Source organism: Orcinus orca, chromosome 4, assembly GCF_937001465.1.
Source record: "Orcinus orca chromosome 4, mOrcOrc1.1, whole genome shotgun sequence".
NCBI classification, from domain to species: Eukaryota; Metazoa; Chordata; class Mammalia; order Artiodactyla; family Delphinidae; genus Orcinus; species Orcinus orca.
The window spans coordinates 26,026,522-26,170,700 of record NC_064562.1 but is presented as its reverse complement, the minus strand read 5'-3'; the positions used below and the strand labels follow the sequence as shown (position 1 = coordinate 26,170,700).

The following is a 144,179-nucleotide window of genomic DNA, read 5'->3' as shown; positions in this document are numbered from 1 at the left end:
ACAATTATCAAAACTAGGACATTAACATTGGTACAACAGTATTAATTAAATATAGACTTTACTTTTCCACTGGTGTCCTTTTTTGTGTTGTGTTTCAGGATCCAGCTCAGTATGTCACATTGCACTTAGTTGTCATGTCTCCTTATTCTCTTCCAAACTGTGATAGTTCTTCAGTCTTTTGTTATCTTTCATGACCTTGGCACTTTTAAAAATAGCTTTGTTGAGGTATAATTGACATATAGTAAATTGCACATATTTAAAATGGGTAATTTAATATTTTTGCATATGTATACACCTATGAAACCATCACCACAATCAAAATAATGAACACATCCATTATTTTTGAATTCCAAAACTTCCTTGTGCCATGTCAGAATCCTTCCCTATCGCCTTCCTTCACCTCCTGTGACCTTGCAACCACTGATCAGCTCTCTGTTGCTTTAGGTTTTAAAAATTTACTTTTTATTTTTTAAAGGTTACACTTCATTTAAAGTTTTACAAAATATTGGTTCTATTCCCCACGTTCTACAATACATCCTTGAGCCCATCTTACACCCAGCAGTTTGCACCTCCCCCTCCCCCACCCCATATTGCCCTTCCCCCCCACCCCACTGGTAGCCACTAGTTTGTTCTCTATATCTGAGTCTGCTTCTTTTTTGTTATATTCACTAGTTTGTTGTATTTTTTTAGATTCCACATATAAGTGAGATCACACAGTATTTGTCTCTCTCTATCTGACTTATTTCACTTAACATAATGCCCTCCAAGTCCACCCATATTGCTGCTAATGGCAAAATTTTTTATTTTTTTATGGCTGAGTAGTATTCGTATATATATATACCACATGTTGTTTATCCATTCATCTGTTGGTGGACACTTACATTGATTCCATATCTTGGCAATTGTAAATAATGCTGCTATGAACATTGGGGTGCATGTATCTTTTTCAAATTAGTGTTTTTGGTTTTTCCAGATATATACCCAGGAGTGGAATTGCTGAGTCATATGGTAGTTCTATTTTTAGTTTTTTGAGACACCTCCATACCTTTTTCCACAGTGGCTGCACCAATTCACATTCCCATCAACAGTGAGGAGAGTTCCTTTTTCTCCCAACATTTGTTATTTGTGTTCTTTTTGATGATAGCTATTCTGACAGGTGTGAGGTGATATTTCATTATGATTTTGATTTGCATTTCCCTAGTGATTAGCAATGTTGCTCATCTTTTCATGTGTCTGTTGGCCATCTGCATTTCCTCTTTGGAAAAATGTCTATTCAGCTCTGCCCATTTTTTAATCGAGTTGTTTGTTTTTTTGATGTTGATTTGTGTGAGTTGTTTATATATGTTGAATATTAATCCCTTATCAGTCATATCATTTGCAAATATTTTCTTGCATTAAGTAGGTTGTTTTCATTCTGTCAGTGGTTTCCTTTGCTGTGCAAAAGCCTTTAAGTTTAGTTAAGTCCCATTTGCTTATTTTTGCTTTTATTTCCTTTACTTTAGGAAATGGATCAAAAAATTCTTGCTGCAATTTATGTCAAAGAGTGTTCTGCCTATGTTTTCCTTTAGGAGTTTTATAGTATAGTCTTACACTTAGGTCTTTAATCCATTTTGAGTTTATTTTTGTATACAGTGTTAGAGAATGTTCTAATTTTGTTCTTTTACATGTAGCTGTCTAGTTTTCCCAGTATCATTTTTTGAAGAGACTGTCTTTTCTCCATTGTATATCCTTGCCTCCTTTGTTGTAGATTGACCAGATTAATAAATAATTAACTGACCAAATTAAAATTAGTGTTAATTTTATAGAAATTTATATAAATGAAATATTGCATTATGATGTATACTCTTTTTTTCTTTTGTCTAGTTTCTTTCTCTCAGCATAATTATTCTTAAGTTCATCCATGTTGTAGTGTGTATCAATAGTTCATTCCTTTTCATAACTAAAGAACATTTCATTGTATTGATACACCACAGTTATATATTCATCTGTAGATGGACATTTGGGGTTGTTTCCCATTTTTGGTTATTAAAAATAAAGTTGCTATGGACATTCCTGTACAAATTTTTGTATGGGCATATGCTTACATTTCTGTTGAGTCAATAGATAGGAGTGGAATATGGTGATTGAGTGATAGATAGATGTGTGTTTAATTATTTAAGAAAACTGCCAAACTGTTTTGAAAGTGGTTGTACTATTTCAGATTCCCTCTAGCGGTTTATGAGATTTCTCCTTTTTCCACATCTTCACCAACATTTGGTATGATCAACCTTTTAAATTTTAGCCCTTCCCTGGTGGCGCAGTGGTTGAGAGTCTGCCTGCCAATGCAGGGGACACGGGTTCGAGCCCTGGTCTGGGAAGATCCCACATGCCGCGGAGCAGCTGGGCCCGTGAGCCACAGTTACTGAGCCAGCGTGTCTAGAGCCTGTGCTCTGCAGAGAACAAGAGAGGCCGCGATAGTGAGAGGCCTGCGCACCGCGATGAAGAGTGGCCCCCGCTTGCCACAACTAGAGAAAGCCCTCGCACAAAAACGAAGACCCAACACAGCCATAAATAAATAATTAAATTAAAAAAAATAATAATAATAAATTTTAGCCTTTATAATAGATGCATAGTGGTATATTATTGTAGTTTTAATTTACATTTTCCAAATGACTAATGATGTCGAGCACCTCTGAAGGTGTTTATTTGCCATCTGTATATCTTCTTTGGTTAAGTGTCTGTTCAAACATTTTGTTCATTTTTGCTGTTGTTTTTGTTGTGTTTGTTTTTCTATTATTCAGTTTTGAGAGTTCCTTATTTATTCTGTATTCAAGTCTATTCTTAGTTATATATTTTGTAAATACTTTATCCCAGTCTCTGGCTTATTTTTTCATTCTGCTAAGAGTGTTTTCCAAAGAGCAGAACTTTTAAATTGTGATGAAATCCAACTTATCAATTTATTTATTTATGGATCATGTTTTTGGTGTCACATATTAAAAAAACACTTTACCTAACCCAAGAGCATGGAATTTCTCCTATGATTTCTTCAAGAAGTTTTATAGTTTTAAGTTTTTATATTTGGGTCTATGATCCATTTTGACTTAATTTTTGCATGTGGTACAGGTATAGATCAAAGTTCATTTTTTTTTTGCATCTGTTGTCAAGAAGACTACCTTTTCTCCAGTCAATAGCCTTTGTACCTTTGTTGAAAATTAGTTGTCTGTATATGTGGGGGCACTTATAGAGTTTTTTATTTAAATAATTTATATTTAATTTCTAAGATTTCCAATTTTTTTATGTCTGCCTCATATTCTGTATCTGCACATTACTTTTTCAAATCTTTTTACCATTTTTAAAAAACATTTCCTTCAAAATTTTACATTTATGTAGTTTAAAGAATCAAATAGTTCTACAAAGATGGTTAAAGAAAAACAGCAACAGATCCTGCCTTCTGGTTTACATTCCTCCTACCAAAAGGGAACTAATTTCTTTTAGCTATTTTTTTTGTTATTTAATTTGTATGTGTCTAAATAACATGCTGTACTGCTACCTCTTGATCCCCAGTTGTAGGCATTACTATTCATCTTTCTTAAGGGAGAATGAAGCTTTGACTATCTTTTCCCTGTGTCAAACATACATGCATACTTTCTATCCTCAGCATACCTTCTCAGAATAGTTGTATATTTATTTTGTTGAGAGCAGTCTTTATTGCTTTTGTCTTTATGAATTTACAAAGGCTATGAAATAGCCTATGACAGACAACTACTTGTGTTTTATGTTTTCTGGGAGTTAATTTTCTTTGGGATGGGAGATCATTTGCTTAGTTTTCTAGGTGTATTACCAGCTCCAAACACTGCCAACTGAGCATCTCCTGATGTTAGATATAACAGGTACTTATGGTACAATTTCACATTTTTGAAGGAATTTCAATCCTTTTAGGAGTTCTAGTATGGACAGGTTGTCCTCTGTTACTGAAGAGAGGTCATTCTAGGATCACCAGCACCATCAGTTCAAAATTCCTTTTGGCTCTGAATTTCCTGTCTTCAGAATCCTATGTATTACTCTTTCTTTGTGTACTCCTTCAGTTTGGTGGAATATAGCCTCTAATAACTTCCTGAGAAAGGATCTGTGGGAGATAGATTTATGAGATCTTGCATGTCTAAAATATTCTTTTCTTCTACCATCACACTTTATTGTTGGTTTCTTTGCATATATATGCCTAGTTATAAATCCTTTTCTTAATAATTTCAAAAAACATTTCTCAATTGTCCTCTAGATTCCAGTGTTGCTTATAAAAACATGGAGGACATTCTGATTCCTGAATTTTTATATTTGACCTGTTTTTCCTCCTGGGAATCTGTCAACAAACCTTCCTTAGTTTGGCACCATTCACCTGTTTCCATTTTCAATAGTAACTTCTGCACTAATTCATGAACTTCTTGGAGATTCCGTGGTGTACACTAGGTTAGTATTGGCTTTCTCTACTGGTGGCTTAGGATTTATTCTTCTCGGTACAGTTATTTAACTCTTGTCCAGTGGCTTTCTAGCTTCAGATATTTTATAGTGTCTTTTCATATTCTCCCCATGCTTGTAGATTGTTGCCTTAAAAGCTATTCCTTTAATTAGGTTTCAGAATGAACCAAAAAGAGATGTGTGTGCTCAATTTTCCATGTTTACCCAGCAGTATCCTGTTTTTAAAGCATTTTAAATGGATGTATAACATATTTAAAGTGTGTAAAACACTAATTTTAAGTTTACAGCTTGATCAATTTTTACATCTATCTACCCGTCTACTTACCTACCTCCTTACCTCCCTAGATAACTGTCTATACATCTATCTAATCACTAGATAAATCAAGGTGTAGAATATATCTAACATCCCAGAAAGAAGTTTTCCTTCCATGCCAATGCCAATTTCCAATAGTGATCTCTTCTGATTTCTATCATCATCAAATAATTTGCTTGTTCTTTTGATTAATAGAAAGATAATTATTATGCAATCTTTTGTTTCTGGCTTATTTCACTCAACATAGCCTCTGAGGGATTCATCAATGTTGTTACATGTATCAGTAAAGCAGCAGAGGGCTGAAGCTGACTCATACCAACTTGCAATTGTGTGCCTTTCCTTCTGAATTCTGTGACTTCATGTTGATAACTTGAAATTGGCCATGTTGGGAGTATTTATACCACAAAAATTAGAATAAACTACCAGTCAGGACTTTTCTCCTCCTTGGGGAGCCAGTTGTTAAATGTTTTTGAGCATATCACTGCAGTAGTTTTTTTTTTATTGCTGTGTAGTATTCTATTATATGACTATGCTATGTAACTTATTCACTATCTTGTTGATGGACATTTATGTTATTTCTAGTTTTTACCTATTATGAATCAAGCTGCTATGAGCAGTGTTGTTCATATCTTTTTAATAACATATATATTTATTTCTTTTGGGTACACACTTGGAAGTGTAATTGCTGGGTCATGCATTGGGTAGATATTTTGCTTTAGGAGATACTGCCAGTTTTCCAAAGAGGTTTTACCAATTTATACTTCACCAACAATGCAGTTGTTCCACATTCTTGTTAACTCTTGGTTTATCAGTCTTTTCAATTTTGCCATTTTGCTGGATGTGTGATGTCTCTCTTTGTGGTTTAAATTTGCTTGTGCTGATGAGTAATGAATTGGGGCACCTTTTCATATATTCATTGGCCATTTGTGTGTCTTCTTTTGTAACATATCTGGTCTTTTTTTTTTTTTTTGCTCTATTTTAAATTGCTTTTTAAAAGCACATTCTGCATAAAAGTCCCTTGTTGGATTTTTGTATTGTAGGTATCTTCTTCCACTCTATGATCTGTCTTTTCATCTCTTACTGATGTCTTCTGATGAATATAAATGCTTAAGATTAATTAAATCTAATTTAACAATTTTTTTTCCTTTATAGTTAGTGCCTTTTGCATCCTGCTTAAGAAATCTTTGCTTACTCCAAGGTCATGACGATATTCTATATTTTCTTCAAAAGTTTTTTTAATGCTTTTACTTTTTATATTTTTGTCCATGAAGAACACCGAATTAATTTTGGTGTATGGAATGAAGTAGGCATCAAGCTTTACTTTTTTTTTTAATATGGATATCTAATTGCTCCAGCATTATTTACTAAAATTTTCATCTTTTCCCTACAGAATTTCGGTGGCATTTTTTGGGTAAATCATTTGATTGTATATGGGTGGGTTTAAATGTGATTCTGTTTTTTTGTTCCATTGTCAATGTTACACTGTCTTAATTACTGTAGCTTTATACTAGGTCTTACAGTCTGGTAGTATTATTCCTCCAAATTTGCTCTACTTCAAGATTGTTTTACTAAGTTCTTTAAATTTCCATATAAATTTTAGATTCATTTGTCAATTTCAAAAACAAAAAACAAAAAAAGATCCCTGATGGAATTTGGTTTTGGATTTCATTGAATCTATAGATAAATTTGGGAAGAATTAATATCTTAATGTTCTTGAATTCTTCCAATCTGTTGACATGTTGTGTCTCTCAATTTATTTAGGTCTTTAATTTCTCTTTAATATTTTGTAGTTTTCAGTGTAATGGTCATACACATCTTTTGATAGATTCATTTCTAGTTATTTGATTTTTGAATAAAATTGTATATAGTATTTTCAAAAATTTCACTTACTGGTTGTTTGTTACGTCCTAAAAATACAATTAATTTTTGTGTATCGATTTTGTTTTTAGTGACACTTTAAATTCACTTATTCTCATAGTTTGCAGATTGTTTTTTTTTTTTTGCGGTACGTGGGCCTCTCACTGTTGTGGCCTCTCGCGTTGCGGAGCACAGGCTCCGGGCATGCAGGCTCAGCGGCCATGGCTCACGGGCCTAGCTGCTCCACGGCATGTGGGATCTTCCTGGACTGGGGCACGAACCCGTGTCCCCTGCATCGGCAGGCGGACTCTCAACCACTGCACCACCAGGGAAGCCCTGCAGATTGTTTTTGATTTTCCATGTATATAGTCATGTTTTCTGCAAATAAAAGTAGAGCATTTTTCTTCTTTTCCAATCCTCATACCTTTTCCTTCCTTTCCTTTCCTATTGCACTTGACTAGAGCCTCCAGAACAATGTTGAAAATATTTGATAATGGTGTATTTTTTGTCCTTAAGACGTTATTGGTTTTCACCACTGGGGGTAAGGGTGTGCTACTGGCATCTAGAGGGTAGAGGCCAGAGATGCTACTAAACATCCTACAATGCATGGACCATATTCCCACAACAAAGGATTATCCGGTCCAATGTCAACAACACCAATTTGAGAAACCCTGGTGTAAGGGAAAGTAGACTAACAGCTCCTAAACCTTAGGGCATGGCTGCTGATATTCATAACCTTGACCTTGAATCATGAGGGAAACATTAGATTATGATCAGCACACTCTAAAATGTAATGCAGTCTAGAAAGATTTATGTAAAAATGGTTAAGATTTGCAATGATTTGGGACTTAAAGACATGTTTCAATTGTCTAAAAAATTAATTTATGTGGAAGCTGTCATTTCCAAATCGTGCCAAATGCAAGAACAATTACAGAAAGGCAAGACCTCGTTACAATTTTTATATTGTTCAACGATAATTTAAAAAACATTTCTGGCTTACTGGTTTGATATTTGCACAAAGAGTATTAAAAAAAGAAAGAAGTTCTAAAACAAACCGCAGTTTGGACAGCAGGGCCCCAGTGAACTTTCTTCCTCTCTATAGGGACCTTTACACAATTGTGGGCCCGGACCTCAACCGCAGCTGGCTATCAGCTGGGAACTCACTCAGAAGGGGCTTCTCCTGCAGACCCATCATCCCTTTCACCTTCAGGGCTGGGGCACCCTCAGCTGGTGCATGGAAGAGCCAACTAAATTTGGTGTAATTGCAGCAGGCTTCTGGAATTCATCTGGAGGGGAGCGAAGGTGGTATAGAAGGGAACTATGCAGAAGTTCAGGAAAGGACAAACTGTGCTGAAAATAAAAAGAATATGCAACAACATCTGGAAATTGATTGAAAAAAGGCAACAACTGAAGAAAGTGCATCTGGGGAAGAGAAAACAGGACCCAGATTGCCATGGATCTGGAAAGATCAGGAGAGCAGAGAAAGTTCTATTAAAAAAAAAAAAAAAAAAGACCCTGTGGCCATGCAGCAGGAAGCAAACACACTTGGCTTGGCTTCCTGACCAAGAAATCTCTATTTGTATCTCAGCATGCTTCCTGAGTTATGAAATATGTACAGGAAGGAAGCCCAGAAGAGCCATAAATCCCAGTGGTAAGGAAAGATGGCACTGCTGTGGCAGAACACAAAAGGTGCAGAGTTGAGTGGAGATCGTCTCTGTAGCTAACAGGTCATCTGTTAGGCAGAAATAAGCAAATTTCATTGCCTCTTTGATCACTGCATTCCATCAATCTCCTCAATGAAATGTTTTCTTGAGTCCTGGATCACAATATCACCAAATAGCTCAGATGACACTGGCTCGTGATGTGGCATATGTGTATTTCTCTGTGTGTTTATAGCATAACAATGAATAATAACCACATCAGCTCTGCTGGTCATAAATCACGCTATCATCACAGTTTCCCCTCTTACAGAGCCAATCACGTTCTCCCTGTCCATCTGAAGAATGAAGAGCGCCCAGCATTATTCACTGGACCTCAGTGTCCTCATTTAAGTCACGAAGGAATGAGTGTGTAATGCAATCTTCATATACAAAGTCTGTCATATCAAATCTCCAGGGACGATGAGGTGAGGACCACCAGAGCTGCTAGCTGGTGTTTCTCATGGAGACTCAAAACTAGGACATAATTCCCTTCTCTGTTAGGACTGTGGTAGGATTCTTTGTCAAGAACATGGTCATGTTTCTCAGGAAGCTCACAGATTTCTTCCTATTGTGGTATTTTCATTCTCCTTTGTTAGCAATCTCTTTCCTTTAGTTCTTTTGGGAGAGGAAGCTTGGCCCACTCTACAATGCCGAGCCTTGAATCTTAAAGAAAGGATGCTATTCTGTAGTCCCTATTATACTAATCTGTGGAGAAGAGGAAGGTGGGGAAATCTACTATTTGGAAAGCATTTTGCCTCTAAAGACAAAAAATGACACAGTACACAGACACCTACTATTATGGGTTGAATCCCTCCACCCCAAATTCGTAACTCCCAGTACCTCAGAATGTGATTGTGTTTGGAGTAGGACCTTTAAAGAAGTAATTAAGTTAAAATGAGGCCATTAAGGTGGGCCCTAATACAACATGACTGGTGTCCTTTTAAGAAGAGAAGATTAGGACACAGAGGGAAGATAATATGAAGACATACAGAGAGATGGCCATCTGCAAGCCAAGGAACAAGGCCTCAGAGAAAAACCAATGCTGCCAACACTTTGATCTCAGACTTCTAACCTCCAGAACTGTGAGCTAATACATTTTTGTTGTTTAAGCCACCCAGTTGGTGGTAGTTTGTTATGGCAGCCCTAGCAGACTAATACACCCATATACAGCTTGATGTGTTTTTCTGGATAAATAGTAGGGGAGTAGAGAAGTGAAACAGAAAACTTGTGTTAGGAAGCAGGCTACCATTGTAGGCAACTAACTGGGGCGCATTCCCACAAGAGAGCCCTGGGAGAGGGTACAGAACAAGCCTTAGAGGTGTCACTCTTGAAGCCATATATCTAAGAGTAAAATTGCTGAGTCACGTGTTAAATCCTTGTTTAACATTTTGAGGAAGCGCCAAACTATACAGTAAATCCCCTACATACAGTCGAGTTCGGTTCTGAGAACACATCCTTAAGTCCAATTTGTTTGTACGTCCAACAAAGTTAGCCTAGGTACCCGACTAACTCAATCAGCTATATAGTACTGTACTGTAATAGGTTTATAATTCTTTTCACACAAATGATACATAAAAAACAAATGCAAAAAATAAAGAAAACATTTTTAATCTTACAGTACAGTACCCTGAAAAGTATAGTAGTACCAACTACATCACTGCTGCTTTTACACTTGCTTCTGGACATTCTGGACTTGAAATAAAAATACTGTACCACTGTACTCTATACAGTACTGTATGGCAAAGTACACAAAAACACAGCCACTGGTAGAGGGTACACACACGTGACAATGTACTCCAGACGTGAACTAACTCACGTGATTGGACATGTGAACCCATGTTCACATTTTTGAAGGTTCGAAACTTGAAGGTTCGTATGTAGGGGACTTACTGTATTCCACAGAGGCTGCATCACTTTAAACACCCACTAGCAATGTCTGAAGGTTTTAATACTCCACATCCTCATCAATATTTGCTATTATCAGTCTTTTGTTATAGTCATCCTAGTGGTTGTAAAGTGATATCTTGTGGGTTTTATTTGCATTTCTCTAATGAGTAATGATGTTGCACATCTTTTCATGTGCTTATTGACCATTTATATATTTTCTTTGGAGAAATATCTATTCAAATCCTTTGTTAAATTTTTAATGGGGTTATTTGTCTTTTTATTGTTTAATTGTAAGAATTCATTGTGTTCTGTATACCATTTGTTGAAAAGACTATTCTTTTCCTCATTGAATGGTCTTGGCACCCTTTTCTAAATCAACTGACCATAGATGTATGGGTATATTTTTGGACTCTCAATTCCAGATGATTGATCTATGTCTATCTTTATGCAAGCACCACAGTCTTGATTACTGTAGCTTTATAGTAAATTTGAAATTGGGAAGCATAAATCCTCCAACTTTGTTCTTTTGCAAGATTATTTTGGCTATTTTGAGTTTCTTGCAATTCCGTATGAATTTTAGGATCAACTTGTTAGTTTCATCAAAAGGAAAACTTCCTTTGCATTTAGTTTGTTCCTCTAAAGGTGGAAGGATGGGTTATAGATCTGAGACCTTTCTTTTTTCTTAATATAGGCACTTATAGCTATAAATTTCCCTCTAACAACTGCTTTAACTACTTCCATAAGTTTGGGTATGCTGTATTCATTCATCTCAAAGCATTTTCTAATTTCCTCATGATTTCTTCCTTGAAACATTTTTTTTTTTAAGAATGTGTTGTTTGATTTTCACATACTTGTGAATTTTTCCAATTTTCTTCTGTTATTGATTTCTCATTTCATTCTGTTGTGGTCAGAGAACATACTTTGTATGATTTCAATCCTTTTAAATTTATTGATACTTATTTTATGTCCTAACATATGGTCTCACCTGGAGAATGTTTCAGGTACAATTGAGGAGAATGTTCATTGTCCTGTTGTTGGGTGGAGTGTTCTATAGATCTCTGTTAGGTGTAGTTGGCTTATAATGCTATTCCAGTCTTTGATTTACTTGCTGACGTTTTGTCTAGTTGTCCTGTCTCTTACTGTAAGTGGAGTATGAAATCCCCAACTGCTGTTGAACTGTCTGTCTCCCTTCAATCTTGACAGTTGTTGTGTCATGTATTTTGGTGTGCCGTTGTTAGGTGCAGTTGTCTTTTGAATCAGATAGGAAAAAAATGAGTTATAAACAAAATTTTATTTATTCGGTCTTTTATTTTTACCTATGTCGTTACTTTTACTGGCACTTATTTTTCTCATATAGATTTGCCACTGCTTTGTCTTTTAATTTCATTTTAGTATACTCTTTAGTATTTCTTATATGGCAGGTCTCAGGTTCATTTTGGTTTCTCATTTATTTCTTTCAGAAAGAAGACCATGTAACCATCTGAGTGGCTATGAAAACCATTAGAAATGACTGATAAAATGATAAAACAATAATGACTCTTTATTATGAAAATATTTCATGTTCTCTGGAAAATACTGTAGTCCTTTTATTTTAAACCAGTTTAAAAAGTTCTCTTGTTTTTAAAACTGAAGAAAAAAACTTTTCCGTAAGAGTGATGGAAAAAACCCTTCCTGAATGTAGCAATACTAATAATTAAATTATGAAAAGCACTTCAGTTTAAATTATGAAATAAATTCTTTCTGAAATCAAATCTGGATCTGCAAACAATGGTGTTTGTTTAAAAAACTGAACAAGGGACTTCCCTGGTGGTGCAGTGGTTAAGAATCCACCTGCCAATGCAGGGGACATGGGTTCGAGCCCTGGTCCAGGAAGGTCCCACATGCCATGGAGCAACAACGCCCGTGCACCACAACTACTGAGCTTGTGCTCTAGAGCCCGTGAGCCACAACTACTGAGCCCACGTGCCTAAAGCCTGTGCTCCACAGCAAAGAGAAGCCACCGCAATGAGAAGCACGCACACCGCAATGAAGAATAGCCCCTGCTCACCGCAACTGGAGAAAGCCCGCATGCAGCAACGAAGACTCAACGCAGCAAAAAAAGCCCAAAAAACAACAACAACCAAAATAAAACCCCCAAAACTGAACAAATAATGGAAAACTTGGATAAAGGCACAGAACATAATTCTTGAATATTGAGTGGTAGGATTATCTTTCATAACTCCTTTCAAAGTGTTTTATGCATATTAATTTAAACCTCACAAGTGTTCACTGGTGGATCATTTACCTACAAGTGTTGGCCAGTAGATTATTTATCCCAGAGATAGGAGATGGAATCGAAGATACAACTAATGAAGTCTGGAGTCATAATTTTCTTACCAGAAGCAAATGTTGCTTCCCTCCAAATAGCCCTGGACGTTTAGAAAGAACTAGTAGGCATTTTCCTGATAGCATTTCCATTTAATCACAGACAAAGTAGAATCTAGAGTAGGCCTTGGCACGTGGAAAGTGCGTTTAGTGGCCTTACATCATAGAAACACATCTATCTGTAGTGTGCTGTAATCACACACTATTTCTGATCCTGTCCATCACAGCTCTCATGTTTCCTCGGCCAGGTAGGGAGAGGGCAAGTCTACCCCTTCAAGTCACTGAGGAATTGATTGCTGTCATACCACATCCTTTGCTATCGCTGGGGCCAAGCATGCATTGTAGATCTTACTTGAGAATAGTACTTTGCTCCAAGCCTTTCTGGAGTGTTCCTTCTTAGCATGACTCATCAGGAAGTTTTCTCAGAAACTTAGGGGCTATCTGGGAGGTCTGGCCACTAATGATCTACCTGCCTATTCAGACAGGATATTTTCCCTTAGCCAACTAAAGAAATCCCTTTTATAAAGAGTCCTCCTGCTGAGCTTTTGCAGGATTAAGTGCCTAGTTGAGTGCCCTCTACCAGGGAAAAGTGGAATGGATTTGGTTTATTTCTTAGTTCTGTGGAATCCATTCTGAAAACTGTCAACCAAAGCAGATTAACAGAGCGATTACCATAAGCTATTTTGTGGATTTCACTCATAGTTCTGAGGGCTTGAACTCAAGTCTTTCTTAGCTTGAATGTCATGCATTTGAACAGTGAGGAGTAAAATGACCCATTTTGGTGCATCTTGACACTTTATTAAAATCAGGTCTAATGCTAACATGGTATGGTTTTTTTTTTAAGGTAAGACTTATTGATAGAGGAGTTATTTTTTTCCTAAGGTCTCTCCATCTAGCAGGTTACCTGAGGTCTGTTTTTTTTTTTTTTAATTTTTTTTCTGAGGTCTGTTTTATTTAATTCTTCCACTAAGTAGTGGTAGGACTTTTTTTAAAAATAAATAATTAACTAATTTTTGGCTGCGTTGGGTCTTCGCTGCTGCGTGTGGGCTTCCTCTAGTTGTGGCGAGCGGGGGCTGCTCTTTGTTGCGGTGCATGGGCTTCTGATTGTGGTGGCTTCTCTTGTTGCAGAGCATGGGCTCTAGGGGCACGAGCTTCAGTAGTTGCAGCATGCAGGCTTCAGTAGTTGTGGCGCATGGGCTTTGTTGCTCTGTGGCATGTGGGATCTTCCTGGACCAGGGCTCTAACCTGTGTCCCCTGCATTGGCAGGTGGATTCTCAACCACTGCACCACTAGGGAAGCCCTAAGTGGCAGGACTTTTAAGCACTGTTGCAAATGTGTCCCAGAAAGTTCTCTTGGAACAGAGAAATTAGAATTGTCAACATCCAATGCAGGTCAAGGGACCTAACTGGATTATGCCTCTGGGTTTCTACAATTACCTTGCTCTACATTTCTCCCTGTTATGCAGTTTATTTTTCCAGGCAAACAATGCGTTAAGAATGTGTTTTTCTTTTGGCATCATGTCTCAATTGCGGAATGATTTAGTCACAGATCATCGACTGAACCATCTGTGGTTTCCTGTTTTGGGGAAGAAAGAGGAATGCACTTTGGACTTTGAAATGACAAGGGATAGAATCTTTCATTGCCATCTAAAATGGCAAGGGTGGAGGACGCAGTGCTGGGACTGGTGGAAGAAAGTTGGAGTGTTGGAGCCTGAATAGAATGAAAATGCATGAAAAGAAATGAAAGGAATGATACTAGGATGTAGCAAACACTACAACTGTAAGAGAAAGTCCATTGCTTATATGAATTAGAACCTTGTGGAATATTGGGTTCAAATTATGTTTTGCTTTAATTTCATCACTGAACAAGGGCCTTTTGGGCCCATGATTCATTGTAAGTGGCATTTGGGGTGATCCTGGCTAATTAAGCTAGTCAACATGCTTTAGAGATCATGTCATCAAATAGAAGTGGAAAATATTTTCCCAGCTATCTGAAAAATAAACCAGTGAAAAATGAAAAGGTCAAATTGCTATAATTTGACCTTTGGCTTTTGTTATGGGCAGTTGTGAATAGCATCACTTACTCTCAGATAACTGGAGCTTGAGTTACATGCAATAAGCCTTTGGAATTAAGTTGATGGGTGGTCTTTAGTGTGTTACTCTAGCACTTGGGTACCAATACTTAATATTCATGATTACGTCCAAGGAGAAAAATTCTTGAAATTGCAACCTCCTTTGGTGTTTGGCGAAGAATCTAGTTTCAGCCAAACTTTTCATTTAACCAGCATGTTTTAACCTTCCTTAACAGAGAAGGGGTAGAGTTCCAAGTACTATGAAATGTTTACCTTTGGTTCACTTGCTGGAGAATGTGACAGGTTTGCAGATGTGTTTCTAATACTAAGATAAGGAACCTGTTTCTCTCTTTCTCCTGTAACACAAAACCTCACAAAAGCCTCTGTAGTGCAGATCCAGCTGTTGGGAAAGTTCAGGCACAGAAACTCCCCAAACATGTAATCTATTGTCTCCTTGCTCTGCCTATGAATGTCTGGCTTTCACAGACAGGTGCCCTTATTTATAAACTCCTCCTGTGAAGACAGCCAAAGGTATGAGATGTGCCTGTCAGGGTGAGTGATGGGTGCAGTACTGAGGAGAAAATGGGTGGGACAGTCCTGAGTTGAAACCTGAGCTCTTCTAATCCCTCGGGGCAGGACACCTGGAAGCTCCTCCTGCCAGGTTCCCCTAATAGCCTTGGGTTTTGTCAGATATGGGAGGTGGTGAGAAGTAAACAAATAGAGGGGGGGATGGGATGAAGGATGTTTGGGGAGTTTAATCCCAACCAGTGAACTTCAAAATGCCTCTCACGGCTGAAAACAAAGCTCTCAGGGGTGGTTCTTTGATTTTCACTGGGGTGGCCCCTCCATGCTACAAGGCATGCCTTTGACCTACTACCCTGCCCGCCATGCTGCTCCTTCCTGCTTCTTTTGCCCCTTGAAACTCTCCGGGTTGAATGCAGGGTGAGGTAGGGAAATACTTGAAAGAACGGCCAGTGTGACGTGTTCTCAGTCTGCTGGGTAATCCCTTGGGTGGCTTTTGAAACATCTGTTGGATCTTTCACAAGGGCGATCCATCACCCGTTGGTTTTCGTGCTTGTAAAATACAAAATACTCTTTTTTGTTTTGAATTTATGTTAGTACTCCTCGAATCCGAGAAGTGGTGCTGACGGTTCAAGTAAAGCATTATAATGACATGACTGTGTGCAGTTTGTCTTAAGAAAGGAAACTTAACTTAGGTACCATTAATAAGCTAATCTTTTTTAAAATTTTTTCCTTTTTAAATTTTTAATTTTCAAATTAAAAAAATTGAAGTATAGTTGATAGACGATGTTTCAGGTTTACAGCAAAACGATTCAGTTTTATATATATGTGCATATATATTCTTTTTCAGGTTCTTTTTTTTTCAGGTTCTTTTCTATTATAGATTATTATAAGATATTGAATATAGTTTCCTGTGCTGTACAGTAGGTCCTTGTAAGCTAATCTTTTCTAAGTGGCAAAGCACTGTGTAAACAAGCTCATATGTTGTAGAGGAAAGGTTTGATAATTAGACACAATTGGTTTAAATTTCTGTTCCAGCTTCTATTACATATAAATGACTTTGGACAAGTTCTTATACTTTGTGCCTTAGTTTCCTACCTCTGTAAGATGGGTTATACCCTACTGTCTCTCTTTAAGTGCTGTGATAGATGAGTCCATGAACATTACCCACGGAGCAGTCATTCTGACGCAGAGGGTGCCTCGGTGCCTGCTAGCTCCCTCCTCTAACAATCCGTGATAGAACCTGTTTTAAAACAAGGATTAACTGTGAAGCAATGACTCCAAAAGGTTATCTCCTTGGTTGATTTTTTAATCACTGTAGAAAAAAACTTCCCTGGATGCACCTGAGTTTTCTGCTGTTTTCACTGTCTCCTGGAAGAAATGCTGAGTACAGAAAGCAACAGTTAAAGACAATGTTTGGTGAATGGGAAATGGATAGAAACAGGAGAAGTGTCCTAATCAGGAAGACGTTTTTTCCCTGTTCTCAGAACTTTGGTTTTCCTCATTAAACCCATCTCTAGAGATATAATCATGGCTTTTCTCCACCCATGTGTCAGCCATTTGTGAAGATATTTTTGCCTGTGTGATAGAAATCTAATTTCAGGGATAATAAAATAAGATTAGAGCTGGAAGAAATTATCCCTGTTATTAAAACAGAATGTCGATGGACCCGGAAGGGATTTGAGAACGTAGAGATGCCACACGGTGAGTTCGTGGTAGAGAAAGGATTAAAATCCAGATTATTGGATTTTTAATGCAAAGCCCTATATTTCCGGGCTTCATCATAACTGTTTTTTCTCTCAGTCGCTGCTCTTGGTTAACTGGAAAGAAGCAAGCCGATATTAAGAAGGTGGGCTTTTTTACTCACCTACAAATGATCTTCTAAGTGATTTGAGAGAGAAAAGGCAGGTGGATTCAAGTTGGAAAAAAGGAAAGCATCAAGAATGGCCTCTCCAGGTTGGAATCCCCACAGCAGTTTCTGTTTGGGGCAAATATTGGAATGTTGAACCTTGAGTTTATCATTGATTCTACTCATTAATGATCAGCACACTGATTTGAAGAGCAATGAATTTATATATGATTTGTGGGAAATCAGAGGAGTGTTTCTTAAAGCTGTGGAAGGAACCCTCTTATACGGATTTGTGTTGATTGTTGTATGAAACTAAATCATAGTGAGATTTCTCAGGCTTTACAACCATGAATTAAAAATTAACAACCAGTCTCTCTGGCCAAAATCTTCTCCCTAACCTGTGTCCCGCATCTTGTTCCAAGCGCGGCACGCCCCCGCCAAGCCTACCGGACGCAGCATCGGCAGCAAGGATTGGAAAGGAGCATTTTGCCCTGAGTTTGAAGGTGTTATTTTTCCCATGGTTTGATTTGCCTGGCATTCTTTGCCTGCGTTTTTTTTTTTTTTTTTCCTTTCCTTAGTTGCTGACGAAGTTGAGAGGGCGCTGAGGCTGGCTGGGTTTATTACTTTTGGCAGATGAATGGTGTGATGTGGCTTTACTTCCTCTTTGCAGAGCCTTTCTAGAAACCTGGGCTCTGTTCTCCGGTGAGTCCTCCTCGTGGGCTTATAGATATTAAAAAAAGAGAGAATGAAAATGCGAAAGGAGGAAAGGAATTTTAAAAAGCAGATTCTTAAAGAGAATGGGACCCCGTGGGAAAGCAGGGGCAACAGAAGGGTTGGAGCAGAAGCCGATCGTCAGTATGTAGAAACTGCCTTTCTTTCCAGCACCTAATCTGTAGAATTTGCATGTGTCCAGTCTGTCTCGTAGCCCGTTGTAGCTAATAATGACAATAACAAAAGCATCAATTACAAAGGACACATGTGTGGTACGCCCCAGCTTACAGATGACTTTTTGCACACATTATTTCATTTAAACAAAGAAAGTCTGGAACACTAAGCAAAATTTTTGAAGATCCGTAGTAAAACCCCGAGAGCTTGGGCCCCGGGATGATGGGCCAGCGCGGCACAGGGGAGGAAACGGTGGACCTGGCACCCGGTGTATGGTTTTTGCTCAGCTGAGACATTAAAGCCTTGGATAAGGCATGAGTCCCCAGGCCTGTTTTTCTCATCTTTAATACGATAAAATTATAGTAGATGATGTCTAAGAATCCTCCCAGCACTAATATTCTAATTCTACGAGCCATTTCTCTGGGTGGGGAGAAAATTTCATCTTAAACAAGGCACCGTTTGAATGTTCCAAGGCTCACTCTTCTCTTTGAGGAAGTCCCTTACTGCAGCCAGAAGTCTGTCCAAAGGTTTACACATGGTTTACAAAACCATGATCTTTTTAAGCATGCAGCTAGCTTAAAAAGAAATTAGAGCTTTCATCACCACCATTTCTATTCTGAAATGAAAAATTCTCCCTGAAAAAATGTAAATGGGAGTGTGTCCTGAACATATTGTGTAATGACCTCACAGCGCCGCAAGTCTAACAAAAGCAAGAATCCCTTATTGGATGCCATAAGCCAGCTCTTTTTTAAAAGTATCTTAATACAGTTCTTTTTCTGTTTAATATTTTTATTGAAGTATAGTTGATTTACAATACTGTGTTAGTTTCAGGTGTATAGCACAGTGATTCAGTCATACATATATAGATATTTATTCTTTCTCAGATTATTTTCCCCTATAAGTAGTTACAAAATATTGAGTAGAATTCCCTGTGCTACACAGTAGGTCCTTGTTGGTTATCTATTTTATACATAGTAGTGTGTATATGTTAATCCGAAACTCCTAATTTACCCTCCCCCCGTCTTTGCCCTTTAAGCCAACTCTTCCTGAATGTAATTCTAAGTCAGAAAGATCTTCAGTCTGCACATATGAATCCTTGTTGTGTTACTTAAAAAGAAGTTTCTATACAGCCAGGCAAATACAGGAAAATGAAGAGCGAGCATGCAGACAAGGAAAGGAAAGGACAAGTTAGCTGTTTTTCAGCAATGATCTGGAGTGTGTGTGTGTGTGTGTGAATTAGGGAAGGTGGTAATGATTGAAAGAATGAGTGTTATAAATTCAGAGGATTTAAACTTAAAACGATAGGAATCTTGCCTCCTTAACTTGGGGCGTATGATTCTTCTGCACACTTGTCCTTTTCACATACGCCTTCAAAGGAGATCTTAAAACCAGTGAGAGCACACTCACTGTAGCATGAGAGAAAGAAGGGAAAATCCAATGAGAATATTGTCTTTAGTAGAATACGAGTTTCTGAGTTGGGCGTTTCTAGATCTATTTCTCCTTAGTTTCAAGAAAAATTTGTAGCTTGTCATTGGGAGCTGTATCTTTTTTTCCCACACCTACTATGTTTTTTTTTTCAAAAGTAGCTTTTTATTGTTCATTTTAAGGATTCTGTTTCATAAGCAAACATTTTTCAAGTAAACTTTTTATTTTGGAGTAGTTTTAGAATTATAGAAAAGATTTCTAAATATTTAGAAAACACAAAGATTTCCTAAACATCCCTCACCCTGTTTCCCTAGTGTTAATGTCTACATTGCCATGGTACATTAGACAAAACTAAGAAATAAATATTGGGATATTAATATTAACTAAATTCTAGACTCTATAGATTTCACCTGTTTTTCCACTCATGTCCTATTTCTGTTTCAGAATCCAATCCAGAATCCCACAAGGAATTTAGCCCGCCATGTTTTATAGAGACAAACAGAAGGGTCTGGGGAAGACCCACAATGCGTTTAAGAGGTATTGCCTTTTATCCGGATTTTCCCCATTGTTCTGGAGGTGCTGTTGCACAGTGATTAGCTAGACTCTGCTGTTTTTTTTTTAATTTATTTTATTGAAGTAGAGTTGATTTACAATGTTGTGTTAATTTCTGCTGTACAGCAAAGTGATTCAGTTATACATACATATATACATTCTTTTTCATATTCTTTTCCATTATGGTTTATCACAGGCTATTGAATATAGTTCCCTGTGCTCTACAGTAGGACCCTGTTGTTTATCCATTCCGTATATAATAGTTTGCACCTGCTAATCTCAAACTCCCACTCCATCTTTCCCTCACCCCTCTCCCCCTTGGCAACCACAAGCCTGTCCTCTGTGTCTCTGTAGACTCTGCTTTTCTGACCAAGCACTGATTGATCCCAAGGTGGCTTTGGTTGTTCTTCCTTGATAGTGCCATTTGCAAACCTCTATCAGAGCACTCATCAGGCTGGACTGCAATCTCACTGGCAGATACTGGGAGTTATTTAGCATTAAAACTACACCTGAGGCTGAGAAGAAATGCTGCCTGTTCAGATAATGTAGTTTGTTTCACATGGCTTTGGTGGCATTGAGTAAAGGAGTCTTGAGACCTTTGCTTATGGCTAGAGCCTCAAACTATAAGCCCCATGAAGTAAGGGATTGTTTCTGTTTCGGTTACTACAGGCTTTCCAGGTCCATCTTGTGCCTGACCCAAAGTAAGCTCTTAATAAATACTTGTTGAATGAACAAATGCATGAGAAGGTAAGAAGCTGCAGAGCTGAAAGAACACCAGCAGAGACAGGGAACACCACAGTTGGCAAAGGAAGGGCATTTGGCCCTCTCGGTCCCCACCCAGGCGGCCTTGGCAGAGAGGAGGAAGGAATCCTCCCCTGTGGGGGGCAGCTCCGAGTTCTTCAGCGGTTCTGAGTTGGAAGGCTCACTTCACTACATCACACCTGGCTATATTTCAAAGATTAATGAACAGCGTCTTGTCAGGTTTAATATATTGCACTTGGGCAGTTTACTTTGACGACGTAATCATAAATTCCCTGAGCTGCGAATTACACCTTAAGGACTTAAATGAAGTTCTAGTGAGAACCAAAGAAACAGGAATCACCGTAAAATGTAAAAAGTGCCAGTTTTGAGAGAAAACTGTAAATTTTCTAGGACATTAGGTTTCAAAAGAAGGATTACACACAGACTAAACAAAGTAGAAGTCATAAAAATTTAAAGACACCACAAAACATAACAAAAATAAGATCCTTTTTAGTTATGACAGAATTCTAAAAGGAAACTTACACCAAATTATGCCACCCAAGCAGAGCCATTAATTAACCTAATGAGAAAATATCTTCCATTTCCATGGCCAAAGCATGTCAGGAAGACTTTGACATTTTAAAATAGGAAAAAAGAAAGAAAGAAAGAGAAAGAGACAGAGACAGAGACAGAGAGAAAGAAAAAGAAAGAAAGAAGGAAAGGAAGGAAGAAAGAAAGGAAGGAAGAAAGAAAAAAGGCAGTTGCACCATTCTAAAAAAGTTTTAAATATTCACTTAACGGTTCAGGAAATCTGAGATACTTTGATAATATTCTCAATGACCCCTTTGGGAAATTTTTGCAATTGTTGCATAAATACAATGTGGATTACAGAAACAGTATTGGGAAAAAGAAGTTGGAGTCAAGGGAACAATCAGGAAAGTAAGGATCAGCATCTTAAGTGGAAGCTTAGCCACTGACCTTTGGGCAGAACCTCAGAAGATGAACTTGAGTAATGTGGAGAGAGATAGAGCAATGACCTCCCTTCAGCCCTGTCCCTCCCAAACCTACATTGACCCGAGGAAAGACTCAAGCAAAGCATGGAGATAGAAAAATATGTATTGTGAAACAAAACAATGACAAAATAAAATTCCCCAAGCCACCCCCCTTTCTGTTTCCTAGTACTTTTATTGATTCTGTGATTCATGTTGCTTACATTACAACCAAAGTTGTTTTCTCTCCGGATTGCCATATTCCACCCCCTTTCTTCCCGGACCCCTCAAGGCCCCGAATCTCTCTACCGGCTCTCAGTCTTGAGCCCAGTTATGAGCTCAGAGTGAGACCTGGGGAATTCACTGATGCCCTCTTTTTTCCGCCTGAGAAATGGAGACAATAATATTTCCCATATATTTCTCAGACGTTATTTTAAGGATTAGTGAGGTCATATGGGTAGTGCTTTGAGGTCTTCAGATGAAAAGGGCTGTACCTCAATTGCTGTACATTCTCATACTAGCATAGTTACAGTCGAGAAGGTATTAGTCGGGGCTTTATGTATTTCTCCCCAAGATCACTCTTAAAACTGAAATTGCAAAGTGGTCCCAGTTGTGAAAGTCGACACCAGAGCAGGTAACGAAGGCTCTAGGCCTGATTCACAGGCATCCGGGGCAGTGCTTTGTGGCCTGGACAGGCTCCAGGTTCTACCTTCTCTGGTGACCTGAGGGGCAGCCTGCCTGCCCTTTTGCCCTTTCAGAGGTGATAGACAGTTAACAGAGTCCTGGCAGCCCTGGAAATTTTGCCTCAAGGTCTGAGGTCATAGATGTTTTTCCAGCCTATTCTGGGAAGGTAGGCTAATTCTTACCAGCCTACTGATGCTGCCAATCATTTCAGGAGGTCCTCCGTTTGGCTGACTGCATTCAAATAGAAGAAATGAGTCTTGAGTCCACCCTTTTTCAGTCTGACATATTACCGAGTCATCCATCCTCCTCCCTTTAGGGATAACCCCAAGGCCACTGGAAATGTTCAAAGACGTGCCTAGGGCTTCCCTGGTGGCGCAGTGGTTGAGAGTCCACCTGCCGATGCAGGGAACACGGGTTCGTGCCCCGGTCCGGGAAGATCCCACGTGCCGCGGAGCGGCTGGGCCCGTGAGCCATGGCCGCTGAGCCTGCGCGTCCGGAGCCTGCAACAACAAAAAAAACAAAAACGTGCCTAGACTTCAGGAACTCCGGTGCTCCTGGGCCTGGTGTCCATACCAGGGTATTAAGAGCTTGACTTTCAGGGTTTTGAACGTGGCCAAGGATCATATTATTGAATCGGAAGATCTTTAAACGAAGGTTGAAAGGATTAATCTTTTTAAATGTGAAAAAAGGCTGAGGATTTTTATATGGCAGTTGCAACTTGATGATGAGCGTGAAACATTTTTGAAATGAATTTAAGTGCTAAAGTCTAGATTTGTGTTAAATACATCAAACGTATTGATTCTAGACTTGTTGATTGTTAGATCTAAGTTTGGAGACAGTGGCTGGAATTCTTTCGTTCACCTAAGTGAATCTTGAGAGTGCCTTCCTTCTCAGACTTCAGGATGCGGCTGAATTTCCTGGAGGAAATTAAGACGTTCAGTGCTGAGCATCACTGCAGAAATTTCTGATCTAGTAGGTCTGGAGTGAGAGCTGAGAATTTGCATTTTTCACAAGTTCCCAGGTGATGCTGGGTGCCGCTGGTCTGGGGACCATGCTTTGGGCACGGGCTATAGAATCTGGAGTCTAAACTAGACTCTTACTACACTATGTATGGTCTTGGACCAGGGTGTCAACATCACATAGAAGCTTGTTAGAAATGCAGAGCCTCAGGCCCCATTCCAGACCTATTGTATCTGAATCTGCATTTTATAAGATGTCCAGGTAATTAGTATGGACATGAGAGTTTGAGAAGCGCCACTCTCAAGCTCCCCATATGTATTTGTTACTATCCAGTAACCTGTGAATTGTTCTGCATTCTCGGGACAGAAATCTCTCTGGGCCACGTAGCTTTCCATTTGAATACAGCTGTGCTTGAGCATGACCAAGGACTTCAGGAGAATCAGCTTAGCACAACAGAAAGAAAACTCATCTCACACTCATGTTACATCAAAGAATGGATTGGAACCTATAAAAATGGCCAATGAACAAATTCAAATGAGTTCAGGACACAGACAACTTGCTTTTACTGCAGGCACCGAAGCCCAAGGAGAGACGTTGTTCTTCTGAAATCATCAATGGGGTGACTCCTTTTGAGCCAGACTCCCCTGAACCAGACGGGAGCTCATGGGTGTTCACCTTTTAGCTCTGTCGCACAATTCTATAGAGCAGAAATGTCAATGCCTCTCTTGGCAGGGCTAGCCGCAGCTCTCCCTGTGTGAAGACAGGTGTTCCACATCAAATAACACTGCCCCGGACCTGAGCAACCCAGAGAGAAATGTAAATGAAACTAAACAGTTATGATAAGAGCCAGTCGACCACCCGGTCCACCCTGCCCCCAACTCATCCCCTCCACCCCCCACCTCCCTTCTTTGCTCACAGAGCTGAAATGACAGGAGTGTCTTCATAATTTCAAATGCTGTTTGAAAAAACAAGCTTCACAAACCTCAGAAATCAGGGCAGATGAATTGAAGGTCCTGGGCACAAAGGACTTCAGGCAGAAGAACCCATCAACCTATGCAGTGAAGGACACAGGTGGCAGATTACAGTTGACTAAATGGGCAGATTGGGCTACTCGGTCAAACATTTGGTGCACATTTCATGGGTTTGTTCTAGCAAGTCATTCGTTCAAGAAGTATATACTCAGTGGTAGGGCCTATGGGGAAATACGAAAATGCAGCTCCTTGTAGGGGAAATAAATGTGAAGATAAAAAAGTAGAATGCAAGGTTGAGAGGGTTCAGGAAACCCAGCAGAGAATCTCACGGGGTGGGAGAGAATCATAGGGTACAAATCTCTGAGATTAAAGGAGACGTGGGTCATGGTAGTATGAGCAGAAACTGGTGACTTTGGTTGTGGATGTACTGTCTCTTGAGGTCACTCCATTTTGATTTCCAATGGAAACCAAATTTCCAGCCACCATGTAAGCAGTTGGACCACCCTGGTGCCAATATGCTGTGAAAAAGCTAAACCTAGCCTCTGTGGAGAGACCACGAGGAATACAGGAAGAAGAGTGATGTTTAGCCAGGCCTGCCGGGGAAGCTCTAGTCACCTCCTGACTGCAACTGCACAACAGCCTCTGAGCAGAAACCACACAGCCAAGCCTTTCCTCAATTCCTGTCCTAAAGACACTTAGAGATATAATAAAATGATTGCTTTTGCTTTATACCACTAAGCTTTGGAGTGATTTGTTGCCTAGTCATTGGTAAACAGAAGTTAAGAAGGAAATGAAGAGGTTGATGGCCTAGAGAGTAACCGGGAACCAGAGCTACTTTAAACAGGGTGGGGAGGGGCACAGAAATTCCACCTCAGGAGGAAGATGTGAAGAGTTTGGAAGAGGGCATCACAGACAGAAGAAAACACCAAGACCTGAATGGGGGAAAGGCCTGGTCATGGTCACGGAGGCCAGATGGGCTGGAGTATTGGAAGCAAGGCGAGGAATGAGGTTGGAAATGTAGGCAGGAGACAGTTATACAAGGTCTTGGAGGCACTGATAAGAAATTTGGGTTTTATGTTAAGTGCGTTGGAAAGTCCTGGGGTGACTTAAGGCCACTAGCTAACCCCAATCCATACCCATTACTCCAGCTGCCTTGGTTCCAAGGCTCTCTCTCCACAGGCCACAACTCCCTTCATGCATGACCATTAATCCAAATAATAAGCTTCCGCGTCCATTGGAAACCAAAATTAAGTGACATCTAGAGACCATACATCCACAACCCCCATCATGAGTTTCTGCTCATACTGCCACAGCCCACGCACCCTCTTCTCTACGGGGTTTGGTTATTCTTGCACCACTAGCCCAAAGTGGGTGTGCATTCATTGTTTAGCTGAAAGTTGAATGAATGCCCAAATGTCAGGATAAATGGATGCTTCAACTCAACTCTTTCATGAAACTAAAACACGTCCTTTGTGAAATGGTCTTTCCCCTTTGACCCACCCACTTTCTAAAGGATGTAGTAGTAACTACCCAGCAGCAGTAAGAAGTCTCCCCTACCCCTTCTTCCTTTTAAGCTGACATTTCTCCCATGCTATTTAGTTCTCCTTTGAAAGACACAGACATTCTGAGCTCTTCCTGTGCTCCCAACAGGGCCTGGACTAGTCTTCAGTAATTACTTATCAATGGATTGGAGGATTGTTGTGTTCTCAACACTGTCCTTGACAAATCAGTGTCTCCTGGTCCTAATGTAAGGTTTTATTGTGTAAATGAAAAGAGAGAATATGTATGAAGGAAACCTCTCGATCTGCCCCTCCTCTCTCCCTTCCTCCCTCCCTCCATCTTCATTCTTTGATTTTTCTCTCATTATAGAAATGTAGGGCTAAGTTTATTTTGTTTTTGTTTTTTCTCAGACTCTGGTGATCAGACTTCCCTATCTCCCTTTCCACTTGCCGTCAGTATAGGTCATTGATACGAATCTTTTTTTGAAATCTAATATTGTAGGGGAGTCAATCAGGGGAAGCACATCCCTATGAGCTCCTAAGTCCAAACAAGCAGAGGTGAACTACTACTTTAAAACAAACTTCTAAGAAACAAATCAGGTCATTTCTCACAGTAAGACAACGGACTATAGAGGCCAGTCTTCACATACATCCATGCTGGGACGGAAAGCAGTAAAAAAAAAAAATGATATCACAATGCTTTTTATGAGGTAAAGGCGTAGACCCTCCGCACCTGCTGTGTTGGATATTCAGCACGCCTTTGAAAAACCCTGCGGACTTTCTTTTTACCAAAGTTGGTAACGTAGTAAGTCAAGCTAGATGATGAGCAAACTTACCAACAAAGCACGATTGCACTGTAGTGTATTAAACTCATCATCAGAAATAAATGTTTGAAAACAAGATGAAAATAAATATTATTATTAACTTGGTAGTCACATTGTGGGAGGCAACCCAAATACCTAGAAGTGTGGAGTGATTAGGTCACAGGAATCTTAGTTTTTTTTTCCCAAAAAAGCGGATAGACAAATGGCAATTATCTCCGTGTCCTCCTTCCCCTCTTCTCTACTAGAAACCACCTATGTGGTCCTGTTATTCCAAAGAGATACCAGGCCAGTGTGGTCTATCAGCTTGCTAATAAGTTGTATTTACATCCAGGAAGCACCATTTTCAAAGCACTTTCGCTATGTTATCTCTGACGTTTGCAAAAATGTGGCAGTTATCCCTATGTTCATTTTGTCAGATATGAAATATGTATAGATGATGATTTCTTCCAAATGTTAGCCTTCCGCTGTCTGTTGAATGTGACATCGGAAAGACCACTGATCAGTGACTGCTGGGTTTCGGACTCAGTTTTCACTGCTGGTCCTGCAACCCAACCAACATGCTATTATCCAGCCCAAATTATCTTGGGCCTCAAACTATGAACACAGATTAATTTACATAGTCATTGTTGATTCATAGATGTCTAGTTAGAATAGCACACGACCTTGAGTTACATTATGAGGTCAAAGGGATATAAGAATGGCTATGTTGGCCCATCTTTCCCATATTCTCTGGTTGAGGCTCTTCCTGGAAGAACGCTGCTGCTCTCTTTGAGGCCATCCTTCAAACTCAGGTATGTTTCAACCTCAGTATCCACTTAGGGCTTTTCCTCTTGCTCATGTCCACCGGGAAAAGAAGACAACATTTAGCTTATCCTGTAATTTCTTATTCTACCAATTTGGAGGTTACTTTGGGAGGAGTTGGAATGATAATAGAATTTCCTAAAATTTTGCTACTCAAAGAGGGGTCTGTGGGGGCAGTAACTTTGGAGTAACCTGGGAGCTGATTAGAAGTGCAGACTCTCAGGCTACACTTCATATTCAGTGAATCATAAATTGATTTTGCCAAGATTCCCCAGATACCTGGTAAGAAAGGACATTAAAGGTTTGAGAAGCACTGCCCTGAAAGACAGGGTACTACTTAACAGTGCTGGGGATTGGCGATCCGGGTCAGACACAGCATCTGAGGTAGAAGAAGTACGCACATCCTCCTTTCAGATGTTCGGTGTTCTGGTGGTTTCGGTTGGTGATGCCTGATGTTCAAGGTTTTGGGCACTAGAGGGTGACATTGGGCTGCATGGCTAAGTGAGCAGGGCCTCTCTCCAGGAAGTATCTTGAGATGGGTATCTTGAAATGATGTACAATTAAATTTTTTTTTGGTCTCTCATATTAAATTTAGTCCAGTTACCAAATAATGATTGACATTTATTTAGCATGAACTATGTGCTAAGCACTGTGCCAGGGCGTTTACATGAATGGCCTCATTGAATCCTCAGAGGTACTATTGTTGACCTACTTTAAAGATGAAGAAATTAGGGTTTCAGGAGGTCATGTTCATGGTCACACAGCTGAGAAGTGAAAGGAAGTGATGGGGCATGGATCAGGCTGGGTCTGTCTGTCTGACCGTGAGCCTGAGGTCTGATCCTTCACCCTGCACTGCCTTCTCTTTACTCCTCTCAACAGCCCTCCAGGGCAGGCATCACAGTAACCAATGGTGATCCCTTTAAACAACTGAAATAGAAGAACAAGGAATTAAATACAAATGCTGTACATTTTTAATGCACTTTCTTTGTGAGGCAGGAGAGCACAAAGGTTACTCCACAGGCTCTAAAGTTATTCAGTCTGTTATAAAAGCCACTGGCTAGGGATGGTTATTGAGCACTTGAAATGTGGCTGCTGTGATGGAAGAAACGAATATTTAATTTGCTTAATTTTCATTAGCTTACCTTTAAAATCCGATGCTTGATTTTACTGGAAAGCTTCTAAGTATGTTTGGAACAGCTTGGGTGTGTGAATCTACTCTTTCAACTGTCAAGTTTTTTCGTTAAAAATTTTGTATCTCAGATAAATTAGGAGGTTGATTAACATATACACACTACTATACATAAAACAGATAAGCAACCACTGTATAAGGACCTACTGTATAGCACAGGGAACTATATTCAGTATCTTGTAATAACCTTAATGGAAAAGAATCTGAAAAAGAATATACATATATAAAAAACGTATAACTGTACATTGCTGTACACCTGAAACTAACACAATGTTGTAAATTAACTATACTTCAATAAAAAGAGAAAAAAGATTAAAACAAATTTGTGTCCAAATGAAGATGTGCCGTAAGTGTAGTGTACACACTGGTTTTCAAAGACAGTATACAAAAGGAATGTATTTATTAATATTTCATTAATAATTAATATACTGATTACACATTGAAATGATCATATTCTGGGTATGTGGAGTTATATAAAATATATTATTAAAGTTAGTTTCACCTGTTGCTTTTTACTTTTTTAACGTGGCTACTAGAACGTTTGAAACGATGCACGTGGCTCACGTAATCTTTCTGTTGGACACTGCTGCTCCAGAGCCAGATTATTGGGTTCAAACCCTTACTCTACTGCTTAATAGCTGTGGGAACTCTGTGGCTTCCCATTTCATGTGTAAAATGGTGTAAAAGTACCTACCTCACATAGTCGTTGAGATGGTTATGACTCGGTATGTAAAGTGCTCACTGGGTGACAATTCTCCATGGGCCTTTTGTGTTTCTGCACCCCTGGTAAGCAGAAGCCCTGAAGGCCTTTGTTCTAAACTATCTTATCAAGGATGCTTGCATAGCAAACGGCCTTGGAAAATAGATGGTAGCTTCTCCCTCTAACGCAAAGATCAGGTGTGTTTGCCTGCTGTCTATGATAAAAGATTTGGTCACCCTAAGTGCAAAATTCCTCTTCTGAAACTCAACCCACTGCACGAGCAGGTACCATCTGGGCCTTTCTGCGTCACCCTGTGGGAACTGGAGCTCAGACAACCAGTTACCGATCATGGCTATTGCTGTGAATGATAAACTGTCCATTGTCTCTGAACCAGGAGTCTCCTGTCTTCTGCCGGCATCCCTGAAATTGTGGCAGTCTGACTTGTCTACATCACCAAGTAGAGTGAAATTGACACCTGAAACTAACATAACATTGTTAGTCACCTATACTCCACTAAGTAGAGTGAAACTAACACAACACTGTTAATCGACTCTACTCCAATATGAAATAAAAATTAAAAAAGACAACCAAAACTCAGACCCTTCACAGTTTTGGACAGTACTTGGAATAGGTGCCGGGCACACAGCACCGTGTAAGTGTTAGATTTTATTACTATTTTACTATTACTATTTTATTACCCCCTCTTACTTCCATTTAGTTTAGTTGAATCACTACCATGTTCTGCCTTTTGTGTCTGCTTCCACTTAGGGAGAGAGATTTCCTCACTCTCTCTTTGGACCTCTGGCATTCCCATTGGCTGTACCTTATCACTTACCCCTCACGGTGATGTCAGGTTGCATGTGGTCAAATTGTTAGAGCTGAATCTTATAGATCAGCCTAATGGATTTGATTTTCCCTCTCCAAATATTGTTTCTTATTGCTCCAAAATTCTTCTCTTCCAGGAGAACTTTCTAGAAATAAGTATTAAGGCACAGAGTGGCAACTTATGCCTTCTGTTCCTCTGACTGTACTTCCTCTAATACAGAGGACAGTTTGGCACATGACAAGTGTCCGCCACCACCACTTCTCTCTACCAACAATTCCATGTGTCTAGTGCTACTTCTTCACTTGTTTACACTCAGAGACGTGCAGACACACGATCACAGTGTGTAGTTTCCACATAGGCATAATAGATTTTGACTGTACTATAAAAATATACCTAGAGTTAACCATTTTATTGGTTTCCGTCAAAGGCCAATGTAAAAAATTTCAGAGCAGAGTATGTACGTTATGCTATTTGGAATAAGCTACAGGATCAAAACAGAACAAAGTTAAAGGGCCTGTGAAACATTTCATTGTGAATTATGTATAAGGGATTATCACACAAACGCATTGCTAAAACGTTTTAACTGAACTCTCTGAATTGCCTTTAGCTCTGGTTTTTAAAGTAGATACCTACTTTGTATAATATAAAAAGACACCTTATTTTTATATTGGCAACAGAAATTTAAATTTAACTAAAATTAACTAAAATTAAACATTCAGTTCCTCAGCTTGATAGCCGTATGTGGCTCATGGCTACCATATTGGACAGCGCAGATCTAGTACATTTCCATCACAGAAAGTACCATTGAGGATTCCTGCTCTCAAATTACATGAATGTTGGAATCAGATGGTAAGTATTGTTCTTTAGCAAACAGCATTAAAAGTTGCGTCCAAGATATTTTGGACATAATTCTAGATATGTTTACAACTCTAAGTAATGTGATTATATCTTGGTTTTAAGATAAAGGCATGAAACTTTAGCTATGAAAAAATTCAACACAACTCAGAATTCATTTGCTATTGTGTCGAGGGTTATATCTTCATTTAAATCTATTTGCTCATAGTGATATTTTCCTTTTTAAATGTTTTCTCTTGCCCGAAATCTTCCACAGTTTTGTTATGGCTACATACCATCTTGGCACAATTTACACAGCTTAAAACTAGCATGTATTTTATTTATGGTGCATACTGCTTTAGCAATCTAATTTAAGTTTACTCTGAACAGATACATGAATTGCAATGTACCTAAAAATATTGTGCTTGTTTGTGTGATTACGATGCTACTGCTGAAAATCACAGCAGCTGAGTAACAACAGCGAGCAGCCCCAGCATCACAAGAATAACTGACTGCCAGGAACAAGTATTTACCCTGTGTTGTGTACATTCTACTCAACTAAGCACAAGCCTGATATGAAGATATGGGACGTATCAGTTTTTCCTTTTTGGTGACAGAAAGCCATTATTTCCATCAAGTTTTTCCAATATTACTGATCTGTCCTTAAAGTGAGAACAGCCTATAAACCATCCTTTAGATCTTTGCTCTTCAAAATGTGGCCCAGGAACCAGCATTAGCATCACTTGGGAGTTTGTTAGAGATATGGAATCTCAGGCACCCCCAGACCTACTGAATCAGATCCTGGGTTTTAGCAAATTCCCCAGGTGGTGGGAGGTACACTGAAGTTTGAGAAGCACTGCTTTAGACACCGAAAATGAGACCTCAGTACATTTGATGCCATTTCTGAGGCACAGTGTTATGCATTGAATTTTGTCTCCCCTCAAAATGCCTGTGTTGGAGCCCTAACCCCCTGTACCTCAGAATGTGTTCTTATTTGGAGACAAGGTCTTTACAGAGGTAATGGAGTTAAAATTAGGTCGTTAGGGCGAGTTCTAATCCAATATGACTGGTGTCCTTATATGAAGTAATTGAGTTAAAATGAGGTCATTAGGGTGAGTCCTAATCCAATATGACTGGTGTCCTTATATAAAACGGGGAACTCGGGCACAGAAACATGTATGAAAAGAAGACTATGTGAAGACACAGGGAGAAGACGGCCGTCTACAAGCCAAGGAGAGAGGCCTTGGAAGGGGTCCTTCCCTTCCAGCCCTCAGAAGGAACCAGCTCTGCCAACAGCTTGATTTCAGACTTCTAGCCTCCAGGATTATGAGACAATAAATTTCTGTTGTTTAAGCCACCCAGTTTGTGGTAATTTCTGAGGGCAACCCTAGTGGACACATGGTTACTCCTTCTTTTGTATCATGAATTGTCTGCCTTTTAGATGACGTCTACCAGGCATTTGCCCTCTTGTATCTGCCCAGAATGTGATATCTATCAGTCAGGTAGGGTGCCTACAACAGTCCTCTTGGGAAAACAGATCATGGAAGAGACAATTATGTTTCTAACAGTTGCAAAACTAGATATTAAGGGCCCTGGAAGGAATGGCGGCCTCCCTTTAACCCTTTAACAGTGCGCTTCTTCAGCATGAAGAAAATAATGGCCATAGATCAGAGAGTGCTTTAGATATTTAGAGCAAGAGCTGCAGGAGACATGAAAGGATTATTCAAGAATGAACCATACTGGGATGGGAGGAACAGAAAAAGGTGATTTGGAGAATACATCAGAGAAAGCAACAAAGAACCACAGAGGGCAGGAGGAGAGGAGGCTGGGAGACTGGAAAAAAATGAGAGTGTCTTTTCTAATCATTTAGACACCTCAAATTCATGCAATGGAGTAGTTAATGGAGTCCTGTCTAAGATTTGCAATTTCCAGTCTGCAACTCACATGGATCCTGGGATTAGGAATATCTAATAACAATACCTGTTACAGCTGGAAAGAACCTGTCTCTCATTTTACACATAAGGAAACTGAGTCCAGCTAATTAGCTGGAGAAACAAGCCCAGGATCCTCATCTCACAGCCGTAGCCCAGGGCTCCTGCCAGCACACCTGGTGTACGTGACTTTTGGTGGCTGTAGATCATAGAACAGGGCATCTATGATCATCTAAATTGCTTTACATGAAGCACATGGATTTTGCATCAAGTAGTTTTAATTATAAGGCTATGTCAAAGGGATCTGATGACATCTTATAAAATTACAAGAGTGAGCTCAAGTAGTTTCTGATGTGGGCATAGTCCCAAGAAGAATGAGTTTTATAGTCAAGGGCTACCCAGGCTTCTCTCCGCCTCTCCTGGCCCCCTCCTTTCCCCTTTTAAATTCTGTTTGTTTTAATCATAGAAAATGTTATAGAGAAATCAAGCATAAATCAAATTATGAAAATACATAAGAAGTATTGCATCCAAATTGTTTTTCTTTCTTTGATCCTTTCATTCCTTTGAATGATGGCAGAATTTAATCTCCAGAGAGAACTTTTCAGACCTCCATATAGAAAAAAATGTATTTTTTTCTGATGAGATACTCAATGTGGCTGCCATTTTAAGTTGTTCTTCCATTGGAAATAATACATTAGTCTACACAATTCTAAAAAAAGAAAAAAATGAGTGTAAAGAAGCAAGTTCATAGAATTCCCTCTCATATTAGCCGTCAGACTCCCGGACAAACTGGAAGCTGATAGGTTTAATAGTACAAATGTGCATTATGAAAATTCTTAGTGGCCTTTTCCATTGGTAGCTGCCTAAATAATTGAAGGGTTATATATCAGGTTTGGCAGTAGGATCCCTCTGACTACAACTTGCTGTAATCACGTTGGGATTCTAGGCAGTGGATCCTTAAGGTGTTCTCCTAAAGGAGATCTCATCAAGTCCCTTTGTAATGCCACCCTGTTATCTCTCTTCTCATCTAAGTCACTCATTAACATATGTATCAATCAGAATCTAAAATAAGAAAACAGAAACCACTTTCGTGTTTACAACAAAGGGAATTTAATGCAGGGGACTGATTGTACTGGTGATGGCAGAGCTGAGAAGCCAATCAAGGGACAGTGAAGAAACCCAGAGAGATTATTAGCATCAGGAAAAAAAACCACTTCCATCTCTAGGCTGTTATATACGTATTATTATTTTCCTTATGGCAAGTAGGCAGGAGCTGCTCTAGACCTGTCAGGGATTCTAAGCAGAAGGTATGTCCTCAGGAGATTTATAATCTGGTCGGAGAGACTAGGCACGCACAGAAAACAGATTGTGATTAAGCGCTAAACCACAGGGACAGAGTCTCAAAACTGGAAAGGCAGTCGCTGAGGCAGAGAGACCTTTGGTGCTTCCTGGGCCATTGAGGAATGTGCTAAGGGACACTTTTCATGGTGTCACTTTGCCTAACTTAACACTCCAGAGAGTAACCTGAGTTTAGGGACTCTGTGAATAAGCATCTGTAACACGTTTTATTGTCTTAGAACAATTATCTCTTCTAGGGAAACAGCTTTTCCTCTCAATGAGTCAAAGAGACGTATTTGTTCAGGAAGGGAGGAGATCTAGATGAAAGCATTTTGCTCTTCTAAAGAATGTTGGCAGATTTAAAATTCATGTTCAAAACAGCATAGTTGACCTTGTACAAATACTCTTGATACAGTTAACTGGAAGCAAAATGGCAAGGTCAACCAGGTTGTATGGTATCTGCAATCACTTTTTTCATGTCTCTCCCCTTCTACGTGCTTCTTTCCTTCAATGTGGGCACTTAGGACTCTCAACCGCTCTTTTGCATTCTTCACTTATTAATTCTTACTTACTTGAAAGGATCAGATTTAAGTCATTTACAACTTAGAATAAATTTAAGTCACTATTTGTACACAGTGAAACTGACCCTTAACATTGGCCTGTATTTTGGGGAGTAAATTTAAAAATTAGAACATGAAAAATGACAAAAGGCAAGAATATTTTGAACAAGTAGTTTGGGTATGGAATATTTAAAAATTAGTGTTTATATAGTCAGTATGGATACTTAGGGAAAACTTAAAAAAATTCCAAAATAAAAAAGAATTTTAAAATAGCACATGTACATCAGGTCATAAGATAAAGTTTAATACATTTGATCATGTTAAAGGACACAAAACACAGCCAATCTAACCAAATTTCAGGCATGCATTTACATAAATATATTAAATTAAGAAAGAAATTATACACTTAAACATCCTTTTCACCTAAAAATCATTAAATCCACAGATCAACAATAAAAACCAATTCTCTGCATTTATCACTTCAAGATACAATTGTTCTATTTTAAAGATAACACAAATACACTTGTTAGAATTTATATGCATTATACATATATTATATATTACATAGATAGTGTGTATACATATGTAGTGTTTGTACAGATAGATAAATATATATACATGGGTGTGTGCACACATACAGATACACACAGATGTACTTTAGGCCATCTGTACTATTATTGCTGGATTTTGATGTTAAACTGAATCGGAGCTGGATGGGTGTGATTATTATCTTTTGCTTCAAATGTGTTCATCATACCCATGGGGCTCACAATCCCCCATTATAAACATCCTTGCCTTTTCCATAGTACATAACCGTGCTGGGCACTTCAATAAATCTTTGTTGAATTATTGAATGGATGGATGGCTGAATAATAGATCAAGCAAAGAGTACTGAATATTATAATAACTTGGTTAAGTAAGTCAGATTAATTCAAATTTAGAAGAATTATCTGAGCCAATGACTTTGCATGTTACTTTTCAGAAGAACATTTACAGAAATTCCAACTAGTACATATATTAACTCTGCTCCCTTAAACGTGTACCTGCTTTAATTACTTGTGCTTCTTATTAATAGAAATCCAAGCAAGGTATCCTCTGTGAATAAGGTTATGGACAAATTGCCCAAACTGTCAACAATCTAAAGGAAAATGAACAACTAGGAAAAGCAAAACGTGTTAGAAGAATGAAAAAGTTAACCATACTTTAAAACTGGATAAAATTAATCACAGATAAAGCCAGGAAAGACACAGGGGTTTCTGTGCTGATTTGTTTTCTGCTTCTTAATTATAATGATTTGATAATTTTTTCATTTTAGTTAGATGGGTTTCTTTTAAATAGTCTTCTTTAGCATGTCCTAGCGAATTAAGCTCCAAAAATTCCTTAGTACCTCAGTATCATTTATCTTGTTACCACATGGTTCTTGGTGAGATGCACGTCCAAAAATGTCCTATGAATATAATGAGATGTGGGAAATACCTGATATCTTATAAGGTTGTCAATTCGATTTCTCAATAATAGTATTATGAACAGAATGTATTAATGTGTTAATAGTATTGGGTTCTACAGTACATGAACTCCTAATTTATTCTATGAAAGTCATGCTTCTGATTTTAAGAACATGAAGTAAAGAAATATCCAACGTACATTTGGGGCACAGACTACCAAATCTGATCACACGGTGTTCATGTGAATGGAAACTTCTGGCTAGTTAATTTTTAGTGCAAAGGGAAACGTACAACAATTAGTTTCTAACTGTGAAGATGAAGCGTATTTTCTATTTAGCCATTATGAATTTCCCATCACTGTTAATGTTCCATTTTTTCTATCCTATGTGCTAAAAATGTTTTTTTTAACTTAAAAGATTATAGTCAATTGAGATAACTCACCAAACATGTTTGTTAATTTGCTTACATATGTATACATGTATTTTAAGTAATACAGAATCTACATATGCAAAAAAAAAATCCTGACTGAAATGTGAGGTCTGTGTTTGTGATATACATGAGATGTAACTTTAGAATTCATGTTGAGTTGGTACCTTTTTTTCTGTTTTTCGGTATGTCTCTCTGTATTCTGGTTTAAAAAAGCAGTGATAAGATTTAGGCCTAAGGCTTTATGTTAATACAAGGGATCATTATTTATTTTTTATTTTTTTTTCAACCAACTTATAGATGACCTAAACAAAAGAAAGCAAGGTAAATGATGGGTGTATCTTGGGCTCTCACTTAATGAAGAATTGAAGAAATGAGCTAACCTGATAAGTGAGTAAATCTCTTCATAGCCTCTAGGGAAACAACAACTATGATTGAGAAGAAAACAACACAACACCTTCTCACACTCTCATGAGTACATCATACTCCCTGAAATAGTTCTTTTAAGACAATTTTCAAAACTTATATATGAGTAGCTATTTAAGGGAAAGAAGTGTTGAAGTTGGCTAGGACTAGTGTTTGGCAGGTTTTACGGTTTTGTTTTTAATATCAAAATGCTTCTATTCTTAGGTTTCCCACTTTCTTTGTCATCATATTAATTATTAGAGGTATGACTGATTTGTGTTTGTGTGATGACGAGAAAGAAAGTAAGAGAGCAACATCTATTTCTTTAGGATATTCTAACGGAGAACTTTCTAAACGTATTGCCAGCAGTCACAGTAACAGGCCCACTAACTTCCTGTGGGTAATAAAGAAATAGGTCCATTTTCTGGGCATGGAACTTTGGTCTGAGTTCACTGCAAGTTCAAGGCTCAAGGGTGGGGAAAGAAGATTCTGAAGTTTCCATTGAGGAACTACTTATTTTTTCCTCATCAATTTCGGATAATCTTATTTAAAATAGACTCCACTGAGATGGTGGTTGCTTGAATAGGAAATAGCTACTAACTTTCCCTACTGTTAACTTGCGCTCTTGACTGGGGATACTCTTTTCAGCATCCAAGATGGAACCCCAGCTGAGCTGGGACATCCAGGCCGGGAGTCATTTACGCTTTTTGTTACTTCTTTCAACGATATGAATAGGTCAGTCTAGTATGTTCATATTTGTCTACTGTTCTTTATGATATAGCATCTGAGCAAATGTGGTACTAGGAGAAGGTGTTTTCAGAAAAATAAAGAAAAGATCATAGCCAGCAAAATCAATAGCAACCTGCCCCAGGGTATCTTTATTATGGGTGTACTGAAGACATGTCTGTTTAATCAGAACCAATAGAAATAGAGAAGAGAGCTGTTAAGAAGAAGAGGGGTACATGGGGGTGGGGAGGCAAAAAGACAGAGAAACAGAGAAAAAGAAAGATAGATATCTCAGATAACGTTCTACAGAGACATCCAGAAACTCTAACTTATTGATCAGCCAACTACAAATGCCTATGATACACCTTAGTTTCCTCTTAAAAATGTAGGTTTGGTTTCTCTTTTATGTTTCCAAGCTAAAAAAGTTAGACTAATAAAAGTTTAAATTAATGTGTCCTTTAAAAGTCCCTAGATGGAGCATCTAACCTTAAGTCCTAAACCTAGTAAGCTTCTTGTATAGTTTATGATTTGGAGATAAAAACAACATCACAAAAATGTTAAAAATTATTAGTACATTATCATGTAATTATTTTCAAAGAAATAAATAGAGAAGAAGTGACTGCTCTGAAGTATGTAAATGAAAAAGAGAATGATTTTCCATTTAGGTTGTATGTATATGTTGCATGTGTAGGTAGGTTTCTTTGCTCTTTCTTTACGAGATAGTCTGTTAACCTGAGAAAACTTCTGAGTGTTCTTTGTGATGAAATAAAAGATATATTTTACAATAGCCACATTGAAAGGAAATTCCAAGAAGAAAGGTATGAATGGAAGCACTTTTTATCATCACTCAAGTTTCTTAAATCTTCCCTTCTTTCCACTTTAATGATGTGCCTATTCAGTTATTTTCTCATTACCTTAAATAACTAGCAAGAAAACGAAGTTCTATTAATCAGAACAAGAGTTTGGCAGAAGCAGTGGCAGAAAGTTTTTTCCCAACTCTTTATAACTACCGTAACAGCCTTTCACATTAAATTGATACCCAAAGCTTAAGCTCTAGAATGGAAAAAGGGATAATAATCTACATTTTTCTGTTTCTTTATTTTATCTTTATCTCACACATTTGTATCCATACCAAGGACATTTTCTTCCATTTTGATTATGTGCTTTTTGAACCGAGTAGATGTTACCATTCGTGTGATGAAACAATCATTTTTCCCTAGCTCATACTTTTTAACCAATTCTTACTTGCCTCTCATCATGAATTATTTAAGATCGTTCTCCAGTCACATATTAAAAAAATCTACTTGAAAGGAAAGGTCAAAAGATGTTTTGAAATGACCACTGAGTTTTTAAAAGGTAGCTATTAATTAGCCATTGCTATTTACTTCTCTCCTAAGAACAGAGAGAAATGACTCCAATGACTGTCTTTGCTGGGGTCTAATATCCCTGGATCTTGTGATTTTCTTTTTCAAAGATTTTGATCTGTTATTCTAATGACTCACAATAGAAAAGGCAATGATACCTGGGGTACATATGTTTTTCTAAGTCATTTGAAACTCTTTCACTTGTGAAAGGGCTGTATAAAAAAAGCTGGGTCTGATTAATTTAATCTAGATATTTTTAAATAGAAGAACAAATGGCAATAGAACACCATTTCTTTTGGAAAGACTCTTTTGGAAAAGATGGAAAGATTAAAGATGTAAGAAGAAATGCTGGGCGTTTTCAGATTTGGCTGAATATATAGCAGTATCCTTATTGTTTTCAGTGAAACTATGTACAGGAGAATGTGTAATAAAACTGCACAATTTGACAGATTTAGACAGCTGGCTCCCTCACAAGAAGTTCACATTTTGTGAATGTCACCCACGTTGAATAAGAGACGATGAGATGGTTAAGGTCCATTTACAAAAATGGTTGTCAGGACTTTTTTTTTTTTAATTGTAAAACTTTCTGTGATGGAATTCAGTAAAAGGGCTATGAAGAGAAAGCAAAGAGGACAAAAGACTGCTATTAACCTACAGATGTGGGCTAGTACAGGGTTCACTGCAAGATTTGTCACACTGTTGGGCCAATGAAGTGTTCGTGTGACTAGAAGGGACCACCCCTTTTCTGGGGTAAGAGGGCAATTTGGTCTCCATGCTCATTTAATCCTGAGACTTCTTTGAATAGACTGTCAATTGAAATCTAAATTGTGCAAAATTATGCATATGCACTTTTTAATGCAGGCTATTGTTCACTAAGCACTGCACCAAGATTTGTCAACCCATTTCCATTGGGCATGAGGTCACTTGAAACTTAAGTAATCATATATGGAAGACAAGAGCAGAGTACTTAACCAACCTTTCTGTGTTGTGGTTTCTCACTGTGCTTTATTTGCAGATCTCCACTTTAAAACAATAGACAAATATTAGTTACAAGATTTTGTTTCTTTTTGAAATTGAGGCTCCTTTTCGTAAAGGTAAGGAGCGGGTTTGGGAAGTCAGTCTGTGCCGTATAATCTGTCCTACTCTACAATTTAGATTCTGGAGGAGCAGATGTTTAGAGAAGGGCAACCTATAGTAGGTGCCCACATGTCATGAGTCGATGTTTTCTCAGTGGGGCAAAGAGGCCTGATAATTTTGTTATAATCCAAACGTGGCAGGATTGTCTCAAAAACCATGAAGAAAAACGTGTACCAGACTCTTTGCAGTTTAAGTTAGAACGTGGCATTTCTTGAAAAACCCGAACAGAACATTTACAGGAAATTTATTCATAAATGAACCAGAGAGGATTTTCACTGAGTTCCGAAGGAACGTATACATTAAAAGTCATCTTTGGCAAGAATGATCATATTAAAAATTTGTACAAGTGACAGCTTACACAGGCAAGATTTGTTAAAAATGAGTGAACTCTTTTCCAGTGAGGCGATTCAGTGTGAAACCTGCAACATTCTCATCACATATACTCTGACAGTCTTGCTATGGTGAAAAGCACTTTACAAATGTTTAATGCTGGAATTTTATAAGGAGTGGCTGTTTTCTTGCTTTTTCATCCGTCGGTAATGATTACAGGTTGGCACAAGGATACATTGCTAGATTAGATCCTCAGCACATTAAAGACTGTTTGCTTTCTCACTCCCCTTCTTTCCAATTAAGTTGGTGAAAAATGTAACTTTAGTATTTTACAGGACAGGGTAAAGGTGTTTCATCTAGGTGATGTCTATATTATAAAAATAAAATAAAAAATATAAATATGTAACACAAACCCAGTGCCTATTGTTAAATAAACTATACAATAAAAGCAGACCTTTTAGGAAGATTGGTCTTAGACTTTGCCATTATGATTTAATTTGAAAACAATCTTGAAATTAAGCTAGAGTAACCAGATTTCTCTGCCAATAAAGAGGTAAGTGCGTTAACTTTCTGCAATTGGATACATTGATAAAACTGAAGATTACAATTTTATATCAAGTTGCCCTCTTATAAATTCATCAGGGAGCTCTGAAACATTCTCTCATATTATAGTCCTTTAATATAAAAATATGGCCTTTTAAAATTCAATCCATCAGATTGCACAGTAATGTTTTAAAACTCCATTGAAGTTGACTTTAGTGATTACAGACAGAAAATTCCTGGGAAGGCAAATAATCTCTTCTGGTGACATAAAAATTCTGTTATCAATTTACAATGGAATTTCTGGGGAAATTACTCTGCACAAGGAAATATATATTTAAAAAACCCATCTGTTACGCAACCACACTCACGGGGGTTGTGAGTGTGTGTGCATATGTGCATATGTGAACAAACGTGCCTATATACACACACAGGGTCTGCACAATTCTGGAAATGACTTTTAAATTAATCAAAGAAAATGAAATCACAGGAGTGTGTAGCAGGATAACAGTCGTTCTTTTTAATGACAGGATAAAAAATAAATGCCCATTGGAAAGGAATAGTCAAACAGTCCCAGAAACTATACAATGTAACTTGTTAGATCCAGCAAATAAGATGTCATGTCAATGATCTGATCAAGAATACCTGCCCTGGTCTCTCTGCGGAGGTTTCTGTCCACTTGTTCACACTGAGGACCAAGATATCCTTTTTTACAGAGGCACTTGTTGGGTCTAACACAGACACCGCCGTGGCGACACGCTGGCTCACATTTCGCTGGGAGAAAAAAAAAGAGCAATGAAATCACACTCCATTCTGTAAGTCGGAAACAGCACCGAGTATGAGGCCAATAGATATCTGACGAGTAAGGGAACGGAGGGAAAGGAGGGGGAAGCCAGTCCCAAAATGATCCCAAAGTTAGTAAGTACAAAGGAAGAAGGCTTTCAGACTTCTAGTTATTTGGGGGCCAGAACGCAACAGACAGTGGGAGACATTTCGAGAGAAGCGGATCGTCCAGATCATGGGAAACAATTTCAACCCCTTGCAGAACTGACTTTATGTAAAACGAGGATTTCCGTTCTTTAAAACCTCTGCTTCCCTAGGGCATCTGCAACACAGGGCCTGCCAAGTACCGCTCTGTTTCCGTCCCTCTGGGGTAGGACCTCACAGTGGGAAGGGCGCGGCCAGAGAGAAAGGCCCAGTGGCTAGAGCATCACCAATGTAACATCAAGAAATGGGCAGTTTTTTGGGCTTCCCTTTTGGTGCAGTGGTTAAGAATCCGCCTGCCAATGCAGGGGGCATGAGTTCGAGCCCTGATCCGGGAGGATCCCACATGCTGTGGAGCAGCTGGGCCCGTGCGCCACGGCTGCTGAGCCTGCACTCTGGGGCCTGCGAGCCACAGCTGCTAAGCCCACGTGCCACAACTGCTGAGGCCTGTGTGCCTGGGGCCTGTGCTCCACAACGGGAGAGGCCACCGAGATGGGAGGTCTGTGCATCGCGGCAGGGAGTGACCCCCGCTTGCCGCAACTGGAGAGGGCCCGCCTGCCTCAGCGAAGATCCAATGCAGCCAAAAGTAAATATGTAAATTAATTAATTAAAAAAAAAAAACACTAGAGTTTAAAAAAAAAGAAAAGAAATGATCAGTTTTTTATTTTGGTTGGAGGGAGGATCCGCCACGTGGATTCCCTTGGATTCCTCCCTTTCCTTGTTCCCAGGGGGTGTAGTGCATATGCCCCTTTCTGATTACACCCTGAAGCCCCTTCTTGGGGTCAGTGCAGTTGCCCAGAGAAAGACGTTCTGAGCAATCCTTTACAGGGCTGCTCTACAGAGCAGGATTGCTTCAGAGAAGAATGTTTACCACTATAATATAGGTAGGGAACGTAAAGATTTATTGCTAAAATGAGATGGAGCATAAAATCGGGTATATAACTTAATTGATATATATATATATATATATATATAACTGATAGGATGAATCTGACGTGTGCAGCCACTGTAGACAGAATCAAATTCCTTGAATACATGTCCTTATACTTTTAGGGGACAGAGTTATTTTAACCTTTTCCAGGGCGTTAATCAAAAACCAGGGGTCTGTGGCTGATATATGGGAAAGAAAGAACAGGGAGAAAATAGACCAAAATAGTCTTTTAAATTTGTGGGAGATGAGCAAACTCTGTGAGTATATGAATAAAGTTGTTCTTACTTGGGTCAAAAATACCACAAATATATTACTTTAATAAAACGGTTCTGGTTTCTCTTATATATTCAAAGTGTTTACTTGATTTAGTGGAAAGATTAAAGTACTTTATGACAGCCGTCCCAACCTTTTTGGCACCAGGGACCAGTTTCGTGGAAGGCAATTTCTCCCCAGACCAGGGGTGGGGTGGGTGGGGGATGTTTTCGGGATGATTCAAGTGCCTTACATTTATTGTGCACTTTATTTCTATTATTATTACATTGTAATACATAATGAAATAATTATACAATTCACCATAATGCAGAATCAGTGGGAGCCCTGAGCTTGTTTTCACTTGCCACTCACTGATAGGGTTTTGATATGAGTCTGCAAGCAATTGATTTACTGTGGTCTCTGTGCAGTCAAACCTCTCTTCTGATGATAATCTGTATTTGCAGCCACTCCCCAGAGCTAGCATCACCCCCTCAGCCCCACCTCAGATCATCAGGCATTAGATCCTCATAAGGAGTGTGCAACCTAGATCCCTCACATGCACAGTTCACAGCAGGGTTTGCACTCCTATGAGAATCTAATGCCACCGCTGACCTGACAGGAGGCGGAGCTCAGGCGGTAATACGAGCGATGGGGAGCGGCCGTAAATACAGATGAAGCGTCACTTGCTCACCCGCTACTCACCTCCTACTGTGTGGCCTGGTTCCTAACAGGCCACAGACTGGTACCGGTACCAGTCTGTGGCCCGGAGGTTGGGGACCCCTGCTTATAAACTTTCATTTATATCATATATCATTATTAATATCTATTATGGTACGTATTAAGCTGCCTAGATTCAAAATTATGTTTACCCTCAGTTTAACATACTTTACTAGCAGGCACTCAGTAAATATTTGTTATCTGATGACTTGAGGTGACTTAAAAGTTTAGGCAAAATATAAGTAAGGAATAAGACAGAATGGACACCCCGTAAAAGCAGAGAGAGTAGATATTGTCAAGCATAGAAGGAAGCAGAAGGAAGATATATCATCAGGAATTAGAATATTATTGCATTTAAACACTGATTCTCATTTTTTGGCCAACTAATGAAAAACGAGACAGAATGGGTCAATAGAATGTAAGCATTTTTTTAAAAAATGTAATTACTTAATTTCTGTTGAGTTTCAGTTATGATAGCTTTTTCCTAGATATGTAACCATGATATCAATCAATCACGTAATATTATTAGTGCTGAAGCAATTTAAGCTTAAAATGGATACTGTCTCTGTGACTTTAAATGTCTACTTTATTTGAGGTAAACGAGGTATGGTTATAATTTTTTGAAACAAATACATGTTTAGAATAAAGAAAGAAGGCATTTATGAGTTAAGGATACTGTTAAATATTAATATGGGACTTGAATTTTCTTTGGCAAGAGATACTTTAATATTTGAAATAGCAGAGATCAAAATCTTTTGCAAGTAATACGTATATGCCGGTTGTTGAAAACATACTTTCAGTATACACATCTTAAACTCTAGGTACCTAAATTAATCTAATTGTCTTACTTCACACCAAGAAGAATTTAAACGCGATTACATGTATCTGCGGAAGTCACAAGTTAAAGGATAGAATAACCTTGGAATGAATCTCATTTGCTCTCTGAGCAGCTGCACACCCACCTGATGGTCCACAAGGCAGTGGCAAAAAGAATGGAAAAATCTCATTATATGCCTCTAGATAACGCATTTTCCCCTTTTCTATAAAAACACCCACTGAAAACCCCTGTTTTTAGCACGCTGCAGCAAGAAAGCAAGCAGCAAATTTAGGGAGGGTCTTTACGGAGTGTCTGGAAAATGCTGGCACTCAGAAAGGGGCTTTGCAAGCACCAGGTCACTGGCTGGTGTGAAAGCTCAAACCCAGGACTGAGAGTCCACAGGGATGATCTAGTTGGGCTGTTTTCATGTGTGACTTTGTGAAAGAACTCGATTATGTTTATGATTAACTCATATACGTGAACTGTTTCCATTAGGAAAATGGCAACGATTTCAGGTGCAAGTTCAGAAACAGACTGAGCATTACTATTGTAAACGGCTACAGTTTTGAACACTAGGTCATTCTAGAGGAAGTAACTAACGTTAAGTTCTTGCAGGCCCAATCTCCCCGGAACAGAAGGAAAACTAACCGACTCTACACCAGTCTCCTTCCCATCCTGGACTGCAGCAGCACTTTCCTGTGGGCGCGCAGTAGCCGTTCCGACAGAGCCGGCAGCACTCAGAGGTCAGGGTCTGGGCAGGCTGGACCGTGGCCCTGCATTCCTCAGGCATCAGAGGTCTGCATCAAAAGACAACCGTCAAAAGTGCATTTCGGTTGCAAATCAATATTGGAATGAAATCTAGTGATTTCATAGCTTGCAGAGCACGTCTCTTGCTTTCCAAAGAGACCTTCTTTTACGCCACTCAGACAGAAAGGTCGACAACTTTCTAAGAGGAGAAAATACACACCCATGAGGAAACAAACTAACCAGTTTTGAACCAAAGGGAACAAATCAAACATGGTAAGAAACTTTATCATGATCAAAATTCATTGATTAAAAATGTAATTACGTTACATCAATATTTTGGTAGCTAAGAATTCCTAGCAATTACAATTTAAAAAATAAAGATGAGTAGATATTTTAAAGCTTTTTTTTTTTCCCTCAAAACACCAAAAGTTTTTAGGAATAGCACCTGAGATAGGTTTCACTTGTTATTGGCATATTTGGCAACATCACGAGGCTGAAGGCATTCATCAGAATGAACAGTTGTAGCCTAAAAAGCTTGGGAATCACTTTTTATTTCATTTTTACATTTCTTTTGAAATACTTTTTCCAGAATGACTTCTTAAAAGGACGTCATAACACATGTGTGTGTTTACTACTGACTCAAAGTTTAAACTCTTTATGCAAAGAATGATCTACATAGAGAGATTTTATATACATACATATATATTTTTATAATTTGATTTTGTCCCGCTATGAAGAAAAAGAATGCTAATAGTAGCAAACAAAAACATCTTATCTGTCATGTTAAAAGTCATAAACTTTGTTTTAATTGCTCTACAATTGCCATCATTTAGAGAGGGACCAAGATGCCTTCAGAAGATGGTTGTTATAGCTCTTAATGTTTTTGAATAAGAGAGTGTCTTTCAAGTTGTTTCACGCTGGAATCATGATCACACCTGCTCATTACCTAATCTTTGGGAAAAAATGTGCAGTGGTACTTTGCTATCAGTCACTGCTACCTGTGCCTCAGTGTGGTGAGAAAGCTCTTTTCAGTGAAGGAATGTAAGTAAACACTTCATCACCAGTCAAATCACCACCAGGAGGATGGGCAAATCAGTTGGAATCCTTAAGTACCATAACAAAGAAGGTGATAATTATAGGTCAGAACCACCACAGAGGTGAATGATATAGCTTTCCGAGAGAAGCAAATAATTAGGCCCTGCAGACTCAGTTTTCTCGAGACAGGTTATCTTGTTATGCCCCTGTAGCAATATGAACAGTGATAATAATTTGGAGCTTGGCCTCAGGCTGTTTCTACAATGACTCAAGACCATATTTAAAATATCTAATGACTTCTTTAGTTCCTCTCTCCAATAAGATCCCATTCTCTGTTGAAAGCATTGTTTGGGATTGACATGTACACACTATGATATTTGAAATAGATAACCAACAAGAACCTACTGTATAGCACAGGGAACTCTGCTCAATATTCTGTGATAACCTAAATGGGAAAAGAATTTGAAAAAAAATAGATACACGTATATGCATAACTGAATCATTTTGCTGTACACCTGAAACTAACGTAACATTGTTGATCAACCATACTCCAATATAAAATAAAAACTGAAAGAAATAAAAGTATTGTTTTGCAACTAACGTGACAATTCAGAAAACTCCCTTAAATCTATTCAACCTCTTATTTAAATCTAGAAATGGTCAGCTTATGTGAAAGGTACTTAAGGCATTCCATATTTTCACTCAGAACACACCATCAGGTATTTCCTATGTGCCCCCAAGGGAGTCTTTCTGAGAGTAATGGCAGAGTGTGATAAGGTGAAGATGTTAAACAGATATGCCAAGGAAAGTGAGGGCATTACCTTGGCCTTCTTATTGTTGAATAGCCCAAGTCTGCCTATTTCTTCCTCATATAAAATTCTTATTTTGTTTGTGAGACGATGGTGGCATTTGTGACCATCAGGAGAGCAGTTTCTCAGTAGCCATGATGCTCTTCTGAGTCACAGGCCACCACCATTTACTGAGTGATAATCGGTAAACAGGTATTGTTTCCATTTTACAGGTAACTGAGATTCTGTTTACCCAATTCTATTTGTTACTCACTCGTTCACGCTCTTTCCGATTCATTCAAGAAAAGAGGCCCAGAAGCAGAGTGTGTCAAGAATATGTTACGTGTTATATGCAATGCAAAAAAGGCAGGCACATAGCTCACATGCTACTTGATGATATGGTTCATGCCTGAGCAGATGAATATAAAGAGGAGAAGACACCATGTGGATTAAGAACGTAGGTGACTTCGATCAAACAACTACCATGGGAAGATGTTGCCTGTTTGAGGCAAAGTGTAGGGACATTGATTCATGTGCACTGGGAACAGATAAGTGGGTGTGACAACACTGGGAACAGATAAGGGGGTATGACGAACAGAGATTCTCTGTGGAAGTTCAGTTCTTCAGGGCACGGTATCTGATCCTTTTTTCCTGGATGATCCTCCAATTAGACAGTTTGTCTGATTTTCACCAAACATTCAAATGTGTGGAAACTCAGGTTATGGAGGGAATTATAAGTTGTTTTTTTTTTGCCTAGGCTTGAGCAAATGCTTATCTATCGGTGGATGTCACTGCTTCATGCTTGGGCTTGTTTAGCTTATATAAAACTGTGTGGCTGTCATATATAAACATTATGATGCCCTTAAATTTTTATTTAATTACCTAGGAAAATATTTATTTTTTCTTTTATGAAGTTGACAACCAACATTCCTCACTTAGCATGTTAAATAAATCCTCTCTCTGTCTCTGTTATTCTATTGGGGAGCCTTGAACATGAAAATGTACATAAAACATAGGCCATCACCTATAGGACTTCACTTCTCTTAAGGAATGAGTAATCTTATTTCCCCTTTCCCTTCCCCATTGAAATAAAAGCTTTCTGAGGGCAAAAACTATATATTCAATCCTCTTCAAGTCTAGTCATTGACTCTGCCAGGTACTGTGCTCTTCATGGGGATAAGACAGAAACAAAACGGGGTCCTAATCTTCTTGGAGACCACTGTGGAGAAGACAGACAAGCAAACACAAAAGTATAAGGCAGTATGATCTTTGCTATGATACAGGTGCATATGAAGTATCACAGGAATACAGATGAAGGTGCAATTAATTTAGGATTGAGGGATGTTATAGAAAGATGATATTTAAGCTACCAAAGTATTTTATCTCCTCAACTACTTATAGTCATAGGAGGTAGGAAAATACCATAGGCATTCAATAAATGTTTATTGAATTGAATGCATATAGTAGAAACTTTTTTCAAATCTGGAATATAAATTCCATGAAGCCAAATATTCCCCTCTCTTCTCTTGTGTCTTTCCAAGACCCAGAAGAGTGTACAGCACATGGAAGATCCTTCTTAAAAATCTGTTGAATGAATGAAACGAGTGGAATTTTAAAAGGGTGTTTGCTTCTTTAAAATGCTACTGAGTGACAATATTAGGAATATATGGACTATTTAGGGGAGGGATATCATTAAAATCGAATCACTATACTTTTATATCATAAGCATAAAACTAAAAACACTCACTGTATTTCTCTCTATTGGCTAAATTAACTTGTATTAATTACAAGTATTTGTAATTACAAATTACAAATTTGTAATATTGTATTACAAAATTCTTCCAAGGCATAGTTAAATTCATTTTAAATAAAGCATTTTTACACTAATTATAATCATAATAAATAAACAACAGGCAAAGAAGTAAGCATGACATAAAGAGATGGGATTACTTTCTCCTCCAGCTGGGAATTAAGTCAACATATCAACATTCATTTTTCTAGTAATACATTTGTTAAAGTTTGACAAAGATTTTTGGTGATCCCAACCATCTCTTTCCTCTCCACTCATTCTTTGTTCTAGGGACATTTCTTCTTTCCATTGAAAAGAGTAAGGTTCCTTTACATGGAATGAGGAGAAAGAAAAGGGAATAAAACAAGTAAACTTGAACTTTATTATTATTGTCACCTTGAAATAAACCATCTTGTATATTCCTAATTACTACATATACACACCTAGATGGGATCTAAACAAAAATCTAGGGTATATACTTGTGATAGATGAACTCATTTTTCATTCTTATTTTTATTACACTGGGAAATTGAGCATCTTAATGTAGGCCTAATAAAAATTACTTAAATGGTCTTGCTCTCCTTTTAAACAATTACTTTTTAAACTTTTGGACTCTTAGGTCTACTGAATGAAGTCTGAGATAGCTTTCAAAATAGAAAACTTACGCAAGAGGATATTCAGATTTTTAATAAAGAATATATGGTGCCCATTTGTTGACAGTTATCCCCATAGTTCTCAAACTTAATTTAAATTAGAAAAACACATTTTCTAACCCCTTTATGTATGACAAATAATGAAGCACTAAAGGGATAGTGTAGAAAACTGCCCAACATTTTTTAACGTATAAGCATTGTTTTCAGAAACATAAGACATTCTCTTAGAAACCTACGTTGGCTGGTTCTGTGTAGTAGCATAAAGCTTTAGATACTTTCTTGAAATAAAGGAGGAAGTTGAGAAGCCTGAGTAATTTATAACACACATTATACTGTGATGACTTTTTGTGAATAGCTAAGGCCAACAGCGAATGTCTCTGGGTAGTGGGATTAAAGAATGGTTTTAATTTTATGATACTTCGTAAGTGAATGAATCAATCAGTAAATGAGAAGTCTTCTGTGTATTTGCGTGGAAGCACAGGGATAAATTCTGTCTTAGCAGGCCTGATCTTTGGAGTGAGTGTTACAGAACCCGATCTATTGTGTCCTTTATGAAAAGTAAAGGGGTTCATTCTGAAATTTTTGTTAGGGGTTCAGACTTTAAATTCATGTTATTGTAAAACAAGGTACATCGATCATGAGTAATACTCCTTTTTTTAGTAATACTCTTTTATAAAAATTTCAGAAGATGTGCTAATTCTATAGCTTCTCATAGACAACAGTCTGCTTGAGGTGATTGGACGTGATGTAAGAACTGTCTTATTCTTTTTTTTTTTTTTTTTGTCTTGTGGGATCGTAGTTCCCTGACCAGGGATTGAACCCAGGCCCTCAGCAGTGAGAGCTTGGAGTCCTAACCACTGCACCACCAGGGAATTCCCTTATCCATAGTCACATTGGGACACATGGAAAAGTGTTCCCTTGCAACTGTAACCTTTGCAAAACGATTTTTCTTCCATGCTTTTTCCTATTGTCATGAGGTAAGAAAAACTGATAAATCTAAATCCTCATCACTCAGTGTGGTCCCAGAGCAGCAGCCCCAGCAGGAGGTCGTCTGAAATGCAGACTCTCAGGCCCTCCCCAGACGTACAGAATCAGAATCTGCAGTTCAGTTTGTCAAGTGACTCCCATGCATGTTCAAGTCTGAGAGGCCCCTTTCTTAATTAGGGCCATGCCCAGCCGAAAGTGGTTAATGGGGCCATGAATAAGTGTGGTCAGGAGCTTCCAAGTACAGAATATTCTGGGATCTTGTGATTGGATGGAGTACGGCCTCTACACGAGGGGGCAGCCTTCCTGTGCCACCACAGATTCTGTGGTTTCATGGATTTCCTCACTCGGTAAGCATTCGATATACAAGCCATAACCCATAACCACTCATTGTTCCTAAAACCATTACTCAGCACTTTTGCCTCAAAAAAAGTAAGAAAATGGGAAATTTCTCCCATTTGTATAGCTTGAGGCATAGGAATGAGCACTAGTGCAGTAGTGCTATGTCATCTTTTAAATTATTCATTTTAGTGCCTTTCTCCAAGGTCAACATACAAACTACTTTTTCTTTCTTTTTTTTTTTTTTTTTAGTCTGGATAATTTTCTTCAGTCTGGGTGTTCACTAAATGCTTCTTACTCATGTTGACAGTTCTCTTTTCAGGGTCAGTTTACCCATGAGGAGTAGAATTTTGGATTCCGACTACATATAACCATTTTGTAGTACCTGGTAAAACGATAATACATCATACAAATTCAATTTTGCTCTGAGGAATCTTATACATTCATAATACAATCCTATTCCAGGTTGGAGAACAGAGAAAATGGAATCTGCGTCTGTGTAACCACGCAATATCGGTCTCACAGGACTTCGTGGCTGTAGAGATAGCAACACACATTTCCTAAGAATATTTTTCAAGTACCATTTGAGATATACCAAAAAATTAATCGTTTTAAGAGCTACTTGCTTTCATTTCATTCTTAAGGAATGCCTTCTTTGACATTATATCATATGTAAGCTGCTTCGAAAAATCTTTTTACATATGTCCTCAGTAACATATATAAAGTGAAGGAAAAGAAAACAAGTTCAAGACTACCTCTGAACTTGTATACATTATGGGTCATATTAAGCATTTTAAATTTGTACTGTATATTTCCAGAATTCAAATTTAGAATGGGACAGGCAGTGCTCTATCTTATTTCTCAAACCGCTGCATTTCTCTCTTCTGAAATGCGCTGAACAGTGCGGCTGGGCCTCAGCTCTTTTCTCTGTGACCAAGGTTGCCTTCATTTTGAGGTCTGTGATTTAAATGCTGAGCACATGCTCACTCAGAAATACTGTCGACTGGCTTTAATATGGCAGTTTGGGATTGAGTAGGTGCTAAACTCAAAGAGGACAAAGGTAGTGGCAACTTGGTGGAGCTGTGAGTTGGACCGCCTAGTGTTAATGAAATTATTAGAACTTTCACAAATACCTGCTCAATTTTGTTCTATGGTTAAAGATGCAACCAGAATGAAAGCAGATAATGAAGCCACTTACCCTTTCCAGTAATTTCATATTAAACTTTATCCTCACGAGACGGGGCCAACCTTGCTATTCCCCAATTTAGAAGATCAGAACATGGATGAAGATATGAAATAGCTTTCATACAGCTAATTCCAGATAATCTGGATGGAACTGTTTTCTAGCACAGCTTTCTACTCAACTGGTCCTTTTTAGGAAAAAGGGAGCTAGGCACCTGTGTTTCAGGCCTTATTAATCTCCCTATCCAAACATCACTACCACTGTACACAAGTATCTAAAAGGGTGTGTGGATCGCCTTCATTCAACCTTATCAGCTTACCTCAGTTTATATATTTCCAGGCGAAGATTAGGAAATGAAAAGTTATGTATTTCCTTAAAAGGAAAACCTAGGAGAAATGACTAATGAAACTGGATGATGAGGTTGTCTGCTTTTAGGGAAAAAAGGACAAAGTCCAATTTTATTAAATTGCCTTAGGTGTTTCTTGTATTATGTTTGCAATGTCCTTAATTCAGAAACTGGTCCACTACAATTATTAGAAAAATAGGCATTTGCACTTTAATTCAGTGGACTTGTTCCCGAAAAATCTTGTATTCTACAAAATCGCATACTAAAAATAAGGCTTATGGGAAAAATAGAGTTGGGGCAGACCCCTCGAGATCCATGCAACTTCGTAACTAAAGCACTAGCAAAAATAAAACTTGGTACCTTGGGAGAGGGCAGCCCAGGGAGCAGGTCGGCAGTAGCTGGAGGAGAGATTTGCTCAGGGGAGATTGAAGCACACAAAACCAAAATGGTGATGGACGTGACGCTTTGAACTCAGGAGGGAGTGAAACCTGCAGAGAGCCATGCAAAGCTGGAGGAATGTCTCCTGGGGGAGGGAAACTCATTGCGGGCACTTATTTCTCATTTTAACAGTCAACTGAGAAGGCGCCTTCTGCCTGTACAGCAGCCGGGCTGAGGCCTTGTTCCCCCTGGTAGAACAGACTGGACCAAGAAGCCAACTCATGGTGAGTTTTACCCATCACCTTCTGGACCGTTATCTGGCAACTTGTAATGTACAATGTTCTGGCATAATTTTGTTGCCCCAAAGTGGCAATATTTATCTCAGATAATGTTGTTCATGTTTTAGGTAATGTGTGCAATCTCCTGATTTAAGATAAAAATAAGCTCCTTAGAGGAAAGGACTAAATTCTCACGTATATTCCCCCTCCATAGCACATAATACAATATCTTGAACACAGGAGACAAGCCAAAGATACCTGCAGACTGATTCAATCTCATGTCTTAATCTTGTATAACTGTACTTTGATATGATAGAAAAATAAAAACTGAAAAATTAGGGTACAATAAAAAGCCAATGCCATTGCTTCCTAATATAAAGAAGGAACCACATTCTGTTCAGAATTTTACGTCTAAAACCAATTTTTTTTAACTTAAAAACTTGATTCATAAGCCATAATTGATAAAAATGTTAGACACTAAATAAGAAATGTCTGCGACTGGGAAAATAGACATTTTAAGTAACACTTTGATTACAACATAATTCAAAAGTCTTAAAGTCTATATAGTATTTTTCTTTTAGAAGCCATCTAAAAAATAAATCTTTTTCCCACTTAAAAAACTGTAGACTACTAGTGTTTTAATTTTGTATTCTATGAAGGCAGAAATTTTAAAGATCATTAAATGTTTTAAATGGGAAGTAAAATTTGAAATGATTTTCTGTCCCTTAAAATAGCACAAAAATGTCAGTTTAAATTCTCTTTGAAGACTATTAGGATGACACGTTCACAAATTTTGATGTTACACCTTTTGATTCATTTGTCAGTGTTGACAAAAACGAGTCATTTAAGCAACAGATTTTTTTTAGCTCAACTAAAATGAATTAGTAAAAAAATGATGCTAAGGTAGTTTTTTTTCTTTAAAAAGTATATCTTCCTCTAGAAACCATCTTTTTGCAAATTTGTGTGGCTGTTTTATGCAAGATTAAATCTGCCTTTATCTCGAGAGCTGTAACATCTGATGATCCACTGTCACAATAAAAGTAGAAGATATTCAGAAGGTCTAATAATATCAGATTTCCACCACTGTCCCAGGTGGGGGAGAAACATGGGTATTGAAAAGAAATGCTTTTAAGAGGCTCTTAACAAATGAGGCTCTTTTTGAAGAATATATTTTTAATTATTCATATTCTCCATTTTATGCCTTTTTAACAAATGCCATTTGTCAGTGGCAGATCAATCAAGTTTTCATAGCAATCTGTACAATTACTCTAGGAACTGATATTTCAACATTTAAAATTGATCATTTAAGAAGGACTATAATTAGTATAAAGCAGAAAATTCCCTTGAATGCTGTGGTCATACGTCACATCTTCAGAAAATAGGATATAAACATAAGAAGCTTTATAGTACAGACTTTGAAAATAGCATGGGCGTTTAGAGAAAATTTTTTCATAAATTATGGTATAATATTTTGTGTATATTTTGAGATAGGCGATGGCTCTACATAGCCTTGTATGGAATACCTGAGTATGTTTAAGTGTGTTTGTGTGCGTATGTACAGAAACACACAAATCTTGGTAAAATATGAATAAAATTCCAGTTACACTTAGGCCATTACCATATATTATGTACGCACGCTCATCCACTCATTAGAAGTTTTGACTTTGATCTTATCTCATTCTTTTGCAATGTATCTTTAAAATTTCAGATGGTATCTGACAGCCTAGGAAGGATCTGTTCACTAAAAATATTGTGCACTACCACGTAAACTATAGCATATTAAGAATAAAATATAAGCTGGCACCTGAGTGTATACTCTTTTTAGTTATTGGAAATGTGGAAAAATTATAGCAAAAATGTGGACCATGCTTCCTTGTCTTTTAGACTTCACATCCACCATGCTGAATGAATTTTTATAGGGCATATACTTGTTCATGACCTCTAGTGTTAAGAAATTCTGTCATGTTTGAAAACTAGTCCCTCGTCGAGCCTGTGTCCCTGTTAATAGCTGAAAGGTCAATGGAGCTGCTAAACAGTTTGTATTACTGTCAGGGTGGCCATGAAAACACCGCCTGCAGCAAGAGGACTTGGCAGCTGGGTCAACAGGCACTGTGGGGATTTATCAACCTAGGGAGGCCACTTGCATAAAACTTTGACTGATGAATTGGGACTAGACTGGCTTATTGGGCTAAACCTTCTCCATTATGCATGGCTTTCTTTAGGATGGCAGAGCTGCCTGCCGGCTCCCTGAGACATATGCGAAGGATAAACAGAACCAATTTCCTCTCATGAAGTGATTTTTGAGAAGAAAAAAAAAAAAGCACACTTCAGCATCCAGTAGACTAAGGAGTAGGATGAAGATATTAAATAAACAAATAAATAAACAAAGAGCAGTAAGTGGGGTCATCACAGGAGGGGCAGGGAGGAGACAGGAGGGCAGTTTTTGATGTTGGTCACACGAGTCTGGGGACAGGACGTTTCTGCAAAACGACCTCTGAAGCTGGGAATGTGCACTGTTAATTTATAGACCTCTTAAGGGACTGGGTTGTGTGACTTAGGGGGTTAACAGATAAGCAACGTGTTAAAATAGAGTAAGACTGGGTACACAGGAATTAAATCGACATGTTTAAGAATGATTTTATTTTACGAACTCCTGGAGAAATAACCCTGGAAACATTTCCAGGTCAGAAAAGGTCATTTAGTTTAAGTCCATCTGAAACAAAAATTAAAGAATCTTTTTCAATAGTGTGAAAATATTTGTGTTCTATAAAATAAAACTAAAGCTTGGAAAGTTCAAAACTCTGTTAGAATTCTTTCATCTCCATCCCTCAGGAGCATTTGTGTGATTCTGAAAAGATTTAACAAAGACCAAGCCTCTAAGACATGACTTGGATATTCGAAAACTAGGTACTCTTTAAAACTCCGTGGACATCTTGACCTCAATTTTGAAACTAACACTATCTCAAAAGTTGAGAGATCACCCGCAAATAATTCTTGAATGCATGGAATGAACACCAATGGTACTAAAGAATTGCATATGCTTTAAATACAATATTTAATTATCTTCACAGCGACTCTACAGAAATGTAGCAGAGGCAGAATGATGACCTGTACTTTACTGACAGGCGAAGGAGCACAGTATGGTGCCACAATGCAGCGTCCACACTAAGGAAGATTCAGAGACAAGACCGTTTGACTGCCTATCCTGCCAGGATAGACTTCCTCATCTTGACAGCCTTCAGATGGCTCTACTAAGTGAGACTGAAATGAGTGTCCAGCTCTTGTCCTCAATGCCTTGACATCTGCTGGCTGAAGCAGCATCCCAGACCAGGGCATGCAGAACCCAGTACTTGAGGCTTTGGGGGACCCAGCAAAGTGGCCCAGCAAGCTGAATGATTGACTGTACTGATTCGCCTCTAACTCCACTCTGCCATGAAATGAGACTCTTCCACTTCTGAAGGTATCCCTGTTCTAACAGGGAGGCAAAATTCCTCCCTTTTCTGCTTTTCCTTTAAAAACTCCTGAGTTCTAGTGAAGCCATAGAGAAAGCTGGTTGTATTCTCATAGAATTTTTGTTTTTTTGATTGCAAACAATGGAATTTGTTTTTTTATAACAGGTTATCTTGCCATCCTTTTCTGAGAAGGATGCCCACCATAAATGATTTTAAACTTATGTAAATGATTATGTAACATATAGCCTGAGACCAGATTGCCCTTACAGGCTGAGCTGGTAATGCTGGGACCTCGTCTACCTTTGTCAAAATGACCAAAGAATATTACATATCGTTTCAAAACTCCCTCATTTTTCTTATATGTGAGTGTGTGTGTGTAGGAAAAAAGAGAAAAAAACATAAATCTTATGGTGTATAGGAATGTAACTTCCATGATACATAATACAGAATATAAAAATTTTATGATTTGTAGTTATTCTCTTTTAGAGTCATGAGTCAACTGAATGTTTGAAATTCATCCTGAAAACATTATTCTGACAAGTCTGGGGCTCTTCCACAAGAATACAGTTAATCTAAGATTTTAATTCGAGTTAGGTTTTTTGATGTAACAAGAAATGTCTGTGTATAATTTTTTTCCGTTGATGAGGCTCTTTCTTCAATTTCTCCCTCAAACATTTTAGGAAAACAGTTGTGCTCTGAAGCAGACATCCTGAACACAGCTAGGTTAGTAATTAGCTCGTGTTTCCAAAATAATCCCGTTCACATATACTAAAAAGTGTCTGCTTATATAGAACTTCCACTCATCTGGGGAGAACTACTATAATAACAAACGTTGGCTTCCAAATCGAAACAGCATGAGGCTCCCAACAAATGTTTATGAAAACATTTGTTTTCTTATAGTCAGTTTAATTTTGAAATGTATGCCTGGGCCTGTGTACAAGGACTGTGTCTCTGGGACTCTGTTAATCCCCCCACCTTCTGAAAACCAAACACACATCTTAACCCTGGCCGCACGCATGACACGACTCACCAGAAACAGACACCATAATGAGAAGTCAGGCCTTTCAGGTATGTCACTCTGAGACCACCCTACGAGAGGAGGCCCCATGATCACAAAGCCAAGGTCCCTCATGGCAGCCCTGGTAATTAGACACTAATAATGGACTGAAGGTGTAAAATTCACCTCAACTCACCACCAACAGACTAAACAATCCAGAGGAAGAGAGAAACATTTCTGTGAGAAGCAGTGAGAATTAATAACACTACCAGAAAGCTTGCAAAAGCACATCAACTTTGACAAATATAATGGAATAACAATGGCTATTTTGAAACTAATGGCAATAGATCTGAGTGAAATCGTAGACCTCATTCTGAATCGTTAGAATGCTATTTTATGAATTAACACTGGTTTGATTTTTGTTCTTAATATTGCCACCTTCAACAAGCACCGGAGTGTCTATTTTATTTTTCATTCATTACTTTGCTTCTCACAGAAGGACACTGGTTTCACACTCAAGGAAGAAAAGAACCCTTACAGTGTGTAGATGGGTACTTCTCTTACTGTGAAAGAAAATGTGTACTGTTAAATAGGGAAGGAAAGCTGTCATTATCACTGTGTGATAGATGGGTGTATGTGATGCCTTCTATCATAGAGAGATCGTTTTTGGTCTCTTTTTGTTCTGCAGCACCAATGTCAACCTATATTTTTCTCAGGAAAGATAGTGTTTTAGGGTATGGAAAAAGGACAAGAATCTCCATTTGTTAGTCAGTGAATTTTTCAGAAAAACATACACAATTTATAACCTACAAATATTTTAAAAGTGGAATTAAATGAATGCTCTTAGTAAACTTTGCAGATTATTGGAATTTTTTCTCCTAAAAGGGACTTGAAATTTAAATTTTCAAATGGGCTCATGAAGCTAAATTAGCATAGAAAGAATTGGAAATTCACAGCACGGCAAAGCTAGGGTCTGACCACTACTGGCGTTCCACAGTAGTCGTATTTGTGAAGATACCGAAGTCCTATAATAATTGTTTCTAAAATTATGGCTAATATCTATTTGACAGTATATAATTTTAGCAGCTTCTGAGAGTTCTGATTTTATCCATGAAATTAACAACTGACGAATGATGACTCAAGATAATTTGAAAGTTGTGTGTGTGTTGAAGTTGGGTGGGTGGGTAGAGAAGAGCTGGAGACGGATAATTATATTCTCTAAAGGATTAAAACGTTCACATCTTCCTTTTGCTGAAATAAATAACAAAATATTTCTTCAGTTTTCATTTGTTTAGTCACAGAAGCTGTGAGCATCCAGTTATAAAATGAGGCTCCAGTGTTGAGCTGCCAAAATAACTTATCCTGATTACCTAACAAAAGTCATACTAAGGCCTGCCAGAATGTTCCTGGTTTTCTCGAAAGGAAAGGAGGGTTTATTGCTTCCAACAAGAGAGCGGAAGCTGCTGCCTCATACACCAGGGTCCTCCTCGGACATTTAAGTGAGGATCCTGATTCCACAGATATAATGCTGCTTTCAGAGGACAGCAAAGATGCCATGAACGTGATCGAAATATAGTTTAAAGTTCAGGGTGTTCAAGTCTAGGCCTCAGAGACTGGAACTGAGGGTCTCTCAGGAGAGCACTTAGCAGATGGGCGGGGCGGAAATGTTCATCTTTGTTGAGGGCTAATTGCGATTCCATCACTAATTTGAATGCACTGGAATAACTGAGAGAATATTACTTGACTTAACGGAATATTAAAAAAAACCTCACCTTTTGGGATCTACAATTTTGTAGAGTTTTCCATTGTGAGTCTGGGTCATACTTTTACTACTTGATAGAATGTAAACTTCACCTATGAAGAGAGAAATACAATGTTAATTCACAGTATTACAAAGCCTTACCTTCTTTTGCCTAGCAGATTATTATATATATATATAATACGTATGTATATATGTATGCGTATGTAGGTATGTGTACGTATATACATATATTATATATTCATACATCCTCAGAAGATCACTTGCCTGAGTGCATCCAAATTCTGGTCACTTCTCCCCACATCTCACTATTACTCCAGTGCGAGCAGATATTAATCTCTCACCTGGAAGATGGCAACAGCCTCCTAATTGATCTCCCTGTTCCTACTCTTATTCTTCTATGTTTATTCTCAACATACCAGTCGCAGGGATTCCTTAAAAGGCAAGTTAGATCATATAAATTGGATCACACTCCTCTGTTTCAATACCCTCCAATGGCATCTAATCTCTCTCCCAGCAAAGGTAAGTCCTGACAGTGGCCTACAATGTCCCCCCCTTACTGCTCTGACCCCATCTGCAATGGTTCTAGCCTCACCTCCTGACTTTGGACATGCAAGGCAGGTTCCCGTCCCAGCCTCCTGTCTCAGGCCCCTGGTGTCCCAGGCTCCTCCCACCTCAGCATCTGTCCCAAGTCCTATCTCAGGCTCCTGTCAGTAGACCACCACTAGATGCATTGTTCCCCTTTCATGTCTGTGCTTAGATATCATCTTTCTTGACTGTTCTATTTAAAAGTACATTTGTCCCAACTCCTAGCCATCTCTATCCCTCTTTACAACTAGATTTTCCTCCTAAGCACTTATTACCAACTAGTGTACAATATATTTTTTAAGAATTATTTTTATTGTCCTCCTTTAGGATGTAAATTTCATGAAAACAGTTTAGATTGTTATCTCTTTATCTGCTCCTGTATCCCCAACTCCTAGAACAGAGCTTTGCGCAGAATAGGTGCTCAATAAATAGTTGTAGAATGAGTGTAGAATGGCAAGTTTTATCTTTATTTATTCCACCCAAGATTCAAAGGTTTGGTTACCAAGTTGTTACTGTTAATTGATAATTTGAGGCCAGATGGCATTGGGTACTCCTTTTTAATTTTTAGCTTTTTAAACAAAATACATTTAAATAAATAGCTGGGGGGGAGAGAGAGAGAGACCCTTCTGCTCAATCCCAGCTCCATGTCTCTGATTCCTGACACCAGGCTGTGTTCCTGAAAATGAACTACAACAGATGGAGTACCCTCTTAGGAGAGAACCGCTCTCGTTTATTACCACTCCTTCCATATAATTCAATATATAGAACTGATCACATGAATAGGGAATTAGAAGCTGTATTTATGATTATATGTTTATAAGGCTTTAAAATTTATATTTGGTTCTCACTCATGAAATAGGTCTTGATTTAGTCTATATGTCTCTTTTCTACTTTATTATTGTGTTAAGCACACCCTACTACTTTCTCACTTCTGGAAAGGATGTTATGGGATTTACATTAAAAACACAGACACAACAGAAAAAATTAAAATGACATTAAAAGGCAAAGGAATATAAGTAAAAAAAATCATATTTATTTCAAGTACTTTATGTAGTTTACTGCATTTACTCCTTACAACAAACCCATCCTAATTTTATAGTTAAAAACACACACACACATAGAAAAAAGACTCTCAACACTTTTTGTTTCAAAAAATGAAAGCTCTCAGGGCTTCCCTGGTGGTGCAATGGTTGAGAGTCCGCCTGCCGATGCAGGGGACACGGGTTCGTGCCCTGGTCTGGGAGGATCCCACATGCCGCGGAGCGGCTGGGCCCTTGAGCCATGGCCACTGAGCCTGCGCGTCCAGAGCCTGTGCTCCGCAACGGGAGAGGCCACAACAGTGAGAGGCCCGCGTACCGCAAAAAAAAAAAAAAAAAAAAAAAGCTCTAACTCACTTTCATATATGGCTCTTAATTAAAAACCAAAGAGTTTTGCATTAAAGAGTGAAAGTATATTTATTTTTAATTATGAAATATACACTATGTTGTTGCTTTTGGACAGTAAGAACTGTATGTGCTTCATTTCTTGGTTCTCCTCCCAACACTGTATTAAGTGTGGACAGATATTTGGATATTTTAATGGGGGTGATGCTAATAGGATGAATGATGGTGAGTCCCTGGCAGTAAGGTCTGGGGAAATCAAAATGATTCATCAAAATGATTCTAAATACTCATCTCTAACTCTGCCACAAACAATGTGATCCTAATTTATATTTTAAAATCAGAGTTTGCCAATGACATTTAAATTACAATTACAGAAGATTTAAGCGAGAAAAGGTATCTTTCTGGTTCATTTGAATGGGGTAGGAGAATTTCAAGGGAAAATTAAATGCAAGATGCTTTCAATGCTAGAACAAGAGAAAGATAGATTGGACTTCTTTTCTTTGAATCCTTATATTCCTGCGGCTTTGAAATCTGTGTGTTGTGTTTCAGGAAACTTGTCTGAGTCCCTTGGTAACCTAAGTGAATGGCATGGATGTATTTCTGATGAATTCTCTGTTTGATGTAGGAAAACCAAATCTGCGTGTTTAGAGTAAATAATTCTGATTTAGGGACTTCCCTGGTGGCGCAGTGGTTAAGAATCTGCCTGCCAGTGCAGGGGACACGAGTTCGAGCCCTGGTCCAGGAAGATCCCACATGCCACGGAGCTACTAAACCTGTGCACCACAACTGCTGAGCCTGCGCTCTAGAGCCCGCAAGCCACAACTACTGAGCCTGCGAGCCTAGAGCCCACGCTCCACAACAAAAGAAGCCACTGCAATGAGAAGCCCGCGCACCGCAACGAAGAGTAGCCCCTGCTTGCCACAACTAGAGAAAGCCCGCATGCAGTAACAAAGACCCAACACAGCCAAAAATATAAATAAATAAATAAATTTATAAAAAAAATTAAAAAATTATTAATAATTCTGATTTAGATAGAAACACAACTTGTCTTTCTTAACACCTAGAAATTTATCTCCAAGGCTAAAGGAGCATGGTAGCCATAGTTTGTTTGGATATTATTCTTTAAAGGGAATCATTATGAAAACTACATTTATCTCTGAAATTTAAAATTGGTAGCATTTCACCCTTTGATTGGTAACATTCCAATATCAACTTCTTTTTGCTTGTTAAGCTGCATACATTTTGATAACATACCAACAAATAAATTGTATGTTATCCTGGAGATTATCAATGAGAAGATAATTTCCATTCTGTTGGAAAGCAGATCTACAAAGCCGGATTATCTTGCACAAATTTCATGCCTCGATGGGCAAAAAAATAAGGGATAAAGTGAGATTCAGGGGCTTCCCTGGTGGCGCAGTGGTTGAGAGTCCGCCTGCCGATGCAGGGGACGCGGGTTCGTGCCCCGGTCCGGGAAGATCCCACATGCCGCGGAGCGGCTGGGCCCGTAAGCCATGGCCGCTGAGCCTGCGCGTCCGGAGCCTGTGCTCCGCAACGGGAGAGGCCACAGCAGTGAGAGGCCCGCGTACCGCAAAAAAAAAAAAAAAAATTGAGATTCAGATTACAACAAATTTTAATTTATTCCAAGAGACATGGATAAGTGCAAAGGTTCAGATAAAGAATATAAACAGATGACTTAGCTGCATCAAAAATATCAGTAGACATTTAAAATTTTCTGTCTTCAAGACTCAAAAATTCTCTCTTGTTCCCGACTCCCAGTTTTCTGCTTTATTACTTTCATATTTCTGGTGGCGTGGGTGGGAATAAGGTTTAAAGACCCCCAGAGAAAGTTTATTGGAAGAGAATACTGAGTTGGTCCTCTTTGCTGCAGGTTACATTTCCAACAAATGGAGGATGAGATTGTTATACTTATTTTTCAGAGCAGAACAGAGCCTCTTGGGCAAAGATTGAGAATGAACTTAACAGAAATAGTTTGTACAGTACCTAATTCGTCTTCTCCAAATCCCAAAATGTGACCTGAAAAGTAACCTCTACAGGAACCGCCGTTGCCAAGACAGAGTGGTTTTTCTTGCCATTGCTTGGTCACAGGACTTTGCTGGAGGGTTAAGAAATTCCTACAACAAAACATACCAGAAACCTATGATGAAAATGTGCTTTTGCCTGAAAGACACAATAAAATGTTTAAAATAAAACTCATAATAAATAATTGTTGTGCCACAGACCTGGCTTCTAAAGGGAAAAATAATATAGCCCATAATGTGTGTGAATACGCCGAAATTCCCATGTGAAGAGAAAGTACTTAAGATAATATTTTGTTTGGAGGCGGGGTACTAAAAGTACCTGAGTCTGAGAAAAGCCCTCCCCTTCATCCAGAGAATGATACTTCCTCTCCAGGACTAGACTCCATGCTGTGCTATTAATCAGAGAGAGGGATGGGGGAAGATCATGGGGTCAGTACTCTTTTTTAGTTCCTTTCAGCGACCAAGCATATCAGCTCTGCCATATGGCCTGAATGCCAGTGACTTGGGGAACAAGATTCTTATTTTGGGTTTCATCACAGAGTTTCTTATAATTATCAACAATGTGACCTCTAAACTTTAGGCTAAAATTTAATTTTGTAGCATTCCTATGAATAGAGACAAATGAAGGTCTGTTGCCAAAAGTCCCAAAAGTTTGGCAAAAGCAAAAATTCTTAGCCTTCCAGATAATTTTAAAAATATTTATACAACTCACGTAAAACCACAGTTTTCAATTTACTCATGATCATGGTAAATTTATGTTAAGGATGAAAGGAAGACTCTAAATAATATGAAATGTCTATCTGAAGACCTCTCTGCTCTTAAAAATTATTTTATGAATTTGATCAAGTCTGTTTAAAAAGCATCTTTTTGGAAGTTCTTGAATTATCCCACCAAACATGGTGGAACTAAAAGTAAATAATAATATTTATGTGTGTCCCACACCTGACTTCCAAAAGGAGGCAATCATTTAAATATTTTATGATGGTTTGCCCAATAATCAATGGATATGTCATTTGATCTATCAAACTGTGGTATCAGGAAACCTACCCATTACGATCTCCAAACACGTAGCTTCCATAGAGTCTTTCCGACTGGCAGCCTCGGTAAACAAATCCACCAACCAAAGGACCATTACTGAATGGCTTGAATTCTAAAAGTGATGGCTCACTTTCTGGAAATAAATAAACATAACATTAGATCAAATGAAACGTATTTTCATAAAGGAAAAGTCATGTAGGCCACACCACAATTATTACAGTAATTTAACTCTGAAATGTGTTCCATGATGCGTAAGATGGGTCCTTGTTGTAGATATTTAGTGAAAATAATTACCCCGTTTTCTTAAATATAATGTAATTAAATATAATGTAAAGGGCTTCCACGCATAGCGGAATGAAATAAAAATGCTCTGCAAATGCTTGTTGTTATTATAACTGCCAAGATGTATAAAATTTTCAATGACATTAGAATCTGGTATTTTGCAAAATCATGGACTTTAGAACTAAAATACTTAAAAAAATACTTAATTTTTTTAATATTGAATTTTTTGTAGGAATGCTTTTGCATATGCCTACTAAACTGAGCCAGGTCTCTCAAATTTTATAAAATGTTTAAAAGTTCAAGCTTTAAAGAAAATAAAGGTATGGTACATAAAAGGTCTTCAAAACCACATTTGCTGCATATTTTAAAACACTGTCACTTAGTCAAGTAATATCTTCATTTAAAATGTCTTAAGAGTTCTGTTTATAGAGTTATGTGGTTAGCAAAGTCTATTTCAGTCATTCCTTCAGAATTACATGTGGATAGACATGTATCTCAGTCTTTCCAGGCATGTCGTTATGTACTTGAATACAGGGATGCCACTTGCAATGGAAAAGATACAAAGTCAGCTGCAAATTAATCTGAAAATTACTTATTACGTACTTAAATAAGTCACTACCAACAGGAAGTATTTTAGGCAAAAGCTTCTGTGGAAAGACAGTCATTCTAAAGTCCTTCCCCCACCCCATGTGATTATGGTGAATACGATATTATAAAAAGTAGAACAGATATGTTTTAAATAACCAGGATACTGAGAGGCAGCATAACTGAAAGACTAAGGTCATGAACTCTGGAGTCAGGTTCAAATCCAGATCCTGTCACTTTACGTGTTGTGACGGTCAACCTTTCTGTGTCTCAGTTCCCTCATTTGTACAATGTGGCCAATAAGAGTGCCTACCACATAGGGTTTCTCTGTAAATGAAATGAGTGAAGTTTGCAAAGTGCTTACTGCGGGAGCTGGCAGGTAGCAAGCGTTGTGGATGTGGCTATTTGCTTTTTTTTTTCCTGATTTATCGAGGTATAATTAACAAATAAAATTATACATGTATGTGCATATATGTGTGTGTGTGTGTATATATATATATATATATACACATTGTTAAAGGATTCTGTGGCTGTGTGTTTAATACATAAATGTAAGGCCATCAATATTATAACCAGTTTCAGCTGACTCCCAATTAATGTGATTGCAGAATTTAATCTACAAATATAACCAAAATTCCCACAAGCTAGTGACTCATTAGATTTTTTTTCTAACCACATTATTCTTTGGTTTGGCTGTTATAAGATGCACACACACATACATGAATACCTGAAAAAAAATAAAGTAAAATAACTGAATACCACATGAACCAACACAGCTGCTTCATTCCTGGTACTAAGTAAATATCCGTATTGAATGAATAAATAGAAGAAGCCAACAATTTAATCATCTTCATCTACTATATTCCCTGAATCATAATCATATTTGATATATTGTTTCCTCTAAAAGAAGCATATACAAAAACACTGAAAAATATTAACTTTATATTTTAATATGTATCTCTAAATACTCTAGTAATCATGTTATTAAAAATAAGATCTAAACATTCCTTCTTCATGACTTGGGTAAATAAGCCATGTTTTTATAAGTCTATTACTTTGTTTTCTCTAAAATAAACACCTTTAAAAAATACATTCTTATTTGAAACACTTATAATTTTCCTAATTGCTGAGACTAGTACGTTGGGTATTGAGAAATTTCTTACCTTCAACACTTGTTTTTTTCTCTCTGTATATAAGATGTTAAGACAAGTTCTCCCTTATATATTAAATAAATAGAAGGTATTCATCTAGATTCTCAGATGAGCAAAATATAAACTGCTAACTTTTGAAGGTCCATTAAATTTTTTGGACCTACAGAGCACCATTCAATCCATGGGAAAGGTAATTACCCACATGGAACCCCTAGAGCTTGTAAGAGTCACTGGACCTTTAAAAAGTGAGCAATTGACGCCCTCACCATGGTTAGGCCAGTATTTTGATGCTTTCCCAAATGCTCATTTTGCAGAAATCCTTTTCTCTTCAATTAATATATTAAAATAAAACAAAGCCCAAACGAAAGCCAAATCAACAAATTATGCTCTACTTACCATAATCTTTTCCCTTAATTATCTGTAGGATTCTGGCGGATGATCTGTTTTTTCCATTGGAGTCTGAGCAAAGTATTGTTAAATTGATGTTTATGTCAGTGGGGTGTCGATCCACAGCACATCTGCGACAAAATGGGGGTGATACCCATGAATTCCAACCGGGGTATCTTCTAAGCTCAGACCAGAGATTCCTGACATAGGAATCCTTTGTGGGCTGGCAAGGATCCTACGGGCGATTTAGTTTGGAACCTCTAAAAACCACCGAAGGAAACATCCTGTTTGCTTACTCTGCTGAAGTTTAATGATCTCTGGAGTGTATTTCTTAATTTCTCTTGGTATCTACCTCCATTATGAATGTGCACACTGACTCAGAACACTTGTTAGTCTGTTGTTAAGGAACAGCACATGTATAATACACCGGTAAAGTATAAGGGTAAGAATGGCAGCACCATCAATTCACATCTGCAACACGTGCGACACCAAGAACACTTGGTCCCCAACTTAATGATGATTCAGCTTTATGATGCTGTGAAAGTAGTACACATGCAGCAGAAACCATACTTCCAATTGTGAATTTTCATCTTTTCCCGGGCTAAGGACATGTGGTACAATACTCTCTCATGATGCTGGGCAGTGGCAGCTGCAGCTCCCGGTCAGCCACTCCATCACGAGGGGAAACAACGATACACTGACACTGATTCCGCACCCCTGCAACCATTCTGCTTTCCACTTTCAGTACAGTACTCAATAAATGACATGAGATATTCAACATCAGATAGGCTCTGTGTTAGAAGATTGTGCCCAACTGTAGGCCGGTATGAGTGTTCTGAGCACGTTTAAGGTGGGCTAGACTAAGCTATGATGTTCGGTAGGTGAGGACCATTAAGTGCATTTTCGACTTAACGGTATTTTCAACTGATGATGGCTTCATCAGGACTTAACCCCATCATAAGTCACGGATAACCTGTAATAGTTATCATATTAGTTTTGTGTTTCTTACATAGAATCACTACGTTCTAAAGTGTGGGCTGCTCTGATGAAGGAAAGCATGCACTCCAGTTCAAGGAATAAGATAAAGCTGATCCCCACAACCATTGAGTCTTTCACGTGGACTCTGACTTTGTATTCACCCCCCAATCTGGGGCCAGAATATTTCTGTGACTTAAGCCACTGACTGTAAAGTCCATGGGGACAGGAACCACTTCCGACCTCTTTATCACTGTATTTCTACTCCTTAGTTCAAACCCAGGAATATAAGAGGGGCTCAATATTTGTTGAATGTTGAAGTCAATGAGTGACTAGGTATGGGGAGTTTGGGTTGGGGGAAGAATGAAGTTGAATAACATTTTTGAAGTTCTCACAAATTTGGAAAACAGTCTTGCACTGTATTTAGGTTTCTCAAGCTTGGCATTATTGACATTTGGGGCCAGATAGTTCTCTCTTTTGGGGGGGAAGAGGGGGTTGTTCTGAGCACTATAGGATATTTAGCGGCATCTCTGATCTCCATACACTCGATGTCAGTAGCATGATCTCCTCCTTCCAATTTGTGAAACCCAAAAATGGTTCTAGATATTGCCAAATGTCCTCTGGGGGCAAAGTCATCCCATTGAGAATCACTGTTTTAGGCCAATAAAATACACTAATGACAAAAACAAATTCATTGGGGCTATTAAATAAATTACAAAATTAAAAAGAAAATCTGAGAGTAGATTCTGGGGCTTAAGAGACGTAAGAGTCACATGCAGCAATTATTTAAGCAACAACAACAGTGAAACAAAACCCGTTGACTCCAAATGATCCTATTCATATTAGCCTGACCTGCCAAAGGTGGGTTAGTGGCTCTGTGGCCGCAGTCACTCTCTTGTCCTCATTAATTCAATGATTCGCAGAATACAACGTCTGGCAGGGATCCTGACACAGGCCTGCTGTGACTTAAGGTGGAACCAAGTCCATGCAGGGTGAGAAATTTTTCCTGTACCGCTTTTCTTTTGAAAATGGAGAAACTCTGACCAAAAAAGCTTTGTGTTTCTAACAAAGAAAGAGCAAAGAGACCTTTGGCCAGGTCTCCCAAAGGTGGAGTTGCTGGAGACCATGAGGTCTAGCTCTGACTGAATATCAAATCCACCAAGAACCTCTTGGCCTTTTTAACCTTTAGTCTCATATAAAAAAGAGCGCAGACAGTGAAACTTCTCAGTGTGATACTGTAAGGGTGGATCCATGTCATTATACCTGTGTCCAAACCTATAGGATGTACAACCCTGGGAGGGAACCCTACGTAAACTATGGTCTTTGGGTGGTAATGATGTGTCAGTGTAGGGTCATCAATTGTAACAAATGTACCACTTGGGTGGGGGAGGTTATGTAGGTGAGGAGGCAGGGAAATCTCTGTGCTTTCTGCTCCATTTTGCTGGGAACTGAAAAATGATCTAAAGATTAAAGTCTTTAAAAAAAGGCAGGGGGAGGTGCCTGATGCCAGCTACCTCAGAGTGGCGGCTGACAGTTACCGATCAGAGGATGGGCACATGATACGTGGTTTGCTACTCTGCACCAATGCTTAATAAGAGCCAGCTTTACTTTTAGCCAATAATGATTTTAGCTCCCTTTCTGCTTTATTAAATCCTCCTTTGCTTGACATACTCTTGGAGGGAGGCAGCCTGTTCAGCCCTCTATCACGGGAAGAGGTAAGATTCCACAGCACAGGCGTCCTGCCACACGTAAGGTCTGTAAGGCACCTCGCCCTGTGTTTTCACACTGAGGGTCGGGACCCCCCGGGAAGGTTGCATGAAGGCTCCAGTGGGATTGTGGTGACTCAGGCTGCTCGACTTCAAAGTGCTGCTTTGTGGTGGTATCTGCCGGGTTCTGAGCTCTAGGAATGGAATGTGACAGTTTCATCCACTTCCTGAACCCACCTTAAGTAGTCCCTGTCGCCCAGATTTTAAGATCTGCTGAGATGCCAAAAAGGAAATGAACTGTAGACTTGGACTTTGATGGAAGGGAGATGAAGGGCAGGAGGGATTATAAAAAGAAAAAGTTCGAGAAATACTCACCTTGCATGTAGTGAACACTCAATAAATATTAAATAGCAATAATAACTAGTAAACGAATAAATGTGGCCAGATACCCCTTAGTATGAGTAACAGACCACAGATTAGATAAAGCTTTCATCATAGAATTGCTATTTTACACTTCCTAGCATTTTTCAAGTATACCCCAAATGTCTCATTCTACATTCTTCTTAGCGGTCCTTTCTTTATGGTTCATTGTAGTAAACAGTCAGTCTGAATTCCTTCAGTATTTGTAATTTCTTGCAAGTAAAAAAATGTTAACATTTAGCTCAATTCCTTCCAAATGACACTGTGTCATCATCTGTTAAGTGAAGCTATGATAATAAGAACCATAATTTATTTAAAATCCATCACGTGTGTCAGATACTCTCTTTGATTCTTCACTTATAGATCTGTATTTAATCATTACAGCATCCTTGCAAGGTGGCTATTACCATCCTCATTTAATGTATTTATAAGGAAATTAACATTTAGAGCGGTTTAAGGAGACCAAGTTTATTATCTGTCTGAACTGTTCAGATTAAAGTCTTCATCATGACACCTGTCCACCAGTGTTTATCCAATAATAACTCTCCAAAATGTTAAGGAGATATTTCTCTGTGAACTTGTCCTCTGCCTTGTCTAATCTGCCTTCTCCGTCTGCTTCACACATTAATAGAAGAAAGAGAGCAAAATACTGGGTAAGATAATGAACCAGTGTAATTTTAGAGGCATAACCTTGGATACCACTCTTAGCTGCTCCGCGCCCGGAAACCCTCCTTCTTTCCCCACTTTGCGAATCCCGGCCCTGCTGTAAGGAGAGAGGACGGGCTTGTGTTCTCACCTGCCTGGATCGTGGAGGCCGTGGGCAAACACTTCCGGGGGCTGGTTGGTGCTGTTGAAGTGCGGGTTGCTCCTGGGTATGGAATAAGGCACGTGGCACATGGCAGTATCCACGTCCAGACGGAGCACGGAACCTGTGAAGTCGCTGAGGAATCGGAGGACAACGTAAGTGCTTTCCGTTTTTGTTACGTATTGCGCCTACACTCAATTCAGGGAAGTTGCCCTATGGCTAAAAAACCACCCCCCGTCCCCCATTTGAGACAAAATTATTAAAGTTCCAAATTCCATATCGTGGGAAATGAAACCAGGGGCAGTTTGGCTTCAGACACGTGACAGCACCGAGACACAGCTCGACGGTGGCTGAAGGCTGCAGCCTTGGTGGTGCGCTGCTTTTGGTATCCGTCCTCTAAAATGTTTTTTTTTTTTTTTTTTTTTTTTTTGCCAAACCACATATTTAACGTCCCCCAGGAAGCTCCGCTGGACAATGCTGGTCCATTAGGTAGAGTGTCGAAGGCAGCAGGGATGTGCAGGGCAGCTACTGCACAAACCCCACAGCAGGAACTCGTTTCAGGACATCTCAGTAGAGCGACTTTCAAAAATACTATAACAGCATATGTATTGGAATTCCTCTTCATGTTATAAAGGCAGATGCTGATAATAAAAGTTGAATATTTAACTGAGGTGATATCATTCAAAGACATAAGTGATAGAACTCACTTAAAACATTTTACCATCAAGGGGCATCTGTTGTTTTGTTGGATTATTTTTACCTTAACCCATCCATTTCTTCCATGTCATCCAGCGTGATCATCCCATCACCGAGGATGATGTACAGAAAGCTGTCAGGACCGAAGAGCAGCTGTCCTCCCAGATGCTTTCTGTGGAGTTCTGCGACCTCAAGAAATACTCTGGCCGTTCTCAGATCAACTTGGTGGGGATTTTTTCTAGGTGGTGGGGAGGAAACAAACCATGATTGTGAAAGACGTAAGGTGAACCCACGGAAAGTAAATAGGGCACAAAGGGGGAAGCAAACACATGGCACGTAAATAAGCAAACATACTGAAAAATGTAGCCAATAAAAATTACTGAAACATTGTGTTAGTCTCTAGGTTTCCAAAGTGTAGCCTTTAAGTTGAAAGAGAATTGTGGAGAAGTGCAAAGCTACCATTTTTCGCAATTTTCCTTAAAGACACACACAGGATTTTAAGCCAGATGGAGATTGGGGTTTAATTATTGCCACCTGATGGTTAATTATTTGTAACTTTTAAACAAAAAATTATAAAGAGATAATGAGAAAATAAGATGAAATGTCTTTTAGTGGTACCTGGATACTGTGTATTCCACAACTCTGAGAATATGGTCATGAGGCCCCATAGCCCACCGTTCTTGGTTGGTGGTATAAGACACATAGAGCTTTCCATTTTTCTTGTAATTGGGATGGAATGCAAGGCTTAGCAGTCCTCTTTCATCTCCTCCCTGCAGTCAAATGAAAAACACAAAGAATTGTGAAGTTAATTATGTTCTTTATTGTGTTTCAACTGGAACCCCCAAAAGAGTCTCTTTCTTTCTCCTGGATAATCTTTGCCCAAACTCTTTTCTTTTCTTCCTTGCCTACTGCACAAAAAGGATTATAAAACATTTCACTTTGCGGAACTCTTTAAGGGTTAGAACAAGACAATTGTCTTGTGTGGTTATCTATACGCAAGACCCTTACACCACTTTTGTCAAGTGATTTGTGTATGTAATCTGGGGAAGCTAGGAAGACAAGTTTAAGTGCTGTGAAGAATTCTTTGCTGGGTTACTAGGTTGCTTGTAGTTCACAGAAGACAAATAAAAAGGTTCGTAATCAGCAGTGACTTCTAATCCAAGTCTCCAAAACCTAAAACACAGTGTGGGCTGCCAACTCCCACTGTCTTGGCAATCTGTTTAGAAAACAGTTAAATTGCTTGTGTAATATGTAAACCTTTGTTTTACCCTGGAGGCATCTACATCAGTTGTCACAACCGTGGTGGTCTGTTCATCATAGCTAGGTAATAAGCAGCCTTGGCCTCTCTACATCGAAATGAGGTATTTTTACATATATCCCTTTGCTGCCTAGAGTTTTTTTTCCTTATAGAAAAATGGAGAAATGAAAGGAGAGCTAAAAGCCAGGGCTGGGATGGGGGTGGGAGAAATCCTAGAGAGGAAAGGAGACACTAGGAAATAAAAGAAAAATCCCAAACAACCTTCTTTTGTTATTGTATGAATGTCAAGAATTGTATACATTAGGCATGCCAAATGCTGTAACAATTAAAACATCATCGTGTGCTTAAATAGAAAGGCATTTTATCTTTATTTTCTGCTAATTCAGCTCGATGAAACTCAATATGGTCTTAGCATTTGTTTTATCCCACAAGTAGTCTAGGAATTTCTATAATGAAATCAAAGTATCTAAAATTATCTAGATCAGAGACTTCAAGTTCAAATTCTGGTAAGCCAGGGAGCACTTCCTCTGTGCTCTGCTGAGTTATGCACAACGGCGAAAAACGTGGCAGAAACTGAACGTTGCGACTGCCGCTAGGACATCACCTTATACACGCTGTTTCATTCAACAGCACAACATTCTTATGGCAAAAAGCTGTAAGTTACTCCTTAGAAGTGTTAGAGGAAAAAAAGTCTCTAATACCGCCATTTCTTCACAAGGCTGTGCTCAATCACGGAAGCGCTCTCCTGCCTCTGTCCCCCAGGATAGCATGTGTTACTAACAAAGCCCAGAACTGTTTGTAGTTTGTGTGCTACAAGGATTTGTGAATTTAAAGCTTTAGGCATAAAAGTTCACTTTTAATAAGCATCGTTTGTTTTATTTCCCAGATTAGAGAAAAACTGCTTTCAGAGCTATGCCATCCAAAGCGGAAAACATCCAAACTTTAAGAGTGTGTAAATAATAAAGTGGATGCAAATATCCCAGACCTACCAAATTATTATTCAAATGTCAAAAAAGGGCAGCCTCTTCATTTGCATATCACAATATGATTAATTTTAAGAACAAGCTCGCAGAAGGGTAAGTCTCTATGACTAGGATTTATGAATAAGCCTTGTTTTTTGGGGTTATCTTGTTATGATGATTTTAATATTGACTCAACATTGCTGTTTTTCTTCTTATATCTTCAGTAAATAAACATCTCTTGCCTTTCTTATGAGATATTGAAAACAGGGATGTGTAACTAAGATTCGATTGTAGAAAAGCCACTGCACATGTAAACCTCCTTGATAGATGTATGAGGAGGCCTAGGGGTGGGATTTAGTTTGTGATTAATTCCTCTCCACATATATTTCCCTCTAAAGCTGTGAATGCAGGGTAAGTACTGCAAACCCACTTCACAAATGTTTGCGTTCCACTATAAGAAGCTTTTGTTGAAAGTAGTTCTTTTGTAGTTTTTAATCAAATCATCTGAAAGACAACTTGAGCTGGCTACCAACATAGTTTAAAACCGTGCTGGTTGCTTTTTGGGAATTAGGAACATAGAATTCATGCATTGTAGAGAGACAGATGGGAAAAGAGATTGAAATAAATCCACAAGTGATAGAAGACAGTCGTTTACGTTAAAGATTCACCTATCACACGAATGAATGTAGAGGGGCATGACTGACTTTTATTAAAGGGCCAAATATGGAAACAGAATGAGACATCTGAATGACAAGAATATAAATCAAAAAAGTCATTTTAAAATGTCCTGAATTTTTCAGGTTATAGGATTTATATTTGTGTAATCATTACATGTGATTTCATGTTTTTAAAGTCAACTTCCAGGTGCGAAGTAGTGTTCTGGGTGGTTTAGAAACATGACTAATGACTCAAGTTATTTCAGAGAAATACTCACTTTCATAACTATGTTGATGAAAAAATTTAACATTCTATGTAAATATCCTAGAGTGTCTCTCGAAACTAGCTTTTAAAATTATATCGTATAGCACAACTCTTAAATGCTCAGAGATTGGGAAGGAAGGATATATGACTGCTGTCAGGAGATTTAGCTTCAATTAGCCTGCAGAGTTATGCTGTCCATTTAAAGTATGTTACTGACAAATCATAAAGATGGAGAAGTATGTCCAAAATGTTTTCCTTAGTCATGTGAGAAGCAGCAATGTGTCCAAATATTCACATTATACTTTGTACTTTGTTACTAATACCAATAGCTTTGTGTACACATCATGCTTCTGGGAGTATACATCACTGCCTGAAACAAACAGGCAACAAGTAATTTACAAGCAATACTTTAGGGTTTCCTCTGTTTGGGTAATGCTTTTTTTTCTTTTTTTTCCAAAGAAGGTTTAACTTTGGACCAGGGTCAGAGGCCATCATGCCAGAACCACCACTAGACATTTGAGGCTTCCAGACCCTCTGTGGTTGCTTCAACCATAGTCTTCACCGGCACATTGCCGCCTGACAGCCCGAGTGCTGCCCCTGCAGTCAGGATTGGACCAGCAGCCCAGCTCTCCCAGGCTCAGCAGAAAGCCCTTGTGTCAATGTTAGACTGTCTTCTTATTCCTTCCCATCCTTTCCCCTCGTTATGTGTAGCTTTATGGATTTGAAACCATGCCCTCCTTCCAGAAATGTCAAATGACTCAATTGTTTCTGCTGAGCATTTGGAGAGAATGAACCTCTAGTGAATTTAATTAGATCAGCCAAGCTGTCTTAAAAGGGAGACAGACACATTTGTAGAATGGCAAATGGAAGATCTGCGGGGTGGGGAGCCACACCTTTCAAAAAGACACTGACTTCTGACATCATACTTTTGAAAACTATTAACCCAATGTCCAAAATGTTGTCCTTAGTCATGTGAGAAGCAGCAATGTGACCAAATATTCACATTACAGTTTGTACTTCGTTACTAATACCGATAGCTTTGTGTGCACATCGTGCTTCTGGGAGCGCATATCGCTGCCTGAACTAAATGGGCAACAAGTAATTTACAAGCAATACTTTAGGGTTTCCTCTGTTTGCCTAATGCTTTTTTTCTTTTTTTTTTTCAAGCTCACTGACTGAAGCCTCAACCAAGCATCATCGTAGGCTACCATGAGCCCCTGTCCTCCCCGTGCTCAGTCCTCTCAATACATGAACTTCTGGACAGCCCCTCACCAAGCACCAATGACTCCTCAAAATCAGGTAGCTGAATGATTTGAAAATAATGTCCCTATACACTTTGGAACCTTGAGATTAACCCATGTTTCAGAGTAAATCATAAAACCCTCCTTAGAGACTTTTAATAAGTAGTTAACTGCCATTCTAATTCTCATTCAGCTCTCAGGAACAATTTCACAGGGTCAGCAGAAAAGAGACAAAAACCCCAAACGAAGAGTATTGATGACTTTCACGTAAGTACAAGATCAGATCTAGTCCTATAGTTTTGAGATAAACTCTTCCCTGGTGAACACATGGAAGTTCTAACCAATTGACTATGAATATTCCTCTTTGAAGAAAATGAAGCATCTATTGAAAAACACAGAGAATCACAAGGTGATTCTAACAAGAAGTATGTTTTTCTTTTTTAAGAGCAATTGTGGGGCATGGCCTTTCATTATGATATTTTAAAGAAAACACTCCAGTGTGTTCATACTTTCAATGTGGTTAATTTTTTTCTGACTTCCAACTTCTTTAAAATTTGCCTTAATATATATATGTTTTTTCATTCCTGTGCCTTCATATTTCATATTTGGCAATCGACTTGTGTATTTTAGGAAACAGGACTGGGCAGCACTGAGCTGGGAGCATCATTTCTCATTTTTCCATAGTTTGCTTAGTGACCCTTTGGCAAGTGACTGGCTTCAAGTTCAGTGATCTATACAACAGCCTTATGGTATAGAGAAAGCAAGGAAACATAGATTAAAGTAAATAATGCACTGCTAAATTCAAGATATTCCTTGTTACCCCCTTGTCAAAACAATTGTGTATTTAACATTCATTCGACAAATATTTATTGAATACCTACTACGTGTTAGGCATTGTACTTGACACCAGGGATAAGACAATCAGTGAGAACCAATTCCTGTCCTCCGGGAACTTACCCATGGAAGCAGATAACAAAGTAAGTTTCAGTTGTTTCATTCCTCCCATAACTTCTTTATGATGCTGATTGGGGGTGAGGGTATTTAAACAGTGCTACACTATTAGAAATACGTATGGCCCAAACACAAGTATTAAGGAGAGTAAATACCTACTCTGGGTAACTTCTGACACAGTATCACTGAGGTTTCTCCACTCTAAAACTTGGTAAGAAAAAGAAAAAACATCTTGGTTTTATAACAGATAAATTATTAATTGTCATTTATTAATTGTCATTTGCACGTCTATGTTTCGCGGGCACAGTCTCAGGAAAGGAACAAGGGGACTTGGAGACCAATATGGGCCCCTCCTCGTGCAAACCTGTACTTCTTAGACTGGAACCTTTTGCTGTTTAGAAATGACAAATAGGTTTATCTGAGAATTATTAGCTCAGATACAATAGCAGCTGTATTGGTTTTCTCTTGCTGCTATAAAAAATCACCATGAACTTAGTGGCTCGAAACGATCCAAATATATTATTTTAAAATTTGTAAGTCAGAATCAAACATGGGTCTTACTGGGCTAAAATAAATGTGTCTGCAGGGCTGTGTTTCTTTCTGGAGGCTCTAGGGGAGAATCCATTTCCTGTCCCTTCCAGCTTCTAGAAGCCATCAGGCATTCCTTGGTTGATGTCCTCCTCCCTCCATCTTCAAAGCCAATAACAGCAGGATGAATCCTTCTCATATCTCATCCCTTTGACCTCTGCTCCCCCTTCCACTTTTAAGGATTTGTGATGACATTGAACCCACCCAGATAATTCAGTATAATCTTAATTCCAGTGCCACCTCAATTCCCCTTTGCCATGTAAAGTAACATATGCACAGGTTCTGGAGGTTAGGATGAGGACATCTTTGGGGGAGGGGCATTTCCTGCCTACCACATGGCTATTTTAATCTATTTTTTGAAAGGATCCAAAGCATTGATGACTTGAGCCATCTTGGCTGTGCCCAGCTGTGAGCACCCTGAAACAGGAGGCTGGTGAAATTCACCTATACGTTCACAGAGAGATACCTAAGGAGAGCGCTTTCACAGCAAGCACTCTCCCTCAGCTGTGAGTACTGCAAGAACAACCAACACCCTTCAGCGTGAAGTGAAAGCACTTTTCAGAATGGAGGAGGAGAAGGCAGAGACCATCTGTTAACATGTGGGCATAGATGAATTCAGTCAAGAGCAAACTCCTGTGTTAATCACAGGATGCAAAGAAGGTAAAATTCAATGTGGGCAAACCATTTCCATGCAATGGAGGATTTTAAACTCACTAAAACTGTGTTATTTTGCTTTGTTCGTAAGTTTTGAAACACACTGTAGGGTATTCATTTCTCCAACAACTCCTGGAAAAGATGAGAAGCATTGCTTTTCAATAGCTCCAAAAGTCTAATTTGGTCTCAGAAAGGAGTCAATCCCCTGAGGCCCCGGACTTAGTTTATGGGAGGAACTGCAAGATGTGGTCTGTGCTATACCAAAAAATGTACTTGGTCTTTGGCCCTGGATCTTGGCACAGAGCTCCTAAAACCATTGGAATTTCCTGAGTGAAAGGAGTGTCTTTTGTACTTCATAATGAGCCCTGTCAACCTTACCTGAGTTTATGCTAATGAAGGGACTCTTGGTGGGCCCCCAGATAGCTTCAGAATGGGGGCTGGTAGCCAGAGGAACCAAAAAATGTGATTGAAGGATTGGAGCTTTCAGTTCTACCCACCAACCTCCAGGGAGGGGAGACGGACGGGAGGTTGAATTCAATCATCAATGAATGGTCATGATTTCATCAATCATAGCTGCCTAAGAAGCCGCCATAAAACCTTAAACAATGGAGTCCGGAGAGCTCCCAGGTTGGTCAACACATTGAGGTGCTGGAGGGCGTGGGAGTGCTGGAAGTGCCCAGAGAGGGCATAGAAGCTCCATGTCCCCCTAACTCCCCTACCTTGCCCTGTGCATCTCTTCCATCCAACTGCTCCAGAGTTATAGCTTTTATAACAAACCTGTAATAGTAAGTAAAGCAGTTTGCTGAGTTCTGTGAGTCTTTCTATGAGTTATGGAGGCTGACGGGGAGCTTGTGGGAAGCAGAAATGTGGGTAGCGTGGGCACCCCGTTTGTAGCTGGTACCTGTAAGGGAGACAGTCTTGTAGGACTGAGTCCATAATCTGTGGAGTCTGGGCTAACTCCAGATAGTGTCAGAACTGAACTGAGTTGTTGGACACCCAGTTGGTACTGCAGAATTGGTTGATGTGAGAAAAACAAAACAAAACAAAACACCTCTGTCATTTGGTGTCAGAAAACACTCCAGAAAAAAATCCAAGAGGTTCTTTAGCCCATCCTCCTTTCTAGGGAGAAGGAGGTCATGGTCAACTCTATCGAAGAAGTTGAAGTTAGACTTGGAATAATTTGGTAGTCTTCCTGCCATACAAATTTTACTTTGGAAATGAACATTTTTATAAAATATCTTGTGCCATTTTATTACTCACTCTTTTGGCTTTTCTTACCTTCACTATTCTCTGAGCATGAAACCAGCCACAAAATACTGAGGACCTATCACTCATAGTACTAATTCTCCCCTTTTCTTTAACATTTCCTATATTTTTCCACATTTGGCTTTTCTTTTAAATAAGTCTGTAACTTATTCTAATTACTCTTTTGGTTTCCTGATAACTGAATGCTCTTCACAGCATTGTCTTGTCTCTCTTTTTTTTTTTTTTTGCGGTACACGGGCCTCTTACTGTTGTGGCCTCTCCCGTTGCGGAGCACAGGCTCCAGATGCACAGGCCCAGCAGCCATGGCTCATGGGCCTAGCTGCTCTGTGGTATGTGGGATCTTCCCAGATCAGAGCACGAACCCGTGTCCCCTGCATCGGCAGGCGGACACTCAACCACTGCGCCACCAGGGAAGCCCTGTCTTGTCTCTTTAAGGCCTATTCTCTGCTTAATTGTAATTATCCAATACAATTCTAGTTCTTTAGGAAAGTATTTATAATTTTCAAATACTGGCAGGACCCATGCTTACCTCGACCATACCCACCTGACAAAGAGGTCTGTCCTGCTTCAAATGAGTTTGGAGAGCTGCTAGGAGATACCCAGCAATTCAGAGCTTTTAGGAAGTGTTTTATGGGGTGTATAACTTCTGGTATGCAGCAATTGGTCCATGTCAAATCTACATTTAGGATTGTACAATTTATCTTCTGAAGGTAGCAAATGCAAAAACAGACTAGAAAAGTACAAATGAGAGGATAAAAGACATCCTAGATGGAGACCAGCTATCTCAAAGTCACAGTACCCTCTTCAACAATTCTCTTCCCCACTCTTTTCAAGCATAAACAAAATAAATCAGTCACATAGGGTTTAAGTTATGACCTACACAGAGGGAAGATACTAGAAGCGGTTATTTTCTAGAATTTACAGCTTCCCAGCTGCTTCTTATTCCAGGTACTAATATTCTTTTGACATCTCATGCCTATGGGGAAAAAAGTATATACACATTCAGTTACATATGTAAAAACTGTTATGGTCACAATAATTTATGTATGGGTGTACATGATTTATTTTATACAAACTTTATATTTGTCAAATTGAATCAACTTTCGTGTTTCTATTTTTCCCTAGGCTTTTTACCATTTGAACTGTGATGTTTGATACAGGATGGCACATTAGAGAGTGGACTGACCTGTCCCTTTACATTGTTCCAGGCAGCAATTAGCTGCTGTAGAACCTTTAATATATGCTGTCCAATGAATCCAATATAGTATCAGGGAATGGCTTGAGCACGAAGGACTATTTGGCTCAATATAGGTCAAGTGTTAATAATATCTGTCATGTTCCAAAGTTCAGTTCTCCAAAACATCTTCTCTAAAAGAAAACAATGCTTCAATAAAACTAAATGTGTGGAACATCTATTTGAAATGATTACAAAATACTAAAGCTACAAAAAGTATAATAAACTCTTCTTGAAAACAAAATCCTAAACCAGTTTGCAAGGCAGAAATAGAGACAGAGATGTAGAGAACAAACGTATGGACACCAAGGGGGGAAAGCGGGGTTGGGGGGTGGGGGTGGTGGGATGAATCGGGAGATTGGGACTGACATAGATACACTAATATGCATAAAATGGATAACTAATAAGAACCTACTGTATAAAACAATAAATAAAATTCAAAGCAAAAACAAAAACAAAATCCTAGCACTAAACACTTTTCTGAAGAAGGAAATGTATAGAGACGTTGGCAACACGTAAAGAAAGCAAAGCTCTTATGCTGTATGTTTAGGTACCTGAAAACAAATGAGCAAAAGTTTGACAGAAACTACAAGAATATTCATGGAATTAAAAATGAATAAAAATGATAATTAAAGAAGACTGTAGCTACCTTAAACTCTTCTATTGCAACCTACAGGTTTAATACTTGCTGGACCTTAGATTTTTAAAAGTACACATTTCCTGTATAAAACAGGGTATTCAAATATCTTGTAATAAACTAAAATGGAAAATATTCTGAAAAATATTATATATATAGATATAAAAATTATATGTATATAACTGAATCACTTTGCTGTATACCTTAAGCTAACAGTATATGTAAATCAACTACACTTCAAATAAATAAATAAATATTTTAAAAACACACATTTTTAGACTGAATTATAAATGAGTAAAATATTGGGCAGCTACATTATTAGTCACAGCAAAATGTCAGATAGGTAAATTAGGAGCTAGACCAATTCTCCACTAGACTGTAAGCTTCTTAAAGGCAGGGACTTCCTCTTGGTATTTCTAGTGTCTTACAAAGTAAGACAAAGTGTCTTACAGTGGAAGCCTTGTCATAAAAGGTAACATGTATCGAGCTCTTACTATGTGCCAGAAACCACGCTAAGTAATTTGCAAGCATTATCTTGTTTAAACTTTATAACAATTCTAGAGTTTAATACTATTTTATTATTATCTTTATTTTCTGGATAGGGACACAGAGGCATGAGGATTTGAGTAACTTGCTCCAAATGTGCAACTAGAAGAGGCAAAGCAGAGATTATCTGATTGGAGAAGAAATAATGTAAACTGTTATGTTCTACCACTTCACCAAATATTTCCTAAATGAAAACATGAACAAATACAAAATAGATAGTATTCCCTCATCAGCACCCATTGTTCACAGACCGAGGCAGTACTGAAACAGTCTTACTTAAGTTTACAAAGCTGTGCAGGAGAATAAAATGAAACGTATATCAGTTATGTTAACACAAAGGTTAATTTAGGCTTAAGGCAATGTGCTGATAAGCCAACTATCTGGGAAAAAAATCCTGACTTATGAACATTTCCATGGTGTAAATACTCTTGCCATGGCCAATTTCAAACTGGCAGCTTGATGTCTGACTGTGGTGTGTGAAGAGGTGAGCACAATTAGCTCTGGTAAACCCTGGACCACCACTGTAGGACATTTCTATTCTCCTTCAAGCCTCTTTTATTCTTTTCCCCATTAGTATTGTGCTCTTATCTTTTATCTCCTGCTTTACAATTTTATCAAACCTATTCCTTTCAATGCGAAGCACTCAAATCTTTTTGTGAATTGAAACGGGGTTCAAAATATTAAATAAATCATTAATTTAAGATGAGGGGAGGAGGTACTTTTTTTTTTTTTTACTGGATTTTAGATGAAACTATACGTAAAAGCTAGCATACCACCAAAAAATAGAGTAGAACGCTCAACAATCCTTTCAAGGAGTTTACTTGGTTGTGTCAGGGGCAAGAAAGGCAAAGGAAAACTCCTTGGTAAAAATCTCTCCTCCCTCTCATAAAGTTGCTCAGATAATCAAAGAAGACAATAAATGCAAAATCATTTTGTAAATTCCAATGTGCAATTTGAATGGAAGATACAGCTATTTACAATGGACAGAGGGGTAAGAGCCATCCTCAAACTCAATTGATCCATAAAACAATCAGATATTGGAAGGGAATGTGATTTTGAAGTAGAGAATGTGTAGCCCTACATTTGAATCAGATGAGGAATGCATTTAAATTATGTAGAGGGGTATTATCTTGCCAGCTACCATGTGAAGAACTTTTGGACTTCAGAAAATTGCAGGCATGGAAAGGCACAGTTATACTTATATTTAGCACCAGGCTTACCACATAGTTTTGATAAAGATCTGTCTATATCTCTTTAGAAGATTTAGATGGTATGTGTTACCAGTGGCTTATTAATGAATGATTTGCAAGACTCGGGGTAATCTGAATTTTTATCCTAGCATTGAAACATACATACTTGGCTACTGTAGGAATCCTACTTTTTTTTTTTTTTTCAGTTAAAAATATATATAGTGTTTGTATATTCTGAAGTTAATTAGTAAACAAGCAAAAGGAATGGGAGAAACAAATTAACCCCAATATTTGTTCTCTAATAATACAGATGGCAAGTCACAATATTTTCTCCCCTCTAAAAACAAACTCTACGTAAAAATGCACTTTCAAGATTTATGATAGAAAAATATGCATTCTTGATATTGGCAAACAGCTGGGAAAATTACCTCAGAGCAATATTACAGATTAAAGACACTAAATTTAGACGCAAGTTTGAATATCCAGTTATGACCTAAGAATCTAAAATTATTCAAACAGTATGTAAGAGTATGTACATCCATTAAAAAAATACATATAAAAATATTAAAAATATACATATCCCCAAAGACTTGATTATGCTACAGATAAAGGAAGTATTTGTTTATATTTGGGGAGTTTCAATTTTTACTTATCTCACTCCCTCAAGGATTTCCTTCTTAACATTATTCTTAAAGAGTAAATATTTTTAAAAAATTATTAAGTTGACAAATATTGGGCAAGCCTTGTTAGAAAAGCAACTAATTCCCCTGGAACAAGGAAAACGATTTAGAAAATACCTTAACTCCTTCAAACCCCAAAGCTGTAACTTACTTAATGGGTAAGAAGAAGTGTCATTCTATCGTCTCACAGCTTGGAAATATCTTTCTTAGAATGACTTGGTCTGTCATAAAGAAAAATAATTTTTCATAGTTTATTTTCAAAATTTTTTTTTTTTGCGGTATGTGGGCCTCTCACGGTTGTGGCCTCTCCCGTTGCGGAGCACAGGCTCCGGACGCGCAGGCTCAGCGGCCATGGCTCACAGGCCCAGCCACTCCACGGCATGTGGGATCCTCCTGGACCGGGGCACGAACCCGTGTCCCCTGCATCGGCAGGCGGACTCTCAACCACTGCGCCACCAGGGAAGCCCTTTCATAGTTTATTAATAAAGGTCTAACTGAAGTAAGGATTATTAACTTTTATCAGAAAAAGTAAAAATTTTAATGAAATTATTAGAAATATTAAATTTTCATACTGAAAAGCTAAAGAAATAAAATGGACTCATATGATTTCATTTACCATCTTTAAAGCTAAAATCTTTGTGGCATAAAGTCTGACCATTTTATTTTAAATATTAAACCCAAGGCTATAAAGCATGTTTCCTTAATATTTTCATCTGATTTATACCGTCGTAGTCTGAAAAATCTTTTGTCTCCTGTCAGAAAATGGAAGATTCAGGGTCCTTTCAATGAAAGAAAAAAAAAATCACAATATTAAGGATAAATGCCTCACTCTAGGTAAGGGTACAAAATTGTTTTAAATTAATTTGACCCCTTGCTTTTATAAAGTTTGTTTTTTATGACGTGTGGCTAATATGATGGTCATGCAGCTAAAAGCATTATCTTCACATCATTATATAGAAATACAACACTAGGATACTTGAGTTTCCTAGTCATGTTTCACTGCTCTTTGCCATTATGTATTTCCTATTGTTACTCGAAAGAACTCAAATTGACTTATATGAGAACAAACATTAAACAATTAAGTAAGATTATTGCTTTGAAAAGAAACCTTGAAAAAACCCCCAAGAGTTTAGACCACCAAGGAGCACTAATAAATTTAAGAAAATATGAGGTTTCCTCTATGTGACTTCTCTTGAAAAGTTATGCAATAGATTGCTTCAACTTCAAGGTCATATAAAAATTATGGTACTTTTGAAATTACTTTCTGAGTAGAGTTTGCATTTACATGATTTAGATGTCAATTAAACTTGCAATTTACCAAAATAATAAAATGAAATTCTTTGAATCTGATATTTTCATTAATCACTATTTTACAAAATGATCAAATTCTAGCAACAGAGCAACATTAAAAGACGATCACTCCAAACCTTCATTTTTACATTAAAAAATCATTCTTACTCCAAAATATCATTAGTTACAAACCAACATTTAGTAAACAAACATTTGCTATGCCTCAGATATCCAAATTAAGCAACTCTTTTTGAAATTTGATATATTACATATTTATAGTAATTCTGAATAAAAGTAATTAATATATATTTCTGGAAAAATGCATCTTGAATATTAAATTAGGTAACAATTTAAAACATAAATTTTTGCTGTTCCACAATCAGGAAAGTATGATACTATATGGCATTAAGTGTGGGAACTGTATATTACAGATATCTGAAAAATCTGAAGTCCAGATTAAAGATATGAAAGTAATTATAAAATCAGAATAGGATTTATGAAGAAAGACTAAAGGGAGGGCTGGTATTTCTTAAGTTCACAAAAGAAAAAAATCTGAGTGCACATAACTTGCTTCAAATACATGAAGATTTATTTTAAGGAGGACAGTGTGTAGCTGTTCACCTTTTCCAGGGAAGTTTCACCAGTAGGACAGTTTTCAGTGCAAAAGAAGCTCTGTTCCCTATAATTCTTAATATAATGGAAAAGTTGCTTTACATATTTAGGGATAATATAATTTTGGACCAAAAGGCAAAATTTGAGGAAACTTCTGTTATTCAAATTGCCTGAATTAGTGTTCTTAGTGAACTGAGGAAAAAGAGCAGAGTTTTCTAATATGTTTATAATTCAACATTTGTAGCAATGTGGACAAAACTGATGACACACTAATTGCCCTGTTTTCATTCACAGAATCACCATGCAGAGACTAGTTCCTGGTTCTCAAACATGGGGCAAATGAAGTGTTTATAAAGGTTCCACTTTCCCAACCGCCAGCGCCCCCCCTCCACCATCATCCATAGCATGGTTACCATTTATCTTCACTCACTGCACAGCTTTGCTCTCAGATTCCAGCACTCCACTCAGTCATCAGGGGGCAAATATGGTGAACTAGTTGCTCCCAGGTCATTAGGCATCAAATTCCTATTCATTGGTGTCGAGGATGGGCCGAGGGGTTTAGACAGCCTATGTTTGCAACTTGGCTCTTCCACTTGTTAGCTTTTTACGTGAGAAAGTTACTCAGTTGACTCACCTTCAAAACAGGGACATTTGCTATCTCAAAAGTTGTTGGGGGGCGGTAGTTAATTGAAAGAGTGTAGAGTGGGCCCTGACACAAGATGATGTTCATCAAAAGTCATCCAATGTTACTATATGCCACGGCCAGCTATTGTATGCTAGTTGGGGGAAGAGTCTTGAGACAAGTAAGCCTACAAACAAATGCATAATTAAATGTTGGAGAGGACTAAAAAGAAAAGAATAGGGTGTTATTGGAATGCATATCAGGGGGAATCCAATTTAGGCTAGGGGGTGTCAGGGAAGGCCTCTCTGAAGACATGCATTCAAGTTGAGACTTCAGGAGCCAGACAATGAAAGGGAAGAAAATTCCAAGGAAAGAAAGAATAGCATCTCCCAGAGAGACACTTCATTAATATTGGGTATAATTCTTTGGGAAAAGAGAAATGTAAGGAAAGAGTACAAAAGTACACACACTCTTCCATTCCTGCTCTCTGACCGTGAAGAGTTTTAGGGGTCTGAGGTCACGGATGAATAGAGTGAAATAAAGGTGGGTCTTTAATATGAGAGCTGGGTTTGAATCCCTGCTTTGTGACTTACAAGCTGTTTGACTTTGGGGAAGTAATTTAACACACTTGAACTTCAGGTTTATTTTTGTGTTTTTTTTTTTCTATTGTAAATGAATTATAACTTCTACTTCATCAGGTTTCCTTTTTTAATGAAAAATACAATAAAAATTTTAAGTTACTAACACTCAACTGGTCCATATTAGCTGCTCACTAATTAGCTCTTTTCTTCCTCATCGTGAGGGATGGAGCGATGGGTTTGTAGCTCATGTACATGACAGTAGGCAACAGAGTGCTATCCTTAAATGTAAGGAAGGATTGAGAGTTTAGGATTATATCCAGGGATGAATAATCATTTATTCATTCATCAATTATTCTAAGAGAGCTATAACCTCAAACCAAAATGTACACTATAAGATCAGCTGTAAAAGAAATGATAATTCGATTATTCTTCCTAAGCACTCATAGTTTTTTTCATCTTGATAGGGAAAATATCTTTTCTGTCTTGATGGTTTCAAGTGGAAAACTACGGTTGGGTAAAATATTTGATTTGTTTCTCATTTGATGGCTTGTGTGACAAAGTGACTTTCAGGGTGAGGACCTTGGAAAGGGCATTGTTGATGGCCTTTGGTTTTCTCAGGTGTGGCATCTGCAGTAAAGCTGCTTGTTTTACTGTATATTTGTAATTATGTGAAATCAAATTAAGGAACCAACTTTAAAAGGCCATCTTTATATAGGAAATCTAAATCTACATACTTATTTAGTTACATAAATAAAGACACTTAATGTTTGTATTTATACATAACGTGTGAATATAAAAAAAGAAAATATAAACACAAACACATTAGCAAAAACTACAGATACTTTAAGGATCATCATATGGTTAAAAAAGCAAATTTCCAGAAGCAGCAGTTCATCAGCCGAATTATGGACACAAATGTCAGCAATATCCACAAACTGCCTTGTTCTGCTCGTTCTTAAATATTTCCAGACACAAAATATCTTGCCTTTTATGTTACACCTATAAGCCTGGAGAGTGGGAATCAGGAAATGTGAAATTACCAATCAAAATTAATATGCATAATATAAAACCTTTTAAGGATTTTTTTTCTTACACTTATAGCCAAAATGTAAGGCCATGTTGATGTGAGTATTAGAAATCCAAGTATCCAGAAACCCACATTTTATCACTGTAAAAATGATAAAGGAAGTCATTTCTTTTATTGGAAAATGGGTAATCTTTTCATTGTGTGATAAACAGAAGACTCTCACAGATACATGTGAGATTGTCCGGAGAACTCTCAAATATACAAGGAACATTCTTTGGTATAATACCACACATGATCCTAGAGTAGTCTAGAAGCAGGAAATGGCCCAAGACAGAACTGCCCTTACTGATGCTGGAGTGCCTTTGGCATCCATCCTTTGCTGTTGAGCTGCTGAAAACACAGATCAAGCTAAGTTTTCTTTGAATCAAGTAATTTCCTGATATAAATCTAAACGGAGGTAAGAAAACCATGGACAGGATAAAGGACAGCTCATTTTTCTTCTTTGGCTGTGAGAGGTTTTTGTTTCTGTTGGCTGTGTCTGATGATAAGAAGAGCCTTACCCCACTTCCTACACACAGGTTTGTAAAAAGCTCATCTGATCATTTAATTTTGCTTCCTTAAAACAATAACAAAACAAAACTTTCTGACTCTCATTACCTAAAAAATAAGTTCAAGGGATTAGACAAGGAACACAAGACCCTTTTAAAGACAGCCCTAACCTCTTTTTCCAGCCTCAGCTCTGCCATACTATCTCAATGCTACCTAGGTTTTCACATCCTGATGCCTTTGCACGTGGTTATTTCCTCTGCTTGGAAGACCATCCCCATCTAGTTGCTGGGGAAGAACTTATAGATCTTTTAGGACCCAGCTCCAGCTCTTCTGCAGTCTACTCTGATCCCAGAGCATGCCTCTCTCTTTTTCTTCCTAGCACTTTCTACATATTGCTAGGACACCATATCACTAGCCTATTATGTTGTGTTGATTGTACTTACCAGTCTCCCTACTCCATAAAGAAGAAATCTTGAATGGAAATCAAATCTGATTATTCTTTGACTGTATCCCAGCACTCAACCCAATGGCTGACACCTAATAGGCACTCAAATAGTTGGCTGTATGAATAAAAGACTATAAGACCTATAGCTCCATCTCATGTATTATATATATCTTTGCCCCATGCTCTTCTAAGGCTCAATTTTATCAAATAAATCATTTAAGAGGATTTATCTAGAAAAGGCATTAGAGTAAAGCCTCAGTAAAAATAGAAAGTTAACTTCCGCTTGGTATTAGTAGAACAAAGGAGCATGTTGCTAAAATTTACATTGGATGGTTATGAAAAGCCTTTCTCTAACTGCAACTAGTAATGGTCTATAAAATATTACTCCAAAATTGTTCTTCGAGTTGTAGACTTATCCAAGCAGTAGTTCAGCCAAAAATACAAGGTAATTATTTCCCATTTTGAGTTTAAGAAACTGTGTGCTTTACTATCATGCTGGTTTTCATGATAAATGTGTAAAAGAGAACTGATGATAATATAGTGGTCCTAGAATTACTTCCTAGAATTAATGCCACTAGAAAACATCAGGTAAAGTATTAAGGGATAATGCCAGACAATTTGTTTTTCTTTATAACTACTGGTCTAGAGCTTTAGAGCTTCAGAGCAAAAACACTAATAAAAGTCAGTCATCATTATGATGTCATTCTCATAATTTCCTTAGAAATAAACCAGCAAGTACAAAAAATATTTATAATGTACGACATCATCTATGTGCCTTTCCACTGCTTAAACTTTGGGTTATATTTAGTGAGGTTTCCTGTTTGTTATAAAGAACATCTTCTAGATGAAACAAAATACATTACTAAAAGCCCTCTGAAGTCAACTATCTTTGTGAATTGCACATGTGCAGGAGTGGCTTAAACGCTATGGACTAAGCTTAAACTGTATGACCTAATCCAACAATTTATAAAAATATTTTTTTCATTTTTGTGATCCTAACTCTCTGGAAGATATTTATCTGTCATTGAAATGGTTTAAGCATCTAAAAGAAGCTCCTAAATATCTGCCTACTGGTATGGCATGGGTTCTAGATGACATTTATAACATACCAAACTTGTTGGAGAAATAAGTGCGCCAATGACATTTATAGTTATAGTTTTTGGTGCTCTTACTTTAAACCCATAAAGTGTCTATGGCCTTTAACCACATCCAATTTACGAGTAAGGACAACTTATACAGAATAGGAGACACAGGAGAATAGAGAAGTTTCGTGTATATGAGAAAGAATTCCCAACTCTTCCACTTCTGCATACAGCTTCGCAGATGATGCATTTCCTCATTTCTCCCATTCTGCAACTGTTTCATCTGGCAGAGTTAATTAATATCTACCCACTTGACACAGTCTCTTTGACATTTAACATGCTCCCCATGACATGTGTCTTTTGGTGTGCGAAACTGACTTGAAGAAACAACAGAACAAAAGAGCCTCAGGTTTCTTCAAATACATCAGACGGGCATAACCCTTCTCCATAAGTTCTAATGTTTAGACTCCCAATTTGTTTTGGCAGAAGAATCAAACTTCCCATTCATCTAAGATAGGGAAAGCCTTATCTCACCACAGGTGAGCCTTTTCCCCAAGATTTGCATGAATAATGCATTTTCACCTGTTGGCTGCTTGGGACTTCAAAAAAAGAATCTCCAATTAATTCTACAGAAGGACATTCTGTCAACCAACATCAAACGGACTCTTCTAGCAAGCCACACTTAACTTCCTTTACAATCATATTGCTCCAGGCTAAATCAAGCTTAGCTTCTTTTTCTGCTTCAACAAGATGTTCCAGGGTTGACCCATACTTGGGAACAGAGGATGATGGGAGCAGGAATATGATCTGAGTTTTAGCTTTGTGTTAGTTTATTATGGAATGCGCAGTGGACGAGCAGAGCTGCAAATCAGTGCTGATTCTGGAGCAAAATTTCTTCAAATGTTCACAGGTTGGTTTTTGGATGGTTATTGCACAATTACTAGAGTCAGACAGACAGGAATTTGAATCTTAGTTCTGCCAGTTTCTAGATATATATCATTGAGAAGATTATTAACTTTTCTGAACATGAGTTTCTTACCTATAAAATAGGAATCGAAATACCCAGATTATAGGACTATTAATAACACCCAGAATTAAAGAAGGTGTACCTTAAAAAGTCTCCGAAATAGAGTGAAACTTCAAAACGGTACATCCCTTTGCCTATCAAGTTGAAAGGTGCATGTAAATAGAGTATAAGGTATCATATTCAACTTTGATAATGCTAAAGTGGCCTATAGACCAATAGCAAAAAGATTTCAAAAAGTTACTAGGCACCTGGAACACCAAAAGCACTCAGCAGATCAAATGACTTTTATAGCTTTATGGTCGGGAGATAATTCCCGATTGTGTGAAGAAGGAAGACATCAAAGCATCAGTTTAATCTAGGGCTACTCCACATCTAGAGCCAAAGAACTGGAAGATGCTCACTGATTCTTGAGCATATCTAATACATTTTCTTGGTTCCTACTTGTAGGCGACTGAAATATCCTCCTTGAGGTTGGCAGAAATTAAGCATTAAGTTTGTACTTGTTTACAGTCAACGCACTAATGTTTACTCTAAACTCTTCTACTTCTAGGTAGAAGACTGGTTGTTTAAGAGATGGATTTGCTCCACATTCAGGCCCTTGATTTGTCTGACCAGTACTATGTGTGGGATTGGACTTTATAGTGAGCAGCAGCCCTTCTCCTCCACCCCAAAGCACTCTACTTCTATGAAAGCAATGCTTATTACAAGGTAGCTTTCCTGGGCAGGACACATGAAGAGAATATTATTAGGCTATCCAAGGAGTTATTGCATGGATGGCTGATGCCTAGACAGACAGACACAAGCAGGATTACCCGCTACATTATTCAGTCAAAACCAATGAATGATAAAAGGACTGACTGAATATAACAATCTATAGAGTGACAAAGCTGTGGTATATTACCAAAGAATAAATCACCCTTGCCCTGAAGACTTGATCGCTTATCTTAAGCCAATCTGTCATGGAGCCTAAAAGATAAAGAGTGATGCCTTGAACAGGAATGATTTGGAAAGAAATCCAGGCTAAGTATCTTTCTTTTCAGTGTTTATGCTTTCATACGTATTCTGAGAAACTTTTTGTCCCTGTGACTGCTGAGGCCCGACTAAGGTCTTCTAGGGAAGCTCTGACAACTACATGAGCTGCTTTGCTGAGTGTTGTGGCCTTAGGGCGAGGCAGCAAATAGCCAAATAGCTCTACATTCTCATTTCTTTGTCCTCTTCTTTCCACTCAGAGTCACTCACATCTGTAATAAATTTTTAGTAGTCTATATTAAGTCTACACCTTAATAGTCTAAGTTGTTATTAAAAACTTTATTTCTAAATACAATTTATCATGGATAAGCAGAGAGCAAAAGTCTTCCCGATAATTCCTTCTAGAAACATTTCATATTTTCCCTTCGTTTTCAATATTTCAAACACATCTTTAATCCTCCATTTCTTCCCCATCCTAACTCCAATAGCATGTTTAATCCCCAAAACACTACTCTTTTGAAAGATAATGACTTAATATACTCAGGCTCACAAGATAACAAAATATTGTATTTTAACCAGCCCTTTTCCTTGAGTAACTTTTATGCTGTTTCTACTGATTTCTTTCAGTTTTTTTTTGACTTTGCAACATTTCCCCAAGGACTGCTTCTCACTAATTTCCTGGCTCTGAAAATATTCCTTTTCTTTAAGCTCGGTGTCATAATAATACTGCTCCGAGCCTCCAGGGAGGATACGGAACTTAATTATATTATGGCCACTGTACTTTGGTGGCTCAGCCACACTTATTTCTTAACCAATTCATATGCTACCGAAGGCAAAACCAAGAGTAACCTCTCTTTATGCTTCAGCAACAGGCTGTTCCAAGAAAGCCGTTGTTTATAGTATTGAGAAACTGTTCCTCCAAGCCACATCCCAGTGTAATGTTCGGTTGGCAAAAAAGAAGGTTGTATGTTGTTCAACAGGGAAATCTGCCTCATTCGACCACCCAAGAGGGCAGCAAAAATAAGTCACCTAGCAAAGGGGGTCTTTTATACAAAGGTCAAACAGAACTTTACTGGAAACTTTGGGTGGACTGGAAAGTCCTGGCTTAATATAGTGAACTGCATAATTTACCATGGGCTCAAATGTTACTGTTTAAGTAAAGCTTATTGTAAGATCAATGCATGCTCCGTTATGCTTTTTCTTTAAAAAAAAAAAGTGATTAAAAAGGAATAAAAATGAAACAAGATGGCTTGTGCAAGATATTGCTTCCAAATCCTGGACACAACCCTTGATCAGCCCCCTTCTTACTCCTGTTTTCATTTTTTTTTCTTCTTCTTTTATTGGCCTTTGTCTATAGTGACAAAGTGACAATAAAAGAAGAGGACTGAATGGAGGAGAAGATATTATGGAAGTAGAAGAGAAAAAGAAGGAGGCTCGGTCATCATGTTGCTTATATCAGGCACAAAATATCAAGTTCAAGTTAACTGATATCCCTCAATTTTTAAAACATTGTGTTTTTAGTTATTTTGTTGCCATTATCAAGGTCATTTTTATGATAATGAGTGAGTTAATGATCAGCCACGGTATAATTAAGGAAATTTGGTAATTTTAAAATTTATAAAGCTTAGGGTGACTATATGTCCTAGTTTGCCTGGACACAGTTCTGGTCTATGTTCTAATAAAACTCTCCTTTCACTCGCAGAGGTATCCCAGTTTGGATGATAAATTAAATGGTCACGCTTCATTTAATACGTACTTCAATTATTGAGCATGTGCGGACGAGGAAAATTTGGAAAGTATACTTTTAGATGAAAACATCAGCTCTTTGTCCTGCAAATGGTGTCCTGCAAATGGTATGCGGGAAGATGTTATCAGCAGAGTCCCTGTCCCTCAGGAGGACAATGTCAGTGAAAGGTGGTTAGTGCTACAGTAAAGGGTGTAACTTATGAAGAGTGCTCTTGGGCTATTCTGCATAGGGCAGAAGGCTGCAGTTATATACAGGCAGACCTCAGAGATACTGCAGGCTCGGTTCCAGACCACCACAATAAAGCAAAAATCACAATAAAGCCAGTTACACAGTTTTTTTGGTTTCCCTGTGTGTATAAAAGTTATGTGCACACTATACTAGAATCTATTAAGTGTGCAATAGCATTCTGTCTTAAACAACAATGTACATACCTTAATTTTAAAATATTTTATTGCTAAAGAGTGCTAACCATCATCTTAGCCTTCAGTCAGTCGTAGAAATAACATCAAAGATCACTAATCACAGATCACTATAACAAATATAATCAAAAGGAGAAAGTTGGAAGTATTATAAGCATTACCAAAATGTGACAGAGAGACACGAAGTGAGCAAATGCTATTGGAAAGATGCGGCCGAGAGAACTGCTCCACGCAGGGCTGCCACAAACCTTCAATTTGATAAAAACGCTGTTATTTGTTAAACTCAATAAAGCGAAGTGAAATAAAATGAGTTGTGCCTGTATAGGCAAGGTTGCACTGTTAATGGTAGGAAGCAGCAGTGTATCCAGGGAGTCAAGATAATGGGTTGGGATTTGAGGTATATATACAAGCCCCAGGTGTGCCAATGACTAATGGGAATCCTACCTAAGTCATTTAGAGTAGAAAGCTACAGAACACAAACAAAAACACCTATACCATTTTCTTTTCACTAGTTCCAAATACAGAACTCTCAAAAATAGTTCTTTGTAATGACGTCCTAAAAAATCAAAGCCTGGAAATATAAACCACACAAAAAATTTGGGATTTGAGATAAGACTAAAATGTGCATTTAGAGAAACGTGTTTTTTCAAGATATCCCTAATTTTGTTAAAACATAATTGTGTAAATGAATGTAGTGTCTTCAAAGATTGAAAGCAGCTTAACTTATAAGAGAAGAGTGTATTGAGAATAACGAATTGACCACCTAAATCTGGGGTCAGCCAACTTTTTCTTAATGGGTCAGATAGTAAATATTTAAGCCTTTGAGAGCCGTCTAGTCTCTCTGTGGCAATTACTCAAGTCTGAAGTTGTAGCACAAAGGTAGCCATGGGCACTACATAAAGAAATGGTGTGGCTATTCCCATAAAACTTTATTTATAAAAGCAGGCAGCAGGCCAGATTTGGTCTGTAGTTTGCCGACCCCTAATCTAAGTCATTACCACATAGCATGTCTTAAGTACACTTTACTCTGGCCCGCCAGTGGTGTAATATCCACATATGTAGAGGAAGTTGGTATAATTTATTAATGCTTTAAATTCAATTATTTAACTATAATCTTAATTTCCAAATGCCAACCATTACAACCACAGTGATCTTTTGTTAATTCTTTAACATTACTAAAACAAAAAGAAAATGATGTAATTAGCGCCTGTTCCTTTTAACCATAGATCAACTTTTATACTTAAACTCCTCATAAATATAATCACACTTATTCTTTATTTCTTATACAAACATTAAGACTAAAGTAAATGGCACTTGCTCTGGTCATTCTGATCCGAGGTTCTTGATTTTAAAAAGAAAGTGAGAAACATTGGATTGCCTATCAATCGTCTAAGCAAATTAAGAAGCTTTCAAAATTCTTGGACAGGAACATAAAATCCTATGATCTGACAACGGAGCTTGATTCTGGAAGTTACTACTTTAATGTGGGACAGATTACAAAATCAGAAATTTGTTTTCAGTGTCTAAACTCTCTCAGGTTCTCCCTTTCTTTTTCTCTCTTTAAAACTATTTTTTCTTCTCTGAACCCAAAGATTCCCAAGCTTTGTCACCACCAAAACCCGCATTTGAGAAAAGAGCTGAAGTTTGTTCCCACTAAACCAAAAAGACTGGTAAGGATAACAGTCAGCTTTCTCAGGGACATCTGAATTTTAACAAAAATCAAGCTAGTAAAAATCTGACTGATAATCTTTAAAAAATATATTTCACACATCCTTGCTTTTGTAAATACAGTTTTAACATTTTCTTAACGTCTTAATGTTCTCTTTTTAAAAAATGATCTCGTCTGCATTCTGTTTTCACACATTGAGATTGTTTTCCTGAAGATAACTCTAATTATCAACAATGCTAATGCTGTCGTTCCACGTCTCTCTTTCCTTAGGAAACTCCATTTAATTGAAATATCATCGAGAAGACAATGCAATTCTCTTTTTACACTTTGATATTGGGGGATGTTTCGAAAGAGATAAATCTAACCCAAGGTGAATAGTTTGGCAACAAGAACTGCCATGTAGAACTTCACTTTGCATTCATGGAGAAACACCGCATTTCCTTTAAGAGCACCTGAACAAGAGACAGGTATCGCCACCCTGACATGAATCTGCTGGTCGCGCTGTCTAGCCTTCAGGGAATGTATAAAGTTTTTTTCTGCCCTGCAAATGTGCTGCTTTCCTATCCTGCTCTCAGTCTCCACTTCTCAGTAAATCAGCCTCTAGGGTGCCCTGTGTGCCCTTCGTATTTCTAATCCACTGTCCACTGTCACTCAGAAACTTGAACATTCTGGGAAAACTAACAGCAAGACACCAGCCTTTTTAACTAATGAAGATTAATTTTATATTATAATTCAATGTCAACATGGCTCCATGTAGCTAACCAAACTCAAACAAATGATTCTGTTTTTCCAGGCTCTCGTTTCCTCAACTGTGAAATGAAAGAGCTAGGTTGAATGATTCCAAAGGTTCCTTCGACTTCGAAAGTTTTATGATTTTATGACTAAAGCACATGACACTCAGTGACAGCTATTTTCTTGGAAGCTCAGAAGCCATTTTTGCTTAATTATGCTTTCCCAGCTCTGTCCCTAAAAGTCGATGTTGAACTCACCGCCAGACAAATGAGATGCTAAATCACAGTGCTGTGATCTAAGGGGTCCAGGATTTCTCCTAGGCAGTTCTGAAATCCAAAAAGCTTTGATAAGCAAAAGCTCTTTTATAAGTTTTGTGTAAAATTTATTTGTCCGCAAAACTAGATCTGAACTGTTGGGAAGAAGTTTACAGTCTTTCTTTAGTCCACTCAGTTTGAATATTCAGATTTTTCTGCATATACATTAATATATTTTTTACATGGTGCTATCCCAGACCCCATCAGGGTTGTTAGATAAAATAGATCAAATGTAATATGTGAACCATATTGACTAAGTATAAATCTGGAAATCCCTGAATTCTGAAACTTATCTAGTTTCAAGGGTTTCGTGTAAAGGATGATGAGAGATGATGAACCTGATGTACTTCTAATGATGACCTGAAATCCACAATATTTCAAATTTTGCATCTAAGAATAAATGGTCCTTGGCATTATTTACATGTTTTTTGTGATACGTTCATGTACATTCTTTGAAAACTGATCATTTTCACCGTGTATCTTTTAAATTATTAATCAAAATATTCAGGTAAGAAACTAATACAACATTGTAAATCAATGATACTTCAATAAAATAAAGTTAAAAGCATTTAGTTAATAAGAAGTTCTCATTCCCTGTTATAAATAGAAATTTTATATATTTTAGTATTTTTCAGGTCAATATTAGGAATATCTCATAAGAAATAAGTGAACAAGTAAATGGGGAGATGTTTGAACTTGCTTCGAAAGTAACCCCGGAATGCAAATCCAAAGGCCCTCATTTCCTCCATCTTTCTCTCCTTCTAATTCTATAAATCTCTATCTTCATATTTACAATCAATTCATTGTATTCCATCAACATATAAAGACAGAATTTCTGGACTTTCCCCAGTTCCCCTGGCTCAAATAGAAGAAATCCAATAAACATTAACTCGATGAATGAATCGGTCAATGAATGGATGACACACCTACAGCCATCTCCCCCATGTGGAGCAGAGCCATGTTATTTTTGCAGATCCATAAAACACAGGGAAAACATTCAGTAAGTTCCTACACAGAGAACTTCGAAAAACAGATTATTCCTTTGAGCTGAATTCCACAACTCTGTCGCCCTTTGGATCAAACAGTAGGTAGCTTTATTACCATCTCTGGGTAACAGTCCTCTAGCTGGATTCCACCTGAACCTTCCATGGGTGAAAAGCCAGTTTCAAAGAAAAATACCTTCCCAATCATTTGACATAATCAAATGGCAGAATGAAAAGTCTGACAAGGGGTCAGGGTGATGAAATAAAGCAGAAGGGTCAAGTCATTGCCACTTTCTACATAAGCAAATTAAACACTGGTTTTAGAAAGCATGGATATGACAGACAATGGTATAATATATGCTAAGGAAAACAAGTTAATTTTTTTAGTGAGGGATAATGAGTGCATAGGCATGTTTTTAGGCAGAGAAAAGTCTGTCATATACTTATGTAATACTATTCCTATTTAAAATTCAGATATATAAGACATAAACTAGTTTTTTTCCATCAAAAAGAAATTAACTTTTAATTTTTGAATGCTCATTGCATGTAGTTAGCATTAATTTGAAGAACATGTTTAAATGTGACAAAGGCTTTCAATAAGAAAACAAATAACTAATTTAAAGATTTTCCTAATGTTAGAGATAAAACTATGCACATTCTTGGGTAGTCAGGATTTGTGTTTTTCAAACTTTCTCTTGCTTTCATTTAAGTGAGTAAACAAGAACAGATTTTAATGTGCTTATTAAGTACCTAGCAAAGGCATACTAACAGACTCATGAGAATATTCAGAGTATAAAAAAAGGAATGACAATATTACTCTTTAAGTAGTCTACAGCACATTAATCACACCATTATGACTAAAGACAAATTAAAACATGTCATACTTGTTTACCAAAATTAATTAAATTGCACAAAATGAGCTCAACATCATTGGAAAGAAAACGTGAACTTTAGAGCCATAGGGTGCAAAATATTCCAAAATTACATGTTGCCAAAATACAAAACATTATCATCAAATGTTTCATATTCTCTATTTAAGCATTTTGAAGGCAGTTCCCTACACGCTTCTGGAATTCTTGCAGGCTTGGATGCAAACTCTACAGTGACTCACTAATAAATATGATTAATGGATGAAACTGAAATAGAAATTTCACAAAAGCCTTTCAAAATAAGGACAGGACCGTGGGTTGTATAGATGTGTTTCTTATGGGGCCTCAGCTCCCCTGTTTTGCAGATGGGTCATTTTCTGTGATTTAAAAGCTATTAAGTCAGTCTTTTTGGCCTCATTGTTTCTGCTGATTTAGCAATGCTTCCTGATGCATATTTTATTGGTATATCGAACCAAGGTATCTTGATCTACATGTCTTAAAAATAATCATAGACATAAGCAAGAAACTAGTATTATGTGAACAAAAAGAAAATACCACCTACTTAGGTATCTTGTACCAACAGAACGCTTTAGTTGGCTGCCTTACAACCCTTGAATGTCCTTGAAATATGACCCAGAGGAAAGCCCAGTAATCAGAAGCATGGGGAGGAAGGAAGGCAGGATTGAATATTAGAAGCCTGGACTCTGATTCACAGTAGCCTTCTCTGCCCAATGAGTAGTGGATGTCTGTTGTGTAGACAGCCCAGAATCCACTCCCTCCTCCTCTGGTAACAATACTCCGATTTTCCTTTGGGGTATTACCCCTTCCACACTTGGGGCGTAGTGCTTTGGACTGTCCTGATCTCTGCCCCTGGCTCCAGGGACGGGCACATGACCCCAGGCCAGGCCAACCATGGCAGCACATGACTCGCCCCAGGGTGGGTGTAGGTCCTAAGACTGGAGCATCATTTAGGGAACTTCTGATGGAACTCTTATGGGAAAGCAGCTCTTGCTCCCCTGGATTTGCTAAACTGGAAGCACGTGAGCCTGGAACTACCACAATCTGTGCCACATGAAGAAAGCCTGGCAAAGAATGAAGCTAACACAGGGGAAAGCAAAGCCAGGAGTTGTTTTGTTTTGCTTTGTTTTTTGATTAAGCCCATTTGAATTGAGTTTGTTTTCCCTAGAATCTTCTCCCTTTGCATTCATTTTTAAGTTCTTTCTAGATTCATTCTTGAGCTGCCTTGCCCTCCAGGAAAAGGAGAAGCTCCCAGATCCCCTACAAGGGGAAGTAGGGCAGTCACAGCAACCTAAGGAAGGCAGCCGGTTACACGAGAGCCTAATACATCACTGGGGGCTGGCCAGAACTGTCCTTGCTGTCTACTCTAGGAAGAAACTCAGAATCCCTGAGTATACAAGACCCTTTATGGGGGCTGTCTCTTGCCTCAGTTTACATGTCTAGCCCCATCTCAATCCTTTCACGATGTTTCCTGCATGAAAGCCTCAGCCCTCTTTCCTGCCCGTACCCTTAAAGAGTCATTCCTTCCGTGAGGGGCCACCATCCTCAGATGGATGGAGGATCTCCCATACTCAGCTCAGACTTTCGTTATAGCACGTACCAGGTAATTTTTTCTGTTTCCTCTCCCCTGTTAACTTGAGCTTCTCAGATCTCTATTGCTTTTCCCGCCCACCATCCAGTCCTTTTGGTCAGAGCACTCTGATTTTCCTTTGCGGAATTACCTTCCACACACCAGGTCCTGTGTTTTTTGGTCGGGTTCCAGAGATGGGCCCTGTTCAGTACCTAACACATGAATGTGTCTTCTGGTCCATGTTCAATGGTAATCGAACAGCAAGTCTCCAGGCAATAATAAAGCAGACCAGGCTGTAACGGTCAAAACCGTCAAGATACTTCCGCGCAGAATTTTTGACAAAACAAAACAAAAACAAGCACACACACAAAGAAAAAAACGCCCGGCCATATCTCAGTAGGAGCATACATGATGACAAACAAATGCTTTTGGTAGGATTAAAACGAGCAAACAGCCTAAGACAGTTTGAATTTTAGTGTCATAATGTGCCATGTATTGTATTCTAACTATTGCTTCCAAATTCATTTCAAAATTGTGAGTTTGATGGTCATTTTCTCAGCTAAACTCTTCTTAGGGTTATCAACAAGTTACATCTACATCCTGCTTGACTGTTACTTTACTGTTGCTACTCCTTCCACATCCAAAGGTAAACAACTGGGGTGGGGTAGGAGGAAGAGGACCTTCTGGGCTGAAGTGTTTGGAAGCACGTGCCTATGTATTCCTAAAGTATTGTCACCAGTTTAATATTTTCTTCCCATTTAAAGATTGCTCCCTGTCTCTTGACAACTTCTTTACCGCTGAATTTTTCTCCTGGGTGGCATTTAAACTATATTTAAAACTTACATCTTGTTTATATATGCTCTTGAGCCAGAACCTTTGGTTTACGGGAAAGAATTTGCTGATCTCTTTCCTTCCCCACTAAAAAACTACTGAAGTTACACTAATTGCTTCTATGACTGCATATCGCTGAACTCCTCAAAGGGCTGACATCACATGCAAAGCTTAGACCACATGGCTTTGCTTATGTTACAATCTGACATGTAAGTCAGAGAGATTATAGAAATATTCTACATTTAGTCTATGTATTTAAATACCTAAACATTGTCTGATTAAAAATTAGGTGTATAATTTTTTGGAAGAAGCTTATCTTTAGCAATATTTCATTCAGCCACACACTGTTCTATTATATATGCGTGTATGTATATACATACATACTTACATGTATGTATAACACACTTATAAACAATAAAACTGAGCAATGAAGTACTTTGCTTTAGGAAAGAATTAAAAATACTGGTCTCTTCAATGTCATCCAAAACTAATGGGAAAAGAAGAAAAATTAGACATTCATGGAATTAAAACATAGACATCTGGGTCTACCTAACTTAAGCCCTGATCATTAACAAGAAATTAATGATCACTTTGTATTTTATATCCTGTAAATGAGCATTATTTTCCAATGTTTTCAGTATAAGACAGCCAAAGAAGGGTATATATTTTTTCATCTAAAACTGAATCTAAATTCCTACATTTGATAATTTTGATGTAATTATCCTCCCAAAGCACAATAAAAACTTTCTCATAATGGAGACAACACAAAAATCGACAAGACTTGTTTTCAATAACTAAATATATCGTGAAAAAAAATGTATTCTGATGCAATATCTTCAATCATCCTTAATGGCTCTTATAAATTTTCAAGTGCCACGATAAATTCAAATTAGCAAAATTACAGGGATTAAATTTTCTGCAGTGTTTCCCAAATGTCACCCAAGGCAGTCATAATTTAACTATGAGTCCGTTTTGAACTCATTTATATTTCAACTCATTAAATGTTTGGTATTTAAAAGTCAATTGTAGAAATAAAAAAGCGTCCTGGCATGCTTCATTGGGAAGTTTAGCAACAAATGTGTGGTTAACACTATCTTATGGGCACAGGAGAGGCCTCCCTTTTCATAAGATATCCAACAATGTGACTAAATGCCTCCTAGAAATTTAGAATTAGAAATGCAAAGGTTAGATAAAGTTAAAGGTCATCCCCCTACAGGCAAGAGGGGGCCAGCTCCCTACCAAGTTTCTAGCAGACTTGCTTCCCTAGGGCACATCATAAAAGTAATTTACTGACAACTCACCTTACCAGGGGTCATTTGGGGCCTCAAGTCTTCTGGAATTCACTTTTAAGAAGCATGATTAAGTGGGGACAACTATTGGCCCTAAAGTATTTATGCTGAGAACAAATGTCTGTGGTGGTTTCAGACTTAAAAATGATGTGTGCCCTGATGAAAAGCACATATATTCTATTCACCAAATTAAATCTTAGAATGAATACTGGTTAATTGATTTATTAGGTTTAAAATAAATACTCCAGAAATCCAAATAGACAACACAGCCTAATAAAATGGAGAATGTATTTACCAAGTTAGTTAAATCCTTTTCAGTCTTTTCTAGTCCAGTTTTGTCTCACACTGGAGGAAAAATGTATTCACATTATTTCAAAGAAAAATGAAGATGCTATTTAAACCAAGCCAGGAAAGTTGACTTATTGCAAAGTTTTTGCAAGAAAAAGCGATTTCCCGATTAAACCACATCTCCTGCTTTGAGTGTTTTTGATAATTTTGACATGAAATATTTGGTTTAATATTAGGTAGAGAGGGCTTTTCCACATTAAAAAAATTACTAAAGGTGAAAATATGTGTGCATTGGACAAAATCAAAACAGATTATCTGACACTGTGTGTGGGATACAGCTCTAATCTATGCAGTGCGTGGAAGTGAAGCTGGTACTTTGAATCGCCCAGCACACATCTTGGTAATAACAGGGGATGAGGCATACGATTTCAAGGAACACCCACAATGAAAATTATTCTTTCTAAACAGAGAATTGTTTTGGAATACGTTAGGTTAATTGGCACCATGGGATTTCGTTCAAGGAAAACACAGAGCACTGAAATCCTTACACGTGCAAGTAAAATGATGGAGCGTACCCTTTCCCTTTTCAGTTTTTCACATCTAGTTACTCTGTGCACAACCAAATTAACTTTTGTAGATTCACACGCAGGTAGAAAAGGAGCCAGTTTTTTTTGTTTTTTGCCATCTTAATTTACAGCACGTAAGACTGATTAGTTAAATAAGGTTCCATTGGCGTAAACAAAAAAGAAACTCACTGACTATATCTGGGAATATTCTACTTTGGAGAGTAAATTATGGATATTTTAGAAGTCATTATTTTATTTTATTTATTTTATTTTTATTTTTTAGGTCATTATTTTATAATTTAAATAGAAATTCCCTACAATAATATTTGTGTATCCTCCTTATTAGAAGGCCATAGTTTTGTATTCCATCATTATTTTAATATTCTCTGACTTAAGGATACCTGGATTTTGGCCTCTTATACACTAAATCCAATTATAATTACCCTTTTAAAAAATAATCACCTGACCCCCTTCCTCTATGTAAATGTACATTTCCCGAGGAGGAACGTGTGTGTGAGTACACAGATAGTCTTTAGTTGTGGTTACCATTTTCATGAATTAACATTTACGACTGGTATAGAGTGAGCCCTCTTCTTTATATAAAATACCATAACTGATATTTTCCTGTAATTCACAACCTTTCACCGGAACCAATTAAATGTCCTATGTTGTTAAGGTATTGAGTTTTAAAATCTGCACTTTAAAACTATGGGAAAGAATGTATACATTCGGTAAACACCATGTGTAAAAATGCTTACCTTTAATAGGGTAAATGTCTAAATGTTTCTCCAAGCGTTGATGCACTGAAAGTTGGAAATGAAAGGAAGCTCAGCTATTACTGATTCGCTCCTTTACAGAGAAAAATCGAGGCTCAAGTGGTCAATGACTTGCCCGTTGGCACAAGGCACTTTCAGAGCAGAACTAGTACCAGGAGTCGATATTCTTCCCTGTGTCCCTCCTTCCACTCCTGCCCTGCCTCGCCGGCTATCTCTACACCGCTGCTATTGATCTTGTTTAAAAAGGCTTAAGTCATTGCGGCAGCTTCTCTTGTTGCGGAGCGTGGGCTCTAGGCGCGCGGGCTTCAGTAGTTGTGGCTCACAGGCTCAGTAGTTGTGGCTCGTGGACTCCAGAGCGCAGGCTCAGTAGTTGTGGCGCACGGGCTTAGTTGCTCCGCGGCAATGTGGGATTTTCCCGGACCAGGGCTTGAACCCGTGTCCCCTGCATTGGCAGGCGGATTCTTAACCACTGCACCACCAATGAGAGGCCCGCGCACCGCAACAAAGAATGGCCACTGCTCGTTGCAGCTAGAGAAAGACCGCGCACAGCAACGAAGACCCAACGCAGCCAAAAATAAATAAATTTATATATATATAAAAAAAGGCTTAAGTCAGACCGTGTCAGTCTTCTGTTCAAAATCCTCCAGTGATTCCCCCTTTCACTCACAGGAAAAGCCAAAGACCTTAGGAGAGCATGTGAGACCCTGCATTATCTGATGCACACCTTCCACCCTGCCAGCACTACATAGGTGCTCTGCAATCTTATCTCCTATGAGGACTCTCCTCTTCTGTCACTCAGCTCCATAGTGTGTCCTCCCCAGCACACCAAGTACTGCTCACTTCAAGGTCATGGTGTACCTTTACCTTCGAACCCAGGTTTGAAAACTTACCACCCTATTATTCCTACACATTAAAGACATCATGCTTCCATTAACTGAAACCTGAAGTCTCACTTCATGCTGAGTTATGCAGCTTTTAAAAATTAACTGGAGTGATGGTGACCTTCCGGAAAGGTGAGTGCACCTATCTGTCAGTGTGGTAGGGTGCCCGGTGGGCTCTGCACTGGGAGACACTGCCTGTGTTTCTATATCAGTGCAAAGGCAAAAAATCAGAATAAAGCAAAGTGAGCCCCATGCTCTCTGAGCCTGGGCAATGGTGGAGTTGCCAATGTCGGAGCCACACTGACCACTTCTCTTTACCATAATTTTCTTGGAAAATGTTGGAGACTTACACTGCTTTCTATTTCACAGAATTTTAGAGCTAGAAAAGACCTAAGGTATCATTTAGCCTAGTCCTCTGATTTCGAAGATGAGGACGTAGAGAATCACAGAAGGTTAAGCAGATTGCTCCAAATCACACAACCACTGGCAAACTCCGTGGATGAGCGCCATAGCCACTCAGAGATTAGTTCTCACATGTACCCAACTGAGGTGGGATATTACAGGAAAGAGACACAGGAGGGATCAAAAGCATTGACAATTTGATGCTGTCGCCCAAAGTTTTAATAATTACAAGGGAAGAAGCTCACCTAGTTAGTCATGCCCATAAGCCTTTTTTGGTTTTCTTTCTTTGTTTCGTTTCTCTGCTTTTATGCAGAAGTTTTATATGTATTGACATTTAATCAAAGTCAAAATCTTAAAATACACACACACACACGCGCGCACACACACACAACCTTCCTTGGACAAGAAGACATTGTCTTTAGGTTGCAATTAAGGAACTTATGCAATTAAAGAACTATGCCAACTATTGGGTAAATCTTTTTGGAGCTGTCTACATTACTGCAAGTCACACAATCCTAACTAAGATCAGCCCCAGGGTGGTGTGCGTGGAAACCCTGGGCGTAAATACATTATGAATGTCATGGGGTCAACCTGGTCTTCCAAACCCCTGGAGATTTAAACAGAAGCTTTACCAGTGGTACAGGGTAAAACCACAGACTAGGTAAGAGACAGAATGAGCTACGTGGCTTTTTCAACCTCAGGTCACAGGCTTGAGTCCAGTCTAGGCTAGTAATTGATAACTTATGACAGATGTTTGGTGACCTGTGTGGGAAGGGAGTCAGTTCAAGTTTTGTTTCCCTTTTCCTGAACAGGTGTGTTCACATCCATCCACAAAGATGTTTGCACTGTGGGAATCTCATCACCAAATCTTTCATAGAAAGGCTAAGAATTTAATGGGAATTACATTGGGTTATCTTTTTATCCTCTTAAGGGTTAGTGCTGTCCTAATTTTTTCCAACCTCAAGCATCTTCTCTTTGCTCTCTGTACATAGCCTTTTCTTTTTTTAAGGAATTCTTCTGAACAGTTTCAAACTGTTGGCTAAGAGTTTTTAGAACAGATGTGTTTGCCCTATCTAGAAATAGCCTGAGGACAGATGTCATTTTATTTAACTGTGTGATCCATTTGGATCAAAGGTACTTTAGGATAAGAGGTTGGTTTGGAAACAGCTTATTAGAATTTTTTTTTTAAAGTACAGAATTTAGTTACTCTTAAAGAGAAAGCCAGAATATTCAATATTTGAATATTTGGAAGGAATATTCTTTTCTCAAGAATTTTGTGACAATATATAAACCTTTAAGATCCTTTGTCATCATGCTTTATTTTCATATTAGTTTCAGCTTATTGGGTTCAGTTGTACAAGCAGATTAAATATAATGTCAACCGCAAGCAATCATGGTATTAGTTTAGATCAAATTTATTGATGGTTTTTTTTTCTGTTTTTGTGCTACTACATATATGTATGATAGAATAATTAGCTCATATTTTTTGTCTTAAACAAATAATTATTTTTTACAGATTTTCTGTGATTTGAAATTTAGGCCTGTGGAACTGCACAACATTTTAAAATGAGTAAATGGATGAATTTAAAGTTAGTTGTATACAACATGCCCAGATAGAGTAAAATGAAAATTCACTAGGAAAAAGAGTCAAATTTTACTCCTTTTGGATGGTAATTCCCAAAAGCCACTGTGGCCATACGTACTGTCACCTAGTATCACAAAGACAAGCTGGGATAGAAAATGACATGATTTAGAAAAAGATGTTCTCGAACTTTTCTCATTATAACACATTACAGAATGGTCTCAATAAATAGCTTTCCAAAGATGATTTAATTTCTAGACAGTGACCCCGTTTTTCAAAATGTCCTCAGTTCTGGCCACTTTGATATTAGGATAGTTCAACATAATTGCAGACTTTCAGACTTTAAAAACAAAACAAAACAAAACTAAACGTCAATTGGCGAATACTACCAACAAATAAATTAAAATGGATTATAGTAATTGATAACATATTTATGTACATATTTATTTTCCATAAGTATTATATATTATATACATAAATCTCTCTATATATTTAGTATAGAAATGTAAAGATGAAAGAAGTCTGTTAAAAGGCAAATGCTACGTAAACAAACTCCCAAAATTGGTCTTAGGTAAGAAGACAAATCAAGGAGCAAACGTGCTTACAGATTTAGGAAGCTTTCTGTAAACTACTGAGTTGATGTGATAGGAAAAGGGTCTACTGCAGCCTGGGGTCTGAGAGGGAGGTAGCTGAGATCATTTCATGTATATATTCTCACACCTGACCTCTAGCACATTTCATGATAAATTAACTGATGTCTGTTATGTTGTTTAATTCTGAAACCTTCCTTTAAACTTCTCTCTTCCCTGACCTCATCTGCTTCTTTTACAAAAATATTTTGTTGAGTAATACACTCTTTGTATCATGACATTACATGTTAATTTCAGAGCAACTTTGCCCAATTGCTCCCCTCCCAGATCCTGAGATTCTAAATCTGTGCTTTGAGCGATTGTTGCTGGTGGGCAAAAATATGTGCTTTCTTAGTTTTCAGTCTCAGTATATTTCCTTTGCAAATCCTACAATTTATTAGCTCTATGGCAGAGGGACACAAACCATGTTCCAAAATAAACACACAAAAAGACCTACATTACTATAATATCCAGGTTGAGAAAAACTACTCTGAAAGCAAGGAAATGCTGAGGAAGCTTTTGCTGCCGTGCTCATGGGTCAGCTGCTTTGTGCTTAATCATCGTCAGGCATGTGCTCTGAGAAACTCCAGACCTGGGGCGTTTTGCATAATGAGGTAAGTGGCAATGCCCTACACCTAATGCCAAGAGGTGATGATCTAAAAATGAAGATGTTCTCTTCCTCCGGTTATACATTTTGATAAAAAATATATTCTAGGTTTATCTTTTTGAATGGAAGTAAACCCTTTTCACATCAGTATAACTTTGCTCCCATAAGACTGCCATAGAATTTTGATGCAAACACTAACACTATCATGGAATTTCCATAAATTGTCATCCAATCCCATACGAGGGGGGACTGTTAAATACTACAGAGTATAGTTAACTGTGGCCACAGGAGCTTGTAAGTCATTCTGAGGGCTGGGCACCTTTTCCTTTCCTTCCTCTTCTTTTCATGTTAGTGTAATAGATGATGATAACAGCTAATGCTTACAAAGTACTTCGGATTCCTGTGAGATTGTACACGTAAAGTCGTAGGTGCAACCTTTTGTCACCTCTATACTACAGATGAAGAAACCAAGCCTAGAGGTTAAATAACTTGTCCACAGTCAAACAACCAGCACGTGGTATGAATGCAGTGACTAGCACCCAAGTCTGTATGCTTGACATTAGATCTAGGCCCTCAGCCTCCCCACTGTCCTGCGAGCCAGGACGAGCAGCACTGAGCATGTCTACACCAACCGTCACCCATCTCTGCTTCTTAAACGTGCTACCCAATCTTTTCTCCTGTGCAGTGGCTGCTGATCAAAAGCACAGTGCAGCACAGCACCGTGGTTGACAGAATGGCGTCCGACAACTGCCTTGCAAATCTGGCTCTGCTACTGGCGCTGTGCTGTTCTCTTGGGCAGTTTCCTTAACTTCTGGGTCTCAGTCTCTTCATCTGTGAAATGGGATATGCATACCTGCCTCACAGGGTTACCAGAAGGATTACAGAGGTACTCTATGGAATGGCTTAGCAAAGTAAGTGCTTAAAAGAATGGTGGTTATGATTAGTAAGAGAGAAGACTAGAGTACAGTAAGTCCCCTACATATGAACCTTCAAGTTGCGAATTTTGAAAGATGCAAACATGCGTTCCATCAACGTCAGGTGTGAGTGAAATTGCAGCTTGCCCTCCGTCTCCTATTGCTGACGATGCTTCAGCTCTACCATCGCCCACCTCCTCTCCCTCCTCCAGTCAGTAACTCTTCTTGCCTGTTCACTCCATGCCAGCTCCTGTATGCCAGCTGTTGTACCGTACTACTGTACTTTTCAAGGTATTGTATTGTAAGATTAAAAATGTTTTCTTTATTTTTTGTGTTTGTTTTTTTACGTGTTGTTTGTGTGAAAAGTATTATAAACCAATTACAGTACGGTATATAGAGCCGATTGTGTTATTTGGGTACCTAGGCTAACTCTGTTGGACTTAAGAACAAATTGGACTTAATGAACGTGCTCTCGGAACAGGACTCGTTCGTACGTAGGGGACTTACTGTATCCTTGCTAACAACATGGCTGGCTTGAAGACTATCTCTAGTACTGGGAAAGAAAAGCTATTGACTGTCTCTAAAAGGGAGTACTGTGCTACCTTCTACTACTTAGAGGCAGTTTTGGGACACCTGTGATTTCCTTTTCATTAGATAATAGAGCCACTGGAAAGTTGTGCCAACTGATATCACCAGCAGCCCTTCTCTGTTCTCTTTCTAGTCAGATACAGAGAGGTGGTGGCTGCCACGTCCAGACAGATGCTTTTGAAAGATGGCAGTGACCTTCTCTAGGGTGCAGGTTTCTTGGTTTTTCACTTGTTTTAAATGATTACCATAGGACTTCTGAGATTTATAGGCTCTATTTCCTTTGCCCTTCAAGTCTTAGATAAATATAAAGACATGCATGCAAAAGCTTTCCTCACCTCAGCTGTGAGTTACAGGACCTAAAATGTAGGAGAAAGCAGGTCTTTCTTTACTCAACTGGAGGGACCCTGCATACTGCAGTTTCGACTTCAGTAAAAAAAACATGATGCGTGCTGGAGAGTACTTCATAGATTAAACCAGTTTATACTGGCATACACCATATCTATGTCCATTGACATTTATTAAAATGCTTTATCAGTAGAATTGCAAATGCCAAAATAAAAAAGTAAGAGCACCAGAAATGAAATTAACTTAACCAAATGAAATTACACTGAGATTATTTCACATGACCAAGGGACAAAAAAATTATTTCTCTGTGGACTTTTGTCTTAGATTTAAAATGAGATTAGACTTATGTAAAAATTGAAAACAACATTTATCTCAGAGTACAGGGCATTTTGATGTAGGGTCAGCAACACTCAATAAAATAAAGTTGGGTTTAATGCCACATCATTACTACCTTGATATATATATTAAAAAAAACACAGTAAAAAATTTTACTTGCGGATCTATATTTTAATGGTTTGGAACCAGAAGTTTAAACTACCCCCAAAATAAGGCATTTAAAAGTTTTTATCTGAGGAAAGACTCTTCAATTAACTTTCTACCACTTTTAGAATGAATTTATCTAATGGTTATTTCTACCACTAGAGCAATTGTCTTTCAGATGAGATTTAATAAATTCTAATGCAGTAGTTTGATAGGTCACAAACTTTAAAAATGTCACATATACAAAAAATTCCAGAATGGTGACTCTTCTATTGTATTGCAATATTTATCAAATATACTAAATATATTGCTGTTTTCTTTCAACCGAACACACACTTTCTTTCAACCTGAAGCACTCTTTAAAGCAGAGTTCTAACAATTTTCCTGAGGAAGCATTTGATATGGGACCCAATCACTGCCACATACATGTGTACGTGTGTGCACACATGCGTGCTATGTTTCCAACAACAGTTTTGAAAAGTAAATTGCTTCTCATTTATGTTCTGACTCATTTCACTTGAAAAAAAAATACGCTAACATTGCATGGGCTGCCATAAGATCACCAGTTAAAGACAGAGGAAGATGTAAAAGGAAGGGTCTCTGACAAACTTCAGAAAAGTAGGACATCAATCCCAATGGGATGATGAGCAATGGATTTCACTAAACTTTCACTGCTCATTAAGTATGCATGTGATTTACAAGCATGTGAAATCAGAGGCTGCCCGGCCGGGTCCTGCCCCGGCACACACTGCGTCCTCCTCCACATGCTCTTGTGGCTCCTGGGCACCTGGGTCACTGTCTCTCAAGAGCCCCAGTGTCAATGGGCTCAGCCACCCGGACAACAGCAGCTTTCAGCCTTACGTCCTCTCCTCCCGCGGTAAAAGGACTGCTTCGAAAAGCATCTTTTGAAATGAGGACCCAAGTAGATAGAGAGGGACAGGAGCCCAGGCACACTTGTTCCAATGATCGACAAGTCTTAGCTCTGTCTGCTGCGGGTGCGAGCCTCTTGGTCCTCTGACTGCCCCTGAGAACTGGGGTGCAGAGAACGGTGTGTGTCGGATTCCCTGGGGGTCCACCCTGTAGGTGACAGGCGCAGGCTTGTCTTAACTGCCACACACATGCAAAGCTAAGGCTGACTTTCAGATCCTTGGTGGTCAGGGGAAGTTTGGTAAGATTAGACTAGAGTAACTTCTGGCGTAACAAGGGTTTTCAGATATAATAGCAAACTACATAGTTTAGGAACAGGAATGAGAACAATTTTGCCAACTAGCTGAATACCAAATTCCCAAAAGGAACAAAAATAGGAAAATGTAATAGGTAAAGCAATTGTCCAATTAGAATGAATTGTTGCGATTTTTTTTTTTTTTTCTTTTTTGCGGTACGCGGGCCTCTCACTGCTGTGGCCTCTCCCGTTGCGGAGCACAGGCTCCGGACGCGCAGGCTCAGCAGCCATGGCTCATGGGCCCAGCCACTCCGCGTCATGTGGGATCTTCCCGGACCGGGGCACGAACCCGCGTCCCCTGCATCGGCAGGCGGACTCTCAACCACTGCGCCACCAGGGAAGCCCAACTGTTGAGATTTTTAAGTGTCATTTTCCGAAACTTTCTATCAAGAATCTTACAATGCTGACAGAGTTAACTACTCATCTCCTCACTCAGAGTGGACAAGTAATATGTGTAGGTCAGGTAAATGACAGAAGGTACAGGACAATGACAACTGGTGTCCAACCATTTGCTCTCAGTGGTCATTTCAGTCATATGACTTGGCCATGGATGGGCAGAGAAAATGTGTCTCATTCCTTATTCAACTGATCCAGGGGTCTGGCTCGGTCTAGACCAGTGCTTCTGAAATTACCTATAAACGCTTTAAAAATGTATCAATGCCTGAGTCCTAACTCTAGATATTCTGATTTAATTTGGGCAGCAGAATTTTCTAAAGCTCCCAGGCGGTTCTACTCTGCAGCCATTTTTGGAAACCACTGGTCTGTCATCCTCAAGGACTTCAAGTAGATGAGGCTGGTTCTAGTACTTCCAGAAGTTCTGACTAGTAATTCAGATATAAGCTCAATTTAAAGATTTCAAATCACCAGGATCCTGGAATTTCCCTCTTTGGGAAAAACAATATCAACAACAGACAAGGTATAAGCCCTCCCCCCCACACTAGACACACAAAATGAAGATGTTAAAGTTTGCTTACCAGTTGGACACTTGAGCCCTTCTTCATAGCATCAGTATGAGTGGTCAGCTTGTACAGTGCACTAGCACCAAGGATCTAGCAAACCACTATCTAGTTTTCACACCTATTTTTGACTCACTCTTGGCAATTTCACAAAACTCAGTCTTCTAGGATTTGAGCTGTTGTGAATGGAATCACCTCTTCCTAAATGGCAGTTTAAATTCATACGGCACAGAGTTTACTCCATTCATCCAACTCCATAATTTATTTCCTTTAGCAGAAAGAAGTCAATTCTTTAGCGGGTGCTTTGCACTTTTGCACCTAACTTTTGCTCGGTGAAACTTAGTTACACTCACAGGGTACTGAAATCTCCTACAATCAGGGTGTTAGATAAAAACCAGATGCCATATTTTTAGCTTCAGTCAGGACCCATTTAGGGAGGAGTTTTCCAAGTTCCCCAAATGACTGGCTCTTTGCTGGTGGTATCAGAATCAGGGCTGACAGAGATTGAAGGAGATCAACCAAGTCTAGCTTTTTGCCACAAAAAGGCCAGTCCTTAACCAGGTGACAGATATCCCTGTCAATTCTTAATTGACAATTAGCAGAAAAGGAATTCCAAAGTCCCCATAGCCAGCGCTAGCTTTTAGAAACTCTTATAATCAAGAGTTCCTCTTTATGTCTGATTTAATATACTCATACTGGTCATTACTTAATATCATGGGGAGATCATCACTGTGGTTTGTCCTGTATTTATTTCAAACATACCAAGGTTGGGTTTCATACACATTATTAATTCTGTGATTTGAAAATTGCAATCAATACTTTGGTCTGTTAAAACAGCTTTATTCCCTCTCTTAGGATTTTTAAAACTAAAAGACTAGAGAAGTGATATGCATGATAATTTATGAAAATTCCTATTTGCATTATTAATGCAAAATGATCATTGACGAACACAGAATACACTAATTGTACACTAACATGAACAACTAACTATTCACATATCAAGAAGCCTGAAAAATGACTGTGAAGTAACTGTGATAATGTTTTCACTTCAGAAGTCTCTGAGGGGCATACCACAAAAGTCAATGGCATAATCCTAATCAACTCATGAATGTGTTGGCATCCACCCCATCAAACCAACAGTAGCCACTTCTAACACTTCCAATCTGTGACTTGTGACAGGAGTTCCTTGGAGACTGAGATAAAGGCCAGTTGTTGTATAAGCTACTCGAAGCGATAAGGATGTGGTCTTGTTACTCCCTTATCAGTATACACTCAAATATCCATGTGATAGATTCCTATCTTATTGATATCACTAGTGCCAAATACTAAGGGAATCCAAAATATGCACTTTGAAATATGTCTTTAATGTAGAAATATGTATTCTATCAATACATATGGAGAAGAATGGATTTCGAAGTTTATTTTAAGCCCCAGGAGCCCTGCAGCTCTCCTAGGAAAGGAAGGCCACAAAGGGTTCTGCAGAATTCCTAGAGGCCTGCAGAACATACTGCAGAATCATGGCACTGTCATAACCGAGTTTGTATAATTTTCCTGCATTATGAGATGTCTCAAAGTCAGAGAAGATACACTTTCATTCATATCCCAATGAATGGGTGTAAATGAAGAGGGTGTCTGAAGTAACTCTAATTAGAAGCAGGGCATTCTTTAGGCAGTTAAATTGAAGTAGAAACAAGAACATCAGTTTTTTCCTTCTTACAACAAAATTTTCAAGTATTCTGAGCCCATTTCTTTCACCTACATTTTATCATACACAGATTTTTAATACCAACATTTTAAGTAAAATAGTATTTGAAAACTATGTATTATTCTCTCAAATACCCAAAGATATATTAAATTTTAGAGCAAATTGGCAATGTGTATTGTGGCATATGTCCTTCAACTCAGTAATGCTCTTTTTATCAGTGAAATTTAAAGAAATCATCCATGATCAGGTTAAATAATATATACAAGAATGATAGATAACATTATTTACAATGATAAAAGGAAAATACTGGGGGTCTTCCTAAATATCTCATAATAAGGAAATGGAACACTCAAAAAAACTAAGTTTTTGAGAAAAGTTTCCAAATCTGGTAACATATCCATGACATACTGTTAGGTGAAAAAAGAAGGCTAAAAAGATGTATATATGGTTTGATTTCAATTTTATTTTAACACTTCTTAGGAAAAAAGCTATAAGAAAACATGTTCTTCTGTTTCCACATTTATTAATATGGACCTGTGTTACTTTTGTAGTCAGGAAAAATTCATTTAATTTTAATATAAAAACTGGAAGAAAGTATATCAAAATGTTAATAGTGATATTCTTTAACTGATGGGATTATAGGTGATGATTTTTAAAATACTTTACTTTCCCCAATTTTTTATTTTATAGAGAGCATGTTTAACTTTCAAGGTAAGTAAAACACTTGCAGTGAGTAATGCAATTGCTGCTGCATCTTTATTCCTTCCTCATGAGGTACCACTTGCAATGAGTTATCAGAACACATTTCAGAATGCATTGATTGAACTCTGATGTGCAAAACACTAATGCTTTATTTTAAGAGACTTTGGAATATTTGCTGTGAAGTGTAATGAAAAATTTTATTGGGAGAAAGTGGAAACTACTGATTTAAACAGCTTTTCCAAATGATCTGTGTCTTGGTGCCAAAGTCCTTTTCCTTAAAGGACCACAAGTACCATAAAATACTTCTCTTACGCAGTATGTCTTGGTGATGCTGTCACAACATGGCCTGGAGGCTGGGTGGTCCAAACAATAGGTATTCTCTGTGATCTAACTGAGTCACCCTAATTATTTCATGTAGTAGATATTGAATAGATAGACATCGAATATATTTATACTTTTTTCTGATTTGTTTCTGCTGGTTTTGATGTTCTTACCTTTGAATAGAGCTTAACAAAGCAAAGAGGAGCTTATTTCGATATGAGTAGCAGAGTATAAATCCCCCTTTGATTTTTTTTTCCAGTTTAGAAAAAGATAACCAGTTCTTCCCCAATCATAATTCGTTTCATTCTAAAACGGTCATGAGCTGTTAAATGTCTTAATTTAGAATGCCACAATTTGCCTTATAGCTTAGTACTGCTAATACTGTACTGTGTTACTCTCTTGTGAAATAAACTTGACAATAATTTTATTTATATACCTACTAGATTACTTTAACATGAGAATTCAAATTGGAGAAGTGGGAAAGAAGGCAATAGATGGGCTTATATATTATAAAGGTGGCTAATTATAGATAAAAATATCTGACTTACCTGTAAAAATATTGTACAAGGAAATTACAGTATAAGTAGCATTTTTTATGACACAGACTCGAACACAGATGCGGTAAAAGAATGATTTGCAATTGCCAAAGTAACCCAAAGACCTCTTTGTTTCTGCTAGCAAATGCTGATATACAATTCTAATGCCTGTTAAACAATATTTAAACAAATACTTTATAAAACCAATAATTATTTTAAGTATGTAAATTACATAGGGAAACGATGTCAAAAATATCAATCTGATTGCACTGCTTAATAGTCACCAAATAACATTAAAAATTTAATGTCATTGTCCCGATTTAGTTGCCATAATTATTGTTCCCTTATGTTGTCTCCTTATTTTCTCCTATATTATTTCTTTTATTACAAAGAAATACCTTTAGTGAGGAGAACACTAAAATAAAATTAACATAGCCAGAGCAAAGATAAATAAAATTTAAAAAGCCAACCTTTATTCCACTTTGAACAAGTTTGTGAATGTCCAAATAAGGCTCCTTGAAAATTTCTCCTTCAGGGGTAAGTATCTTCACGTAACCTTCTTTTTCCAGAATGAAGAGACGGTGTGAGCCATCCCCACTATGCAGGGCGCTGACGGGCTGGCGCAGCCCACTCACAACCTCCTGAATACAGAAGCAGTTGTGTTTGTGCTTTCTAAACAAATTAAAGAAAACCAGTAAGCTTTTCTTGAGATGAAGGAGGTAAGGGATGCACTTAGCATCCTTTTCAAAATATATTTCCTCTAGGAATCAACGGTTTTGATAATCACGAAGGGCTGCTAACCCAAGGTCACACTCTGATTCTTTTAAATTCTTTTCAATGAAAAAAAAAAAAACAACCAAAAAAGCCTTCTATTAGGAAGTAAAGGAGAGAATCAAAACACATATGTATTTTAAAATTTCACAAGCTCACTATCTCATCTTTCAGTGACTCTAATTAAAACTGACTTTACTCACAATAATTAAACCTTACAGAAAGGCACTCAGAGAGAAAGTTCTAAGATCTATTTATAAAACTCTGATTTGCTACTAATAATTGTGCTGAATGTTTCCACAGTGCCATAAGCTAACAACTATCATAAAATTCAAGTTTAAAACTATACTCATAAAATTCCCATGAATCAGAGAGAAGCCAAGCTCATAACAGAAGATTAGTAGTCTCAGCATTAAAAGCATTTAAGCGAATATGATTTTAGAGAAGCAAACTACCAAAAAGAAAACAAAAAGCATCTGGAGGATATAGCTGCTGGACATGAGCATAGCCAGTTGACTCATTGTTAAAACCACAAGACTTGTCGGGTTTTTTCTTTTCTTTTTTTTTTTTTTTTAAGATTAAAGAACATTTATCTTTATGAACCTGCTGATCTCTTCCACTTTGTCGTATTCTTCCATCTGGTCCAAGTAGTTAGATGCTGGTCCTCTGATTTGTTTTCTTGGAAAATCTGGAAAGCACAAGCCACCATCTTTTCTTGCATAGTAAAAGCAAAACTCATCAGCAGTAGTTTGAAGGAAACCTTTAAAAATGTAAAAGGACACCTTAGAAATATTTAGTGTCATGGTAAAAACAGAGCATTTGAAAGACAAAATATAGGTAAAGAATTTTTTAGGAACTATATGAATATTCTAGGGAAATATATAGACAAAAACCAAAAGGTAAGAAGAACATATTTTTTGGCTTGGGGTTTCCATTTCTTTTTTAACCAAAATTTAAAAATTGCAGTAAAAGTGAAATGATATTGTGTTGGATGCCTTAAAAGGTTCCTATGAAACAGAATTGATACGAACACAGCATTAATCTTGTTATTGCATTGACTCCATTTTCAAGCCTCCCTGGTTACCATATGTTGTACTTTCAAGCTCATCTGATTACTATTCAGCACTTTTTGCCCACAGTACTATTCCTAAGAAGAACAAATTGCGATCAGGAAAGAGATAGACCATCGGGAGGCAGTTTGGGTCATTTTACAATTCTTATTGTATTGTCACTCATATATGATTAAATAATAAATCTAGTTACTATCCCAAGGTCATTCATTATATGCTACAGTAAATGACTGACTCCCTGGAATGATCAAGCAACGAATTGATGCCAGTAACAGAGGCTCTATATTCAAATGTGTTGGTGCCTTTTTTCTTGCTCACTTACTGGAGACAATGATTATTTTATAATACAAAAATTTTCTTTAAGATATCCTTTCAATATTCTCAAGCAGAATAGCTGACATACTACCCCTCAATGAAAAAAATATTAAAACAGGCCAAAACAAAACTGCAGAGTAGACTTAAAAGGATGTGAAAGACCTTTTTTTTTTATTTCTTACATAGTAAGAATTTTTATCAAATAAAAAGTTGAATAAGAAAGAAGATCCTATTACAAAAACAATTTTGACATTTCTTTTACAATTTGAATTAATAAGGTAGGTTTTTATTGGGGGGAGGGCATATTAATTAATCAGATTCACTTCCATATTCTGATGATTTTGCTATTAAAATATGATGTTGCTATCAGAGTTGACTTTATATGATGTCCCAAATTCCTGCTTCTGGTTTCATACCTTTAATTATGCTCAAGGTCTTGATTTTTACCTAACAAATTAGATTATTGTATTCCCAATCAGTTTTGTAACAAAGGCACCTGGTAACCCAGGTGAGGTTTAGAAGTTGTATAATGGATGCAAGTTTGCAAGGATTTGCAAGAACAAGGATTTGGGGACAACCAAGTGAGGCGCATCAATGGAACATGAAAGACCCTAAAAAGTTGATTTTCTGTGAGCTTGACCTAGGTCCCCTCAAACCTAAAGCTAATCTTGGAATCCGCGGGTCCCAAATGGTTAAAACATAATATACATTTTGACCTAACTTTTGGGTGAAATGGATCACCCCTAAATTTCTGAGACAGACTCTTCAAGGCCAATATCTGACTCAACTACTGGGAAACATCTTGCCTTTGGGAAACTGGCAAGTAAAAGCAGATGTCCTTGGGAGTGTGTGTGTGTGTTGTGGGGGAGGTGGGCAGAATAAGGAGGCAAGGAGGCTGTCAGCTGGGGAGGAGGCAAGGAGGCTGTCAACTGCTAAGGAGGCAAGGAGGCTGTCAGCTGGGGAGAGGTTATCTTTCTTTGAAAAAATCCAGGGATTAGAAATTGGGGAGAAAAATGACGGCTGCAACAGCTTTTACTCATCTTCAGCAATTCACTGTTTGCAAAAGATAACTTTTCTCCTCCATTCTTTAATGGCTAAGCATCAGATGAAAACTGCCCAGTAGTGTGAAATAATTCTGTTTGAGGTAAAAAGAAGAGAAGGAAAACTGAGTTGCTAAATCAGACTTTTCACAGTTTGGGGCTAGAAGTTTTGGGGGGCTAGGGGTTTTATATATAAATATATATATATATGTAGATATATATCTCTCTATATCTCTCTATATATATATCAATATATATTTACCTTCAGGCAGGGAGTTCTCCATGTCAGTCTGATGCATGCGGGAAGACTGTCATACTATGGATCTATTTATAACTGAATGTGTGAAGGAGACCTTTTGTTTTAATGTGATTATTTGCCTGCAGGGGTCACAGAAAAATTCCAAAGTGCAATTCAGAGGAAATTTTGAGTTTGCTTTTTAAAAACATATCTGTTTTCCAGCATTACAGTCTGCAAACCAATACCATCTTAAGGGGAAATTAATGAACAATGCCGGTGGCTAATTCCATTTTATAAGGAATTATTAGCTGGGGACAAACACGAGGAAATGAGAAATCATTTTCAAATGGAACATCTGAAGATGAATGAGTACAGATTCATAAACTCTGTCGCTCCAGAGATACTATGCTCTCTTAGCAAATTAAACAAAACAAAACAAAACAAAACCAGAATGTTAACAATGAATTATTCCGAGCTTTTTACAGTATTGAGACAAACTGAACAATCTAAGTGGGAAGAAGGGGGCCAACTCAGAAGACTTTTACATAAAAATCCGGGCATTTTTCTGACAATTATGTTACTTTGAATTGAAACATCTAATACTTTTGTTAGTACTTTACCTTAAATGACCCGATTTTATAAGCAGGGATGAGTAAGATATATTTTCCTGTGAAGAACTAAAAGAGATCTGGTTTCAGGACATAGGGCTAACATCTATTGTCAGGGAGGATATAATTTACCGAATGGTACCCTTCTGTTTGGAAGGAAACACTGAAGAGCATTTTACTGAAGATGTGCAGCTCACCCTGGATCATCCTAATATGATGAAGTCCACTAACAATGGAAGTACACTGATGATTCCAGCAGCTGTAATTTTTTTATAACTCCTGATAATTTATCAAATGTTTTGGAACTGTAACTCTTCTCCTGGATCATTAACCCAGTCCTACTGTACCACGAAGCACCCTATAAAATACTGACATGTAAATAAATATTCTCTGTGCAGTTTTCTAAGCTCTAGCTTTTCTCTGAGCATGTATGCTACAGAAGAGTTATTTTTTCCTCATTATATATGCTGTTCATCATGATAAAGAAAAAATGAAAAAACCCTACCATCTGTAAGGCTTGCACTAGAGAGCATTTTCTAGCAGAGGGAGTAGACTTTGGTGTATTCATATATCCGCTCTGGTTTGCAGTCTTGGACACTAATGAGACACACGTGTAAGATATCTGACTGGGTCAGGAGTGGCTGTGGACTCGAGAAACTCAGTGGAATCAAATTCTTGACCTCGGCCTCTGTAGCAATGGGATTAAACCAATTGAACTAATTGTGTACAGACAGATATTTCACACTACCATAACCTACAGCTGAGATATGATGGTCCAAGAGTGATAAAAATCACTATGATAACAAGTATAAAGGGAGAAGCAAGGCCCAGAGATGTCCTTTCCTATCCTTTCCACAGAGGGTATTTATTAGGCCATCATTTAGTGAACAGTAAAGCATCTCCTCAGTTCACCATAATTCAGGCAAAAGACGAGACCCATGGTATTGAGAAAAGAGTTCCCGTGGTTTTTTTTTAAATGAAATTTGGGTATTTTTTTAGAAGTTTTAAGAGTTTATCTCCCTAAGTAAAGTCACAACAGGAGAATATTTATGATTAATAAAACTCTAGTGTCTCCTCACTGTAGTGATTTTTAACTTCTTTTTTCATTTTTTGTGGAAGTAAGCAGACCATGAATGTTTCTGAATTAAAGTTTCTGGAGAGTAGCTGTCTTTCAGGTATACGTGTATCCCAAAGTGAGTGGCACTTCCTTAAAGCCAAGAGGGTGAAGCAAAGGGATAGACCGTTTATGTGTTTAATTCTTTACGTATTGGGCAGTGGGGGAAGAAATGAAGATGTGTCTAGAATTATTTTCACTCTTTCAACCCCTTTCAGCAGTTCCCTTCTCTTAGCAAACTACAACCCTTAAGGTCCCTTCCTCTTCATGTTTTTGATTTGCAGAAAGATGAGGCTAACAATGAGGATAGTAAAAAAAAAAAAAAAAATAGAAGAATCACAAAGTAGCTGTTTTTCACAATTTCGAACTTCGGAGAAAAGCAATCCATGTCATTAAATAGACTTAAGGTGAAACTATTACAAATTTTGAGCAATTTCTGAAAAACGAGGGTTCTAGAATTCTAAAGAGCCTTCTGTGCTGGGGGCCAGGGCTGAGGGGAGGATTATCATCTGATTCATCATACTTTAGGAAATGGTAACCTACGTGCCAAGGATCAGTCTGGCTAACAAACTGATCAACCTAAGTAACACAAAGAGTGTGTTATTACAGCTCACTTTTGGGACAAGTATTTAGAGCAATTATTAGCATTTGATGGATGCAGAGGAAGCCCCCTCTGCTCGTTGCTAAAGCCTGCTGGCCTGGCCCTGAAAAGTAGCCTTGCTGCTCCACCCACCACTGGAGTAGAGCTTTCATCTGGTTATCTTTCAAGGCAGCCTGGGTGGCCACCAAAAGCACTTGACATCTTGATGCACTTCAGCAGTTTTACATATATACAAACTTTGTAGAAAAATAAATTTGTCATTCGTCACCACATATGTTGATCTGGGGAGTGAGGTGCTTGCAGCTCTGGCTCCTGAGTTGTTTGCTGTGCTCTCTCTTTCAGTGGATATTGCTTTTTGTTGTTTGTTCTGGAAGCTAAAATACCTTCAAATATAGGAAGCACCCCACAGATGAGTCTCTAAATCCAGCCTAGTGGTATTTATCGCAAGTAGATAAAGGTAGATAAAAATGCCCACTGTCAATACCATTTTCAAATTATAGTGGTAAAGGCAAACCTTGCAGACTGGAAATTTGCAGCAAAACTTTATGGGACCTAATCTGTTATCGCTTCTCGGCAGGCCATCTAGGCAACCGTGACCTATTCTACTTTGCTTTGGGGAATGTGATAAAGAGAAAGAAACAGCTGGTTGAAGGAAAGCCTTAGAAACATGGCTGTAGTTAAAAAAAACAATAATAATATTTTCACATTGAATGGGTTTAGATACTTGTTATGGTACACCAAAGGAGGCAAGCAACCCTAGTCAAAATGTTTTCTTAGGCTATTAGGAGAGCTCTATAAAAAATACAAAAATCTACACTTTTCTGGGTCAGAGAAAAAAAGTAAAATGTCCATAGCAGTTAAAAAAAATTCTCCAAGTGCATCCTACAGTTCTTAAAGCTTGTCTTGTCCTTCAGTGCCATTGAGTTTTATAAACTGTTAGTTTTAGTAGATTTGTTTGTGGGTGACACTGCCTAACTAAACAGAATCGGACTCGTTAAATTCATTTCTACCTCTGTGTTGATTCTTCCAACCTAAAGCAAAACCCATCAAGGTTTACAAGCTTCTGATGGTAAAATTAATCAATGCCCAAGAGCCTATATGTTTATTAGGGTCCACAAGACGATAGTGACCAGGTGTGTCTGGGACATTATAAGCATAAGAACTTGAACTTCTTTTAGCCTATCACTTTCTCATAGTACAAGTTTGGTTATGGCATTTAACTTCTCCTGAGGCTCAGTTTTCCCCATCTGTCAAATGGAAATGACCAGACCTTTCCTATCTACCTCACAGGGTTTATGAGGAGCAAATTAGTCATTATATATGAAAATGCTTTGTAAGGTGTTACTTTTTGGGGCCTCTTGAATTATATTTTATTTAAGGAAATACCTTAAAAGTCGATGTACAATCTGCACTTATGTATCAGCTGTGTAGAAGGGGAAGCTGTCTTGATATCAACGCTGATGACTAAACGCACCAACAAGAGATTTGTGCTGATAATCCAGCTGTGTAAAGATTACCAACTGTATTATCCATTTAACGAGAAATGTTAAACACTTCAACAAAACAATGTATTGTTTGTAGGCTGAAATGACAGCAGCAATTTGAGCAGCAATAAAAGGTTCCAAGTTTGGAACAGTGAATTATGAGGTAAAAATAGATACTGTGAAAGGCAGATAAATTTTACACTTTCCTAAGCAAGCATTTAAGAACAGGTATCCTGGCAAGCTATTCTGCAGTAGTTGATTTAATGTATCTTTTTTTTTTACCTGGAACATGGCCTCGGCAAGTATAAAAGAATTCTTTGCAATAGTCTTTGCACAGCAGGGGAAGTGCCAGGTCTCTTTCCAAGGATTTTGTCTCAGGTGAGTAGAACAGGCTCTGAGAATGTGGAGAGCAAAGTGCACATTTGATTTCCTCCAGTAACTTCCCGCATTCTGTGTTGTTGGTAACAGAAAACATCTGAAAGCCATAAATCAGAAACAAACTTCTTTTTAGTTCCGTGAAGTTGGGTTTAGTTATGTTTTTTGGTCATCATGGAAAGAGAAAAGTGTCATTTAGCTGTTGTCTGCAAAGAATCACCAAGTCACAATACAGTATGCCTTTATAAGGACACAAGTGCAGTCTCTTGGGTTGGGATGGGAGGGCAAAGGGTAGGGATGCACAGACATGCTTCTTACTCTTGCAAATCCAAGTCTGTTTATCTGTCCTTCAGGTGTGAAAAATTAAATGACAATTATATATAGATTCTTTAACCCTTTTTCTTACTCTGCCTCAAAGTATACACTGACTGATAATTTAACTTGAAAACTCCAAATACCTTTATCCCACTGTACGTAAAGCAACTTTTAAGACGTGGCTTATTTGTGTCTTGGGTAAAAATCTATTTCACTCCTGAAATTCCTAACGACATTCTCAAAGATATTACTTGAATTACATTGTTCTCATTTTAATTAATTTTCAGTACACAGATTGCATAGGGAAAGTTTTCTAAAGGGGGGGCAGAAATATCGCCCTTTCATGTTCTATAAAAATAATACCTGAAGCTGTGTCAAACAGGTTTAAGACCAATTTTTATTATTCATTGTATTTTAGCCAGGAACAATGTTCTAACTAGTTCCTCAGGTATGTTATAGGCACGAAAAACACAAGAGTTTAATAAAAGTGGTTTTGTATTGTATTTAGTGAGTTTCAGTGAAAAAGGGCATACTTTTATCTTTGTTTATACAGCATTATTATGTCTTTTATATCAATAAGACTAACTTGAGAGTTATTGATTCACTGAGATTAGTACTTTGCAGATAAAATCGGTTTCAGTGTCTAGTACTAACTTTAAAAAACTGACTTCAGGACGTCCTCTAATAAATATAAATATAGACTATCAGCACAATATCTGAGATGTGAAATGCAGTGCTGTCTAAATTAAGCATTGATTTTTCATATTAAAAAACACCATACGGTATTAAAAAACACCATCATGGGACTGAATTTTGTGTTTTCCCGGTTTATATAACTATGTTTATACTTAATTATTTCTTTAGAACTATGAACTGAAATTAACATTTTAAACTCTATAGATCACTGCTTAAAGCAAATATTTCATTCTGAAGTTGAGATTCTAATTTGAGTAAATTGAACAAATCACATGGCTTCTATTTTTTAGGATAAAGATATTCTAAGTGATCACAAAATTTGGACCTGAAAGAGCAAAGCAACTAAAAAAAATTGTTGAATACAAGGCATGCTGAAATTTTAAACGTCCAATAGAAGCTACCCTGTTTTGGAAAAAAAAAATATGTGTATAAATATGATGAGTCGTAACTATCTACAATATTCAGAAAAGTTATTATTAATCACAATTCTGTTTGCATTTTGATTTTTACCAATTTATTTAAATGACAATAGCTTAAATGGTTAAAGTTTTCTAAGGGGAAACATACACCAGACACTTAGAATTTGCATTCCAAGAATGTTTTAAATGTCTTTTGTTGTCCATACTCTGGCAGACCTCACCAGATCTATTCAATATTAATACTGTTCAACTCGGTTCTGTTTGTTTATCATACGGCAGTCCACGAAGAACAAAACAACTGCAGGATGCTGAAGCCACCGCTTTTGCTGGCGGAAAAACTGGAATGTAATTACCTTTGGTTTTATGGAGAACATGCATGCTTCGATTTTTTTTATAGCTGAAACAAAACGATCCCCATATACTCTCCCAGCTGCTATCCAGGAAGAGCTTGATTTTAGGGCCTCAAGAATTTTGTCTTTTACAATTTTTGGAATGTGTCCTGGCCACAAGATCTCTCATCAAAAGTGCAGAAATAGGATTCAATAAATTATCTGAAATCAAGTATAATATTATTCTTTGTAAAGTTTCATGCTGTTCCAACCCAGCAGGATGGTAACATTTTGCTCTGTGTGAGGTCCGCAGTGTAAATACCTATTTGAAGATAGATAGAGCCATCATTCTGGCTTTGGTTTCAATGAACCAATAGTCTTACTGAAGTCAATTAAACTGACTCAGCCCAAGCTGCAGCGCTGTTTTAGACAGATGAGTGCTGCTGTGGGTAGGGTATTTTTTTCTTCTTTTTTGCCTAAGTGTCTGTGTCTATACAGGTCCTTAACTTTATGTCTGACAATGTCATCAATCTTAAGAAGAAATTTAAGCTAATATCCTGTTTCAATTTTTAAAAGCCATCTACGAAACCATCAAATTATAGCGGTTTAAACTAAATACACTTTGGAAATCATGTAAAACTTCGAATCATTATTACAGTGTGCCTAGTAATGATTGTGGCTGTTGCTGACTAATTTATAACATCTGGCAGGTCATCCTCTAATCTTCAGCCACATGAAAGTAAAACCCATACAAGGAAGGTAAGATAAATCCTGGAATACACAGTGAAGCGTGGCCTACAACTACAGTTTATCAACAAATAGTAAAATGGGTGACAGAGACCTTCTGTATTTCTCTTTATTTATCAAGTAACTAAAGAGAGAGGATAAAAAGGCACCCACATGGGTTCGATCAGGGGACAAAAGGAGAAAATACAGGACAGTATATTAAGATGACGCCTTAAGATCACTTGGTACACAAAAAGTTATTTCTAAAACTCATATGCCTACAAGGTTGTTCAGCTGTTGGGTAGAACACATGCGTCTCTGGACTGTAGTGCTGGATTATGTCATTAAAGAGTTCAGTTTCAATTTTAGGCTAATATGTAAATAGATCATTGTACTAAGGCAGCTGTTAAAGGGACCCCAGGATGAGTTATTTGTTTAGTTGGATGTGTTCAACAATAGCCTTTGTCCCTGAAAGAGCCAGAGCAAACAAATGATTGTAAAAGGGCACACTTGAAAACAATTACTTTTCACCCATTCCTTGACAGCTTTGGCTGTGAAACCACCCAAGGTAGAGAGAGCTTCTATGCCTCTGTGGCTACAAGTTAAGTTTTAGAAATGGGGGTATTTCAGTTGGTTGCAGATTCAATTTGGCTAATGGGAATTAGATCCTTTTAGCATCTTGTATTTAGGAGCTGCAAAAATATTGCTAAGACAATATAACTTGCTAGATATTGGCAGTACTTATTTGTAACAGTAGTTAACCATCTCGTTACAGTACACAAAACTATTAAAATATACAAAGAAATGAAAATATAGAATAACTTAGAAGAATAGTACCATGGCTAAAGAATTGAACTCAATTACATTCAATAGTTCATTACATATTAAAGAAAATGGGTTAGCCTGGAAACTGGACTTAATCGCACAGCTAAGCATGATCAATATTCTACTCAGTTTGCTACTATCGATCTGTCTATGAAGTTTCTTCACTTAGGAAAAAGCTACTCCTGTAGTTTCTTGAAAAGTTGCAGAAACCTTTCTGGGGAAATTTTTTTTTTTCATGAACAAAAAAAGGGCCCTTTCAAATAGCCATCATCTCTCCTGCACACACATTATGAAATAAGACCCTAACATATATTATAAGCCAGGAAGGCTTAGGGGGAAAAAAGGGAAACACTGAAGTTTATTATAAAATAACATGTTTTAAAAACTATTAAAACTTGAGAACTAACATGGGTCAAGAATGCATATGCATAACTATATCAAATCCCTGATTGGAACAATTTGAGTATTGTTGGTTTATAAACCACTCGTAATGGAACCAGCAAAGTCTAGCGTACCACATTTAATTCAGACACATTTTCCAAATGAGTAGGGGTTTGTTGGAGATTGGAAGCACATAAAACGGAAAGGAATGTGGATAGCTAACGTGGCAGAATGATTCCTAAAGAATGATTTCTTTAAAAAAATTTATATAATTTCTCTTAAGGGTTATAACTCCCCTCAGTCTCAGCGCCCCCCCCCCCAGCTCCCCACTACATTTAGTTAAGAAAAAGTTTTCACTCCTCCTGTACCTGGAAGAGTTCAGTATTGCAGGGGTCTGCGGATCATTGGTACATTCATAGCGTATATTGCACACGGGGAGGCTTAATGCCAAATATTTCCAATCCTTTCTCTCAATTTCCTGGTTCTGTCCTGCTCCTGGTAAAAACCCTGGAGCTGATGTGAATGTAGCGATTTTGTACTTTAATTCAATTACAACACAGGAGGTTAATGACATTGTTTGGAACAAAATGCGGGAATATCTGTTCCCTGAATCTCAGACTACTGCTGCATGTGGTAAGAATAAAGAGAGAGTTACAGCTGAAAACCTGCAGCAAGACAGTTCTCACTCAGCTGGGAATAGAGGGAGTTGGACAAATGCTCCCTCAAAAGGCATGAACATTTGGACAGAGCTGGGGACTGAAAGAGAATGATGTTCTCTAGTTTCACCCATTAGTGAACCAACTAACAAACACAATGGTGTTGTTGTTATTCTTTTGCCATAAGCAACAGGACTCTGTGTGTGGGCAGCAGTTTAGTGGGGAAGAGGATAAGTCGACCCCTTTTTGTCCTATTGATTTTTTCCTATTTGCATGACTTGAGCAAATTAAATGATGCAATATGGCTTTTTGTTACAAAACAAAGTGAGAGATACCACCCAGACACATATGTTGATTCGTAGGAGCTGTTTACATGAGAATAGAGTGAAATCTACCGTGAACTGAGCATAAAAATTAGATTCAGCCTGGGTTTTTTTTTTTTTTTTTTAATGCCTGGGCCAGCAAGACTGAAGCAGAAGTTTTCCAAGAGTCTCTCAGACCTTGACAACTGCAGTGTTGTAACAGAGGAATTCTTAATTAAACCTAAAGTGGGGGAAGGGTGGGGGGCAAAGACACCTGATTGTTTATTTCATGCGCAGGGATTGTTAATGACTGATCCCCGGAGTCTTTCCTTGGAATGCAGTAGAGAACACACATTACTGCAACCCAGGGCAAGAAAAATGTTGCAAACTCAAATATAAGCATGTCTTCACACCCAACCAACACTATTTTCGTATTTGTTTAAACTTATTAACATCGGGAAAATGTAAATGCCATTACCCCTAAAACAAGTTTCTGGAGAAGATCTTCCTAGACAACTAACTACCACTGAATACCCGAATTTATAATGTTACAAAACGTGACAGGAGGAGAATCGCCTCGGTTTTACGTGATAAACATGCCCCAGCAAAATCTTTCGCCAATTTTGGGGTTCTAAACTGGAGTACCAGGAGTTCCTTTTCGCTGTTTAACTATTGTAATGCAAGACACCCCCCCTCTGACGGGGCTGGGGATCATAAACCAACCGTGCTTCAACATCCTTTACGATTCAATCCTCTCTCTAATCGAGCACGTGGAGAAGCTGCACAAATCTTTTTACCCTAGAAAAATAAACCAGAAACCACAGCCACCTTCATTTACAGTTTTACCGCAACCAATGCCCGATTCGATCCAAAACACACTGTTAATCGCGATTCTTATAAAGTATTTACCCAGCCCAGAATGCGGGTACCACAGAAGCTTCTCTTTTCTGAGACAGGCAGTTTTGCACAGCATCCCGACCGGAGACTCTTGGGGGCGGGAGAGGTATCTGCGCACCCCAGAGGAACACACAAACGAATCACGCTAGCGCTTTAGAAAAGTTATCGAAAAGGACTCCCCAGAGAAGTTTCGCCCCTCTTCCAGTCACCAGCACTGCCGGAGCCACAAGGCACCCCACCCAGCCAGTATGCCAACCTCGCAGCTGCGAGGCGGGTGCGTGCCTACCTTGCTATCCAGGCGCCCCAGCCCGGGGCTGTCACTCCGCAGGCAGCAGGACAGCCGAGGGTAGAAGCCACCGCACAGCATCTCTCCCCCACTCAGCAGCTCCAGCTGGGACATCATCCGCCTATCTCTCCTCTTCAGGCGCTTCGGAGGGTTCCCATTCAGGCACCTTCTCCTCCTCGCTCCGCTCCCTTCGCTTCTTTCCCCAAACTTAGCATCTCCTTCAAAGAAGCCCAGAGCCACGGCTAACAGCAGCAGCTTAAAAGAGAGCATCTTCAGCATCGCCTGCCCCGCGCGGCAGGGGCTGGGCGCGGGAGGATGGGGGGGAAGGCCACTGCCCAGCAGGGGCACTAGGGCGCAGCTCCAGGAGGAGGCTGCGGGGCGGCAGGACACTCGAGAGGCAGAGAGACGGTGGCGGGGGCGAGAAGATGTAGAGCGATGCAACTTTGCAAAAAATAAAAGACGAGGCGATGGGCCCAATGCCTCAGGGGAGCCCGAGGACCGAGATAAAGTGCGGTTGACACCGTTTGCGGTGGTGCCAGTGTCAGTTGGGTGGGGGGCTTTCTGCTGCGGCTGAGGAGTGGGAAGAGGGGAAGGAGTTGGAAGAGGAGGTAGAAGAGGAGGAGAAGACGGCCACAGAGGTTCACTTGTCCGTGTAACGGGAGTTGTTTAGGTGAGACAGTAGTAGCAGGAACAGAAACGGCGGCGGCGGCGGCGGCGGGGCAGGCGGAGGCAGGGCCAGCGCTGGGCTCTAGATGATGCTGAGGTCTCCTCTGCCGGCGGCTGCAGCTTCTCACACAGCCTCTCATGTTTCGTTCCCTCTTTTCTTCTTCTTTTTAACTAGCGCGCGGGGAGGTGCTGCCACCGCGCGCCCCTTGACGTCACCGCTGCTCGCGCGCCCCCGCCCGGGTTGGGGGGAGGGGAGGGGGCGGCCCCGGCGGCCTCCGGGGTGCGGTGGGGAGGGGCCGCGGGCCGTGGCGGCGGGCGGAGGGGGAGGGCCCGGCGGAGTCCTCGGAGCCAGCCTGGAGGGCGCGGGACGCCGCGCGCCCGCTTGGCCGCGCCGTCCGGGTGGGGGCGTGCACGGCCCTGGTCCCCCCGGCCGGCCCGCCTAGGACTGGGGCGCGGCCCGGTGGCTCCCCGCCCGCTCCTCGCTCCTCGCGCAGCCCCTCCGTGCGACCCCGGGCGTGAGGCGGTCGCGCTGAGGCGCCGAGAGAAAGTGAGTAAGAGAGGGCTGTGGGAGGCGAGAAGGGAGGGGAGCCTTCCAGGGCCTCCCCTGCCCCGGTCCCTGTCCGCGCCTCTCCGGGAGGGAGGATGAGCCGAGTGGGCTGGAGTTGGCGGGAGGGAGCTCTCCGGCCCCTTTCCCTCCCCTGGCCCGCTTGGACTCCCCCAGACCCCGGTGATTTCCAGAGTGAAGCTCGAGCCGCTAAAAATCGTCCTGGGGGTCTGATTGAGAGACGGGGGCAACAGCCCAGATGCTGCAAGCCGCTGAGTATGTGGAGGTGGTTTGAAGACTGTGCCGAGAAGATGTAGCCATCCTTGCCTAAGTCCTGCGCGCTCTTGGAGTGGCACAAGCGCGTGTGCGTGAGGTGGGGTGTCGGGGCTTCCTGGAAGGGTTGCTCTCGCCTGGGTCCTGGGCGGGCTGGCCCCGGACGCCCCGTTCGAGGGCCCCACCTGTGCCCTGGAACTTAGCCGGGCCCCGCTGGTGCCTCCCCGGGAACGCAGGAACGCAGGTTCCCCTGCCCCAGGTGGAGGAACGGAGAAGAAGCTGGCCTTGGAATCAGCATTCATTTTAAATGGAAAAAAAAAAATCCTGGGGAGATTTCCGCAGGGGTGTAAACACAGAGACATCAGCTCTGGACGAAGAATTAGTAGTGGGTTTGCAGGCGTCGATGAGCGGGATGCGCTACGTATCCCGGGAACCTAAGTAAGTTAAATCGCTACCCCCACCCCCGCTAGACAAAGTCTGCGCAAAGAAGGTGTTTCTAAAGTGATTTGTGCCTTATCAAGAGTGGTGACTTGGCATTGATTGGATCCCCGCAAGTTGGCATCAAGAGGAGTCTCTATGGGGTTGCATCACAAAATGTGCTTTCTGCCCACTTGAGTATTTAACAGGGGAGCTGACTTTCTGGTAGATGGGTTCTGAAGAGGAGATAAGGCCGTTTTCTCATTTTGGCAATGGAGGAACATTCACCATATTTGGATTTGCTTCACTCTTCAGGCACAGATTTCACCAAGCTGATGTAAAAGTTGGTGACCGTGGGTGTGGATAGCTGATTAAACTACTTATTGTTAAAGTGGTCGCAGTGGCTAGATAAGGCTTCTGCCCCTTTCTCCTCCTGGGCCTGGATTTACTAGTGGAGCTAGGTTTTTCCCAAAAGAGGTGACAGATTAGAATAGCTGAGAAGAATCTGCTGAGATATTCAGTCCAGACCTGAGCTCATTGTAGGGCCCCTATGACTTACTTAACATTTCTCCCAGGGGCCGTCATATACACAAGACTTCTGTATGCTTGTGATCGCAAATGCTTCTTCTGATCCCACAGACTGCTTTATCTGACATTCTTCCTGCTTTGAAGACTTTTTAATATAAAGAAAATCATAGAGCTAGAAAGACTTTAAAACTTTAAACTCTCATTTAATAAATCTATAAGTGAATCCCATCGAGATTATATGACTTGTACAATCTCATCTAATTAGGTAGTTTAAAAACCAGGGGCCCAATCTAGGTTGCTTTCCACCATCTAAAGCTTTATTCCCAAAACACCAGTTTTACGTTGTTTTTCCAAAATAAAAAAAATCCTTTAAAAATTCTATTTCAGTGCTATGAGCTCCCACCCCAAGTGATGAATTCATCTTAGTTTTGGAACAGGCCTTCCTTATGGTTCATACTTAAAGACTAAGGACATTTAAAGGTAAATTAATTTTGGTTTTAAAAAATTATGCAGATGTTATAAACTGTGACCCTAAGTTAAAGATAATAGAGTTTATGAACGATTACTGAAATGAGACAGACTTGTTCCTTCTTGATCCATGGGAGCTAGAACTGATCCCATCTGCTCTTTGTCACGCCAGTCCATAAATCGGGTCACTGATGAGTTAGCTGCATTTATTTTCAGCGCCACTGATAGAATTTCCAAATAGTCACTAAGCAGTGTTATACAAGTGAACTAACTTCCGATTCATTTTTTGCAGAGGGAAATTGCAAAGCTCATCTACAGCCAGATTGACAGCATATTTCTTTTTAGGAATCAAGAATCAACAGTGGGCTATTTCCTAAGATTAAACCATGAAAGCCCACTTGGAGGCTGCATGGCCATCTGCACACTTGAACCTGAAAAATGGACTTTTTCAATCGGGGAGATCTCCTTCAGCTAAATCATCAGAAGTGGTGAGAAGAAAAGACCCCTACCCAACCAACCTCCTCCAGACAAATTAAATCAGTCTAGCAAGGAATGGAGCTGTACAAGGGTGGCCAGAACACCATCTTCTGCTTGCACCATCACTGAGCTGTCCCTCTAGGACTGCCACCTACATGCCGGTTGCACCCAGGGCAAGGCATCCAGCTGTGTCAGGGAATGGGAGCTGAAGGCCTGCTCCACTCACCAAGCTGAGTTTATTGGTGCATGGCCGTGTCTGCCCAGATGATGTGGCTCCTTTTTCTAATCTGCACCAATGCACCCTGTATGGGCTCGTGGCATGTCTGACCACCCCGCTCCCATATCCCAGTCCTACCCGGGATTCTATTCCTTACCTCCATGGATTCAAGATTTTCATGAACAAATTAGGTTTCTTGCAAAAGATGAAATATTTGACCCAAATTGAAATTAATTTCATAGGTAAAGCTCAAAGTATTCCATAGATGTGAATTACATATGTATATATGCATATATAAACAGTCATGTAGATATACATGTCTGTGTATCAGAAGTTAGCAAAACTTAAATTTGGTAAATGTTTAAAATAAAACGATTTTGGATATTCGAATTGGTTTTATATATGGATTTCTGGACTTCACAGAAATATGTGCTATTTAATTCTATTTCAACAAACATATTAAGCACCAGCCACTGTGCTAAGCGATGTGTACCCAGAAATGAAAAGTAGTACAAACACCCTGCCTCTAGGTAGCTAATAATCTAGTAAGGAAGACAATCTAGTAAGGTCACAAGTGAACTTATGATTGAATAATTACGGTAAAGGCTATGAAAGAAATGCTAAGATGGAGAATAACAAAGGCACATCGATTTCAGATTAAGTGACTGGAAAAAGCCTCTCTGTGAAAATGACATTTCAGCTGGGACCCAAGGATGCGCTGGAAGGAGTGTATGAAGTGACTCCTCCCTGCCATTTAAAGTACAGAAAAAAGAATGAAATCATGCCATGTGCAGCAACAGGGATGGACCTAGAGATGATCATACTAAGTGAAGTAAGTCAGACAGAGAGAAAGATAAATATCATACAATATCACTTATATGTGGAATCTAGACAATAATACAAATGAACTTATTTACAAAACAGAAATAGACTCACAGACATAGAAAACAAATTTATGGTTATCAAAGGGGAAAAGGGGGGAGGGATAAATTAGGAATTTGGGATTAACAGATACTACTATATATGAAATAGATAAACAACAAGAACCTACTATATAGCACAGGGAGCTATATTCAATATCTTGTAATAACCTCTAATGGAAAATAATATGAAAAAGAATATATATACACACATATATATTCATGTATAACTGAATCACTTTGCTGTACACCCAAACCTAACACAACACTGTAAATCAACTATACTTCAATTTAAAAAATTAAAGTACAGAAACAATTGAATTCAGAACAGAATATGATACATTTAAGGGAAAGCACAGATAACTAAGAAAGGAGAGGGTACAGGCCAAACTCATAGGGTAGTTTATAGACTCTAGGAAATTAATGAAGTTATATTCATGCATTTGTCATTTCCTTTTGCAAGTACCTTATCCTCATTGATCTTTGTCTCTTTCTTTAAATCCTGGCTTTTCACTCAACTTCTAGGGATTTTAGTTCGAATGGCATTTCAGCCATTGATTCTCACCTAATCACTTATTTTCTTTGTTTTAATTTGTGCATTGTTAACGGGAATTGAGGTTTTTTCTTCATCCGTGGGAGCTGAATATCCATGCAGTTGTGAACTCCATGTGGGCAGGAATTGCATTTCCTTGTTGGTCACTCCAGCACAATCTCGACAGTCTCATTCAGTCGCATGGTATAGCGCCGACCTCTCGATAAATGCTGCTGACTGTCCAATCCTGTTTGAATACTTTTTAAAGGTTTTAAATAGAGGAAACATTTGCGTTATAAAAAATTTTAATTGTTAAACAGAAGAGAAGACGCACTTAAAGTGCAGTCTCACCAAGGAATTTCAGGAGACATTGTTACCGAGGTGTGAGTCCACCAAGGAAGGGCAGCCAATAAAGTTAAAGAATAAATACACATCCTTTAAAAACTAAAGACTGGGGGCTTCCCTGGTGGCGCAGTGGTTGAGAGTCCGCCTGCTGATGCAGGGAACACGGGTTCGTGCCCCGGTCCAGGATGATCCCACATGCCGCGGAGCGGCTGGGCCCGTGAGCCATGGCCGCTGAGCCTGCGCGTCCAGAGCCTGTGCTCCGCAACGGGAGAGGCCACAGCAGTGAGAGGCTCGCGTACCGCAAAAAAAAAAAACAAAAAAAACTAAAGACTGGTTACAGTTCAGGTACGCTGATGACAATGGTAGGGCTGCTTGTAGGGGTTTTTCTGTAGTTATTCAGTCTTTCTTTCAGAAGTTGACACATGCTGGGTGCCAGATTCTGTTCTGGGTGCTGGGGACACATCAGAGAGCAAAATTTCTTTCATGGAGCTCGTGTTCCACTGGAGAGGCAGATAGCAAGTAGCTTGAGAGTATGCCAGAAGATGATGAGTGCTGTTGGGAAAGGGGGTCATGGGGAAAGTGTGCAGGGGTTGAGAGAAATAGTAATTTTATATATAGTTGGCCGTCTGTATCTCCAGGTTGTGCATCCGGGAATTCCACTAATTGCCATTGAAAATATTTTTAAGAAATTCCAGAAAGTTCCAAAAAGCAAAACTTGAAGTTGCCATGCCGGCAACTATTTATATAGCATTTGCATTATACTGAGTAGTATAAGTAATCGAGATGATTTAAAGTCTGTGGGAGGATGTGCATGTGTTATATGCAAATACTATGCCATTTTGTATAAAGGACTTGAGAATCTATGGATTTTGGTATCCAGGCATCCTGGAACCAATCCCCTATGGATACCAGGAGTGAGTGTACGTTGTCAGGAAAGGAGTCTCCTGAGGTACGGGCAGAGACTGGGGCATAGATACTTGGACAGAGGTTTGAAGCAGTGAGCCTCTGCTCACTTACAAACATGCATGCGAATGTCTGTAAGCACAGGGAACAGCAAGTCAAAGGCCATAAAGCAAGCATGCTTGGTATGTTTAAGGATTAGCAGAGAGACCAATGCAGCTGGAGCCGAGTGGGTGATAGAGGAAATGACAAGAAATGAGGGCAGACAAGTAGCCGGCGTCCCGCATTGCATAGGATTTTATAAACTATGTTACAGACTTTGGCTTTTCCTCTGAATGAAATGGTTATCACTCTGGGGTCTTGTCAGAAATAAAGAAATTCTATTTATTAATTAATTGTTAAATAAAGAGTAGCTATTTCCTATTTCCACAGAACAAATTAAATATAAGGAATTAGTTAAATGGGTGTTGGGAAACTGAAAAAGGGAAAAAAGATTATTGAAGTAAAATAGCGATTGGAGGAAGCAGCTCCCATCCCTGGGAATTGGGGGACAAGGGGAGTCGGGGTTACCAAAACCTAGAAGCTGACTAAAGAGCCCTGGTGGAACTGTGGAGACACAGTCGTTGCCCAGCTGGTGTGGATACCTCCCAGATGGTGACATGAAGTTGATTATGGGCGTGCTGGGAGAAAACAAGACTGGAACCAACTGCTACTGACAGGATGCATTAGTTTCCTAGGGCTGCCATAGCAAAGTACCACAAACTAGGGGGCTTAAAGCAACAGAAATGTATTCTCTCACAGTTCTGGCGGCCAGAAGACTGAAATCAAAGCATGGGCAGGGTTGGCTCCTTCTGAGGGAGAATCTGTTCTGGGCTTCTCCCCTAGTTCTGGTAAGCTCGGGAGTTCTTTTCTTGGTTTGTAGATGGCGTTCTCCCTGTGTCTTCACATCATATTCCCTCCAAGCATGTCTGTCTCTGCGTCCATATTTCCCCCTTTCATAAGGACACCAGTCATGTTGGATTAGGGTCTACTTCATCTTAACTCACACAACTGCCAACACCTTATTTTCATTTAAGGCCACCTTCAGAGGTACTGGGGGTTAGGACTTTAACATCTATTAGGGGGACACAATTTAATTCATAACATAAGGGGTCATCACTGGGGGGATGCAGACAGAAATGGCAAGGAAGGTGCCTTCCAGCTTCCCTCCTGTGCCTTGTCTTAGGTCAGGCTGCCAATAAACAGAGCTCAAGGCAGAGATCCTTGGCCAATTAATTTATTGAAAGAGTACTCTTAGGGAAGCAGAGTGAGGGAAGCAGGATAAGGGGAGAGAACAAAGCTAAGTAAGGATGTAAGCTGGAGACTACCTTCAGTCTGATCCCACAGGGGCCTCTAGAGCATGAATTGCACCACAGAATTGGTCCCAACTTGAGGCAACGGTGAGGTGGGGTGGAATGATTTTTTTTAACCCACGTATCGGTTATTATTTGCAGACACTAGCCCCCAGGTAGACAGGTCCCATTCTGCCAAGAGCAATGCTCTGGAGAAGCGACAGCTGTGAACTCTAGTAGCCTATGTTTTTCAAGGAATTTGTCCATTTCATCTGTTGACATAAAGTTGTTCATGATATTGCCTTGTTATCCTTTCATTCTATAGAATCTGTAGTATTGTTACTTCTCTTATTCCTAATATTGACAGTTTGTGCCTTCTGTCTTATTTCCTGATCAATGTGGCTGTAGGTTTATCAATTTTATTGGTTTTCTCAAAGAACCAGTTCTTGGTTTCATTAATTTTCTCAAATGTTTTTCTGTTTTTTATTTAGTTGATTTCCCTTCTGCTCTTTATTGTTTACTCTTTTCTGCTTACTTTCAGTTTAATTTGCTCTGATTTAGCCAGTTTCTTACAATGGAGCCCAAGGTCATTAATTTGGGAACTTCCTCTTTTTCTAATGTAGGCATTTAGCAATATACATTTCCCCCATAGTACTGCTTTTAGCCACATCCTACAAAATCTGAAACGTTGTGATTTCAATTTCATTCAGTTCAAAGTACTCTCTAATTTCCCCTTTGAGTTCTTCTTGACCAACAGGTTATTTAGAAGTGTCCAGTTGCTTGGGGATTTTTAAAAAGCCTTTCTGTTGATTCTAATTCAATTCCATTGTAGTCAGAGAGCATAATCTCTTAAAATTTTTTGAGAGTTCTTTATGGGTAGGAAAATGGTCTACCTTGGTAAATATTCTGTGTACAATTTTGCTGTTGTTGAGTGGAGTGTTCTATAAATGTTGATTAGGTTGATTTGTTATATAGTGTCGTTCAGTCTTCCATCTTTACTGAGTTTCAGTCACTTGTTCTATCAGTTATTGAGAGAGGAATAAATATTGACAGTTCTGAATGTATTAGGGATTTTCCTGTTTCTTCTTGCAGTTCTTTCAGTCTTTGTTTCCCTTTCATTTTGAAGCTCTGTTACTGAGCACATAAGCATTTAGGACTGTTGTGTCTTCCTCATGAAGTGTTCCTTTTGTCATTATGAAATGTCTTTCTTTATCCTTGGTGATAATCTTTGTTCCAAAATCTACTTTCTTATTAATATAACCACTCTTCCTTTCTTTTGATTAGTGTTAACATATTTTCTCCCATCCTTTTACTGTTGATTTATTTCTGTCTTTATATTTCAAGAGCATCAATTGTAGGTAGCATATAGTTGGGTTTTGCTTATTTTTGTCAATGTGATAACCTATGACTTTTTTTTTTCGTACAATTAACAATTTACATATTTATTGGAGTATAATTGCTTTACAATGGTGTGTTAGTTTCTGCTTTATAACAAAGTGAATCAGTTATACATATACATATGTTCCCATATCTCTTCCCTCTTGCATCACCCTCCCTATTCCACCCCTCCAGGCGGTCACAAAGCACCGAGCTGATCTCCCTGTGCTATGCGGCTGCTTCCCACTAGCTATCTACCTTACATTTGGTAGTGGATATATGTCCATGCCTCTCTCTCACTTTGTCACAGCTTACCCTTCCCCCTCCCCATATCCTCAAGTCCATTCTCTAGTAGGTCTGTGTCTTTATTCCTGTCTTACCCTTAGGTTCTTCATGACATTTTTTTTTTCTTACATTCCATATATATGTGTTAGCATACGGTATTTGTCTTTCTCTTTCTGACTTACTTCACTCTGTATGACAGACTCTAGGTCCATCCACCTCATTACAAATAGCTCAATTTCGTTTCTTTTTATGGGTGAGTAATATTCCATTGTATATATGTGCCACATCTTCTTTACCCATTCATCCGATGATGGACACTCAGATTGTTTCCGTCTCCGGGCTATTGTAAATAGAGCTGCAATGAACATTTTGGTACATGACTCTTTTTGAATTATGGTTTTCTCAGGGTATATGCCCAGTAGTGGGATTGCTGGGTCATATGGTAGTTCTATTTGTAGTTTCTTAAGGAAACTCCATACTGTTCTCCATAGTGACTTTATCAATTTACATTCCCACCAACAGTGCAAGAGGGTTCCCTTTTCTCCACACCCTCTCCAGCATTCATTGTTTGTAGATTTTTTGATGATGGCCATTCTGACTGGTGTGAGATGATATCTCATTGTAGTTTTGATTTGCATTTTGCTAATGATTAATGAAGTTGAGCATTCTTTCATGTGTTTGTTGGCAGTCTGTATATCTTCTTTGGAGAAATGTCTATTTAGGTCTTCTGCCCATTTTTGGATTGGGTTGTTTGTTTTTTTGATATTGAGCTACATGAGCTGCTTGGATATTTTGGAGATTAATCCTTTGTCGGTTGCTTCATTTGCAAATATTTTCTCCCATTCTGAGGGCTGTTTTTTGGTCTTGTTTATGGTTTCCTTTGCTGTTCAAAAGCTTTGAAGTTTCATTAGGTCCCATTTGTTTATTTTTGTTTTTATTTCCATTTCTCTGGGAGGTGGATCAGAAACGATCTTGCTGTGATTTACGTCATAGAGTGTTCTGCCTATGTTTTCCTCTAAGAGTTTGATAGTTTCTGGCCTTACATTTAGGTCTTTAATCCATTTTGAGATTGTTTTCGTGTATGGTGTTAGGAGTGATCTAATCTCATACTTTTACATGTACCTGTCCAGTTTTCCCAGCACCACTTATTGAAGAGGCTGTGCTTTCTCCACTGTACACTCCTGCCTCCTTTATCAAAGATAAGGTGACCATATGTGTGTGGGTTTATCTGTGGGCTTTCTATCCTGTTCCATTGATCTATCTTTCTGTTTTTGTGCCAGTACCATACTGTCTTGATTACTGTAGCTTTGTAGTATGGTCTGAAGTCAGGGAGCCTGATTCCTCCAGCTCCGTGTTTCGTTCTCAAGATTGCTTTGGCTATTCGGGGTCTTTTGTGTTTCCATAAAAATTGTGAAATTTTTTGTTCTAGATTTGTGAAAAATGGCAGTGGTAGTTTGATAGGGATTGCATTGAATCTGTAGATTGCTTTGGGTAGTATAGTCATTTTCACAATGTTGATTCTTCCAATCCAAGAACATGGTATATCTCTCCATCTATTTGTATCATCTTTAATTTCTTTCATCAGTGTCTTATAATTTTCTGCATACACGTCTTTTGTCTCCTTAGGTAGGTTTATTCCTAGATATTTTATTCTTTTTGATACAATAGTAAATGGAAGTGTTTTCTTGATTTCACTTTCAGATTTTTCATCATTAGTGTATAGGAATGCCAGAGATTTCTGTGCATTAATTTTGTGTCCTGCTACTTTACCAAATTCATTGATTAGCTCTAGTAGTTTTCTGCTAGCATCTTTAGGATTCTCTATGTATAGTATCATGTCATCTGCAAACAGTGTCAGCTTTACTTCTTCTTTTCCGATTTGGATTCCTTTTATTTCCTTTTCTTCTCTGATTGCTGTGGCTAAAACTTCCAAAACTATGTTGAATAAGAGTGGTGAGGGTGGGCAACCTTGTCTTGTTCCTGATCTTAGTGGAAATGCTTTCAGTTTTTCACCATTGAGGACGATGTTGGCTGTAGGTTTGTCATATATGGCCTTTATAATGTTGAGGAAAGTTCCCTCTATGCCTACTTTCTGCAGGGATTTTATCAGAAATGGGTGTTGAATTTTGTCAAAAGATTTCTCTGCATCTATTGAGATGATCATATGGTTTTTCTCCTTCAATTTGTTAATATGGTGTATCACATTGATTGTTTTGTGTATATTGAAGAATCCTTGCATTCCTGGAATAAACCCCACTTGATCATGGTGTATGATCCTTTTAATGTGCTGTTGGATTCTGTTTGCTAGTATTTTGTTGAGGATTTTTGAATCTATGTTCATCAGCGATATTGGCCTGTAGTTTTCTTTCTTTGTGACAGCCTTGTCTGGTTTTGGTATCAAGGTGATGATGGCCTCGTAGAATGAGTTTGGGAGTGTTCCTCCCTCTGCTATATTTTGGAAGAGTTTGAGAAGGATAGGTGTTAGCACTTCTCTAAATGTTTGATAGAATTCACCTGTGAAACCATCTGGTCCTGGGCTTTTGTTTCCTGGAAGAATTTTAATCAGAGTTTCAATTTCAGTGCTTGTGATTGGTCTGTTCATATTTTCTATTTCTTCCTGATTCAGTCTTGGCAGGTTGTGCATTTCTAAGAATTTGTCCATTTCTTCCAGGTTGTCCATTTTATTGGCATAGAGTTGCTTGTAGTAATCTCTCATGATCTTTTGTATTTCTGCAGTGTCAGTTGTTACTTCTCCTTTTTCATTTCTAATTCTATTGATTTGAGTCTTCTCCCTTTTTTTCCTGATGAGTCTGTCTAATGCTTTATCAATTTTGTTTATCTTCTCAAAGAACCAGCTTTTTGTTTTATTGATCTTTGCTATCGTTTCCTTCATTTCTTTTTCATTTATTTCTGATCTGATTTTTATGATTTCTTTCCTTCTGCTAACTTTGGGGTTTTTTGGTTCTTCTTTCTCTAATTGCTTTAGGTGCAAGGTTAGGTTGTTTATTCGAGATGTTTCCTGTTTCTTAAGGTAGGATTGTATTGCTATAAACTTCCCCCTTAGAACTGCTTTTGCTGCATCCCATAGATTTTGGGTCGTCGTGTCTCCATTGTCATTTGTTTCTAGGTATTTTTAAATTTCCTGTTTGATTTATTCAGTGATCACTTCGTTATTAAGTAGTGTATTGTTTAGCCTCCATGTGTTTGTATTTTTTACAGATCTTATCCTGTAATTGATATCTAGTTTCATAGCGTTGTGGTCAGAAAAGATACTTGAAACAATTTCAATTTTCTTAAATTTACCAAGGCATGACTTGTGACCCAAGATATGATCTATCCTGGAGAATATTCCATGAGCACTTGAGAAAAATGTGTATTCTTTTGTTTTTGGATGGAATGTCCTATAAATATCAATTAAGTCCATCTTGTTTAATGTATCATTTAAAGCTTGTGTTTCCTTATTTATTTTCATTTTGGATGATCTGTCCATTGGTGAAAGTGGGGTGTTAACGTCCCCTACTATGAATGTGTTACTGTCAATTTCCCCTTTTATGGCTGTTAGTATTTGCCTTATGTATTGAGGTGCTCTTATGTTGGGTGCATAAATATTTATAATTGTTATATCTTCTTCTTGGATCGATCCCTTGATCATTATGTAGTGTCCTTCTTTGTCTCTTCTAATACTCTTTATTTTAAAGTCTATTTTGTCTGATATGAGAATTGCTACTCCAGCTTTCTTTTGGTTTCCATTTGCATGAAATATCTTTTTCCATCCCCTTACTTTCAGTCTGTATGTGTCTCTAGGTCTGAAGTGGGTCTCTTGTAGACAGAAAATATATGGGTCTTGTTTTTGTATCCATTCAGCCAATCTGTGTCTTTTGGTGGGAGCATTTAGTCCATTTACATTTAAGGTAATTATCGATATGTATGTTCCTATTCCCACTTTCTTAATTGTTTTGGGTTCGTTATTGTAGGTCTTTTCCTTCTCTTGTGTTTCTTGCCTAGAGAAGTTCCTTTAGCAGTTGCTGTAAAGCTGGTTTGGTGGTGCTGAACTCTCTCAGCTTTTGCTTGTCTGTAAAGGTTTTAATTTCTTCATCAAATCTGAATGAGATCCTTGCTGGGTAGAGTAATCTTTGTTGCAGGTTTTTCTCCTTCATCACTTTAAATATGTCCTGCCAGTCCCTTCTGGCTTGCAGAGTTCCTGCTGAAAGATCAGCTGTTAACCTTATGGGGATTCCGTTGTGTGTTATTTGTTGTCTTTCCCTTGCTGCTTTTAATATGTTTTCTTTGTATTTAATTTTTGACAGTTTGATTAATATGTGTCTTGGCGTATTTCTCCTTGGATTTATCCTGTATGGGACTCTCTGTGCTTCCTGGACTTGATTAACTATTTCCTTTCCCATATTAGGGAAGTGTTCAACTATAGTCTCTTCAAATATTTCCTCAGTCCCTTTCTTTTTCTTTTCTTCTTCTGGAACCCCTATAATTCGAATGTTGGTGCGTTTAATGTTGTCCCAGAGGTCTCTGAGACTGTCCTCAGTTCTTTTCATTCTTTTTTCTTTATTCTGCTCTGCAGTAGTTATTTCCACTATTTTATCTTCCAGATCACTTATCTGTTCTTCTGCCTCAAGTATTCTGCTATTGATCCCATCTAGAGTATTTTTAATTTCACTTATTGTGTTGTTCATCATTGGTTGTTTCATCTTTAGTTCTTCTAGGTCCTTGTTAAATGTTTCTTGCATTTTGTCCATTCTATTTCCAAGATTTTGGATCATCTTTACTGTCATTATTCTGAATTCTTTTTCAGGTAGACTGCCTATTTCCTCTTCATTCGTTAGGTCTGGTGGGTTTTTATCTTGCTCCTTCATCTGCTGTGTGTTTTTCTGTCTTCTCATTTTGCTTATCTTACTGTCTTTGGGGTCTCCTTTTTGCAGCCTGCAGGTTCGTAGTTCCTGTTGTTTTTGGTGTCTGTCCCCAGTGGCTAAGTTGGTTCAGTGGGTTGTGTAGGCTTCCTGGTGGAGGGGACTAGTGCCTGTGTTCTGGTGGGTGAGGCTGGAACTTGTCTTTCTGGTGGGCAGGTCCACGTCTGGTGGTGTGTTTTGGGGTGTCTGTGGACTTATTATGCTTTTAGGCAGCCTCTCTGCTAATGGGTGGGGTTGTGTTCCTGTCTTGCTAGTTGTTTGGCATAGGATGTCCACCACTGTAACTTGCTGGTCGTTGAGTGAAGCTGGGTGCTGGTGTTGAGATGGAGATCTCTGGGAGATTTTCGCCATTTGATGTTATGTGGAGCTGGGAGGTCTCTTGTGGACCAGTGTCCTGAAGTTGGCTCTCCCACCTCAGAGGCACAGCACTGACTCCTGACTGCAGAACCAAGAGCCTTTCATCCACAGGGCTCAGAATAAAAGGGAGAAAAAGTAGAAAGAATTAGTCGAAGTTGAAAGAAAGAAAGAAAGGAGGGAGGGAGGTAGGGAGTGAGGAAGGAAGGAAGGAAGGAGGGAAGGAAGGAAAAAAAGAAAGAAGATAAAGTAAAATAAAATAAAGTAAGATAAAATATAATAAAGTTATTAAAATTTAAAAAAAAGTTATTAAGAAAAA

General features: G+C 38.5%; 1 protein-coding gene across 2 annotated transcripts; it reads right to left on the bottom strand.

Annotated features, from left to right (window-relative positions):
* Window positions 1–35,007: 35,007 nt before the first annotated feature.
* Window positions 35,008–130,241, bottom strand: HHIP (hedgehog interacting protein). 2 transcript variants are annotated; one of them, XM_033402598.2, is made up of 14 exons: window positions 129,305–130,018; window positions 123,380–123,572; window positions 117,231–117,387; window positions 116,327–116,528; window positions 72,202–72,353; window positions 71,648–71,821; window positions 70,879–71,022; window positions 66,991–67,112; window positions 64,586–64,709; window positions 63,501–63,631; window positions 59,540–59,621; window positions 45,447–45,595; window positions 41,743–41,871; window positions 35,008–40,924 (listed from the first exon to the last, which is right to left on the bottom strand). In XM_033402598.2, exons 1-14 carry the CDS (start codon window positions 129,581–129,583, stop codon window positions 40,914–40,916), a joined length of 2,049 nt encoding a protein of 682 aa, XP_033258489.1. In that variant the 5' UTR covers window positions 129,584–130,018; the 3' UTR covers window positions 35,008–40,913. The 2 variants fall into 2 exon arrangements, with proteins under 2 accessions (XP_033258489.1, XP_004263648.1); XM_004263600.3 differs by having other exon boundaries at window positions 35,008–41,871; window positions 129,305–130,241.
* Window positions 130,242–144,179: the final 13,938 nt, after the last annotated feature.

Excerpts from the sequence above, each read along its gene's own strand:
- HHIP (XM_004263600.3), bottom strand. The coding sequence starts at position 129,583 with ATGCTGAAGATGCTCTCTTTTAAGCTGCTGCTGTTAGCCGTGGCTCTG. Across the intron at positions 71,822-72,201 it reads GTGGAATACACAGTATCCAG|AAAAAATCCCCACCAAGTTG; the intron begins GTACCACTAAAA and ends CCCACCACCTAG. Across the intron at positions 67,113-70,878 it reads GGCCTCCACGATCCAGGCAG|ATGTGCTGTGGATCGACACC; the intron begins GTGAGAACACAA and ends ATTTTGTCGCAG.